Genomic DNA, 121896 nt, shown 5'->3' on the forward strand with positions numbered 1-121896 from the left:
GTCGTGACGGCTCTAGCGCCCGCGTTGCACCCTCAAGTGCTTCCCAAGGGCGTCGAGTATGGACTGGACCTGATTTTGTCGCTGTGTAAAACTGAGGAGCAGCGTCAAACGCTATTGGCGCTTGTGCGCAGCCAGAAGCCAAATGACGCTAAGCTTCGCACGACGCAGGAGAGCGAAGGGGGCACCGACGACGAGGAAGAGGAAGAAGATTACATGGAGCCACAGGTTATTGGCACGTTCGACGTGGAGAACCGAGTGTTTGCCGTGCAGAAGGTGCAATGGATGCATGAGCGCGAAGCTGTGGTGCACGAGTTCGCTCGATTTATCGAGTTGCAGCTGGAGAACCCAATCGCAGCCAAGCAGGTAGTACAACACTTCTTAGAGGTGAACGGTCACAAGAGTGAGGACAGCATTCTGGCCCAGCAATGCTTCAGTGCTGCCTTCGCACTGCAGACGCTGCTCCGGTAAGTTGCTGCATCTGTTGCCGATGCGAGTGTCTTTGAGCCCAGTTACTTACGATTTTATGTTGTGGTAGTGCATTTCCAAAACTGCCAATTGCTGTAGACGGCAAGATTATTGAGATTGAGGAGGATACGGACATTGCTGAAGCCTTCGCACCGTTATTTGCCACCAAGTCGAAGAAGAAAGCGAAGAAGACAACAGAGAAACAGGAACCTGCTAAAAAGGGGAAAGTCAAGCAGCAGAAGTCCAAAAAGAGGAAGAGCACTTGAGTGTCTGATAACTTGTATACAACCTCACACGATTCATACGGAAATGCAGTGCTCTATGTTGTTTTTTTATTGCACGATTAGTCGGCGAACTCAGAGACGTTCTGCGCATATCTGCGTTTCTCGTCGCGCATCTTCTTGTGCTTCTTCGCGACCACAGCCTGCTGCTTATCGTCTCTCTCCTTGCGCTTGTGGAGCGTACCCTTCTTGGCGTTTCGTCCAGTATTACGCAACTTTGAAGACGCAGGCGGGTCACGCAGTGCGAAACTCTTGGCAACATGACCTAAGTGAAGACTACGGACGTGGAAAATGTTGCGTGTGTCCGACGAGTGCGTGGCGTAACTACGCACAAACGAGTGGAAAGCTTGACAAGCCAACTCGAACAGCTCCTTGTCTGCCAGCAGCGTCTGCTCGTACAGGAACTGGAGGTCGCTCTGCACTACCTCGTGCAGTAGTTTCTTCCGAGACGTCGTCAGGAATCCCCCGTACTTGCCCACGCGAGAGACGGTCTTCTCCAGACTCAAAGCATTCAGCTTCAAGCCCTGTTTACTCAGATAGTCCAAATACTCCGACTCCGACGGCATCAGGAACAACAGACTGCTTCCTTGATTTCCACTTCGAGCTGTACGACCCACACGATGCACGTAGTCACGTGTCTCCGTTGGTGGGTCGTACTGAACGATCCACTTGACTGTAGGCAAGTTGAGACCACGAGCAGCAACATCCGTACACAGCAACACACCAGAACCTGAAGAGCAGAAGCTCTTGAACGTCGTCACTCGTTCCTGTTGAGGGATGTTGCCATGCAGTCGGAATATCGGGCCTTGGCTCCCAAAAAGTGACGCCACACCGCTGCTTTCAGACTCCTCCGATGCTCCTTTACCTGAAGGCCACGCGCACTTGCGGAACAGAGCGTAGTGGAAGTCCACAGCATCGCAAGTGGACAGGAAGACCACAATCTTGCACTTGCCAGGGCTTCCATCTTTCTTGTGATCACGAGGAGCGTGGCGTAGTTCTTTACGTAAGAAACAAGTCAAGGCACACAGACGTGTCTTGGCTGGGACAAGCATGAAGTGCTGCATCAACTGGTGCGGCGTAAAGAACTTCTCCTGCCTAGCAGATTTCATGTCGGACGCTGGTTCTTCACCACTAGTTAAGGCATCGGCATCGATCAGTACGGGCTTAGACAGACTCATCTTGGCCAGCTGCTGCACTCCGCTGTTAACTGTGGCAGACACCAAGATGTTTTGACGCTTCTGCGACGTCTTCTTGCCGTCTAGAATAGTCAGAATTTGCGTGATCTGCTTCTCGAAGCCCATATCTAGTAGTCGATCTGCTTCATCCAGCACTAAAAATTGCAGACGAGAGTAGTTAAAGGAGAGCGTATTAACGAGATGGTCGGCCAGTCGCCCAGGCGTGGCGACCAGGATGATAATACCCTTGCGAAGTCGTGCCTTCTCCGCCTTCTTCTTCTCACCGCCGATAATGGCTCCCGGAACCAGGAACACAAATGGCTGGATGAGTCTGTTAGCAGTCTCCAAAATCTGTGTACATAGCTCACGTGTCGGGGCCAATATTAGAGCCATGCAACCATCTTGTCGCTGGATACATGGGGATACTGCTTGTAGTTTCTGGACGATAGGCAGCAGATAGGAGAGGGTCTTACCGGACCCTGTTTCACTCTTGACTAGAATATCATTTCCCTTTAGTATTGAGGGAATCGTCTGTACCTGCACGTTGGTCGGCCGCGCAAAGCCAAAGCCACCTCTTTCGGTATCTTTCTTGAGCACATTCACGAGCTTTTCCGACATCTGCATGGACTCGAATGTGTTCGCAGCGAATATTTTCTCACTCGATGATGACGTCAATGGCTTAGACAATACATTGTCGATCTTGACTCGCGACTGAGTGAACTTCTCCACACTGTAACCCTCTTTGTTGGGGTTACGACGCGTACCGAACGTCTTTGGTTTAGCCTCCGCAAGCTTGTCGGTTTCTCCAGATTCACTATCACTTTTCGCGATTTCTTCTCGTTCCTGTGACTTCGCTGTCTCTTCATCCGATTGATCGTCGTCTTCCTCCGATTCCTCCTCGTGGAGCGTTGACACAATTTCTACATTCTCGTCAGCTACAGCAATAGCCGCTTCAATCTTCGGTGCTTCAACCTTCGGCGCCTCGTTCTTTGGCTGTGGCCTCTGTGTCACGGGTTTGTGCTGACTGGGACCATTGCCGACTGAGCGCTGTCGCTGCTCGTGGCCATGGCCGCCAACCGGCTTTTGGGGCACTTTTCCCGTCTTGCTTGCCTTAGACTTAGCACGTTTGGCCTGTTGCTTTGCACGGAAAGTGTTCTTCTTCTTAGCAGGCTTACGAGAACCGCTAGACGCCGAGATGTTAAGCGAGAAGCCATCCATAGTGGTCGAAGGTGTGCCAACAACTGCAGCTTTTAGCTGGTCACGAGCAGTTTAGCTTCAAATCGCATTTGATAGGTTGAAAAAGATCTCTGAATTTAAACCAATCGCGAAAAAGTATCTCTTCTGTGGCGGGAGGGGAATCTTTTTATCACCAAGCAAAACGCCGAGGCAACTAAGAGAGCAATCATGTCCAAGTCGATGGGACTGAACGTGGCTGGCGGCCTGTCGTCGATGCTAAAGGACGGCCACAAGCACTTTGAAGGTGTGGATGAGGCTGTGGCCAAGAACATTGATGCTGTGAAGCAGCTGGCGGCCATCACACGCTCGTCGCTGGGTCCTAATGGCATGAACAAGCTCGTGATCAACCACTTGGAGCGCATTTTCGTCACGAGCGACACAGCTACAATCGTTAAGGAGTTGGAAGTCATCCACCCGGCCGCACGTATGGTCGTTATGGCTGCTAAGATGCAGGAGAATGACTACGGTGATGGCACGTGTCTCGTTGTGGCTCTGGCGGGTGAGTTGCTTATGGAAGCTGCCAGTCTGCTACGTATGGGTCTGCACGCCAGCGAGATCGTCACAGGATACCAAAAAGCGCACGACAAGTGCCAGGAGATTCTTCAGAAACTACAGAGCGTGCAGATTAAGGACCCACGCGACCAGGTGGAGCTGCAGAAGGCCATTAAGACGTCTCTGGCTTCCAAGCAGTACGGATATGAGGATCTGCTCGCTAAGCTCGTGGCCGAGGCCTGTCTGAATGTTATGCCTGCAGCCCCCAAGAAGCCGTCGATCAACGTGGACAACATCCGCGTGGCGAAGATCATGGGCGGCAACCTACACGACTCGACAGTGATCCGTGGTATGGTCATCCAGCGTAACACGGAGGGAAATGTCAAGAAGGCACTTAAGGCGAAGGTCGCAGTGTTCGGTTGTGGACTTGAGATCTCTTCTACGGAAGCCAAGAGCACGGTACTTATTAAGGACGCAGACGAGCTCATGAACTACAACAAGGGCGAGGAAAAACACTTGGAGGAGGCTGTTCGTGCTATCAGCGAGTCTGGCGCGACAGTTGTCGTCTCGGGTGGTAGCATCAGTGAGATGGCGCTCCACTTCTTGGAAAAGTACAACCTTATGGCTATCAAGATCCAGTCCAAGTGGGAACTGCGTCGTCTGTGTCGTGCAGTGAACGCTAACGCTCTGGTCCGTCTGGGAGCCCCCACACCGGATGAGATGGGCTTCTGTGACAGTGTGACGGTCAAGGAGATCGGAGGCAGGAAGGTGACGGTCTTCCAGCAAGACGAGGAGGACGCCAAGATCTCGACGATCGTGCTGCGTGCCAGCACTGACAACGTGCTGAACGACATTGAACGTGCTATTGACGACGGTGTGAACTGCGTAAAGTCAGTGTGTCGGGACGGCCGGTTCGTGTCAGGCGCAGGCTCCACGGAGATCGAATTGTCGCGTCAGATCAAGAGCTTCGGTGAGGCTACGCCTGGACTAGACCAGTACGCCATTAAGAAGTTCGGAGAAGCTATTGAGGTTGTACCTCGGATTCTGGCCGAGAACTCGGGACAGATGGCCACTGAGGTTATCTCTAGCCTGTATGCTGCTCACGCGGGTGGCAACGTTAGCGCTGGCGTGGATGTGGACGTAAGTCGAGTGTATTGCCATTTTTTTGTTAGAGTTTTGATGAACTGACAATGTTGTTGACGTGTCTGTTGCTGTAGAACGAACACGAGTCCCACGTTATTCCGGATGCTTTGGACAAGGGGATTTGGGACCACCTTCAGACCAAGATGTCTGCTATCCGTCTCGGTGCGGATGCTGCCATCACGGTGCTCCGTGTGGACCAGATCATCATGGCCAAGGCAGCTGGAGGACCTAAGCCGCGAGGCATGTAAGGAAGAGCGCTACAATATCTCCTGCAACTGCAGCTGGATTGGTCGGTCTTCGTGTCTTCGCTCAGGTTGGTTATTCAATATCGAAATAAAGCCTTCATCTCTCACACCTGTACGTTCGATTACTGAAAGAAACTAATCCTTCAAGCACTTCCCCCCTCTTCGTCGTGCTCACTGAATCTCGTCCCACAAACTAACACGCATACTGTGTGTCTCTCGTCGGTCTCTTTTGTGTCTCCTCCGTTCTCAATAAATTCACTGTACAGTTCGCTTCCTCACGCGAGGAGTCAATAGACCGAGGGAGTACACTGGAATTACAATCGCTGTTGGTGGTGATGTAGCTGTTGTTGGTGCTGTTGCTGCTGTTGGAGACTCTCGAGCTCCACGATCCTCCTCTTCAGAGACTCGTTCTCCTCCATGAGCGTTCGAATAGTCGCCTCGAACTTACGCGTCTTGTCCTTGTTACGCGTAGCCATCTTAATGATGCGTTCTCTGAGTTGCTGCTCCATGGAAGTGCTCTTGCCTCCAGGGTTATGCCACAATCGGATGTGCTTCTTGAGACTCTTGGGGCTGCAAAAAGTCTTGGAACACGTCGGATGGTCGCAGGCGTAAGGACTGCCTTCCGCATGGATTTTTAAGTGGAATTCGAGGTAATCCTTGCCCTTAAAGCTCTTGGTACAGTCCGCATACGTACACTTGTACGGCTTATCCCGTGAATGCGTCTGCAGATGACTGTAAATAACAAATGCATTCACATATATATATTAGCACACTTTAAGTGTACAACCTCTCAAGATCCGTTTAACAGGGGCAAAAACGTACCGTGTCATAGCAGATTTCTCGGCAAAAGACTTATCACATGACGGGTATGTGCATGGGAATGGCTTCTCACCAGTGTGCACACGAATGTGTCTACAATGGAAGTAGTAAACATCAGATCAGGTTTATTCCTACCAAGCACTGCTACGTCAGCGACAATGTACCGGATTAAAGCCCACTTGGAGTCGAAGCTCTTGCCGCAGTCAGGCGTACAGCACACGTGCCGTTTCTGCTGCCATTTCTCCTTTGAAGACACGGAAGACGGCGCGGGCGACGCCGGCGACGCTTGCTCGGGACCTAATTTGACGTCGGCGAGAATGTCTCCAGTGTCCATGCCCATGCTTGTATTTACGGACTGCGGAAGAGGCTGTACGGATGCCATCGCATGCAGATCTACGCCCACAGGTAGGAACGCGTCTGTCGTAGCCAAGTGGTGCTGCGAGTCCATGACTGAATTTACGAATACTGTTATACAGTCTGTATGCCAAGTGAAGTTCGGCGGTCTTAGTGAATCGCCGCGATCACAAAGGCAACTTGAATTTGGGGCGTAACTGGCCAATCATAATGCGTGAAAAGCTTTTGAAGTGCTACTATTGGTCGAGTTTTGAAGTGTAAGCAACTGCGATCTAGGCCCATCTCCGCCACATCACCGGAACATAATTCGTGTACAAACATCAAAGTGTCCCTTCTAAAGTGCCACCCTCAGGGCCGTTCTTAAAATGCGCCCACCATGCCATGGTAGAAATTAAAGCCAGATGATTGGCCAAAAAATTTAGGGGTAGGGTGGAAATGCCACGCATGGCATAAGTCCCGTGCCACCAAAAGTGACTTTGCCACGGTGACATTAAGTAAATTTTTGAATAACGAAGGGAAATCCAGAAGTTTTGCAACAAAATGGAGGGGGATCTAGGCGCAATTCTAACGCTACTGCTAGCGCTCTTGCCGCTCGTTGCTTTAGCTGCTGAATCGTGCCGCCAATGTCGACACCGCGTCCGGCTAGACTGGAAGGCACACGGAAGGCTGAGGGTCAGTTCCAGAAGTGCTATAAGATGTCTTGTGAGTCATTTATGGCGCTTGCTACGAAGTTGGATCCATATCTACGTGCTGACGAAAAAGTCTCGCAACAGGACTGGTGTTGAGCCGATAAGCCCCTTTAACAAGCTGCACATGTGCTTGCGTTGGCTTGGAGGCGGTTCGTACCACGACATTCAGGTAACAAGTGGAGCTAGCGTGTCGGCCTTCTACACCAGCATCCATGAAGTTGTGGATGCAGTAGTCGACCATCCAGATCTACAGCTACAGTTCCCTTCAGCCATAGCTACTCAACGTTACGCTGCAAAGCAATTTGAAAACCTCAGCAGCTCTCGTGTAATGAAAGGATGCGTAGGAGCTATCGACGGCTGGTTGTGCCCCATACTGGTGCCGAAGAAGGACGACGTTCCGAGAGTTCGCTCATTTTTTTCGGGGCATTATCGACGTTATGGTGTTAATGTGCAAGCCTGTTGCGACCATCTAAGTCGGTTTACAGCCGTGACATGCTCTAGTCCCGGTGGAACTGGAGATGCGGTTGCGTTTCTAAAGTGGAGACTATAGCGTCGTTAGTAAGTTTCCAGCTGAATTGTACGTGGTTGCAGATAACGCTTACACCAGCACCAACCAGCTCTTGACCCCGTTTCCTCGACCAAGAATATCAACTACGTTCCATGACAGCTACAGTTTTCACTTGAGCCAGCTGCGAATTAGAATTGAGATGGCCTTTGGTCTACTGGTGAGTAAGTGGAGAGGTTCCAATGCGCCGATGGGAATCGCCTTTAACAGAGTGCCTCGCACAATAATGGCTGCGTGCATCTTACACAATTGGTGTATCAACCGGCGGCTTCAAGAAAAAATATATTCTACCGAGTGGATAATGATAAGGACTTAGAGGAGGCGTTGTGTGACGGGGTCACACAGCACCTTGCGCTAGAGGAAGTTATCTTCCGAGAGTATACAAACTCTCAGTGAACGGCAGTTCACAGGTCCCCTCTTTATTTAAAGAGAGCGAAGTGACCTAAATAAGGTAGATTGTAAACTGAGTATATTTATAGGTAGGTTAAGTTTTGGGTTTAATACAAACTTAAGTTACCTATAGAAATGCAATGTCGTTTGACCAATGGTTGGCTTTGAACGACCTTGGTACCTTGTACCAAATATCCCGGAGTATGACGTGTCATACATCTGAAGTGTGAAGTGTCACACTTCATGTAACCAGGGTACACTTAGGGCTACGTACCCCGTTACACGTTAGATGCAACACTGGAATCGAACGATGCATCAAGCGATGTACTGTTGCTTCGCAAGATACTTTAAGGTATCGTCAACTGTACGACTCCTCTGACTTACTTGTCGACACGGACACCTATAATTTTTCGGAGTGGATTAGAGGTGCTGTCGTCGATCTTCTTGAACGCGATACCATTTTGCGCCCGCAGTTAAATCAGGCCAGACGACGCAAAGAAACACAGGAGCAGTGAATCCAACTTGCATGGATTAAATATCAAATGGGTACTGCTGTTACCTTGTTGTTTCGTCCTCGTGATAACCACAAGTTGGTCATTTCCCGCAAGATAGAGAAAAAGCTGATGTTTACCCACACCAGACTTCACAACTAATCCAGCTCCGCCAGGCGGGATTCGTACTGCTGTAGTCGTTTAAAGTAGAGCCCAAGGCTGTTCGTCAATGCCACGTCGGTTTCTTCATTGGATACAGACGCACGTAAACTATTCTTCACTTGGGGTTTAGCTTGGTGAAGTTTAGCAATCCGGCCAAGTAGCACGTCTTCCTCATCAGTGTTTGGTGTGACGGCTTTAGTCGACGCTGCTGTTGAGCTCTGATTTCCGATAAGTACCTCAGCGATGCGATCAAAGGTCGTAAGAATGTTGTCCTGCCACTTAGTTGACTTGCGTGAAGAGCGATTGCCCTTTGACGAGCGCTTTAAGTTCATCGAGTCGACTTCATCTTCCTCGTGCATGCCCCCTTTCACATACGACTCCAACTCTGGCTTCTACTTAATGGAAACCTTGACATACGCAGCATCCAAACTTCCATCGCAGAACTCGTAAAAGTCGTTGGAATTTTGGCCGGATACATCGAACTTCGAGAAGGCTTTGATGTATTTGGTGTTCACTTTCTTCCACATGTCATAAAGTCGTGGAGCATCATGCTGGACGATGACAGAAGGGTCGAGCCCGATGTAGCGAGGGTCATTGAAGGTGAAGAGGCCATTGTAATCCGTTGTGTTGGTTTGAAACGCCTTGGCTACCTCCTCCCAAAAGCACGTGTTCTGGTTTACCTCACCCGTGTCTATTTGGTCTCTCGTTGCCGCGTCGTCGGATGAAGCAAGACGCGTAGCAAAACGGTCCGAGAAAAGAACATTAAGAAGTCGAATGCAGCAGTGTTTTGTTTTGCGCAAGCTTGGATCCAACAGGTTTTCATCGTCAGCAGTTGCTTGAACTGATCTACGTGTAGCATCGTGCCTCTTCAAATGTTCAACGAGCGCAAGCTTACCGAGCTTCCTGGGCACTCGCAACTTTCTCTCGCTGCACTCCTTCCGCAGTTGAGCCACCGTCCACGACGCATAGTCCTCACATGTCGGCGTCGGGACCGCTCCCGGATTTTTAACAGTCCAGTTGCGTACTTGCATTCCAATACGGTCAGCGGTGACACCTTGGCTTACCGGCTGTGAATCGTTACTACCAGGCTCCGGTACACCACGTTCTTCGGCATTTGGAAGAACAACAGCGCGGTCGCCATCCTCCGTATAATTATGTTGTGGATAGTTAGATCGGGGTTCGCTGACTGCAACATAGCAGGCATTTCCACCGTTAATTTGGGTGCCACAGTCCGTTATATCGATCACGGTGCGCGTACCAGGAGCGCAGTACCCACTGGCACTATCTCCACTAGCAGCACGGTCTCCACTAGCAACAAAGGGTCCACCAGCAGCAAACCCACCTTCAGCAACGCAGTTCCCAGTAGCAACATAGCATTCGTCAGCAACACGGTCTCCGTCGATGCCATTGGCATGGCGGTCAACAACATGGTCTACACCAGTAGCACGAGTGACCGAAAGGCCTACACCAGCGACATGACCAGTAACGGTACCAGCAACATGATCTCCGTCACCAGCAGCACGGTCTACACCAGAAATATGGCCTGCAGCATCAACTACAACACCGCAACAACCTTTACCAGCTTCGCATATGCGTAGTACTGCGCCAGCATCGCGGTCGTTACCTCCCCCACCGCTAAGAGGCCCACAAAAGTCACGACCAACAGAGCGAGCTCCACCTGCAACATCAACCCCACAAAATGCAAGTGGAGTGGACACAACGCCAACAAACTCAGAGGAGGGTTTCCTGAGAGCATCTACAGGTGGCGTACCGCTTGCTAACATTACCTTGACGCGCTTGGGCCGACCAATTTGCGCGCCTGTGGTCCTCTTCGCGCTCTTGCCGTTGCGGGCATCTTCGTTTCCTTTTGGCCAGCAAGATTTGTTTTGTTTTTCTTTATCGTAAAATTTTGTTAAAAGAAAAAAATAATATTGGTGGCAGTTGCGTTCCTAACGAAAGACTGCCACACTGTCATGACGCTGCGACAAGTATGCCATGGCATGGCACTTATGGCAGTGGTTAAGAACGGCCCTCAAATAGAAAAAAGAGCGTTGTTAAAGGTACCGAGCAGCTCGTACTTAAGCGAGAGTTAGGGGCACATGGTCCGAGTGCCTCCAGGCACGTGGGCACCGAGTGATGTCCTACAGGTACCGATTACAATTCAGAGCGGTAATATTCGGTATTTTATTGGCAGTTGATTTCAAAAATTACATCGTTTGTAGACATTAGATCGTGTGGCTCTCGTGGATCCAGCCATGCACGTTGCATGAATGTGACTTGTTGTACTGATGTGTTGCTTGAAGGTACACAAGACTTAATGTTTCACGGGGAGCATTCATTTACTTGTAGGCGGACTGGTGGTGACGGACGTGCATCTGCTGGGTAAGAGGAGGCGCTCATGGCTCGAGCGTCTCTGGGTGGACTGGCAGGTGCATATAGCCGCCCGAGCGGCTGTGGACGTGCACAAACCCGATGTGGCGCTGGTACTCGGCGACCAATTCGATGAGGGGAATCGTTGGACGTCAGATGCGGATTACGGCGAATACGCTGGGCGGTTCTTTCGGGTCTTTTCCAGCTTTTTGCCCTTTAAGACGCTGTACTTGGTGCGACTAGTTTGGAGCTACAAGAGGTTGCAATTGCTGACAGGATTTTTGACAGGTCGGCAACCATGATACCTCGTTCGGACGGGACATGAGGATTGAGGACTTGAAGCGCTACGAAGTCACGTTCGAAGAGGCGAACCGGATTGACGAAATCGGAGGCCACACATTTGTGAGGCTGAATACGATGGCGCTGGATCGGATGTGGCTAATCGAGCAGTCAAGACGGAGGCTAAGAGGTAGCAATTGCAGTTTTTCAAGTGTTCAAGCTGGAGATCTGAGCGAACGATTTTCTTTTCTTCTCCTTCTGCTTGTGCAGCTTCCTGGAGAGCGTCAACTTTGAGGACCTTCGAGCGCGAACGACTGGCAGTGTAGTGTTGCTCACACACCTGCCGCTCTTCCGTGTTGACGACCTCCAGTGTGGAGAAGAACGGCTGCGCGAAGCGAGCCACGTCACCTATGAGCACCCGGGTTTCAAGTACGAAACGCACCACCACGTTCTCTCTCGCGAGCTGTCGACGGAGTTGCTGGCCAAAGTGCGGCCGGATCTGGTCTTTTCAGGCCACACACACGCCTGGTGCGCGTATAAGCTTCCTTGAAGGCAAGGAAACATTCTGCATTTACCGGTAATCGAGCAAGTTGTGAGCTGATCGCTTTTCGTCCATGTCCAACGCTGCAATCACCTGCAAGTCCATCCAGTGGATGACCTAGAACTCATGTATGATCAGCTAACCATCGCACATGGGATCATCACCTGTCGTTAGATTAGAAAACTCTCAGTGACAGCAATGCACCTCACCGAAAACTAGGTCAGGAGCGAGACAGTGAAGCATTAATGTGCATGAATTCATTTGGCAAGACTAAATGTAGCTACGTCAGACATTTCAGCATGTAACGGAGCCTTAAAAATCGTATGAATGCTAAGGTTGGTTTGGTTGGCAGTGGAATTCCTCTGAGGTAGCACTCGAAAAACATAAGGACAGCTACACCGCAACTTGATCCATCTGGCTGTCGTGAACGTGTTTCTCGCTTGATTGTCAGAAGGGTACATAGTTCTCCAAAAATACTCTTCAGTTGGGCTTCACAGGTGTCGTAGTACTTTGCCTTCGACGCTTGAAGCGGGTCAAAGAGCGTGATTCTCCGGGTCTCTCTCCGAAAATCGATCACAGCACCGCACCAGTGGTTGTTGTCGATATGCAACGGTATCAGCACTATCTTGTTTGTTTTCGCGAACGGGTTGCCGGCTTTGACAGTCGTAAGCTGCTGCTCTCGGAGCTGGAAACGCAGGAAGAGAGGGTTGACGACGCCAACATCAGGATGCTCACGGTGTAGCAGCGCTATCCCGTGCCCCATACAATTGTCGTCAAGCCATGAACTCCCACAAAATGTCAGTAGGGCTCGATACGGTACACTGCCAAACGATGTCACGCGTCCGTAAGCTGCTTGATTGCATTTTCACGCTCTTTTGGTTCGGTAGCAACTCCATCAGACAGTTCATCTGGAATTGTGATGCGCTTAACGCTGGTGTTTACGGCCCAATTCATAGCATCCTCTGTCTGCGCTAGAAGCTTCATGCACGTGTGCCACCGATCCATTGCCTTGATGTCTTTAAGCATAAAGATTCCAAAACGTGACACACGCACGCCGACGCTGTCGTCTTCACAGTCATCCTTCCTGAACCCCCTGATTGCCATTTGAGCCTTTTCCACAAATTCGCGAGAGAAGGCAAACCGAATATCAGTAGTGCACTTGTCTTCCGTGTAGATACCAGCGATCGCCTTTTTTGACTTTGGAACTTCCCGGATTGTGAGCGTGGGTAGTATCCGTTTCGCAGCTTCGTAGGTGTAGTCGTTGTCTAGAAACTTCGCGATGTTCCGTACACTCGGAACCGGCACCAATGTCCCCTGCACGAGTCGTGACGCAGCTTCCTTACCGCGGGCGACACGCTGTCGCTTCTCGGCTTTTCCTTGATTCTTTCTCACCTTTGGGCGCCCTCTGCTTTTGGCGCTTTTCGATACGATGAAGGATCCAGATGAGTCAGACGAACTACTGGGATGATCCCGCTTGACTGAACTCGGTTTCTCATTGTGCGGATCTCCATGAATGACACCCACCCGATCTCCACTTGTATTTCCTGTAACTGAAGGTACAGTAGAAGTAGCCAATACATCTTGCTTAGTGACTGGAGATACAATACCAGCACCCGATACTTGCTCAGTGACTGGAGGTACAGTAGAAGTATCCAACATTTCAGGCTCGGTGACTGGAGGTACTGCAGAGGTACCCAACACTTTCTGCTCTGTAACTGGATGTGTTTGGGTTCCTTAGGTATCGCTGCACGCTGCGTCGGAGCTTGCTCGTCATCACTGTGGTCACATTTTAAAGCCGTCAGAGAGTAGGAGACCCTTGTGGTATCATCGCATGCAGAATCATTGTTATCGAACGAAAAAGGCAGTGAAGCCACCTGAGACAGCGGTTCAACGCGATCGTCTACGCGTCCGACAAACGGAGCTACTCCATCCTTGATCACCTCCTCGAATTTCTCCAATGCTACCATCATCTCTCCAAAAACGTGAGTTCCATTTCTGCTCATGATATCGGCAATACTCATTCCGCGTTGGAGCGCATGCTTGTATTTTGTGGTTCCGTTCAGCACCTGATGATTCCTTGCTGCCATTGCAGAATCGCAGATTTGAAAAGATTTGCACGCAACGTTAGTGTCTGGGATATCTTCTTCAGCGGCTGGTTGATTTAGTTTGCACACCAACTGCCACCGAGACGCGATATTGCGAATAGGAATAGCAGTCTTGTCGTTCATTAGACGCCAATACATGACGTGGCGGCATGGTAAAAGCATTGTTCGCATAAACACACACGAGCACTGATATCGCTAAAGGCACCTCAATAAACACATAAAATTAGATAGGGATTACAGATAAAGTTCCACTGGTTCACGTACCGAAGTATCCACGTGATATACACTTGTACGGTTGTCTCCAGTAAGAAGAAACAAACTTGGTTGCAGTTCCTTTATCTCGTAATGGGTCTTTCTATCCTTGGACATCCAGTACTGCTGCTCAATTAGCCGGTACGCATAGGGACTTACATCACGGGCAAGAATTTTCAATTCTTCATCTGCACCTTTGTAGCGCATCTGACCAACATCAGTTATCTTCTTGGCGTACTCCATCTCGGCAACGGCTTGTAAGAACATCAAGGTATCGACGCATTCATCCAACGCCATGTCTGCCCTTAAAATATCCTTGATATGACCCCACGATGATTCCAGTCTGTGGTAAAACGGCCCAAGTTCAGTACTAATCTAGAAGCAGCATTCCGAAAGCCATTGTACCTGTTGTTTGTGTGATTCCCCAGATGGGGTACATCAGAACGCGCATATAGCACCCATCGTTCCTTCATAGAGTCCCAATTTCGCATGAAATATTCCAAGAAAGGGTGCTTAGGCTCTGGAATAGTGTCGCTGTCTCGAAGCTGAACTCTATCGAGCAGGAAGTACATGTACTTCAGATATTTGATGTACTCCTCTGGAGAAGCAGCAAGTCTCATCATGTCGACAGCATCCTCCACTTGGTCTTTGTCAAAGCTCGAGGGTCCTCCATACTCACGCTTCACCATTTCAGCACGAATATACTTCTTCAGATGGAAATGGCAGAGAATAATTTTCACACCCGGAAATTCGTCCTCCAGCAATCCAAGCTCGCCCATATCCTTGTCGATGACTATTACCTTGACCTTCTCCCACGAAGAGTTGTGAAATTTAAAGGATTGAATTGCATTCCACGCTCTCATTCTCCATACGACTGTGATGAACATACTGGCCCTAATAATGCAGAACGTTAAACAAATAAGTTAGTTACACATAAAGTAACTCCAGTACCTCAAAGAGTAACTCCAGTACTCAAGCAAGACACTTGTGTAACCGGAGGTACTTCGAAGCTGCATCGTGTACAAGAGTCACTGAGCGAGTAGCGAAAGGTACCTATACTCACATGGCCATATACATCGTTCACCATGAAAGAGAACAACTTGTAGCGTGACTCATTCGTATTGTGCGTAGCATCGACTAGCATAACTTCAGGGAAAGCTTTAAACCAGCGCCGCATCTGCCTTGTTTAAAGTGTGATTGTCTGTGTGATCTTTGCATCGTCAATGAACACGGACGCACGATTTCCTCGACTCTCACACACACCTCGCAAAACGGTTTCCAACCGCTCCTCAACGGTAGCACCCCCCTTTCGCTTCTCTTTCATCTTCGCCACCATGTTGTGGACATCCCGTAGCATGACGTTTTTGCCTACACCGATCATCAGAGAAATATAAGAAAACATGTGAAAGCAGTAGCAGAGCTTGTCGGCGCACCTGTCTTCTTTCGAAGGTACTGCATGATCAACTTCGGTTTCGACCCGGCAGCCTGGAGTTCGTCGACGAAGGCAAGAAGAGCAGGGTTATCCACGCGTCGATTTGAGGCATGATTCTCGTAAATCGCCTTCGACACCTTGTGGTTATGCTCAACGCTACAGGCAGTGATCCGCACCATAAATTTTTGAACGTCTTCGGCCCCATTCCATGAAACGGCGGCTTTAATGTTTGCCTTGCATCCCGTACTCTTTTCGAAGTAACTCTTCCGGATTCCTTTCCCTCGACTCTTCCGGTTCCAGCCATGAGTGCACACTAACTTAATCCAGAAGTTGCCAAAATCCTCCGGAATTAAGCGCTCAGCTCCGTCGTCAACGTCACCATCGTCACCTCCTTGTTGCCCAAGTAGAACCTCACCAGCGCGACTCGCCGCTCGCTCCTTAATCTCGCGGTTACGCTTCGCTACCGACGTTGATGTGCGTTGGCGGAAGATCTGGTTTGTTTGTGCTTGATACTGCGCAATGTACGCATTGAAATCATCCCAATTGTCGTGCCATTCGACATCGACCGGGGGTGGCGTCCAAGTGGACGACGGAACATGCAACTCGGGTTCACTATCACTCATAACTGCATGGAGAACATAAACAAAAGAACAAGCTAGTCGGTAATCCATATACATGCCTTCTGGGCTGCACTGACCTCCGGGGTGCACTGACTTGCGCTGGAAGAGGGCGATTTTCGAATGATAGGCTGAGAAATGCCAGGATGGGCGAAAGGGGGGAGAGGGGGTGTCATTTTTTATAAATATGGGATCCTAAAATTTGGAGTCAGCGGTATTTTACCTGGATAAATTACGTGCGCATACAGTTTGGTTTCGTTTAGATACGATTTTGCTCGGTACCTCTAACCAGTCTCTAGAAAAAATCTAATCGCCCACATGCCCAACAAATCGTGAAAACCTGTCTTACACAATAAACCTTTGGTGGTAGCCGCTTCAGCGACAATCACTCTCACTCTCATCTTGGCGAGGACCCGCACTGAAGGCAAGGCGTCGACACTACTCCGATCCCCGATCCGGCGTAGCCATGCACGTACATCGCCATACAACGTGGCCAATCGCTTATCTCAAGAAGGATCTCCTCTTCGATATCTGGATGGACTCTCTGCAAGCGAAGAAGGGCGCCCTCCAGCAAATCAAATCGCCCTCTGGGCAACCCTACATGCCTCAACGCTCGCTGCTGCGGCTTCAACTAGAGCCTGGGCGACTCTACCTGCTTAATCGTCGGCTACTGGAGATCCAAGTGGATCCTTGGAGACCGCACATGCTTCAGCGCTTGCTTCTGCTGGTACCAGGGTGACACCGCGTCTGGTAATTGTGGCGGAGAACTGTACCACTGTACCTGCCTCCGGGCTTGCTACGGCTGCTTCTCGTTGAGCTTCGGAGAGCCCATCAGCTCCAGAACACACTCATGCAGCTTCTACTGGTACCTGCGCGACACTACTGTTGGTCAAGTTGGAGTCGTGTGATTCTACTTTCTCATGAACGCGCTCCTATGGCTACAATCGGGCTCTTGAAGACAGAATCAAGTACACCAGTTCAACAGCAAATGAACCGCCTGGTGATCTCTTCCAACTAGTTGATCGGCCCATTATAAAGGCATCGATTAATAAGCGGGATGTATGCGGCGAGGTACAACGTGATGCAGTGTTCAGTGGAGGTTCCTTTGACAGCATAATGGAGGCTATTTGGGATAAGTTTTTCTCTAGCATAAGGAAGCAAGCGGTCAAGACCGACGGTATCTGGAGCGCAGAGGATCCTCTTTTCTCAAAATTGCTGCGGTTCAAGGTGAAAAAAAAAACGTGTGGTTGACTCGGCAAAGTCAGCGCGCACTCGCTTCAATGTGGAGCATGCGTAATATTGGTCGTATTGTAACCAATGCTCATTTAAGTTTGCAATTTGAGCCACTCACAGTGTCGTGTCGATTTGTTGTGGATTGTTGCCTCTCTCCGACTCGCTCCGCATCGGCATTTTTGGACGGAATTGACAATACAATTGTAGAAACACACGTCCATCGCTGGGATAACACACACCGGGATGGGCGACGTGGTTGCCATAGCCGCGGCGCCAAGTAAGGTGAGCGGGTGCGAGGCGGGCCCAGCGCTGAGCTTACCAGCGAGCCGAGCACTATACTCTCCAGTACATTCTATCTCCATATTCCGAGCGCAGCGAGCCGCGGGGGCTCCGAAGGGGCGCTCAGCCAAGCGAAGCGCGGCTGGTCACTGTGACCTCTAATCGTCGATTATGTTTTATTGTGACACTCAGGGCCATTCTTATCAGCTGGGATTCCTGGGATTTCGGAACCCTCGCTTTTCATTGGTGTACGAACATCTACAAAAGTTGGGCGAATTGTGCATAAACAGAAAATCTGGGGTACCGTTCTCCGATCCCATAAAAAAAAAGTTGGGGATCGGAGAACGGATCCCCGAGCTGGGATCTCGAGATCACAGGCTTGGCATCCAATCGTTTGTGCTGTGAGTTTGGGCCAAGTAGGGTCAAAGTCTGTTATTTTTAAAATGGACCTCGACAACCTTTTGCCCCTGTACGCTGGTTGTGAAGGGGGGTCACAGAGGGACCTCGCCCCTGCACAGCTGAATAATGAAACCGCAAGTGTGCCAGTCGACGACACCGCGCTTGTAGCAATCACAGCCCATGCAGACACCGAAGCAGACAATGAGGTCACTGACCTGGCGCAAGAACCACCCCTTTCACGTCAAGACGGTCTAACAGAGCCATATACAGCATATAAAGCGCTTGAGCTGCGTAAGGAAGTGTATCGCAGAGGACTTCGTCCCACCAAAAAGGGCCCACAGGCCAACTGCACCAAGGCTGGTTACATGAAGCTACTCAGGAATTTCGACAGGACCTATCAGCTCTACGATCAAATTGCAGTCGGCAGTGGCGGCCAAAAACGAAAGGCGAGCCCCGACCAAACAATCAAAACGAAGCACTGTATGTTCAGGCTCCTGAACGTCATTTTTTCGGACGATTTTGCAACTCGCCTGACCGAAAGTAATGGACCTGTGACCCACATGGATCTTGATCGGGGAGCTGTGAACGAAAGATCACAGTTTTGGACTGATATTGCCGATAGTTTCGCACAAGAACGCTTGGAATATGGGTGGGTGGTCGCAAACCATCCGAAGTTCAGCGGCATCGATCCTTCGATTACAACCGCCCACAGCAGCAGCAAGCTTCGAGTTATGTGGGGAGAGATTACATCGGAGTACCAGCGTTGCCGTATTAACTTCACGCAATCCGGAACTCACGATCCGGATTTTTTCAACTTTTGTTATGGCCGAATTGACATTTTGTATCTTCATTTTTGGTTGCAGAAGAGACCAAATCTACTGGCAACTGTAGCTGGTCGACTGCCCAAGACTGCCCAGGTCGACTCACTGAAGCCAAGGATCGACCCGGCTACGCCTGAGCGGCGACCACCCACCTTAGCGAATGGATCCGCTACAAAAAGGAGAGATGAGGAGTTGGCTCTCTTGCGCGAGATGGTCGGACTAGTTAGAGGTGGAAACAATGGGGCCGACCACGCAGGAAAGGTTGATCGAGATGGTCTGCTTCGCCAGCTCAAGACAACTATTGAGACGATGGGGCTACTTCAGGTACAGCTGCGGGGTACAGACGACGCAGATCAAATCGATGACCTTCAAGTAGACCTTGAATTTTTTGCCGATATAAAAAACAAAATCAAAGAGAAGCTCCGTTGCTAAACTTACAAGGTCGAGTCTTCTTTCTTCGTTTAGCTGGTATTTTCATCAATATCAAATAGCGACTTGGTATCTAAGCGGGTGGGCTCTCCTCCCGTTGCCTGCGCTGTAAATTGTAGGTTGGACGAACGGCGTTGCTACCAGCAATCCTCTGCACCACGATGTCACGAAGGAGACTGTTCGCACCCACACGAACGATAGAGTCACTTGAAAGATATGCTGCAGCAGTGTCCTGGAAGTAAATAGGCTCAACCTCGCTCGCACGGACATGGTCATTCTTGTTGCGTCGCAATCGCTCCGTGATGCAATAGTTATGAAGCTTCTGTGCTGTCAATATGCGTTGAGTAGTGTACTGTAGACTTCCTTCCATGGGGCTGCGAAAGATCCTCCACTTTGTAATTAATAGCCCGAACGCCATCTCAATTCTAATCCTGAGCTGACTGAGGAAGAAGTTGAACGTGTCTTCGGCAGAGGGAATATCCTTTCCCGGGAAGGGCGTCAGCAGGTGCTCCGACAGCATGTAAGCGTTATCACCTAATAGATATATTCCAAGTGGGAGATTCTCCACGCGCTTGTATAAAGCGCTCTCTTCGTAGCTTATTAGATCACTCACACTGCCTGGACATACGGCTGACACGTACGTAAACCGCGACTCGTAGTCGCAAACGCATTGAACGTTAATCCCAAACGCTTGGTAGTGACCGCTAAAGTATTTTCGTTGCCCAGTCCCCTGTGTATCTGTCTCCGTTGGCGCCCGTATGCGACAGAGCCAACCGTCAATGCACCCTACACATCCTGTCATCTCTCCACAACTACTCAGCAGGCCAAACCCTTCGGTCATTGCTTTGATATCTTTTTCAGTGTCCGGAAATAATATAGCCAAACTGGGATGGTCGCAGTTTAATACAGCATCAACTCCTTTCTGCACGAGCCGATAGTAGCTTGCTATTGAGACTCCGCCAATGCGACGCACGTCATGGTACGACCCACCCGCTAAACTGCGGATCATCATCTGGACTATATTCTCTCGCAATACAGTACTGCGGTAGTCCATGACCAGGCAAGGAGCGAGAATCTGAACTAACTGCTCGAAAGAGCGCGAGGACATGCGATAACACGCATCAAACGCACCCTCGCGTAGAAGGCGCTCGCTCTCAGCGTCCCAGTCCAGCCTTTCCCGAGTTAGCTTGGGCTCTCTTCCCTTTCTTAGCTGCACGAACAGGTATAGCGCCACCAGCGCTGCGCTCTTCCGTGCGGGTGTGAGTGGTAGACGCATCACTCACTCCCAGTAGCAGGGGGCTTTCCACAACTCGTCTAAGTACATTGAACAACGGCGCAATTCAGATATTAGCACACGCTACGATCATGTTATTGAGCACAATACCCACCGCAAGGTGTGCGTGACGTGGGCGTCCGCCGTAGACTGTGTGCGGCGAAAATCACCGTGCCCGTTGCGCTGCCTTCTTGTCGCGGAGACGATCGCTTCTGCTGTGTGTTAATGTGCCACACACTGTACACCAAATACCCAGCGATCGACTCTTATCAGCTCCCCGGCACACCTTCCCCTAGTCGCCGACGCTGGGATCGGTACCCAGCTGATAAGAATGGGCCTCAGAAGGTCAAATTTATACAGAAGTCAAGCTAAATGATCTGCTGGGTGCCGACGCAGTAAATGCATGTGTTTAGCATGTTCTTTTCTGCTTAGGAAGGCGTGGTTGCATCACGATCAGTAATTTGGTCGGGGGTGTCACTCAAACGCGCGCGAAGATTTAACACCGGTTCGTATATTTCCGATTACAGCCAGTGCCCTGCCTTTAATTCTCAAGTGAAGAACCCTACAACCAGCAAGAAAAAGCACCAGCACTATGCCCAGTCAACGCGTCCCCAAGAGTATTGCGGAGAAGAAAGAGGTCCTTGATTGGATCGACCGCTACGCCGACGGCGTTCCCTCACGAGCGTTCAATCATTTTGCTGTTAAAAGGGGAAGGAAGATCTCCGCGGCCCAGATCCACTACTGGTACAAGATTCGTGAAGTCATCAGGCAAGCCTCGAGCGACCAATAACGGCTGAGGGGTGCTGGTGCTCGTCCTAGACTTGGTGAAATCGAGGACATGCTCTTCGACGAAATTGTTTATGCGCTCCGAGCATCACAAGGTGTCGAGGCAGTGGATCCAGGCGGCTGCTGTCCACCACGCCCGAACCGTGCTGAATCATGACTCTTTTGCTGCATCTGAGCGGTGGCTGAGCGCTTTTATGCATCGATACAGACTCTCCTTACGTCGCACGACCAATCTTACCACTTTAACCGATGTGGAACTTGTTCGACGTGCAGTCCGCTTCATGGCTTACCTCACCCACCTCAAGCCACGGTTTAATTTGTCACGAACTGTACTCATGGATGAAATCGCTGTATATTGCGAGGATCCTCGACGCGAAACGGTGGATTTTGTAGGCTCGCGTCATGTTGTGCTTCGCTCGACGGGGTTTGTGTCGATGAGGATCACTGCAGTGCTGGCCGTGACTGCGGACGGAGCAAAATTGCCCCCGATTGTTAATTGGAAAAATGGTACTACCGGTACTACTGGTACAGTACTAGTAGCTCGACAATAGACAAAATCGACGGAGTGTATGTCGTAACACAAACGAGGGCATGGGTTGACAGCACGCTGCTCCAACGATGACTGATCTTGTCTTTCCGGTGCTGATGGATCATTTCCCGGGCAAATCTCTCGTTTGGGACTATGAGCGCTCATATTTCGAAGGCGATCAAGGCGAGATGTCCAGCCAAAAAGATTGACATGGTTGTTGTGCCTGGTGGCTGCACGTCATATCTGCAAGCTGGGGAAATAGGCATTTACAAGTCTTTTAAAGACCGCATGACACCTCTTGTTATTAATAGCGAATGGAAAACTTCCGACCGTGTAGAGTAGACGCGTGGTGGCAACCCACGCCCACCTTCCGTGAGTGAAGTAGCTGGCTGGGTAAGCAGGCGTGGCAGTGCGTACCAGACGATGTGATCTCCAGCTCTATTGGTGGTGCGGGCTTTATCAATGATTGCGAGAAATGGCACATAGCGAAACATGATGTCTATGGTGATTCGTTTTGTGCAGAGTGGATACTGCAGAATATGGTAGAGCCTAACCAAGAGGAAGGCGTTCAGCGAGTTAGTTTGTGAATTATAATACCCTCATAATATAGTACCCTCCGATTAGAATGACTACGAAATGTGGTATACTAATACTATAATACCGGTATATTATTCGAGACATCAATTACACCCATGTTTGTGATAAATACATCTGCTCCTTTTCGGACGGACACTATTGGAGGTCGAGATGGAGAAGCTACAGGAGCTGAGCCTCGTGTCCAAGGTGTGCCAGGCACTAGAGAACCACCTTGGTATGAGTGACAAGACGCTGGCCGAGTTTGTGATAGACTTAGTGCGCAGCAGCTCGAGCTGCACCGCCTTCCTAGCATCCATCAAGAAAGACGAGCTGCCGTTGCCCCCCGCCCTAGCTGAGAATCTCTACCGCATCGTGCAGACAATGGCTCCACGCAAGATGAAGCAGGTGGGGGGTTCGGCTGCGGATGCCAAGAGAAAGAGCAAGAGGCACCAAATTCGAGACGACGAGCAGCTCACAGCTGCGGATATCGCAGGAGCGTCCGTCAAGGACGACAAGGACGACAAGAAACCGACGTCTACCGAGCGTGATGATAGGAAGAGTGATGATCGCTCTCGAACTAGAGACCGATCACGAGACCGCGATCGCTACGGACGTGACAGAAGCCGCGGACGCGATGAAGATCGCGGCAGGAGAGGCAGAAGGTCAAGATCTCGGTCTCGGTCGGAAGGCAGACGACGCGATCGACGTGACAGGGACAGAGACCGCAGTCGCGGTCGCAGGAGAGATGATCCACCTAGAGAACTGGAGCTATACGGCATCTATGACGGTCGTGTCGCGAAAGTAATGGACTTTGGTGTCTTTGTAGAGCTGGAGGGGTTCTCAAGAGAGAAGAAGGAAGGTCTTGTCCACGTCTCCAACTTGTCTGCCAATCGTGTAAGTAACGTCAAGGAGTTTGCAAAGCGCGGCGACCGTGTCAAGGTGAAGCTCATCTCGATCTCAGGAGCCAAGCTGTCGATGTCAATGCGCGATGTGGATCAAAGAACTGGAAAGGATCTGATGCCGCAGCGCTCTAGTGATGGTGCCGAGCGTGCACGTCAAGAGAACAGGTCTTCCGACTCACGTTCGTGGATTAACCCATCTGCACCGGGTATGCAGAGCTCGCAGCAACTGGATGAAGATGACAGCAAGCCACAGCGTGCTGCAAAGCGCATGTCGTCACCTGAACGATGGGAAGTCCAGCAGCTTATTAACTCCGGAGTGCTGTCAGTTGAGGACTATCCGACGTTTGACGAGGAGCACGGTATGCTCAACACGGAAGCCACGGAAGAAGACTTTGAAGTGGAATTAAATGAGGACGAACCTGTTTTCCTGCGTGGTCAGACGCAGATGAGTCGAGAGATATCCCCCGTGAAGATCGTCAAGAATCCGGACGGCTCCATGCAGCGTGCCGCCATGACGCAGTCGAACTTAGCGAAGGAACGTCGTGAATTACGCCAGACACAAGCGAATCAGTTGATTGATTCCATCCCGAAGGATCTTAATCGACCGTGGGAAGATCCCATGCCTGACGCTGGAGAGCGACACTTTGCTCAGGAACTGCGTGGCATCAACATGGGATCGACATTCGAGCTGCCAGAGTGGAAACAAAAGTCCGTGGGGAAGAACTTGTCCTATGGTATTGTGTCGAACAAGACCATTCTGGAGCAACGTGAGAGTCTTCCGGTATTCAAACTGAAGCGTCAACTGATGAAGGCTATCGCGGATAATCAAGTCCTGGTGGTTATTGGTGAAACTGGATCGGGGAAAACCACGCAGATGACGCAGTATATGGCTGAAATGGGCTTGACTTCTACCGGTATTATCGGCTGTACTCAGCCGCGTCGTGTTGCTGCTTCATCCGTGGCAAAGCGTGTGGCCGAAGAGTTTGGCTGTGAGCTTGGACAAGAAGTTGGTTACTCGATGCGATTCGAAGACGTCACCAGTCCCGAGACAGTGATCAAGTACATGACTGAAGGTATGCTGCTGCGAGAATACCTGGCTGACTCGACTCTGTCAAAGTACAGTGCTCTGATGCTCGATGAAGCCCACGAGCGGACAATCAACACGGACGTTCTGTTTGGACTGCTGAAGGATCTTGTACGTACACGGAAAGACCTCAAGATTATCGTGACGTCCGCAACTCTGGATGCTGAAAAGTTCTCTCGATACTTTTTCGACTGCCCGATTTTTACAATCCCAGGTCGTACGTTCCCTGTAGAGATTCTGTACACGAAGGAACCGGAGTTGGACTATCTGGACGCGTGTCTGCTGTGTGTGATGCAGATCCATTTATCCGAGCCCGAAGGAGATATTCTGTTATTCTTGACGGGCCAAGAAGAGATCGATACAGCGTGTGAAGTTCTGTATCAACGTATCAAGGCGTTGCAAGAGCGTGCACTAGCTCCGGAACTCATCATTCTGCCAGTATACGGTGCGCTGCCTTCGGAAATGCAGTCGCGCATTTTTGAACCAGCACCCAAGGGCTCTCGGAAGTGTGTGGTGGCTACCAATATCGCAGAAGCTTCACTGACAATTGACGGCATCTACTACGTCGTGGACCCTGGTTTCTGCAAACAGAATGCCTTCAACTCGAAGATCGGGATGGATTCTCTTGTGGTTGTGCCGTGCTCACAAGCCTCAGCTCGTCAACGTGCCGGACGCGCTGGTCGTACAGGCCCCGGAAAGTGCTATCGATTGTATACCGAGAATGCGTATAAGAACGAGATGTTACCGACCACCGTGCCAGAGATCCAGCGTGCGAATCTCGGGTCGGTTGTGCTTCAACTGAAAGCCATGGGGATCAACGATCTTATGGGTTTCGACTTTATGGACCCGCCGCCTCAAGATGCTCTTGTCATGGCACTGGAGAACTTGTACGCATTAGGCGCGTTGGACGATGAAGGTCTGTTAACAAGGTTGGGCAAGAAGATGGCCGAGTTCCCAGTCGAACCGAAGAACGCGAAGGTGTTACTGACTTCCGTGGTACTTGGCTGTGCCGAGGAAGTGCTGACTATCGTGGCGATGTTGTCTGTGGAGTCGGTCTTCTTCCGACCAAAGGAGAAACAGGCTCAGGCTGACCAGAAGAAGGCGAAGTTCCACCAACCTGAAGGCGATCACTTAACTTTACTGGGAGTGTATGAGGCTTGGGCGAACTCCAAGTTCTCCAACCCATGGTGCTATGATAACTTCATCCAAGCACGCGCTATCCGGCGTGCTCAAGACGTCCGCAAACAGCTGCTGTCCATTCTTGATCGATACAAAATGGATGTGGTTTCCTGCGGCAAAAACTACAACAAGGTTCGACGTGCTATTGTGGCCGGGTACTTCGCCAACACGGCGAAGAAAGACCCGCAAGAGGGATACCGCACTATGGTTGAAGGCCAACCTGTGTACATTCATCCATCGAGTGCATTGTTCAACAAGAGTCCAGAGTGGGTGCTTTACCATGAGCTGGTCCTCACCACGAAGGAATATATGCGCAACATCATGACGATTGAGCCCAAGTGGCTTGTGGAATTAGCCCCTGCGTTCTTCAAGAAGGGCGACCCTACCAAGCTATCCAAGCGCAAACGTAACGAGAAGATCGAGCCGCTCTTTGACCGCTTCAATCCACCCGATTCCTGGCGTCTTAGCAAACGTCGGGGATAAAATCCAACAGCAAAAAAATCCCATGTCGATCATGGACAAAAGAGACAAAAAGCTTTACCGACCTCTGTTCCTCCATTGTCTCTCTCCTTCTTGGCCTCTGCCTTACTGGTCCTTGGACTTTTTCTCACGCGTACGCTTCTGCCACACGATGAAGTCCATGAAGAAGCCGAAGCCCACTTGGATAGGAATGAGCAGTGGCAGCAACGCCGTCTCGAGCATCGTGTTAGAGCGAGGCGCAACACCATTAGCCAAGACGCGGAGGATGAAGATCATGGGGTCGTTGGTGATGCTGAACTCGCCGTCGCTCACTCCGTTGATCAGAGACTGCGCCACCTTGTCCGGGTGTAGAGGCTCACTCACACCTTCGATGGTCTTGGTCTCAGGAGGCTTAGTACGGTTCTCCTCCACGAAGCCGGGTGAGTCAATGTTGCCCGGGTAGAAGATACTCACGCGAATACCGAAGAGCTTGAGCTCGTTGCGCAGCGACTCGGCCAGGCCACGTAGAGCGTACTTGGGGGCAGCGTACTGCGCGTAGCCAATCCACGAGATGAGACCGAGACCAGAGCTCACCAACACAATGTGGCCACCTTCTCCACCTTCCTCCGAGCGCTGCACCATGGCCGGCAATGCCGCCTTGATGGTGTGCAGCGTGCCGAAGTAGTTGACGTCCATGATCTTCTTGTACAGACTCACGTCCTGCTCCAAGAAGTAACCGGGGGCAGCGAAACCCGCCGAACACACCACGTGGTCCGTGGCGCGTCCGTGGAACTTGTTGGCAGCATCCACAGCCTTCTGAACACTGGCAAAGTCCGCCACGTCGCACGACTGGATGAAGACTCCTGCGTCCGCGTTCTTACGGACGCCCTCGATCTCCGTCTTGGACTCCTCCAGCTTGTCCAGTCCACGCGCAATGATAGAAACCTTGGCTCCTTTCTGTGCGTACTTCTTGGCTAGCGCAAGACCCAGACCGGAGCTGCCGCCAGTGATGAACACGTGCTTGCCGTCCACTTTAAACCCTGGAGCGCGGAGCTTCGTCACTACGAACGACTGTATACGAGGTTAGCTTTCGCACAGTACGAAAGCAAAGAGACCGGAGGACAGTATCTTACCACGATGGAGACGCCCACGACGACGCCGGCGACCAACACGCCCACCCACCAAAGATCTGCGGCCATCCTGAGCTCCTGGTCGGCAATTGAGTTGTGCCGGTTCAGTTGAAAAAAAAACTGGTTTGGGTTTTTTAAAGTTTGATAGCAATTTTGTAAGGCAGATCTGGAGATGCTTTCTAGATTGGTTTGCGGATTGCGGATGCATAGCCAAATATCATATGATATTTTTGATAGTAGTAGTACTATTGTCGATATTTTATATTAATTGTAACTCATTTTTGCAAAAGCTAGCATAATATTTTAATATTAGCTCGGAAACCTGAAAAATATTAGATACTACATGATATTTTATAATATTGTCCCACTTAAGTACGTTTCTTGCCACCTTACCCTGTGGACCGAGCGGAGCCAAATAACTTTTTCGATCAGGTTCTAGAAAAGCAGTAGGCTTTAAGACTGACGAGTATTTGCTCTAGTATTTCACTGTGACACAGACAAAGGCGATCGAGATGGAAAACTGCAAACGCTTGCAGCTGTTTAACGTTGATAGAGCGAAATCAAGACATTTTTTCTTGTTCTCTACCGATATCCTCGTCCACATCGTGCGTCTAATAAACCTGCTGCCTGTGGCGCTAGATTAATGCGCTCAGCAGTGCCAACACACGACGCCAACCTTGCCGTCACTCTCACAATTGTCCCTCCCTCACGGTTGATTAGTAATACTTCAGCTAGTCGAGCGTTAGCGACATCTGATTAGTGAATTTAGCCCGATTACGCAATCTTTGAAAAAATAATATTGTATTAGCTAATATTAAGTTGATATTTAATAATATCGTATTGTCTCAGAAGAAAATATTAGGTGATATATTTTAAATTAACTGGTCTACAAATGATATTTTCACAATATTAACTTCACCGATTTTGGAGTTACCATTAACCCCTGGCCAAGCATTCTTGTCTCACAAGTTTACGAGACTCAACAATAACAAAATAACTCGGGATGGAATTGATCGGAACTTCTGCGCATTACCACCCAAGAACGCTGCATCAGCGGCATTGCCATTGTCTGGTGTCAATAGGAAGTGCTTGCCAACCTCTTTCAAAACAACCATACAACAGTGCGTGTACCTGTAAGTGCCCACGCAAAGCAATTTTCGCTGAGTCTCCTATGAAATACACGTACTTCGCATTCAAGCACCCTGTGTTGTACGGTACAATTTCATGTTATTGCGTACGAAGCATTGAACTCACCACCCCCAACAAATCTTGCTTCCTTAGTTGACGTTTGTTCTGCAGGTGGCGTACATGTAAATAAGCTTTTACCGTACTGTACCATGTTTACGCAGTTTTACAGCTAGCTGCTACACCAGTAGCCCAGCTCCATTTTTGCAGGGTGTTTAAGCGGAATTTGCGAAACACCCTGCATTGTAGCTGGGCTATTAAGCTGCTATTGTAGATTGGGCAGTCATCAATAGTGGTTGTCAGAGTTGGATACAAGCGGCGACTGCTGAAGGCGTTGAACGCTTTCAGCAGAGGAGAAGACATAGGTGACAAAGCTTAATGCCGCTTTCTCTGCGCTGGATTCAGAGGACAAACTGATGGAGGAGGCCATCGCCACCGTCGGAGCGTTTATAATGGAGATGAGATCGGTGGGGATGTCTGCGAGAGATGTGGCGTTGGCGGACACGATAGCGCGTCGCTTGACAGCCGCACAGAGGGGCTTTGAAAGCGGTGGAGAAAGCTGTGGCTGAGGCTCAGACGTCTATGGGTGACGTGGGGAGAAACTCAGCCCAGCTGTGTGCGCTGGTGGGGAGGATGTTGCCGCAACTGTTTGCTGGACAATGGCTCCCGTGAGATTGGTGAGAATCTCACTGAGATGCACCGAAAAGCAAGCTTGAGTTGCAGAGGGCATCCAAGACATGCGGGCGGCACTAACACAAATGGAGGTGCTTTCTGTGGAGGCTCGATCCATGACGTTCGGTCACTAAAAAATTACGGCAGTAATGTCATTGCTAAGAAATCCTTGTAATTGAGACCACTATAGACTTTTTCAATGTTGGGTTCTCCGCAGTTGCAATGACATACATGGCTGCATATGCTGCTTCCGAAAAATAGCAAAATAAATTTGTAGCTGATGCTCACGTTATGTTATGGCTACTTTAGCATAAGCTTACGTTTTATCACAAACCAAGAGCTGACAACTCGCGCTGCGCTGTCAAGGATGTAGCAAACTTAATCTTTACGTACCCATCTAGCCAGGAAGTCCTAACCATTGCACTATACTAGTTACTAGTAATAATACTGTACCCAAACGCCGCGACCCTTGTCAAAAGATACCGTCCTGCCTTTTGATAAACATCAAGCCAACAGCATGAAGTACGAGGTGTCGCCCCTGAAGCGAAGTGAGCAGGGATTTCTGCAGCAAACAGCACGCCAGCGCATCACCACTTACGACGGCAATACATGGACATACTACGATTCGGGCAGGCTGAGTGATGCGAACGCTGGAAGGCCTCCGTTGATCTGCCTTCCTGGAACAAGTGGAGTCGCGCTGTGCTTTCATTTGCAGTTGCAAGAGCTGGGGTCAAAAGGGTTTCGCGTCCTAGCAGTAAGTTCGACTACGAGATACTTCGTACTTACTCATCCATCTCAAATACTTTCTTCCAATTAGCAGATCCAACACCCCATTGTTTGGACGCACGAGGAGTGGATTCACAGCTTCGACAGGTTTCTCAATGCCATGAATTTGTCTGAGGTGATAACGCGTTGGAAAGCGTGTTATTTAAACAGATAAACTAACAAAGTTGGCCGTAAATCATAGATCCACGTATATGCTGTGTCACTTGGCGCGTATTTGATTCAGGTTTGCTAGCAGAGATAACATTTGTGACTCTAGCGTATCATCGATGTCTTTCTATTTGCAGCGTTATATGGCTCTCTATCCGCAACGCGTCGCGTCCTTAGCTATGACGCAGGGATTTTGTGATACCCGCGAGTACGGAGCCAACGCCCCGTGCATCAAAATGTAAGTGTTGACAACTACTTTGAAAGGTGTTTGATTTACGTCACAGCAGTCGTGTGAATTGCTAAACTGCAGGCTCCCTTACATGCCAGACTTCTTTGTGAGAAAGTAAGTAGAATTCGTTCTTTACGGTATTTAAAATGCATAAGGACAAGAAACGGTTTGTGTCAACTATTCAGGTACATACTTGAGCACTTTCCAAAACTGAATCCCCACATGGACGCACAGAATCAAGCAATCGAATACATGATGGATCAGGTGGGCTACCATGGTATTAATACATAGTATACATGTAGTCTCAACTTGTGTTGTACAAGTACACTGCAACAGGAGGATTTATCATATCCTTTGAACTGACATGATGCGTCTTACAAATGCAGTTTGGAACTCTTTCCCAACAAGAAATTGCTTCACGTTTGACACTCAATTGTCTCTCGTGGGATCCTGAGAGCTGGAAAATCGTCCTGTCAGACGAGAAAATTACGCTAATTGACGTAAGTACCCGCGCACGGTTTGTTTTGCCATATCTAACCGTTTTTTTTACTGCAGAGCTACGAAGACACCAGTCTTCCAGCAAAACTCAAGGACCAAATCGGATTCCGCTACCCACGCGCCAAACAGGTACTCCATTCTGTCCTGGCTTCTTTAAACTGTCATTGATATCTAACTTCAACGTCGCCCACAACCGACAATTTTTTTAATAGGCATTGATAAGGAATGGAGGTGATTTCCCGTTCCTCTCGCACCATGAAGAAGTCACCATGTACCTCCAAGTTCATCTGCGTGCAAACGGTGTTTTCATTGCTTGAAGGATATTCCAGAGAATACAATTTGTCACCTAAAACAAAGATTTATTTTTACATTTACTACCAATGAAAACGCGTTTATAATCAATCCGTTAAATACCATCGAAAATGGTGTGGTCGAGCTTTGTAGCCTTGCACGAGGAAGTGGCGGAATGGAGCGACGATGCGCTAGAGCATAAGAGCGACATCCTCGTGGAGGGTCAATTGATGCATCAACGGCGTATCAGTCGGAAATGTTCGTTCTTCGATTTGGCGGCTGTGGCCACCGAATCGGATGGCGAAAGAGAGCGCATTGAGGTGATCCTCAAAATCATCGATGGGGAGTTGTCAGCGGAAGAAATCGATACTATCCGATACAACGTCAAAGTTGGAGATATTGTCCATATTCGAGGGTTCGTGGAGCGTCTTGGAGATGGCGCCTCCATTTTGGTACATGCACGCGACATTACAGTGGTCCGAGCGTGGAAGGATGAAAATCCTGGCGTGCCGTTCCTCCCTTTGCCTACGGTTGCCACGACGACTAAACGACACTCAATGGGTCAGGAACGACAAGATTATAGCGCTAAGAACGATGTTAAGGAGCAAACCACTGCTACAGCATCAGAGGAGCGAGCGCATTGCAAGTTTTGGATTAACTCGAAGACTTGTCAGCATGGCGACAACTGCGAGTTTTTCCACGTCGATGATGCCGAGCGGAAGACAGAGCGTGCCGGGTGGCTGAAAGATCGATTGCATCTCAAACGCGTCCGAGCTCACATCGAGGAAGATCCTCTGGAACCGCACGGGAAAATTGGAAAGCAGCAACGCGCGCAGGTGTTTGTCGAGTGGCTGGTTGAGACATTTGGAGCGGAATTTCTTGCATCGGGCAAAGGAGTTGTGGACGTTGCAGGGGGTAGAGGGAATGTATCCTTCGAGCTCTGGAACAAGAGGCGACTTCCTTGCACACTCATCGAACCGGTAGGCTTTGTTTTGGTGTTTTTCTCAATAATTAAAAATCTAGTTTAACTCAGATGTATGAGAACAGCGTCCGATGAAGCTTTCAAAGCAACAGCACAAATATCTGAAGAAACAGAAGAAGGAGCGCAGGCAATCGAGTGAAACCGAGGCCTCATTTTCCGAGGCGCTAGTGCCGCAAGTTACGGCACTCTTCAACATGGATTCCTTCCTGGAGACCACGGAGAACGTTCAACTGGTCGAGCAGTCATCTCTTCTTCTTGGCATGCACCCTGACGAAGCCACGGACTCGATTTTCGACGTTGCTATCAAGTTCAACAAACCTTTCGCAGTGGTGCCTTGCTGTGTGTTTGGGCAAAAGTTTCCTCACCGCCGACGCGCGGATGGCAGCAAGGTCGTGTCGTATGAAAACTTGGTCGAGTACCTTGCTGCCAAACACCCAGAAATCGAGAAGGCATTTCTACCGTTCGACGGCAAAAACTTGGTACTTTTCCGACGACCACGTTTGGTCGAATAGTAGAACAATACACGAACGACGGTGGAAATTACTGATCACTTCCTCATTTATTATAGTTCGATGGGGAAAATGTGTATTCTCTGCGGGAACACGATAGCTCCACTTAGTCGCGTCGTGCTGGCATCGCCACCATTTAGCAGCGTCAAATCGACAGGGAACTCCAGCTCTACATTGCTAAAAAACGCAGCACTCCATTGCTTTACACACTCTCGGCCACGGAATTGAGCAACTTCGCCATCTACACCCAAGCAAATGTATGCAAACTCGGACTGCTTCGCTTTGGTTGGAGGCGTGTTTACCTTCAGTGGCAATAGTTTTGCAACGGAGAATGGTACCCGGGCCCACGTTTCAGCTCCGAACCGGAAGTCTGGCATATCGCTCGGTACGGTGTCTCGATAGCTCACAAGACGGTAGATTACCCTGTCACACAGCAAGAAATCCACTGTTAAGCTATTGTTGCATTCACCTCAGCATGAAAATAATAAGCAATGCTCACCCTTCCTCTCCGGCTGCAAGCACGACGTCTTCATCTTCAGCTGGAATGCTCGCTAACGTTGAAATCGGGGTACGTGTCGGAACCACTCCAAAGTCCTTGCCGCGGTGAGTCAGCAATAAATGTTTCTGTCCGGTAGCCACTAAAACATAACTCGACAGTGTTTTCTCGACGTCCAGCAGCTTGGCGTTCGCGATCGCTTGCACTGTTGGCATGACGACGGAAGGGTAGAAGCACTCTGCCCCAACATCATTTCTGGTAGCAATAGTAGGCAGTCGTCTCTGTATTCCAACAACACGGCAAGTATTAAGACCATATCTCACCAACACTTAACATTAAGCTCCAACCTTCCAAAGAATCTCATAATGTGTGACGCCGTAGAGATTGCCATGCACGTCGCCAACGATAAACTCTCCGTCCTGATGGAAGCAAATGTGTTGCACTGCACTCTCCAACTGGAATCGTCGTAGCTCCTGTTCATAGTAAACAGAATTTATCAGCACGATGTTACCTTATCCTGAGATATCTAAAACCGTTCCTGCCTCACCAGCTTTTCGCGCAGTATCACGAGCTCTCCTCCTGCGCTGCCGACCACTAGCAGCGTGCTGTTGCGCTGTTCTTCTGCTTCGTTACCGCATACACTCTGCAATGACAAGTGCGACAACACATTCACGCCGCGTCAGTTTCCCGCTCCTGACGTCAATGAGCGCGAACGTCCGACGAACGCAGCCCAACACTGTCGACACTGTTGAAGCCACCTCACCGTCACTGCCTGTGTGGATACGCGTAAGTCCCAGAGCACGCGCGTCAGGCTGACGGCCGGCGGCACCTCGGCGCCACCGCTGCGATCTGATTCACCCGACGCGTTCGCGGCGAACGCGAGCACACTTCCGTCGGCTGTCCCCACATAAACTCGGCTAGTGCGGCAGCCGAGCGCGCACGTCAGATCACTGCCCGCGTATGGCCTAAGGAATCTGGCTGTGCCGGTGTTGTCCATTTGCGATGGCGAAGATGTGCAGGGTCCCCAGGAAGCCTGCACTTCCGCCGAGCAAGATTGAAGATCACTCCAGGGATCACCATTTTTTTCCACAAAAGAGATCTCCTAAGCTACACTCTGTTAATGACTGCCTTTTAAGCAGCGCTCTTAGGATATCTTGCACCGTGGTGACAAGTAAATCAGGCGAAAGTGTCTTTGAGAGGGACATGAATATCTAATGATGGTTGGTGGCGAGTTGCTCTGTATAGTTAAGTGGGTTAAATAATACTATGTTCCTATCCTGACTGGGTGTGCGGCGCTCTTGCTCTACGGCGTGGGCCCCTGGGTGACGCTGCCATTGTCGCCGCCTGGACCTCTAGACCAGAAGCGCAACGAGAACTTCTTCTTGTTCTTCATAGCGTCGTTTGAGCTCATGGAAAACCCGCGCATCTTGCCATTGGGGCGATGATGTGTGTTCCAAGACTCTGCGCGTGGCGAAGCTGCCCAGCTGTCGGCCCCCGTGGGGGTCGTGGGCGTGATCGCCACGTTGCTGCAGTCCCAAGACGCAGTAGCACGCACCTCTGGCATCTGCTGCGGTTCTTCAGTACCGAACGCAGCGCGGATCTGGGGAAAGCGCACTAGGAAGCTGGCCACGTAGGGCTGGAAAGCATAAATGAAAGCGTTGCTGTCGTTAAACGCGGGGTCGCTGTCACCGACTGGCGTGCCCGTGAGCGTGTGCTGGAGAATCTTGGCGATCTGCACGCCCATGGGTAGCGACTGTGCTGTATGTTCAGGGAAGTCGAACATCTCGGGCTTGATGAGCGCCGGACAGAGTATTCGCAGGAAGAGAAGACTACCCACGACGATACGCGCGTCATGTTTACAGCCGGGAAAGGCCTTGCGGAATTCGGCGAGCATATAGTGGCAGCCGGCGCGTAGCACCAGCGGCGCGAAGTGGATGGCCTTGGCCAGTCGCTGGATGACGCTCTTAGCATACGCACACACCTGTTTCGTCGAGGGTGGGCCGCGGGCCTCATACACTTTGGACTTCTCGCCGAAAACGTCGCGCAGCACATAGCGAAAGTAGGCCCGGCCCTGCGTCCGGCCGAGCTTTTTCATAAGCGACGTGAGCTCCGACGTCGAGCGCAGAAAGAGTTCCTCCCGCCCGCAAATGTCCTTAATCTCGGTCTGTACAGCGCGCTCCAATTCGTGTAAGCGCGGCAGCTCACCGTGCGAGCGCCTCCTCTGTAAGCCCCACTTTCCCATCGTCCAATCGTATCGCGCTGCTGCTGTAAAATCCGGCGCTGCGGGCCTTGGCGATTTGGTTGTAGCTGAGGCTATTATAGTGCTCAATGCCAACAGGGGCTGACTGGCTGGCGGCCCCCCTGATTTAGTTTGATGTCGCTGCGACTTATTCGCCCCGGTTCACGTGCTTTGGGGCGCACGGCGAGTTCTACAATGAGCACTGTCGCATCGGTTGTGCTCTTCCGCTAGCCCAGCTGGAAAAATCTGCGCTGGCTGCAAGTCGGTGTGGCCCACAGCAATGCCTAGCGCAGTCGCCGAACTCGTCTAGCAGACGAGACGTTTCCAGTCGTCAGAAAGGACGAAACCGCGGCTTAAGCCAATCAAAGCTCGACTTTAAGCGGTCACTGTACCGGTATGTTAGTACATTTCTTTTGTTTCATGTTGAAGCAAACGGCAACTTGCATGATGCAGCCATTCTGGACGTGGCTGCAGGTTGCCCGTAAGGCAGATTGTGTTTGTGCACGTCGCAGCCTAGCGTATGTTTGCTGGCGGATTCCGTGAAGGTGCTGTACGTGGGTTATTTTGAGTGGCAGCTGACGTCGTGGCTGCCTCGGGGCCCATAGTCTGGTAGGTCTCCTTCACGCCGCGTGAATCACACGTTGACCGCGCTCTAGCACTGCTGTCATCAGCAAGGCTTTGGGATCTGTCAGCTTTGTATCATTAATGATATTAAGGAGGCTCAACGTGACTGCACAGCTCACTATTCCAGTCAAAACGGCTGCCCGCCAGCCATTCTGGGATGAGGCCTTGCCGAGCCAGCAATGAATACACCGCGACTCGAGGCTTGAGCCATTCGCGGCGTCCGTATGGAGCGCCAAATGCCATGTTACTGCTCTTTCGCCGGACGCGAGGGCTGCCACACTTCCATCTGTGCCCCGCTTGTGGTCTTGAGTGCAGACCCTAAAAATTGGCTCGTGCATCTGGTGAAAGGGAAAGCTGGTTAGCAGCTTGGTTGCCAAGCTGGTGGACGCGTCACCATTGTAATTGATCTTGTAGTAGTCTTGAATGTCGGTGATTATTGGTCACCAAGCGTAAGCAACGTTGGTCTAGTTACGAAAGAGTTATAATGCGGGCACGAGGATTTAGGGCGCTTAAGTTTCTACAGATAATGAAACAAGCGGGTCGACGCTTGTCTCCGAGGGTAGCTAAAATATTCAGTAAGCTTAGCAACGATGGTCGGTGGTTTTGTAATGAATGATGCTCTTGATGGATTTCAGCGAGCATAAGCTGGAAAAGCTGGTGACATTCACCGGGGGGGGGGGGGGCTGCCACCGGTACTATGCCGGAAATCAGCAGAGAAGAAAGAAATGGTATAACATAACGTTAAAATCCACAAACCAACCCGTGAAGCGCTACAGCTGAAACAAATACATGTAATCCTAGAGCATGGATGAAAGTACGAACATACCGGTACGCTGTTTTTTCCTCTTTTTGTGATTTGTTTTCCAGATGAACAAAACCTTGTGTCCGAAGCTCACTGCAGACTGCAACACAGCAATTCAAATTATTGTGCGTTCTATTCGAAATTTCCGCGCGCGTGTGAGAGACACCCCGCCACACGCCCGACAAATCGTGTAAACCTGGATTACAGAATAAACCTTTGGTTGCACCAGCAATCACTCTCACTCGAGGACCCGCACTGAAGCATGGCGTACTACGATCCCCGCTCCGTCGTGGCCATGCACGCACGTAGCCGTACATTGTGGCCAGCCACTCACCACGAGACGGAGCCTCTCTCTGTCATCTGGATCGCTCACCAAGCGAAGAAGGGCGTCCTCCAACACGTCAAGCGGGCACACGGACAGCTCTACCTGCCTCAACACTCGCTCCTGCTGAGTTCAGGACCGATGTGTGTCCCTCCGAGTTTGTCGCTGCTGCTTCTCGTGGAGCTGTGGAGAATACATCGACTTCAGAGCGCACTGATACAGCTTCTACTGGTTTCTGCGCGACACTTCCTGCTCCAGAGATTGCTTCTGTCGGTCATGTTGAAGCCAGTGCGACTCTATCCGCTCCTAAACGCGATGCTGCGGCTGCAGTCAGACCCATGGAGGCAGGAGAAACTGTATCAGTTCATGAAGCGGCTAATGAAGCTCCTGGTGATCTTTTCCAACTACTTCTTCGGCCCATGATAAAGACATCAATTAACCAGCGGGATACGTCCGGCGAGGTACAACATGATGAAGTGTTTACTGGACGTTCTTTTGACAGCATTATGGAGGCAGTTTGGGAAAAGTTTTCTTCTAACATAAAGAAGCAAGCCGTCAAGACCGATGGTATCTGGAGCGTGGAGGATCCTCAATTCTCGGAGTGGGCAAAGTTGCTGCAGTTCAAGGTAAAAAAACGCATTGTCGACTCTACAAGGTCAGCACAAGCATGGAACCAATGGCTCGCTGCAAATAAAGGAACTACTGTGACTCTCATGGTCTACGAATACGGTATGGCTATTGGAACTGCTAAGGACCGAGATGACTTTATGAAGGCGTGCGTCCTACCAGAGGAGACGGATCGTGCAGGTGCAACAGCAGAAGGCTCCCTGCGAGAAGTGGTTGAGGCGCTTCGACAGAAGTGGGGAAATATTTTTCAGGCATCGTCGGTTGTCTGGTGTATGTGGGCGAACCACGTGACACGAAATCTAAATCGCTCGACTTGGAATGCTAGTATTGCCAACCCACCTGTAGCGGGGTTACATGGTGTGGAACACACAGGGGTACGAAGTACCCGGAGAGTTAACAAACTCTCAGTACATAAGTTGGAGAGCTAACAAGGTCTCTCAGTACGTTGGCCGAAAGCCACACGTTATGCATTTGATTAGGTTTAACTATGCTATATAGTTAAACAGATACATTTACCCCTAGGCGGCTTGGCCGCAATAATAGTAAATAAAACACTTCTGGTTTTGAAGCATAAAAGTTAAGGTATTAACTTTGAGCCCTGGTCTTGGGCTGTAAGTTCCTTTGGATAAGGAACTTAGTATTAGTGACTCTTTGAGTCGAACGTCTTCCTCTGACGCTAAAGCTACGGCAGCCCCGCTGCACCACCGCCAAGCTACATTACAAACTTTCTCGATCCGGCGGAGTCACGCTTTGAGGAGCATTTAAATGGAGTAGCGCAATCTTCCAGTGTGGCGCTAGACTGTTTGAGAGCCTCTATCGGCGACTGTCAGCAGCTCCGTCGCTACCTTGAATCTGCTGGACGTTACCTTGACGATCAAGAACAGCGATTGGTAGCACGTGAAGCTATCTTTGAAGGCATTATTTGCAATCTCGTGCCTCCGTCTCCAAGCACGATCATCGACCCGATGCCCCTGATTGAGAACATCGAAGACGCAGAGCACGCCGAGTAAGAATTACCATACTCAAGCAAGTTTTCTAATATCTCTCAAGTGTGAGAGCTAAAACGTATCGCACTTTGACTAGATAAAGTTTACGATTCCTCGTCAAGCGCAGTAAACTCCAAGTTATTATTTCTGGTCGTCATTGTGTTGAGTTCTGGCTGCGTTCGCTTATCAATCGAAAGAGGCCCAACAGGATCAAAGTAGCCTTGAATATCCCATCCACAGTGCTGAAATACCTTGCTGAGATTGTATCGTCGGAACTGGCGAAATGTCTGGACAACAAAAGGCATAAGATCACGCCCACTAGATTCGAGGTAGTGTCGCTGAATGAGCGCTTCACGTAGCCAAACAGAAACTCTATCGGATTGAAAAAAGGGCAATAAGCCGGAAGGAAAATGGGCACAACACCAACACTGCGAAAGTAGTGCACAACCTCTAGGTGCCTGTGAATAGTAGCGCCATCCAAGATCCAGACTGAATTTCGACCAGGGTATTGACGAACCGGTCCACTTGGGCAATGTACGAAATCTTGACAGCAATTTGTAAGCTCCACTCGGTCAAATGTGCCCTCCGTGCTGAAGTAGTCTAGGACCCCATTAACGCCAATAAACGCCAGGATTGAAGCCCGTGGCTTTCGCTCAAAGTCACCCCGAATAGCAACCTTCTTCCCACGAATAGCGTAACCTCGCTTGCGTATCATGCCTCTGTTATCGAAACTGACCTCGACAATGTTTTAATGGCTCCAGTCTACGTGGCTTAGTTCCTCCACGAAGCGAAACACGTCACGTTCCTTGATGTGCATCGCGCGTCGCTCCAACGCCTTCCAGGTGAGGCCATACGCGTGTATTATTCTCCAGACTGACGTTTTTGAGATGTCAACAGAATGAGTCCTCTTGAAAGCATCTTGGGCTTCGTCGAGATACGCAAGAGGATGCTCCTGGTAGTACTTAAACAGCCATTGACGCTGCTGTTGTGTGTATTGTCTCCTGGTGACTGTGTTCACTCGCTGAAATACCGCCGTAGTTTCGTACACCTTAATCCAGTTACGGATTGTGCGCTCCGACTTGTTGAAGATGTGCGCAAGATGCTTTTTGGAATAATCAAGCTTGTAGTAAGCATAGAGGCAATGATACACAGTGTTAGCGTGGGCGTGCTGCCGTGTAGCAGCTTCCTCCATGGTCTTCGCACACTAAGCTGTGGACGCAGCACTTCAACATGCAGCCAGCGCCTTATTGGATATATTTAGGCCAATAATCAGCGTTGTTTTCTTATTTTGGATCAATCATAGCTTCTTGTTGCCTTATCGCCCGATTGCCGCCTTTCCCCAACACGCACACCTTCGGCAAATTTGAACGGAATTGACAATAAACACACGTGAACATGTATAGTGCAAGTACCTACTTTTCTAACAGCGTATTTAAAAATAAGCCTTTGCAGGTACTCATGTAACTGAAGATATTTGGTAAAGAGAAAAAAAACAGCTTCTATTAATCATTTGAACCACTCATCTTTACACTAAAATGCTCATTAACATGTAAATAAATAAAGTTTCATTTTGTACTTTGTAAAATATTACGAAATGAAAATTTATTATTTATTATGTTGTTGAGGGGAGCAACTGCGTTGCAGCCCGAACTCTCAGATCCGCTTCAGTATGCATTCGATGCAAAAATTTTACGTGACGAACTGTAGAACGTTGAACCCAAGACAGCTGAATGAGCTGCTTGCCGGCGAGTGCATTTGCCTAAAGTTGGATTACATCGTCAGATAGGAAAGCTCCTATTAATTCATGTAGAGTGAGCGGACGAATGTTAGAATAGCGTAACGAGGTACCTAACGCCAGGTGCATCCCTGATTACATGAAGTATGACACATCACACTTCGGGATACCTGGTACCCGGTACCAGGGTCGTCAGAGGCCAACCATTGGTTCAGACATTGATTTACTACTTGCCGAGCGCCGCCGCTTTGCGGCGGGGAGCATGGATATCGTTTCTTGTGCTTTGTCATCCCTCCACTACTCGTATGCTAAGCTGGAAAGTGATCCTGAGAGAGCCCTTTGGACCCGAAAGGTTTTTAAAAGTGTCGATTTGGGTCACCTCGCAGCCAGTAGATTTTTTTAATTCATTTTGTCCAATGCTATATCTGGAAAAACGTGACAGGCACGAAAATTGAAGCGTGACGGACAGACATGTTGCTGAAAAAGTTGTTTGAGACTATCCATTCGCCGCCGCTACGCGGCGGAGTGGCATGGTTTGTTGGAGATGAGGCTGCCGCATATTTAAGTGCTTCTTGGCGTCGCGTCCTTTGTGAGCGTCTTTCACCCTAGTACGCCAAGGCTTCGTTTACTTAATCACTAACCATTCAGAAGTCGCATGTGGCTCCGTACAATATCGTGGTTTGGTACGCTTCCGCTACCCCGGACTACAAGATGGCTGTTGTGCTCTTCAGTGGCCCGTGCTCTTCGGTTTCTTCGTGGCTTCGTGGCTCCCTGCACAGCCATGGTCCACGCTGCTTAGTGGTTATGCACCCTCTATTTTGCGTTCATGCTCTTCCGTACACCACCCTGCTATCAATTTCGTGCTCACAAGGGCTTACGTGGGTTTCACAGATCTCGTGGTCAGTAATCACCCATAGACCATGGCGACCAATCGACCGTACCCTGACCGATGGGTGCTCTTCCGTTGTTATGCTGATCCGTCTCCCGTGTATCGTGCTCTACTGGTGTAGCTCCATCGACCGCGTTATCGCGCTATCATGCAATCATGCAATCGCAGTGTGGCTATGCTCTTCTATATTATCGTGCTCGCGTAATGAATCTGCGTTTCCCGTATATTATCGTGCTCTACAATAACATCCCACGGTGTGCAATCGTGGGTACCCCAAGTGCCCCCCCCCTTTAAATTTTGTGGCTGGTGCGCCGTCCGTTCATTTGTGTACTAATGTACTTTCGTCCTCCGTGGCTCGGTACACCGGTATCGTGCTCCGTGGTCGGTGATTATCCGTCTATAGCTGCCGCTGCTGCTTCTGCTCTCATGGTTTAGTGGCTAGGCCACCGTCCATGCTGTCATCTTCTCCGTGGTTCGTGGCTGATCTGTCGTCTGTTCTATCGTGTTCTACCGTAGTATCGCGCTCCGTGGCTCGCGGATCTTCCGTTTTACCCTGGTATCGTATTCCAATGCTCGGTGATCTCCCGGCTAAGGTCTCCCGTAGCTTCATGTTTGGTCCGTCAAACGTGCTCCGAGATCTACCGTGGTTAAAAATTATTTTTCCAGCTCTCTCACAGCTACATGTACTGTACTACCGTGGCTTCGAACGTGCGTGCTCTTTCGTGGTCCGTGCTTTTCAGAATCTGGGGTATCATTATTTCAGTCCTCATCCGCTTCCTTCATTTCATGTCCTTCCGTGTTTCTTACGGCTGTATGTTTTCTTCCGTGGTTCATGCTTCGCTTAACATTTCATGACCTGTATAGGCTCACTCCCCTTTCATCGTCCGCGGCCTTCCGGGCTTCATGTAGTCCGGCTCGTTGTTCCTCCGCGTTTCGTGTTCTTGCTTAATCACGTGCCTCCGCGCTAATTCAATCGCAAACCCTATTTCCAGTTGGTTTGATGTACACTACGTATCATGTTGGAAAGTGCGCAAACTATCTTAGATTCGCACAGCGAATTCAAACCAATTATTACCGCTAAAGGAAGACGTTTGTTTTTTCGCGACGGCGGAGTAGTCTGTGTGGTGTGGAACGTTGGGAAACCACTTATTTAATCGCATTTTAAACGTTTTCTAACTTGTGATTAATATCAGTTATAAACTTGTTTTTTATCTTACGCTGATACTAATAATATTTTTATTACTACTACAAAAGGCTGCAAGGTAAAATATGAGAGAAATTTGGAATAGTACTATGCAGAGCAAAAGTAAAATTATTGGTAGCTACGAAACTTAAGACATCTTTTAAAAATACGTACTAAAATGACTATTTAAGCCGGTTTATGCGTCACCAGGGCCTACCATTTTCAGTATCAGCTTCTAATACCATATAGTACGTTTGTGCACTTCGGCGCCGCGTACTAATACCAACTAACCCGCACACATGCAGCGCCCTGTGCGCGGAGTGGTCGAAAAGGGGGCAAAAATGAAATTCGAACGGTAAATTTAGGTACGGTATGTAGACCGCATAGCACAAAATTATGATTTTAGTCGATTATATCAATCTTCGCTGCTCTCGACAGCGTTTTAACCAATCAACACCGCCTTCGCTCAGCTCGGTAGCCAGTAAAACGCGCGTATTAGCGTTACATTAATGAGCCCTAGCTGCGGACGGAAGGACGCAGACTGGACTCTACTAGCGGGGTAATAGGTGACTTATAGTTTGTAAATTTAACTCAAGCTTACCCTCCATATAAATGCACTTAGCTTGTAACTTACCTTAAATTGGTCACTTCGCCCCCTTAGGCAAAAAGGGGACCTGTGAACTGCCGTTCACTGAGCGTTTGTATTCTCTCGGAAGCCGACTTCCTCTAGCGCAAGGTGCTGTGTCACCCCGTCACACTTAGAAGCACTTGTAGTCAGCCCACGCCAACGTGGGTAGACCACCTGAGCCTCTGTAAAGTTCGTCGCAATGGATAGGAACGACTTCTCCCATCTAAACGGATCACAGCTCGAGTTGAATCCCGAAGATCCCCGCCATGCCCTGCAGAGCCTTGTGGCGTCAACAACGGCCGAAGCTCGAGCGCGTTAATGCGTTTGGAGAATACGAGCGAGGGCTCATCGCACATGTGCAGGAAACCTGCAGGCTCCGGCGGTGGAAGCAAGTCCACCACACCCGAAGCCAACACGGCTGAAGGTGAAGCCGGGTGAAGGGAAGGAATGTGGGGTCCTTCGCGTCTGGGCTCAAAAGATAGAGCCCGCGATGGACGCGGTTCTGATCTCGACTGAAACAAACTTCGCGTTGTTTTTGCGCTATCCAACTTTAGCGGTCGTGCTTAGAGTTGGTCGTACACGAGGGAGGTTCTGGGGCGTCGAAGAACTTGGCACGCCGTCCGACGGCGGCTCGTAATAGCAACAAGTTGTCCTATGATTTGAAAAAAAACAAAGGCAATGGGACAGTGTCAGTGTGACTGGTCAACGGAAAGGTCGTCACTATCTTCAACATCAAAAATGATCTGGCTGTCAAGTTCGAAGACTGTAACATCCCAGCTCAGTTTACTGTTCTCAACATGGATCCCTACGATTTGATCCTGGGCATGTCCTGGCTCGAGCCCTGGATCGACGGATAAGGCAAGGCAATCGGAGACCGACAGAGCATTGGTGAGTCATGCTCCTATCTCTACCAGAACCCGGGGCCCCCTCAAGGTCTGCCTGGGTACCGAATCACCCGTCATATGCTAGGAAGTTGTCGACGCATATGGCGACCTCAAGGAAGCTTCGATAGTGGCGGTGCTAGAAGGCGCTGGTCAGGTGGGTAGCTTAGGTCCACAAGCAGGTAACATAGCTCCGCAGACAGCTGTAGCTGTCACAAACGCTGGTAATAGCGTGTTCAAGGTGGATAGCAGAGTTCCACACACGGTCACCCAGGCCTTAACTGTAGAGGAAGGCGCGGGGTGCGCTTCCTGTGTGGGTAGCATAGTTCCACACGAGGCCTCGAGTGCCTTGGATGTCGGCATCACGACATCCCCAGACGTGGGTGGCGACGTTCCACGTCACGATCGCTGTCGACGATAACGCCGCCGCCGCAAGTCGGATCTGAACCTCGTTCAGATCGACGTCGCTTCAAGCGACTCAGCGCTCAGGACCCGGGCTTCTTCGACGCGGCCGGTGGAAGAGTGCTATCACGTCTTCGATGGTGAGACCGGTTTACTTGTCAAGGCATCTGGTCTCATCTTGGAGCCGTTACCAGAGGTTGCAGAGATACTGGACCTCAAGGAAATGACGGTCGAGTCTTTCCTGGCCAGCATCAAGGCTGGGGCGATTGTTCATAAGACCAGAGGTCACTCGAAAAAAATTGAACACCTCCTCAGACCTGGACGAGGACGTCTTATAGGATTTGAGCAAGCAACCTCAACGCGCTTGGGCTCTGAGATCCTATAAGAGCCCCAAGGATCCGGTGTATCCTTTAATGACGGAGTATGCAGACGTGGTGAACAACCACCCACCGACCCAACTCCCACCAGACCGAGATGTACGGCATGCGATTGATCTCGAGCCCGTCTTAAAGTACTGTGTCATGAGACAGAGGCCTCTCCCACGTGAGCAGTGCGATGTCATAGATGCCTTCATCGCTGCGAAAGCGAAGGCAGGCATGGTGTGGGAGTCAAAGTCCCTGCACTCGACGCCGACTTTCTTCGTTCGGGAGCCGAACGAGAAGTGCGTATGACTCACGATTATAACAAGCTGAACAACGCGACGGTGCCGGCCCAGGCACCAATCCCACGAAAGGATGTGTTGTTGAGCAACATGACCGGAAGCGTACTGTACAGTGCGCTGGATTTGGTAAACATATACTACCTGATCCTGATGCGCGAGAGGATATCCCGCTCACCGCGGTGAGCAATTCAAGCGGCATGCTTAGGGAGTGGCTCGGCAAGCCGCATGGCTTGTTTAACGCCCCGGCGACCTTCAATCGTCTGATGACGCAACTGTTCAGGTCATTGCGCGCCTTCGAACAAACGTACTTCGACGACATATTCGTCCATAGCCGTGCCGAGGGAGGCAAGACGGTCATGGAGGTGCATTTAAGACACCTCCGTCGAGTGTTGGACGTAATAAGAACAAGCTCTACGCCAACATCGACAAGTGCGTCTTCGCGTCACCTAAGATCAAGGCTCTCGGTTGCTTCGTCAGCAACGCTGACGTTCGAGCTGACCCAGACAAGGCCAAGGCCATTGCAGCATGGCCGACGCTCCTATCTCACAGGGATCTTCGATTGTGGTTGGGCTTGACCAACTACCTTCACAAATACAGCGCAGGCTACGCGGGCCTCGCTAAGCCCTTGTCGGGCCTCATTCAGAAGGACGCCGACTGGTGCTGGGAGCAAGAGCACCAGGATGCATTTGGCAGCATCAAGACCAGAATCCAAGAGGCTCATGTCCTGGCGCTGCCGGACGAGACGAAGCCGTTCAGCGTCGTCTGCGATGCCTCCGACTACGCAATCGGTTGTGTATTGCTGCAGGCCGATGCAGCTGGACACGAACGAGTCATCTCATTCCGGTCCAGGCAGCATAAAGCCACCGAGCGGAAGTACCCTGTCCACGGCAAGGAGCTCCTGGCAATAAAGTATACCCTTTGGAATTTCGGGTTCGTCTTCTGGGCTCGCGGTCCTTTCATCTACACAGGTCATGCATCATTGGGGACGGCGCCAAATTCGCCTCACCTCTTCCAACGGATAACGAGGTGACTGTCCTTTATCACTGAATACAGCTTCCACGTTGAGTACAAACCGGGCAAGCTCAACGTGCTTGCGGACGCCTTCTCTCGGCGTCCAGACTACGAGTTGGCCTCACACGGGTGACAGCGGATCTCTATGATCGGATACGCGTGGCGTATCGAGACGATGAGGCTGTCGCGCCTACCGTCGAGTTCCTAGCAGCAGGTAGGAACGCGAAGTCCGACCGGCTTTCGTCACGACAGCGTTTCTCGCTTCAGCGATATGAGTTGAAGGATTGCCTCCTCTATTACCAGGTGGAGCCTAGTGATCTTTACGACCAGTGACAAGGCGCTGAAGCTCGACATCCTCGCGGAGGCGCACGACGCACCTTCCAGCGGTCACTTGGGTCGCGAGAAGATCTTCTTGTCGGTCTCGCAGGTCTTCCGGTGGACCCACGTGTACAAGTGGGTCGCACGATAGGTGAAGACATGTGAACCATGTCAGCGGGTCAAACCCGCAGGGCACGCTTCGGCTCCACTACAGAGCCTGCCCGTACCGACCGTGTGTTGGAAGTCGATGAGTCCTGACTTCATCTAGAATTTCCCGCCGACGGACACAGCAACATCGGGGTTTTGGTGTTCGTGTGTCCGCTGAGCAAGATAATACATATTGCTCCGGTGCCCGTTACCGTCACACGCAAGCCGACCGCGAGCTTGTTCGTCGATGGTGTGCTCCGCTATCACAGACTCCCGGAGACGATTGTCTCGGACCGAGACCCGCGGCTAACAGCTGCGTTCTGAAAAACGTTGTTCCCTTTACTCGAACGTAGTCTGCCGATGTTCACTGCGGACCATTTGCAGGCGGACGGCCAGATCGAGTGCGTCAATCGAGTGCTCGAGGACACTGCGTAGTGTGTGCGCAGGAGTCCCACATACGTGGTCGACTTAGGCTCCTGTTGCTGCGTTTGCGCTCAACAACGCGGTGCACAAGTCCACGGGATTCACGCCTCTCGCTTTTGTCACCCCCTGGTGCCTCTCACACTTCGAGAAAACGCTGCATCCGCTATGCTAAGTGGGGAAGAGGCTCGGAAAGCTTTTACAACCCAGGTATCAGATGTGAGACCGGTTTTGCTGCGGAAGTGGAGTCATTTGTGGACACCAAGCTGAGTGGTATCAGCAAGGTCCACGATGCAATGGCAGCGGCCCACGCCAGACATAAGGAGTACTCTGACAAACATGGACGAGGAAACTGAATTATGTATAAGATGGGTGAATACGTGTTATTTGACACAAGACACCTACCACTAGACACTATCAGCTCTGTCGGCACCAACCAGCTGAAGCATTTCATCATTGGACCGTTCGCGGTCCTGGTCAGACATGGTGCGTCGTACACCATCGACCTGCCTAAGTCAATGAAGACGCACCCGACGTTCTACGTTGGACGCCTTAAAGGGTACCATGACCCGCAGGGGGTTGCTGACTCGCAGACCCACCTTGGCTCAACTCCTTGAAACGAGGTCCGACCCCAGACACTGACGAGGGCGCCGGAGCAGGCATTTAAGTCTCGGGCTGAACAGCAAGGCTGCGGTCCAGACAGTACTCCGGAGGGGTCCCGTACGAACGGACCCCAGATCCATCCGTCATTTACGGTGAAGGCGGCTCCGGACGTTGCAGCAGAACATCGAATACGTGGAAGGCCTCGTCAAGATCGGACGAAGAGGCCCCGTTGATGCAGGCTCAACACCTCCCGCTCCAGCTGACTGGTACAGGCGGCCCTCAAGATGAGCGAGCGCGCTTTATTTCTCGGCTTGGGCGGCAGCATCACCGCCAATCCCAAGGCAAAGTGCAATCTCAAGCACGAAAACACATTGACGGAGGCGGTCAACCTCAGGGTCCTGCGTCAGACCCGCAGGCGGAGCACTCGAACAAGAGTAGCGTTCTGGAGGCGCCTGGTATTCGTACTCGTTCGAGGGCACCTCCGCCCCTGCTTGACCGGAACGGAGAAGCTCACTACCACGATGAGTGAAGTCGCCAGGAGCGGCGGCTTCGCGAAAAATCCAGTTCTTCGTGAAGGGCAGGGGCTGTGCCCACATCGAGAGTGAGTGGGAGCCGATTGAACGACTGCTGATAGACTGCCCGAAGGCTTTCGCGATCTGGGAACAGAAGCGGTGGCACCGGGGCTTCTTCCCGAACGGGGTAAGCACGCTGACGACACTTCGTACTCGCGCTCGTCGTAAGCACTAGAAACCGCGCGCTTCAGAATGTCCCTTGGCAGCATGCGCTTGCTGACCAAGTGGGCGAGCCGGACACGACGATCACGCTGGTCCAGGATGCGGGACAGCAGCTGATCTTCTTGGAGTTCCCGAAACGTCGAGGGTGATTACTTGAGATACTCAACCCAGGCCCAGAACATGTCCTCACACGAGTTCCAATTGGGACCGTTCTTGGGAAGATCCCACGGGTAACCCTGAAGAGGGTAGAGACTACCCCGGTTCTCAGGCTTCTTATGACAGGTCGTAAAGTCCTTAAGAGGGATCCGGTGCGGCGCGAGAAGCACGCACCGGGACGCCTCAACGTTGTTGATCAACAACAGCTTCTTCTGGATCGGGCACGTTCGTAAACGCTCTTAGAAGTGTAGCCACAGATAAGCCCACGAGAATCGACGAGAGTCTTCAAAACGAGGTCAGCCCCAGCGCTCTCCTCGGGAGGTCAGAAATCGCTTGAGTTGATGGCAGATCCCTGGCTGCCTGGTGTCGCCACCGGACTCCCACGCATGTGCTGGGCAGCTTGTACGTTCTCGTGCTGCTGGTTGAGATCGTTCTTGATCTCCCGGGGCTCATAGATCCCCCCTCTTTTTCATCGCCCTCTTAATCCGAGGAACCAAAGAGGTTCCGATAGGAGTAACCAGTCTCCTTCTTCTCGCGGATGGAGACTCCGAAGCCGTGTGCTGCTTAGAGGGCTTGGCGTCTTCGGCTGTGGCCTTGACAGCTTTAGCACGCGTAAGATCTTCGGCGAGCAAGCGTTTTTAAGAGGTTTCTCCTCCTCGTCTTTGCCACCTTTGAGTGAGTCCTTTGCCTTGATGGTAGGACTCTCAGAGCGCACAGGCGTCTTGGGACTGTGATCACCGTAATCACTAGTGAGCGAGTGCACGCTGTCGTTGGCACTGAAGTGTGCCCTCACACGGATCCCACAGGAGCATAGTGAGTGCTCCCGGACTTGGCCTCGCTCTCACTACCCGAATCGAACTCACGTTCAACGAGCCGCGGGTTAAGTCGGTTGTCCCAAGGGACCGAAGGTGGCGCAGCTGCGGAGATTGCTTGCGCGCTTGCCCGCAGCCGCGTCACCGGATGAGCTTGTCACGTCCGAGTCAACCTTAGTAGCCTTCTGAAGTGCAGAGCCTTTGCTGCGAGATTTAGTGCTCTTGGTTTGCGCCTTTTCGGCAGCGGCCTTGGAGTGTACTTTCGCACCGCTCTTCGCAGTGCCACGAGACATGCTGAAGGTCAAAGTGGAGACCGAGAAGGAGAGCGCCTTAGTGCTGCTCGAGGCTCTAACTGTGAAGTGAACCCCCGCCACGTTCTCGCAGCCAAGCCGATATATTTCGACTTTAATAATGAGCGTTTGTGACGCACACCTCCTCATTCTGATTGGGCGGTAAGCCGAGCCTAAGTGGGGGAAGATGTAACGGGGTGCGTAACCCCCAGTGTACCCCTGGTTACATGAATTGTGACGCGTCACACTTCGGTATACCTGATACATGACACCAGAGTCGTCAGAGACCAACCATTGGCTGATGACATTGCTTTACTAAAGGTGACTTATAGTTTGTTTATTTAACTCAAGCTTTACCTACATACAGATACATTTAGTTTACAACTTACCTTAAACTGGTCACTTCGCTCCCTTCAACAAAAGGGACCTGTGAACTACCGTTCACTAAAAGGTTGTATACTCTCGAAAGCCCACTTACTCAAGCGCAAGGTGCTGTGTGACCCTGTCTGTAACGGGGTACGTAGCACTAAGTGTACCCTGGTTACATGAAGTGTGACACTTCACACTTCAGGAGTATGACATGTCATACTCCGGGATATTTGGTACAAGGTACCAAGGTCATTCAAAACCAACCATTGGTTAAATGACATTGCATTTCTATAGGTAACTGATAGTTTGTATTAACCACAAACTTAACCTACCTATAAATATACTCAGTTTACAATCTACCTTATTTAGGTCACTTCGCTCTCTTTAATTAAAGAGGGGACCTGTGAACTGCCGTTCACTGAGAGTTTGTATACTCTCGGAAGATAACTTCCTCTAGCGCAAGGTGCTGTGTGACCCCGTCACACTTGGTAGCACTTGTAGTCAATCCACGCCATCGCGGGTAGACTACCTGAACCTCCGAAGTTCGTTGCCATGGATAGGAACGACTTCTCCCATATGAACGACTCTCAGTTCGAGTCGGTTCGGAAGATGGCAGGCATCTTCGGGATGGAGGCCCTGCAGAGCCTGGTGGTATCAACACCGGCTGAGCAGCTCGAGCGCGTCAATGCATTCGACGCGTACGAGCAGGGCCTCATCGCGCATGTGCGGGAGAACCTGCAGGCTCCGGCGGCGGAAGCAAATCCGCCTCACCCGAAGCCAATACGGCTGAAGGTAAAGCCGTATGAAGGGAAGGAAGGCGAGAACCTTCACTTCTGGGTCCGAGAAGTAGAGCTCGCGATGGACGCGGCTCTGATCTCGACCGAGCAACTGCGTGTTGCTTTTGCACTCTCCAACCTTAGCGGTCGTGCTAAGAGTTGGGTGTACACTCGGGAAGCGACATCCCCTGGATGTTTCACATCCTGGGCTCAGCTGTGCGAACAGCTCCGAGCCGCGTTCCTCCCGGCGAACTACGAGTACCGCCAGCGTTCGCGCTTCCTCGCGTGTAAACAAGGAAGACGCGAACTGCACGAGTATGTGCAAGAGATACGGGAGCTCACGGCGTCCCTAGTGGGAAACCCACTCAATGAACACATCAAGATGACTGTGTTCATGGACGGCCTTCGAGTGGGCCCCGCACGCACTCAGCTGTTCCGGGTGCAGGCAAGCACCCTTGAAGAGGCGATTCAAGTGGCTCTTCAAGAAGAATACAGCCATCGCCAGGCGCGTACGCCGGCCTCAGCGTGGCCTGGGAGTTCCTTGTCGGCTCCCGGTCGAACAAGCCCCAACGGACCAGTTCCCATGGAACTCGGGTCCGCCGAACAGCGTGACATCCGCTGCTTCGGCTGTGGGAAGATGGGCCACTTCAAGCGCGACTGTCCCGCGGAAAGACTCCGCAGACGGTCCTTCCCCAAGCCCGTCCTCAAGGGTCGCTGGCAGAAGCCAGGATCCCGGGGACAGGGGAACGCAGGGAACCAGTAGGGGCGGGGCGCCCTACTGGGGAAGAACTAAGTCTTCGTGATGGGTGCGCGGGTGGCGCGTACCACGGGGACTTAGCCCCTGAGAGTCTTCGCACTCTCGAATCGGCGAAGAGCAGCGGCGGGTTGCTCGTAGTACACGGATGTGTACGGGGGTACGATCACCCCTTTAGAATCTTGATTGACTCTGGGGCGTCGAAGAATTTCGCACGCCGCCAGACGGTTGCTCGTAACAGCAACAAGTTGTCCGAAGCTTTGCGAGAAAGCAAGGGCAACGAGACGGTGTCAGTGCGACTGGCCGACGGGAAGGTCGTCACTGTCCCCAACGTCCAAGTGGATCTGGCTGTCAAGTTTGAAGACTTTGACAGCCTCGAACAGTTCACTGTTCTCGATATGGATCCATATGATATGATCCTGGGCATGCCCTGGCTTGAGAAGCACGAGCCCTGGATCGACTGGCGAGGCAAGGCAATCGGTGCCAGCCGCCCTGCGCAGTCCGACAGAGCATTGGTGAGTCATGTTCCCACCTCTGTCAGGACCCGGGGCGCCCGCGAGGGCTGCCAGGGTACCAAAGCATCCGGCAGATGCTTGGGAGTCGTCGACGTATATGACGACTCCGAGGATGTTTTGATGGTGGCCGCGCCCAGAAGAGGCGCCGGCCAAGTGGGTAACTTAGGTCCACAGGCGGGTAACTTAGTTCCGCAGACAGCTGCAGCTGTCATGAACACTGAGAACAGCGTGTTCAGAGTGGGTAACAGAGTTCCACTCACGGTCGCCCAGACCATAACTGAAGAGGAAGACGTCGGATACGCTTCCTGTGTGGGTAACACAGTGCCACACGCGGTCGCCCAGACCATAACTGAAGAGGAAGACGTCGGATACGCTTCCTGTGTGAGTAACACAGTGCCACACGCGGTCGCCCAGACCTTAACTGAAGAGGAAGGCGTTGAACACGCTTCCTGTGTGGGTACAACAGTACCACACGAGGCCACGAGTGCCTCGGATGTCGTAGCGACGACATCCCTAGACGTGGGCAGCAAAGCTCCCCGTCACAGAAGCCGTCGGCAAAGACGCCGCCGCCGCCTCAAGTCGGATCCGAACTTCGTTCCGATCGACGTCGCTTCAAGCGACTCGGAGTCCAGGGCCCGGGCTCCTCCGACAAGGCCGGTGGAAGAGTGCTATCACATCTTCGATAGCGAGACGGGTTTACCCGTCAAGGCATCTGGTGTCCACTTGGAACAGTTGCCAGAGGTTGCAGAGATACTGAACCTCGAGGAAATGACGGCTGAGTCTTTCCTGGCCAACCTCAAGGCTGGAGAGATCGCTGAGATGGTACTCATAAGACCTGAGACCACTCAGGAGGAGCTGAACTCCTCCTCTGTCTTGGACGAGAACGTCCTGGAAGACATGAACAAGCAGCGTCAGGCGCGCTTGGGTTCTGAGATTCTCAAGAACCCCAAGGATCCGGTGTATCCTTTGGTGACGGAGTATGCGGACCTGGTGAATAAACACCCACCGACCCAGCTCCCACCGGATCGAGGCGTACGGCACGAGATTGATCTCGTGCCCGGCACAAAGTATTGTGTCACGAGGCAATGGCCTCTCCCGCGCGAACAGTGCGAGGTCATTGATGCCTTCTTCGCCGCGAAAGCGAAGGCAGGCATGGTGCGGGAGTCGAAATCCCCGCACTCGACGCCGACTTTCTGCGTTCGTAAGCCGAACGGAAAGTGGCGTCTGGTTCACGCTTATAACAAGCTGAACAACGCAACGGTGCCGGCCCAAACACCGATCCCACGAAAGGATGTGTTGTTGAACAACATGGCCGAAAGCGTACTGTACAGTGCGCTGGATTTGGTAGACGGATACTACCAAATCCTGATGCGAGAGAGTGACATCCCGCTCACCGCGGTAAGCACTCCAAGCGGCATGCTTTGGGAGTGGCTCGTCATGCCGCAGGGCTTGTCTAACGCCCCGGCGACGTTCAATCGCCTGGTGACGCAATTGTTCCGCCCTTTGCGTACCTTCGTACAGACGTACTTCGACGACATTTTCGTCCATAGCCGTGCCGAGGGAGGCAAGACGGCCATGGAGGTGCATCTAGGACACCTCCGTCGAGTGTTGGACGTGATGCGAGCGAACAAGCTCTACGCCAACATCGACAAGTGCGTTTTCGCGTCACCAGAGATCAAAGTTCTCGGTTGCTTCGTAAGCAACGTGGGCGTTCGGGCTGACCCAGACAAGGTCAAGGCCATAGCAGCATGGCCGACGCCCCGATCCCAGAAGGATCTTCGAAAGTGGTTGGGTTTGGCCAACTACCTTCACAAGTACAGCGCTGGGTACGCGGGCTTCGCTAAGCCTTTGTCGAGCCTCCTTCAGAAGGACGTCGACTGGCGCTGGGAGCAAGAGCACCAGGATGCTTTTGACAGCATCAAGGCCAGTCTCCAAGAGGCCCCTGTCCTGGCTCTGCCGGACGAGACGAAGCCGTTTAGCGTCGTCTGCGATGCCTCCGATTACGCCATCGGGTGTGCATTGCTGCAGGACGACACGGCTGGACAGGAACGAGTCATCTCATTCCAGTCCAGGCAGCTCAAAGCCGCCGAGCGGAACTACCCTGTCCATGACAAGGAGCTCCTGGCAATGAAATATGCCCTTGTGAAGTTCCGTGTTCACCTTCTGGGCTCTACGCCCTTTGTGATCTACACAGACCACGCGTCCTTGAGGACGGCGACTAACTCGCCTCACCTCTCCCAACGGATGGCGAGGTGGCTGTCCTTCTTCGCGGAATATAACTTCCGCGTCGAGTACAAGCCGGGCAAGCTCAACGTGCTTGCGGACGCCCTCTCTAGGCGTCCTGACTATGAGTTGGCCCACATCACGCGGGTGACAACGGATCTATATGATCGGATACGCATGGCGTATCGGGACGATGAGGCTGTCGCGCCTATCGTCAAGTTCCTTAAGGCCGGAACGAGCGCGAAGTCCGACTGGCTCTCGTCGCGACAGCGCTCACGGCTCCACCGATATGAGTTGAAGGAGGGCCTCCTCTATTATCGGGTAGAGCCCACTGATCCTCCACGGGTGGTTGTACCCAACGACGAGGATCTGAAGTTCGACATCCTCGCGGAGGCGCATGACGCGCCCTCCAGCGGCCACTTGGGCCGCGAGAAGACCTTTCTGTCGGTCTCTCAGTCCTTCTGGTGGACCCACATGTACAAGTGGGTCGCCCGGTACGTCAAGACATGTGAAACATGTCAGCGGGTTAAACCCGCAGGGCACTCTTCGGCTCCACTACAGAGCCTGCCCGTACCGGCTGATTGTTGGAAGTCGATGAGTCTTGACTTCATCTTTGGGCTTCCCGCCGACGGACACGGCAACACCGGAATTTTGGTGTTCGTGTGTCGGCTGAGCAAGATGGTACATCTTGCTCCAGTTCCCGTCACTGTGACGGGCGAACAAACCGCAAGGTTGTTCGTCGATGGCGTGTTCCGCTATCACGGTCTCCCGGAGACGATTGTCTCGGACCGAGACCCGCGGTTCACTGCTGCGTTTTGGAAAACGCTGTTCCCTTTACTGGGAACTCGTCTGCAGATGTCCACTGCGGATCATCCGCAGACAGACGGCCAAACAGAGCGCGTCAATCGAGTGCTCGAGGACACTCTGCGCAGTGTGTGCGCGGCAGCGCCACGTACGTGGTCGACGCAGCTTCCAGTTGTTGAGTTTGCGCTCAACAACGCGGTGCACGCGTCCACGGGGTTCACGCCGTTCTACTTGAACGGCTTCCGCCACCCCAGAGTGCCTCTCACTCTTCGAGGAAACACTGACTCCTCTATTCTAAGTGGGGGAGAGGCTCGGAAAGCCCTTTCCTCCCAGGTCTCGGATGTGAGGCCAGTTTCGCTGCGGAAACAGGTGGAATCCTTTATGGATACCAAGCTGAACATTGTCAGCAGGGTCCGCGATGCCATGGCAGCGGCCCAAGATAAACAAAAGGAGTACTCGGACAAACAAGGAAGAGGAAACTTAAGTATATTTGAGATTGGTGACTTAGTGTTACTAGACACGAGGAACCTACCTCTAGACACTGTTAGCTCTGTCGGCAGCAACAAGCTGAAGCACCGCTTCATCGGACCTTTTGCAGTCCTGGCCAGACATGGTGCGTCGTACACCATCGACCTTCCAAAGTCAATGACGACGCACCCGACGTTCTATGTCGGACGTCTTAAGCGGTACTTTGACCCGCAGGGGGTTGCTGACTCGCAGACCCCCCTTGACCCAGCTCCTCGAAGCGAGGGCCGGTCACAGTCGTCGACGAGGGCGTCGGAGCAGGCACCCAAGCCTCGGTCGGGACGGCAAGGCTGCGGTCAAGACCGTACGCCGGAGGGGCTCCATACGAACGGACCCCGGCGCCATACGCCGAGTACGCTGAGTACGCCGGGTACGCACCATACGCGTACGTCTGGGAGTGTGCCGCAGGCGGCTCCGGACGTGGCAACAAAGCCTCGATCCGTCGGATCATGCGAAAGGCCTCGTCCAGATCGGACGAAGAGGCCCGGCGGTCCACCCGCAGGTGCAGGCTCGCGACCTCTCGCTCCACCAGGTCCAGGCGACCCGCAAGACGAGCGAGCTCGCCCTGATTCCCGGCCTGGGCGGCAGCATTACCGCCAGTCCCAAGGCCAAGTGCAATCTCAAGCACGAGGAGACGTTGACGGAGGCGGTCAACCTCAGGGTCCCGTGTCGGACCCGCAGTCGAAGCACTCGAACGAGAGTGGCTCTCGGGAGGCGCCGAGTACTCGTACTCGTACGAGGGCACCTCCGCCCCTGCTTGACCGGAATGGAGAAGTCCACTTCCACGTGGAGCGGATCCTCCAGGAGCAACGGTGTCGCGGGAAGCGACAGCTCCTCGTGAAGTGGAGGGGTTATGCCCACTCCGAGAACTCGTGGGAGCCGATTGAACGGCTCCTGATTGACTGCCCGAAGGCTGTCGCAATCTGGGAACAGAAGCGGCGGCAGCTTCATAAGTAGTCCGGGGCTTCTTGCCCGAACGGGGTACGGATGATGAATACATACCGTACCCGCGCTCATCGTGAGCGCTAGAAGCCGCGCGCTTCAGGATGTCCCTTGGCAGCATACGCTTGCTGATCAAGTGGGCAAACCTCACACGAAGATCACGCTGGTCCAGGATGTGGGACAGCTGCTGATCTTCATGGAGTTCCCATAACTCCGTGGGCGAGTACTTGAGAGTCTCCACCCACGCCCAGAACATGTCCTCACAAGAACTCCATGTGGGACAGTTCTCGGGCATAACCCAGGGGTATCCCCAAACAGGATAGAGACCACCCCGGGTCTCGGGCTTCTTACGACAAGTCGTGAAGTCCTTAAGGGGAATGCGGTGTGGCGCGAGAAGCACACACCGAGCAGCCTCCACGTTGTCGACGAACAACTGTTCTTTCTGAACAAGGGCTCGTTCATAGATGCCCCTAGAAGTGTGGCCGCCCACAAGGCCACGAGGAGCGACGAGAAGCTCTAAGAAGAGGTCAGCCCCAGAGCTCTCCTCGGGAGGCCAATACCCTCTTGAGTTGATGGCAGCTCCCTGGCTGACGGGTGCCGCCACCGAACCCCCACGCACACGCTGGGCAGCTTGGAAATCCTCCTGCTGCTGGTCGAGGTCATTCGAGACCTCCCGGGGCTCAACAATGGCACCCTCCTCTTCCTCTTCTTCCTCCTTCTCCTCCTCTTCATCCGAGGAGCCGAAGAGACTCTGATAGGAGCGTCGAGTCTCCTTCTCCTCGCGGAGTGGAGACTTAGAGGCGGTACGCTTCTTTGAGGGCTTGGCGCCTTCGGCTTTAGAGGCCTTAGCGCGCGCAAGACCCTCGGCAAGCGAGAGACGTTTGCGAGGACTCCCTTCCTCATCGCCACCGGCTTTGGGAGTGCCCTTAGCCTTAACGGCCGGACTCTCAGAGCGCACAGAGGTCCTGGGACTGTGATCACCGTGATCACTAGCGGACGACTGCACGCTGTCTTCTTTGTGCTCACTGGGCACTGGGCTGTGCCCTCCCACAGAGCCCGCAGGAGCATCATGAGTGCTCTCGGACTCGGCATCGTCCTCACTGCCCGAGTTGAACTCACGTTCTACGAACCGAGGGTTCGGACGATTGTCTGAAGACGAGGGCGACGGACTGCGGCGCCTGCTTGCGCGCTTGTCCGCAGCCGCGTCACCCGAGGATCCGATAGCCTCGGAGGCCACCTGAGTAGCCTCCTTAAGTGCAGAGCCTTTGCCGTGAGGCTTAGTGCTCTTGGCCTGCGCCTTACCGGCTGCAGCCTTGGAGCGTGTCTTAGCACCGCTCTTAGCAGTGCCACGAGGCATGTTAACGGTCGAAGTGGAGACCTTGACGAAGAGCGCACAGGTTGCTGCTCGAGGCTCTAACTGTAAAGTGAGCCTCCGCCGCGCTCGCGCGGCCGAGTCGATGGTTTTCGACTTTGAGAATGAGAGTTTGTGACGAACATCTCTTCATTCTGATTGGTCGGTAAACCGAACCTAAGTGGGGGAGGATGTAACGGGGTACGTAGCACTAAGTGTACCCTGGTTACATGAAGTGTGACACTTCACACTTCAGGAGTATGACATGTCATACTCCGGGATATTTGGTACAAGGTACCAAGGTCATTCAAAACCAACCATTGGTTAAATGACATTGCATTTCTATAGGTAACTGATAGTTTGTATTAACCACAAACTTAACCTACCTATAAATATACTCAGTTTACAATCTACCTTATTTAGGTCACTTCGCTCTCTTTAATTAAAGAGGGGACCTGTGAGCTGCCGTTCACTGAGAGTTTGTATACTCTCGGAAGATAACTTCCTCTAGCGCAAGGTGCTGTGTGACCCCGTCACACTGTCACATGTATGTTCATGTTGCATTTGGGTGTGCAGTTCGTTCAGTGTATTCTCCAGCCTGGGCATGCCTATGTTTTTCCTGAGGCATGTGGCAATCCACTGCTGGAAAGCGAAGTGTTTAAGGCTAGGGTTGGCTAGGTGGTGCCGAGGGAGATCGGCTTTCTCGTAGATAGTAAAGTGTTTGCGCGACTGCTGGGAATTTCTTAAGTGGGCCACGTGGCATTTATTATCCTATAATACGCCAATTTCTTTTGTCTCTCTTATACTATCACAGTCTTTAAGCAGATGTGGCTTGATTTTATTGTGGGATAATTTGGGAGTGGATCAGACCGCTTTGATATTTGTTTTCCTCTTATACTGTACTCGGTGCCGTATTGCCGGAGCTGTCTGTATCGCCCCTTCATGCACAAATTTTATGGACACAAAAACCAAAAGCACACAGTCGTGGCTTGTTTGGGAGATGAGGCTATGAGCAAACTCCGGCAAGTCATACGAGGCATACCGATTGTGATCGTGCGATTAAGAACAACACAGGCTCTGCGAAACGTGGGTTTAGGGGGGGGTATACCACTCGAGGATGGATTTGGCAAGGAGATGCGACAGATCGACAGGTGCAAAGATCAGTACGGGCAGCCTACGTACGCTCGGTTCAACAAAATGTTTCCGTCAATACACAAGGCCTTAGCAAATAGAAAATTCTTCTTCAAAACCCTACGCATTGCTTGTCACGTTCCTGATGATCCTAGCATTGTTCCCCTAGCATTGATCAAAGAATTCGAGCTGATAAAGTGTGATGCAGCGAAGAAGGACAAAGCGTTAGAGGGGGGGGTGTCGATGAGTGTTATAAAGACACTCTTAGCCTTGCTACGATCGCGCCGCGCACCGCTGGCTTACAATGGCTTTGCAAATATCCAGCTGGATCACTTCATACAAGCTTCGAAGAGCTTTGAGACCTGAAGCTGGCTCCAGGTGTTTACGTGGTAGGTGCTTCGTGGGCGCGGCACATAAAGCACTGCTTCGTTTTTTGCGCCTACGCTGACACGCGCCCTCACCGGGTGTTCGATATGTGGTAGGAAGGTGGAGAAGACCACGAGTTTTACGACGAGCCACAGGAGAACTTGCTGTGGATTCGGCGCTGTCATTTGATCTTTCGCTTCAAATCAGTAGTCAGGGTTGCGCGCTAAAGAACAACGCTAAAAATAAACAGCTAATATTTGAAGTAGCTTTCGGAAATAGAGACATTGTATCTATTTTGTATGACTTTCAGTATGTTAGGCATTACATATCACGGTACGATATTTCTAACTACGATACGACTTGTAAAGTACCGTAGTTTGAATCATTGTACTGTACGCTGTCGATCTGTACAGCTACAGACCAAATCGCACTCTAAGCCATGACACCCATTCATTTACTGTAAGAAAACTGCACTCAATATTTCCACTTGAAGCTCTGCGCTTACCGTGGACAGTAGTCTCGAAGTATTTTGTTAGAAACAGGGAGAAGCTAAAGTCAAGACGTATGTCTGGTCTCGGCAGGATTTATCTGGAGAAGAGCGCAACACTCAGAATGAGCTGATTTTATGTAGCCCTAGAGAAAAGCTAATGTGATCACCAGTTTGTTTATGCAGACATGCGGAGTGAGGTCCTCGCGGGAGCACTGTAGGGAGCTGCGTGGGCGTCGGGCGATACTGTCGGCGCCGAGCCGGTCCTTCCCCGTGGCCGCGTTCATGTGGTGCGCCATCGCCCATGCTTCCTGTTGCGTCCCCGGCGTCACCTCTTAATCACACTTTGTTTTATAAAATGGGACGCCAAATGTCTTCCCCGCGTAAGTTATATTCTTCGTAAATTACCGATTCTGGAAAAATCCAAATTATAATCCTGTACAAGCCTGAACAAATTTTATCGTTGTATTCCTGGACTGCAGTAGATAACAAAACCAAGTGGTGGATATTTCACTAAATTACTGCTCTGGTTTGCAATAGATCGAGTCTATTATGATTAGCTTGTCTTTTTGAGCATTAGGTATTGAACTATCAGCTCATCGATGGCGAGCTCTAATGGATAGGTATTGTTCAGTCATCAGTATATTTGCGATTAAACCGTGTCACCAATTAGCTCGCTACGCTTACTGTCTGACGAAGTCTTCTCAAAATCCTACTGTGAGTTCGCTGACGAGAGCGACGGCGAGAACGACAGCCTCGTTCGGATGTTTAGGTCAGCAGCCAAGCGTGCGTCACGGCGACGACGATAGCGTCGCTGGATGGCTGCACGTCTTGAGCGCTCTCGCTCCGCCATCGAGGCGTATCGTTTCATCACGGACCTGTAGAATCGGCCATTGTCACGGAGTGGGTTGATGTCAGTGTGGTAGCTTGTTAATGCAAAGCACGTTCGAGCAAACGAGTCGAACGACGACTCGCTCCACTTGAGCGTGCTGTGCATGATTCTCCGCAGGAGGCACACGCGCCCAAAAAAGTTTCTCCACTAGCACTCTATCCGACGAGGCCCGAGCATTGCGAGCGAGCTCATCCGACGTCAGCTCGCCGTTGCGTAATTTTTTCTTAAGGGTGGACCACACGCAGCATTGTAGCACCGCCTTCTTGGCGACATCGCTGTGGACTAAGGCGCTGTCCGCGGCGAGACGCCGCAGAAGCTCTGCAGCAGGAATGGGGGTGGCACTTCGAACCATTTGCAGTAGGTTTTCGAATGAGATTTCGTAAAGTTGTCCAACGCTTCCGTCAGAGCGCTGTCTACCAACCATTAGATTGGTTGGTGACCATTTGATCTAGCAAAGTAGCTGCTGACAATTTACTGTGTTTCAGCTAGTAATACTGAATCTAAAACGGTTTGGAAGGTGCTCCATTCAGGGCAGACGTAATTGGTCATTGCGTGAATAGTACGTTATTATGCTTTGCAGATGGAATGTCCGCCCGTTTTATTGCCTAGATCGAGCATGATCGGAGCATACAACCACGCGTAAAAATGAGATGGGAAGAGGGAGGCATCGATTTGTTGTATGTGTGATCAAATTACCATTTCGAAACGGCAAAAAGGGTCGATTTACAGGATGTCGATGTGGATTTGGTGGTTGAGCGATCCCGAGCGGACAATTTGGCTGCCGTAGCTTGATTTATCAGCCAGTGAAGCTAGATCGATTTGTACTACAGTACTGCACCCCGTTATCGCGCCCTTGGACCTTTGATAAACTTCCGGATGTGATTATTGTTTGTAAGCTATAAATCTGGTGTATTTGCAAATCATTTATGGTCCACCCCCGCGAAAACAGGGTGCAGTACTGTAGTTATAGACCTCAATTTAATAAAACGATTTCAGTTTATTATAAATCGAGCATCAGGCATTGAAATGCACAATAAATACACAGTTATATTTTTGAACTTTCCCGAATTGTTTTATTTGCCACAGTAACTCATCAATTGGTAGGTAACTGGTTTTGGGGTCTAGTGAATAAATTTTGTCGCCCTGAAGTGTACTTGAGCTACAAGGTTTTGAAGAAGTACCGTAGTTTATAAAATTAGACAAATGCAGCGCATAAAAAATGGGTTTCAATACAAGCCCATTTTACACAGGGTAAATATTTAAAGCAATCATTTCCCATTGGCTAAAATGTTTTGTGAATTGTGTGCTGCTATCATTTCTCAAAATGCGACTCTGGACTGCGTTGCTGGGCATCTTTGCTGGCGGGCTGAGCGTCGAGGCAGCCAGTCACGCAACCTTCGCGGTGTGGCCTCAGTATATCGATACAGTCGTGTCGCTCTCAGTAAACGCAGGTAAAAATATGCCTGTTGTATTGTACAACAAGGCGATCGGAGCAATAGCAGCAGTGACATTTTCTATGTGAATCCTTCAGATGGCGCGTCCGCCATCCAGACCTCGCATGGAGGAACTCTCAAAACCTTCAATATGAAAACTGATACCAAGGCTAAGGTGTGACAATTTGTTGTTTTTTTTCACTAAAAAATTATTAATATTAGTATGCGTGCGTGTTAGATACATCTTGACCCCCTGGTTGAAGCATTTGAGGTATGAACTTGAGTTGAAGGAAGCTATTGTATGCAGTAGACAAACAGTTGGTGCCGTAGATCACGTGGAGTATCGCTACAGATACACAGAGCTCGACGTTTGATCACTTTCTGGCGACCTCGTCACGATTCGATGGAATAAATGCTGTCGGTATCCACTTGCGAGCCAAACTTCGAGAAGAAGCCAGCTGGGGTGCAATCAATGAGACACACCACGAACGGATTGAGAATAACGTCCGTGGACTCTTGCAGAACGTCGTACCGTCATTTGAAATTCTCCCATATTTGTCGAAAGGTACACATTGTGGCGGCTTTGGTTGTGGTGTGCCTTAACATCGTGTATCTATTTCTTTTTGCAGGTTTCTTGGCCAAGTCTTTTTGCAAATTCCACACATGGAAGACAAGCAACCCGCTTGATGCTGAATCGCCAAGTCTCTGCTTCTCTTCGTCCTTTCCTATCTCGTCCCAGAGTGATGGTACATCATTTTACAATGTGATTATACGTGGGAGTAGTGAAGGTTTCGCTAGCTTTGGCAAGTCGGTGACCGAGCGCGCTCTGTTTGGAGCTCAGCTACCCTTCCGAAAGAGCCAGGATGAGGCTAGACTAGCAGTGGTGACGTTCCGTCGCAGCTTAAACTCTGCGACTATCGAGGCAGAGTATATGGTAGCGTGGATTGCTACACCGTCGAGCTCCGAAGAAACATTTAAAGCTGCTCTTGCAGTCGACCAGAGTGGAAGTGACGTGCTAGTAGTGACATCCATTGGAAGTGACTTGGATGTTGACGAGCTCGAGCTCGCTTGGCTCCAGCGAGATGGAAAACGCGTTGCACCGTCATCTCCACGATCTGTTCTAGAAGTACGATCTCCAAAGACAAACGTGGCAGCCTCACTACAAGCAGCTATCGCGGGAGAAGGGTTTCATCGCCGATACGTACTGGATGTAAAGGTCCTTGACTCGAAAATCTGCAGTGGAAATGCTGACAACAAATCGATCCTTGCGCGTGTGCCCATCTCAAACACTGCGTATATCGACTTGGACGAGATTCGGGTGAGCCTCAAGAAAGGGAGGCAATTTAGAATGACGCTAATACTAATACTTTCACTATGTTCCTTCTGTGTAGAGAATGGAGCGCTTCAGTGAGCTGAAACTGCTGTCCTTCACGAAGCACATTGAAATCGAGCGACCGTCTCCTGTTTCTTCACAGCATGTCGTTGGTCTCGAGTTTACAATGTTCGTGTCTTTTATTTTTAGTGTCGTGACATTAACTCATATCATTTGTTGACGCATTCAAAGGCCATCCACCAACCAAATGCACATTGAATTCCCGATTCACTTTCGATACCAAGCCCCGTCACAAAGCGAATTATACCGCCAAGCACTTGTGATCGCTCCGGATATTTTCTTATATTGCGGAGATGGAGATCGTTCACCTAAGAGAAAACTGGAGCCGACAGATGACGAAGATATACAAAATCACTTTCAGGTAAGCAAGAGTTTATCTCGTAGAATTGCTGTAAAGTTCTAACTTATCTTTTTATTTTGGCAACAGACATGGGGCTTATTTGATCACAGTGACAGCCTCTGGCTTCGTCTAGCAGCAAAATCTCCTCTTCCAGTATTAGATGTACTCACACCAGTCGGCTACCTTCCTTCAGCTTGGCTTGTGAGTTCCACGACAATGCTTTTCGCAATTCTGGGTGCAGCAACACTCGTGTGGATGTCTGTTGGGGTGACGAAAAGAACGCAACGTGCTAGCTGGGAAGTGAAAAGTGATTAAGCTGCTGTAAGTTCGGAAGATACGACACAGTTGTCTGCTACGATGAACACGTATCAAACAAAGCTGTCCCTTTCGAGAAGAATCATTTTGTACTATACGTTGTTCTTCAATACATAAGCTTCCAGATCAATCACAACTCTTTAACTATTGCAGTTTTCCTCAGTCAGCAGTCGTAGCGTAAGTGTAGCATGATCCAGCACCGTGATAGTGTAGTGGTTCATACGTCGAGTCTGCAAGTCTCTTGTTATGGGCGTTGGAGGAAAAGACCCTGGGGTGACAGCGCCCATGAAGTCGTTCATATCCCGATCGTCGTCATCGCAGCCACTGAGCGTGACGGTGGCACGGAAGAGATTAGCTGGGACGTTCGAGTGCATCATCTCTGTCATGCGTCGAAACATCTCGGACGGGATATTCGAGTCCTGTTCCATGTACTCCACGGCCCAGCCAGGCTCAAAGTCATCCTCTGTCCTGTCAGTGTCACTCATAGAATTGCAGTCTGTGTCGTGGTATTGATGTCGTGCACTGTGTGGTTGTCTGTGGCTTGGATCCTCGAGATCAACTGGAGACGTACATGGCGTCTGTGTTCGTCCCTTGTCCGATGGCTCAGCCGCGAAGAAGCGTAAGAGATGCTGATAGAACCGCTTAACCACATGCTGTTCCTGTTCGTGCGCGTCACAGTCAACTGTCGAGGCAGAGGAAGTATCGTTTTCAGTGTGGTGATGCCTGTGTCGGTGACGAAGAAACTGTTGCCTTCTGCACGAGACCTCGTCGAGCTCTTTGGCTACGAGTGATCGCCAGAATTCCGTGAACTGTGCGTCTGAGAGGGAAATGACCGAGTCGGCCACTCTGTTTAGCGAGTTAACTGCTGCAACGGGGAGCTGCGTCTGGAGCTGCATGTACCATTGCAGGATGGACGAGGCGCAGTACTTTGCGCAGCTCCTATCCAGCTGATAGAGCACAAAAGCCAGTGTGCGCAGCAGCGACTTCTCGACGGCAACGACCACTGACATGGCGCCGGAAACGCTACCATTGCTCGCCGAGGATGGCGAGACCCCCCCAGCGCGTCGGCAAACTTCTGTGGCGCCCGTCATGGACTTTGGGCTTGCACGCGCTTTGATTAGTGTCGGCCTGGAGATGGTGTCAGCGGCTGGAAGTGGGAGGCGCGTTCCGGTCTTTCAGTCGAGTTGATATCTTCGTCTTCCCATTAAAGCACGGAATCCGGGGTAGAGTCTATGCCATCCCTCTGAAACGGTCGAGCAGTTGGTGACGACAACAACTGGTGTTGAGTATGGCGGGACTGCGTTTTCTTCCATTTTTGGCGCTTCCCAAGCAGCATTTTGGACTGATCGAACGTAAGATTACTTGCCAAATGTTCCATTCATGGCGGCGCCTCAGTGGGCTAACTACTTAGACTATGAGCATTGAGCGCCATCTCCTCACGGTTCGCTCAGGACATGCTGACATGTGAAACCGTTAATTTAAAACCAACTACATGTACATTGGCCACCTCCAGCGAAATCAACCGTCGGGCAGACGCCATTTCAAATAATTTAAATTGCCCTTGTGCAGTACACTGTGCACAGTGCACGTACTACTAGTAGTAAGTTAGCGCCAACTCTGTGCGGCAAAAGTGACTCGTAGCGTTGGACGGTTGTCGTACCCACTGAACAATTTCCATTCGTCTCCTCCTTTCCCTACATTCGTTTTGCCTTCTCTCCAGAGACTCTGGAACCAATTGACTATAGCTGACGCACACGTTGCTGCTAGCAACTTGCTCCTATATGAAACAGTTGGCGGTGACCCGGGTCACACCAATGACCCGGTACTCAACTATTGTGTCATAAAACATATGCATTATTTAAGTTTCTGTAATCAGGCAATGCCGACTATCCTTTCCTTGCTGCAGCTCTGGATGCACTGCAGCTTCGATCCAACGTCCGAGTTAAGCTAAATGATGTCGTTCTTAAAATATGTGGTGTCGCCTTCAATATCTGAGGTTGCCGATACTGATTGTTGTTATTGGCGTCGAATGCGTGGTCATTAGTCTTCACTGTGCTGCTAGAAGTGCCCGAATTCGAATCATCGATATGCAGGCTGCTTGGTATTTGTGGACGGGGTGTCAGAAAGCGCAGGATAAATGTGAATTTTGTTGTATGAGCTTGTTGCTTCCGAGGTCATCCAATTGGTCGCTTTGCTTGCACTCCTACAGCTACTTCTCTCTTCGTACTTCTTGCACCTTTGTAAGCGTCACTACACCGTTGCCCGTCCAAACTGAGAATAATCTCAAACAAAGTGGACAACATGTTTTTATTAATTGCACTTTTCTTCTTTCGTGATTAAAAGCACCAATGAATCCGAGATTGTTCTCATTCAAAAAGAGACGATCTACTGTACTGACCTAGATACCGTAGACCATGTCGTTCATCTTCTCCACCGCATTCACCGCATCTCAACAGTGCAACTCCATATTCGCCACCAACGTGGGGGTGATGCACTTGATACTCGCTTCAGCCGCCTTCTCCAAGAAGCGCATGGTACGCTCCTTAATTGTCAAAAGATTGCCGTCATCATCCGCCATGTTGCTTCGATCACAAATCTCCTCGCGATACAAAGCAAGATACGCCTTGATCCGTGCTTTTAGGACGGAGAAACAGCCCTCGATGGGGTTGCACATCGGAGAGTAGGGGCCGAGGCGTAGTAGCTTCAGGTCGGCGTGCTCTTCCACCCGCTCTTCTGTTTGGCGATGTGCAGGAGCATTATCCAGGACGATAACAACCTTCTTACCGGCAAAGTTGCTTTGAAAGACAGGAGACGCCTTTACTGTACGGTAGACCTCGTCGATAAAGGCAGTATTTTGGGCAATACGAATACTCCCCCTCTCCAGCCGATGGAGTACAACACCCATAGCTGAGTTGACCGCGCACTGGACTTGCAAGTTGGCCCCTTTTGACGGTGGCATCACCAGTATAGCTCGTTCTCCTTTACGCGCGCGTCCCCGACCACGCTTACAATACACATTGTAGTTAGTCTCATCTAAGTAGATAATACAGTCACCGTCTTTTTGATGGTCCTTCAGAGCTGTCCCGAACTTGGAGCGTTTGGTCTTGTTGATGTCATTGTTGCACGTCATGGGCTCGATGCGTGTCTGTTTTACCGTGTACAACATGCCCAGCAAGTGGCGGCTGATCGTTGAGGTGGAGACTTTAATGCCTGTGTCCATAAAGAGCATCGTACGCATAGCTTCTAACGTAAATGTGCAATTATCGTTGAAGTACTCTTCGAGCTTGTTCCTGGCCTCTTCTGCGATCTTGACGACGCTACCCCGAGCACCGCCGCGTGGCAGATCCTCCACGCGTCCTGAGGCGACAATGCGGTAGGCCACTGCTCGCGAAATGCCGTTGTACTCGGCCACCTGAAGCCAGTCAGCGCGTCCTGCATCATGTGCAGAAAGAACGCGAAGCTTCTCGGCCGGTGTGTGCTTTCGGAGGAGGGGTTGGGAGGGCATCTGCGCTCAAACAGGTGAATTGAGAAGTGAGCTACTTCAGCCTCGTGCGCGGGCTTTCGCGCGCATTTTGGCGCCAAGACGTCTTCACCACCCATACTACGGCTGCCGCCTTTCCTTGTCTTGTTTTGGATGAAATTATTCTCGCTTTGTTTGCTGATTATTTTTGTTTAACTTGATATTCATATTTCACTAAACAAATTGTCCGCTTTGCTTGAAACTAATCTCAGTTTGGACGGGCAAAGGTGTAGTAATGACTCGTCCTTATTCTCGCTGAATGCTGATTCATCCGGATTGTAAGTTAAATACTCGGCAGGAATCGAGAAATATTTTAACGACAACGATTTGCGCTTTACTGCTCAGCTTTCCCAGTGCCAAGTAGCACGCTCAAATGCAGTAAGTCGATTCCGAGGCTTTTGTTTCTTCCGTGGTGCAGTCTGACTCGAGCCACCTGTGCCGTTAGCTCGTCGTTCTGTGGTAGGAGGGTCGCTCATTTGAGCCAACAGTGAAAGGATCGCAGTCCAAACGAGAAATGGTACTTAATTACCTGGTGCTAAAATTAAATATATATTTCAGATTTTGCTCAAATAATAGTTGGTGACCCGGGTCACCGCCAATTGGTTCAGATTTACATTTACTGTGGATGGGCTACATTTGGGAGTGTTTGTTTCAAGCGTACCGTACAATTCGCATTTGTGCGGTGGCTATTCCGCATTAATCCATCCACCATTATGATGCAGAGTGCCGCCATCCGCTCGCTGTTCCGCAGCGCCACGCAATGCTGTCGATCACCGATGATGGCGCTGCATCTGACACGCCCGTCATCGTCGTTCTCGCCGCTGGCCGCGACCTACCGTGTCCGCTTTGGCTCGCAAAGCGTGTTTGCTAAGAGTCTACAGGTCCAGACGTTTGCCTCCATCCCTGGCCGCGACAACGATGACCAGAATCTTCTGCACAATAATAATACCAAGAGTAAGAAGGAGCAGATCCAGGAGCTGATGGAGGAGAATGCGGCGCTCAAGGAGGAGCTGGAGAAGCTCAAGGCCGAGAATGCAAAGAAACCCAACAAGTTCATGGGCACGTTGCAGCAATACGGCCTTCCCTTCCTCGCCTGGTGGACGTCGCTCTACTTGGCCTCCGGTGTGTCGATCTACGTGGCACTGGACACGGGCCTCGTATCAGGTGCCAGCATCATCGACTTTATCATGCAGATCGGCCTGGACAAGTTTATCGACCCGGCCCGTCTCGACCCTACCTACGGCAACATCGCTATCGCGGTGATTGTCAACGAGTTCCTCGAGATCGTCCGCTTCCCCATTACTCTGGCCACACTGCCCTACGCCAAGCGCGTTTTCTCGCGCAAGAAAGAGGAGGCCAAGTAAGACAGTTCATCCATAACAGGAGTGCAACTTTTAGGGCGAATAGAAGAGTGTGTGTTAAGGTCATGCCCCTAAAGAGGTAGATGGTGCTGCAGGGATCTGGGTTATGCCAACTTCCACTGGAAAATGGACCTGTCGTTTCCTCCTACTGAGATCAGATACTTGTCGTCGAAGCTGAAGCGCACATTAGCGACGTGGGAAGAGTGACCTCTACACACAATGAATTTCGACTGTAAATACCATCGCAAAACACATTGTGAGCTGTGTGAAATGACAAATACAAGTCGTAACTAGACAACAACAAGCGTACCCCTTTTGGAATGCAGGGATAGCGGAAGAACTTGACATTGCCAGAGTCATCTCCGGACGCGAGGATTGTACGCGACGCAGACGCACAGACTGCATTGATATCCGTTCCGTCGGCACATTCCGGCCAAATTCCTTGCACCGGCCAACCCAAAGTGCACGTCCACGTTGCCCATTTCACATCCCGCACGGATGATGCCCGACTAATTTGACTACTCGACGCTGTATCGCAGAACAAGTACTCGTATGCGCCACAGTTGGACTGAATGTAGCTGCTGTCTTGTGAAAAATCAAAGTGAGTGATGTAGCTGTTGTGCTTGCTGAATGGCTTCCGCTTCTTGAAGTCGGACGCCACAGAACCCACAGAGTAGAGATGGATCGAGTTGTCATGCGAACCGAGTGCTAGCAGGTCTCCATTTGGAGAAAACTTGACGTCACTGATCCACTCCTTCGCTGGTTTGTCTTCAAACACGAATGTCTCCATGTCCAGATCACTTGCTCGCAATACAGCGAAGCCTCCTTCTCTCGACTGCTGCCCCTGTTTAGATGCCGGCTTTCTCCTCTGTCGAACACCATTGTCACCGCCAAAGCCAACCGCTAGCAGTTCGGAATCAGGTGAGTACGCACACGCACGAGCTTTAGCTGGGAGTAAGTGCGCTTGGATCAACCTCTTGGCTTCCATATCCCACACACGCAAAGTTCGGTCGTCACCAACTGTGACGAACTCGCGCTGAGAAGGATGCACAGCTAGACCCCACAGCTCCATCGTGAAGTGACCGGAAAATAATGGCTGGCCGCCGTTCAGCGCACCTCCACTTACCACGTCTATCTCGATAATGTCACTGGAGCACGTACCAACAAGCAGTTTCCTACCAGTTGCGCTTAAAAACACACTATTGATGACTTTGCCAAAGCTGCCAACGTGCATTGCGCCCAGATCGAAACATTTGAGCGACTGGTACGCAGAGTTCCACATGACAACTCGCCCATCTTTTCCGCCTGACAAAAGTACAGCGGATGTTCCAGTCGAGTTGTCACTCTGAAGTGTACTTGCTACGACTCGAACTTCTCCTTCATGTGCCTTTACCGTTCGTGAGAGACCATTGCCTCTCCATACATACAACTCACCGCCTGCTGTGCCTGTAACAAAGTCCCCTCCGAAGTTACAACCGGTTGGAAATGTTTGTAAAGTGCCCTTCTTGCCAACAATTCCTTTCTTCGAAACGATCGTTTTCCCTTGGACAGACCAAAACAGCACGTGCTTCACGCCGCCAGTGACGATCGTATCGCCGTTTACTCCAAAAGAAGCAAAGCGATTCACTGCTTTATCGCCTTTACCAGTAGCCAGAAGTTTTGTCAAAGTCCAGGATCCATTGCTAGCATCGCTCCAAACCGCCAACGAGTGATCGTCGTCGTCTCCCACACTAACCAGCCTCGTTGAGTCACTACTAAAGGCAAGTGACATGATTCCGCGCGAATGAAACTCCTTCATTTCACAGCGTAACTCGCCAGTATGCGCGTCCCAGACTCGCAACGCTGGCTTCTTCCCGCGCTCTCCTGTTGCGATAAGGTTACGTTTGGTATCACAGAGTGCGAAGCTGATAATGTCGTCGTTGTGCCCGATGTGGTGTCTTTGAAGGTGGTTCGTTGAGTCATAGATGATCCCCACAGCAGCTGTGTGATACACGATCTCGTCGTGTGTGTTATACACCAAATTTTGTTTTGACAGCTCCGATTGATACCCGTACACCCATTCCAATTCCACTTTCAAGTCTGGCTCACGCGAGTTTGGCGTAGCAGCGTTCGTGGGGGCAACGATGGCTCCTATCCAAGGCTTCACAGCCATAAACTCATCACCAGCAGAGTCGTCAAAAGATTCTTCCTCCGATTCCAAGGACGAGTCTGTAGCGTCTTCTGATTCCATTGAGCTCAATAGTTTATCAGGTCTAGAATCTGCTGAAATCTGCTCGCCGTCGCTCAAGACTCGCCACTCCATGACCGATCGATCATTTCCGCCAATACTAACGACGTAGCTATCGTCATGAGACCACCGAACGTTGGTCACATGAGACGAATGTCCACGATGATCAACTGAGCTCGCATTCTTCGCCACACAAGGATAGCGATACAGCTTGACGATACCAAAATCATCCGACGTGACCAAAAGGTTTTCCCGAGAATTGCGCGAAACAGCATTGACATCCGTGCCATCGGAACACGGCGGCCAAATGCCTTGCACTGGCCATCCAAGCACACATGTCCAGGAATGCCATGGGGTATTTTTCGTGCTGCTTGCAGACGTGATATGTTTACCCGTATGGGCATTACTAAAGAGAAGCTCGTAGGCACCACAGTTACTCTGTAGCACTTGACCATCCACTGAGAAGTCCAAGTGCGTAATATAGCTCTGGTGCTTATCAAAAACTGCTGCTTTCACGACTTTAGTCGCATTGCGGTCGAGACGATACAGATAAATTTTGTGGTCATGCGATCCGACCGCAAGAACGGAGCCAGTCGGCGAGAACTTCATCTCACTAATAGCTTGCTTGGACGGCCGATCTTCGAACACTTTCTTTGTTAAGTCAGTATAACACAGCAGGACGATGCCGCCAATTTTCGCTTGAGCTGCTTTCGATAATCCATTTATCGCGTTACGTCCGCCAAAGCCAATCGCCACGATGTCAGCTGGATCTGTCAGTGCACAAGCACGTGCTACACATTCCAGTCTCTGAATTCTCAATTGAGTTTTCTTGACCAAGCACCACACTCGGATAGTCTGATCATCACCAACAGTGCAGTATTCCGGCTTCACTGGGTGACAAGCAAGACCCCAGACCTCAACTCGGCAATGTCCACGAGTGATCGTTGATAGCGTTGGCTGAGCGCGACCAGCATCGAATTCGACGAGATCGCTTCCTCCGGTACCAACTAAGAAGAGTCTGGGCGAGACTCTACTGGAGCAAACACTTCGAATCTCCGAGTTTAAGAGCTTGGATCCTTGAAGTGTGCACTCCTTCATATCAAAAGATGCTACTTTGTTGAACTGCGCGTCCCAAACAGCGATTTTGGAGTCCTTTCCACCACTAATCAGCTCTCTCTTCGTTGCATAAAGAGCTAGTACCGCACTTTCATGGGCTTGAACAGTCTTTGTGACCTCCACAGAGCTTTGAAACACTACGAGATGGCCGGTCGAGCCACCTGCGACAACCATTTGTCCAAAAGAGACGACACAGTCAAACGCGGACGGAACTTTGCCACTTTGATACGCCTTCGTGCCGAAAATTGCTTTCTTTGAAGTGAGATTCTTCCCTTGCTCTGTCCAAAAGCGAATATGCTTGTCACCACACGTTACCCATTCCTTAGTAGCAGCGTGGTAGCACATACCACGCACGTTGTTACGTTCTCCACGAGATTGCGACGACAACACCCCACTCTGCCAATTGTAAATCGCGATGGAATGGTCATCGTCGCCGCCCACACTCCCAAGTTTACTGCCATCGCTTGAATAACAGATAGCATTCACAAACCGCTGATGGAATCCTTCAAGACACGGCGCTACAGCTACTCCACTTGCAGAATCCCAGACGTAAATCTTGGGTTTCTTACCCATTTGTGAAGTAGCGAACGTAGTGCCGTTCGGATGAGCACATAAGGCAGCGACATCGTCGTCGTGACTTCTGAAAAATGATTGACGTTGAGCCGCTTTGTCGAACACGATACCGAGGGCGGCAGTATGGTACACCACCTTGCCATTGGAGTCGTATCTGGCATTATTTGAGGCTGTTTGAGCTTGATACCCGTGCACTCGCTCCAGTTCCAGCCTGGTATTCGGAGACGTGCTGTCTACTTTCATTGATGCAGCTTTCGTAGGAGCCACAACGGCTCCGAGCCATGGACGCACTGCCATAAATTCATCGCCAATGTCATCGTTCGTAGCGGCCACCTCCAAAGGATCATCGGCTCTTCTTTCAAGGTCGTCGATGTCGTCATAGTCGCTCTCAGTCTCACTCGGACGACGCAAGAAGATATCCTTTTGAACGGGTTGCTTGTCATGCTCCCAGACGAAGACACACCTGTCGTTTCCACCGACTGAGACGATGTAGCGATCACCAGAAGACCATCTCACGCCGGTGACATGAGAAGCGTGACCACGCAGTTCGAGGGACGAAGATTTCTCCAAGGCACAAGGATACTGGAATACCTTGACTTTTCCAAAATCATCTCCTGTTGCCAAGAGCTTCCCATTATTAGAGCGATCGACAGCGTTCACGTCAGTACCATCACTCTCCGCTTCCCAGATGCCTTGCACCGACCACCCCAACGTGCTAGTCATTGTGTGCCATATCTCATCTCGAAACGTTGTGGCATTAGTGACGTGTTTTCCAGTTTTCACTTCAGTAAACAACAGCTCGTATCCACCTGAAGTGCTCTGCAAGTAGTTCCCATCCAGTGAGAAGTCCATGTGTGTGATATAGCTCGAATGCTTGTTGAAAACATGTGTCCGAGAGAAGCCCTTAAGCACGTTGTACAAGTAGATCTTGGAGTCGTGACTTGCTACGGACAGCGTTCGATTGTCGGGCGAAAATTTGACATCGCTCACCCATCGTTTCGCATCAAAACAAGGTTCTTTCGCGCAGGATAAATCAGTGGCACTGTACACCACGAAGCCCCCGTTAGGTTGTTGTTTCTTCGCATTGGCAGCAGGATTTCCCGTTTTGCCAGAGCCTTCGGTACCAAGACCAACTGCGATTAATTTGCCATCTCCAGAGTAAGCACAAGCTCGTCCCGGGATCGGTAACTCTAGGAATCCCAGCTCGAACTTCTCTGCCAAGTCCCAAACGCGCAGTGTCTGGTCGTCTCCAACCGTACAACATTGCTGCTTTGTCGGATGAGTATCCACTCCCCAAAGTTCTCCTTGAAAATGCCCTTTGGTGAGTGGCTCCGAGTGGATGTTTTGTCCGGTCTTAGCGTCAAGTTCATAAATCTCGGACGCCAAAGTGCCGACAAGAATGGCCCGTCTATCAGGAGAATAGCAGCAGCTTCGTATTCCCTTGCGTTGGGGTAGCACAGCAGATTCAAGTGAGTTCTGGATCTGGGCTGGAGAGCCTACTTGCTTCAGTTTATCATCCCACTGAATTATCTGACCATCTCGTCCACCGGAAAGCAGCAGTCCTGAAGCGTAATACAACGCAGTAATCGCTCCTTCGTGCGCTTTCACGACGTTTGTCAGTTGTCTGCCCGCAAACAAGTACAAGCAGCCATCACTCGTACCAACCACCACAGCTCGGTCTGTTGTTTCGAGGTATTGAGCCACAGGAAAAGGCTGAAGAGACCCTTTCTTTCCTAGTAAACCTTTTTTCGACACAAGCTCCTTCCCTTGAAGAGACCAAAACTCGACGTACTTTTGGCCACACGTGACAAACTCGCTAGACACGCGAGGGTTCGTCGTGATGTGAAACGGAGCCGCTTTGTTGCCTTTCACTGCTATCTTCAGAGCTGCGGACTTCCAATTGTTGCTCGACTCGTAAACTGCAATGCTGTGGTCGTCATCTCCACCTATAGACACCAACATTTCAGGACTCAGGAAAGCTAGTTGTAAGATGCCACGCTTGTGGAATCCTTGTACGATGCACTGATCATCCATCGTTTCCAGATTCCAGACTATAATCTTTGGCTGTTTACCAATTTCGCCGCTTGCAGCTAATGGAAGACGTGGGTGGAGACACAAGCTCAGAATGTCGTCTGTGTGGGAAAGATGATGCCGCTGGGTCATGGTCTTCGTGTTTAGAACCACACAAGCTGCTGCGGCTGGGTAGACGATCTCTTCGAAGCGTCCAGCTTTAGCGTTGGCTGTCGTTGCTGCGAAGCGCACGTTGTTCTTGCAGTCTTGAGCACTATATCCGAATATCCAGTCCAGCTTGACTGAGACCAACGGAGCTCCTTTAGAGAGCGGTGGGATTTTGGTTGGGGGCACAATTGCTCCAATCCACGGCTTCACGGCTAAAAACATGTCTCCAACATCGTCTTGTATAGTGTCCATCGGTATGTCTACGACTGCTGAAAATTCTATTGGCTCAGAGTGTTTTTCAAGTTTAGCCAGTAACCCAGGCGACATTCCTTCCTCCTCATGATCAACAATACGCTTCTCTGGACTAGAGTCTGCCACATCAAACAAGTCAAGCAGCTCTTTTGCTCGTTTGTTTTTCATGCAGAATTCACGAAACTGTTCACAGGTAATGGTAGTCGACTCCTCGAACCCTTTCTCCTTGGACGATGAAGCCCCACAGTTAGCAATTTCTCGAAAAATCGACTCTGCGAGCATAATGATCTCCTCCTCATCTACCGCTGTGTCTGAAGTTGTCGCGTTGCTGTTCGAAGTTGGTTGGATAATTTTCGCCAGTCCAGATATAGTGGACTTCAGTGATATTGTGAACTCGTCTAAGTCCAATGCTCCGTCCTCTGACATATCCCACGAATCGAACAGCAAGTCGATCTTCTCGTCCAGCGGAATGGCGGCGATGAATGCAATAGCCGAGAGGAACTCGAGCGCGTCAATCGCTGCCATACTGTCGCTTGGGCTCTGGTACTGCTGACTCTGTAGTCCTCGAGCCCCCGGTTGCCCTTGCTGCCACCTTCTCTGCATCAATGAGTCTGTGAACAAATCAAATGCACCGTCGGCATACTCTGTAATGCGTGCATTTGAGCCGTGCAGACTGGAAACGCCCGATACGACAGCACGGCAGCAGATGACGCGCAACTGAGTTTTGGACAGCGCGAAGCTCGTCGCTGAGTCGTAGAACGCGCGCCAAAATGCCTCAATTTCACGAAGACGTAAGTTGTCGAAGGGGAGAATGGCATCCGCCAGCGCCACAGCCTGATGGTCCTTCACAGCTGTGAGCAGCAGCGCGTTGCCCATGTCCGATTCACTCGATGATCGCAACCTTTCGCGGCTTCAACTTTTAAATTTCCACCAATGATAACGAGGTATGGAAAGGACTGGTAATGCACTGTTTTGACCAATCATATCGCTCAAGAAGGCCACGGGAGAACCCATAGCCACTCAAATAGCGACAGTATCGAGCGAATATGGCCGACATCCAGAACTTCCAGACCTTCGGTGCGTTATTGTGGCGAGTATAGGATGACGCGCTGAACGCGCTTTTGTCAGGATGATGCGTAGCGATGTGCTGATGCTGTTCCTCCTGTTTTTCGGGCTGCAGATGCCTTTGCTGACGCCAAGGACGACTCGAGCATCGGCGGCGGCAAGGTTCACGTGCGTGTGCAGCAGCGCAATGGCCGCAAGTGTCTGACGACGGTGCAGGGCTTGGCTGACGACCTGGACGTGAAGCGTATCCTCAAGGCCTTCAAGAAGAACTTCAGCTGCAACGGTGCCATCGTCAAGGACGACGAGCTTGGTGAAATTATTCAGCTTTCGGGTGACCAGCGAACCAACATCCGTGAGTTCCTGCTGGACCAGGAAATTTGCATGGATAGCCAGGTGGTGTTGCACGGTTTCTAAGCCGGTTGTAGTACCCCAGGTGCTGGATCTCTTAGCTGCCGCTGCCTGCAGCGTCTTGACGTTGTGATACGAAACAGTTAGATGAGAGGGGGGGAGACCAGGTGGTAGACCCCGCTTCCTACCTCTCAGCGGTTGTTGAAGGAATATATTTGATGCTACATTTGTTGAAAGGGTCCTGCGTGTAGTGCCATTGAACACTCGGAGCTGTAAGTTCTTGCACGACAGTTGCAATCCTCGATCTGGTAGCAGGGCTGCACCATCGATACTCTTCCAACCTATTAGCATCGACATCTACGTGCGGTCGCTGATCTTGAATTCCGGAAAGTCGAGGTCCGGCTGCCAGATTCCCTGAGCGGTTGGGCGCTTGGTGAAGACTGGCTTCTTGATGTGCGTCATTTTACGGCCGCTTGAGTTGCGAAGGCGCTCCAGCTGCACAATCACACCAGCAACAAAATTGCGACAAAGTCGTCAGCATTACTATCACTAGGCAGCAGCAATGCAGCGCTACGATCGTTCCTTGTGTAGAGTGCATGGGTGGCATTTTCATAAGCTGCAGTCACACTTTTAAATCCGTACCTGCTTCATGATGAAGGGAATGTCCTGGTTCTTAATATCCGACACCTTGCGCTCATTTGTCACTATAATAACGCGTCAAAAAAATGTTTAAATTTTCAATTGTAACCTCAATAGTGCCTGTTGTACGCACCGTAGTCTCCAATGAGGATGGGGTGACGAGCACCTTTGAGCTCCGTCTCGAACTGCACTTGCGGATTTTCCTCGACAAACTTAACGAAACGCTCATCACCTAGAAGCTGTCGAACGTAGCGACTGCTGCCGCCGTGCTGGCAGTAACGGATCGTCACCTGCTTGAGCTGCCACACACCCTTGGTTGCCATCTTGTCGTGTGGGGTCAAGAGTGAATCGTTTGGCTTAAAACGTTTTATGTGCGCCACACCGTCTTTAACTCCGCTGAAGTGCGTGCTACTTCAACGTACTTAAACGAGAGCCCGCATTCAAAGTGCAACATTTTGTCGATCAATGGCGACACGCTCGAGTGCTGAGGAGGCCGAGAAGAGCGACGTGGACAGCTTACTGCGGCTTGTACGTGCTCATCAGCGCCAGCATGATGACCGTGCCTATGAATCAAGCGCTCCTGCCGCCATCCGACGCTGCAAGACCATGCTGACCAAGCTGCGCAAGATATTACCAAAGCTCATGCGGCCCGTGGCGACGCTGTCGACGGATAAAGCCGTGCCCGTGCTGCAAGATTTGTGTCAACTACTGAATCTTCTGCTGGGAGGTGGCGCATGTCCGCACTCAATGACGCTGTTTATGGAAAGCAACGCGAATGTGGCTCGTGGAGAGGCGTCAGGCTTCCCGTCCTACCCGACTATGGCCACGATGTTATTCTATATGGTGTCGTTCTACACCAACGACAAGCTACGGGAGGCACAGCGAGACGTTCGCGACGTAACGCTGCAAATGGTGCTGTTCCTGCAGAGAAACGATGTGTATGGGTTTATTCACTTCTTCCGTGACACAGTGCAATTGCTAGAGGACTGTTTTTTACTGGAGGAGTCGTTAAAGAACCGAGACTCGACGGACACGTTGCCTGGTGGAGCGAGCGTTGCCTGCTACTTGGATACGGCGATTCACGTGTACCAAGATGCAGATGGACCGCTCGGCGCAAAGAGCAATGTTACGCTGTGTGGATGCATGCCGATTACAGATGTGAACCAGCTTTACGAACGCAGAGAGCAGTTAAAGAAGATGCTGCCGTCTATTCACGTCAGTTCGTATGGTATGGTTGTGGCGCTTCGGCAATCGGTGATAGTGCTAGCGGATCGGATCGTTCGAGAGCATAACGCGATGCTGGAAGGCGACCAGTGTTTCGACAGACTATGCCAACTGGTAGAATTGTTTATCAGTAAAAATGAAGAACTTGCGAAAAACACCGGCGGGGAGAGCATGAACGGTGCTGTATCGAGCCAAGACGCGGACGAAGTCACACGAAGCACACTTCGATTATTGCTCACCATCTTGCAAGTCAGCGTATCCACTGAAAGACGGTTTGTCCGCTTGAGTTTGATGTACTTGAAGGACAGCTTTCTTCGTGGAGCGAATGCGCGGACATGGAAGGCCTGTGCTGCCATCCTTGAGCTAATTAGTACGTCTTATCCTCGTCTCTCCAAGTTTGCCAGCGATGCGTTATGGCCATGTTTCGAGTCGTGGGTATACGGGAATATGGATCAGGTTCGTGGGGCTGGTCGTGAGAGAAAACACATCGTGGAATCGATTTGGATGGCTGTCCTTTCGATTTTGGATGTGTACACTCGCCAGTCGAAAACTGCGTCTGCCGCTTCATTATTTATTGACATGTTGGAGCTTGTCGATCTAAAAGTATTGAATCCAGCAATGACATCAAGTGTCATAGATAAAATCCACTACGTGCTCTCGGCGAAGGAAATGCTGACGAAAGTGGTTCGATTCATATCGAAGGAATTAGCCGGAAATGGGCCAAGCGCGATGAATCTAAGTCAAAGCGCCAGCGCGTCAAGGAAGCGGAAGCGAAATAATTTGTTATTGGATACACGAGATTCATCTGCCGGATTGCGTCGAGATAACACCACCGAGTTGCACGAAAAGTTAGGTCGATGGCTACTTGATCTTATTTCTTTTGATAGTGGCAGTGATCGAAAGAGCATACTGGGTATCTCCACTGGTTTGCGGGTGATTCTGCCTCTTCGTCGCTACATCGCAGCTTTTGCACGACTAGAGAGTTTTGCCATTTTCCGAGCTCTTCTCCAGCGTGTCGATTTGATTGTGAACACTTACGCGCCGTCACTCACATCCCTTACTAGCGAATACTTGGATTTATGGATCATCTTGCTGCGGTATTTTGACGATCACGAAATCGAAAAGTATCGTGGTCTGCTTACCAAAGTTGTGGAGAGTGTGGAGACTCAAAAGATTTTTGAACGTAGTTTAGAACGGGACAACGCGTTCGTTGAGCCAGACTGTTGGGAATACTTGGATTTTCTACAGTTATACCAACGTCACCCTAAGTGCCACGACATGTCCCTGTCGGAGAGGCTCGATGAAGTGTCGTACGAATATGTTCGGAGCGCAGATACTGTACTCGAGGTTCTTTTCCGAAAGTCAGTGGCCCTCCGTGGTCCATTCTTGGTATACTTTGTGTGGTCACGTCCTGCGACGCTCAATATCGTCGCCGAGGATTCGTGGCGGAATGCTCTACCATGGAGGATTGTTTACCGAGCGATATTGCAAGAAACGTCGCTTGATGTGACAGTGTGTTCCTACCTTGCTATGGCTCCACTTCTCGCTTTCTTTGTGGTGGCTGGATCTCTAACCTCCCCAAAGAAGATGGCTACTTGCATCATGGAAGCCTTTAATAGCAAAATTCAGCGCACGGGATCAGATGCAATTTCGTCGGCGATAACTCAAGCGTGCGGGGCGGTACTCTGCGCAACGGCATACGGTCAAGCATCCGCTGAGGGGGTGCATTATTTCAATGACAGAAGAGCAAGTGCCGTTTGTTGTCACTCCAAAAGCTGCCAATGTCGAAAGATCGCTGATGGTTGTCAAGCGATGCCGATCCCATTATCGTTGTTCGAGCCAACGATTTGTGGTGAGATTGGCAGTGCTACTGAAATCATGCAGGTCGTCAAAGTCAATGCATTGTCGAGCGTTTTTGAGCATTGTGAGGTTGATTATGGTAACGATTACACTGCCAAGCGATTCGTGGAGTACCTTCTCACGTGCTTCGAGCATCGCTCCAAGCTGGTCCGTCAAGCTGTACTAGAATCGATTGCCCACCAACCTCGACTTCTAGATGCAATGATCGACCCAGCGAGAGATGGACTTACTGGACTAATAGAGCGATTGGAGGGTTACATGACGGCGGCTGAAGAAAGTAACGATGATAACGAGATCGCAGAGATGATGTTGGCAGCGGGCTCTATTGGCTGTGAATGTGACCCGCACCAACGTGATCGTGGGGATAATTGCACGTGGATTCTTTTACGACTGGTATCTCTATGGAATCGGTTCATGTTTTCGAAACGTTCGCGATGCGCAGTGATGGCTTACTCCCAGATTTGCCGTATCACAATGCACCACGGCTTGTCGTGGAGACGGTTGTGTGTAGATTTTCCTGAACTGCTCTACTTTCCCCTTATCGATGGACTATTGGAAACTCGAAGTCTTACGCTGTTTCTCCGTACTTTTATGGGCGGGAAAGTTGATATTAAATTTTTCTTGAAAGCGAGTGCGCCGTACGTTCTTCCGAAGTACGTTGTTCATCAAAATGAGCATATGCTGCATGCGTTTGTGGCCGAGTTTAACGGGACAGAAGAAGATATTGTAATGGCTGGCGATGGCGCGGATGAAGCACTGCAGATGAATGTCACTAATCTCCTCTTGAACCATCTCGACTACGTGTTGAGAGATTTGCTTATCCATCAAGTGCAAGCAGTCTCGAATGAAAACCGGTTGGCGGAATGGGAGTTTTTACTCAAGTTCTTGCCAGAGAACTCGACAGTCCGTGATGTGATTGTACACTCCTCGCTGCGACTAATGAACTTACTCGCGTGGGAGCTTGGTGGGCCTCAATCTCGTATGGCCAAACGTGCTATGCGAGAGGTTGCAAATTGCTTGAATGAGGATGCAGGGGAAGCAGAAACCATCGAACAGGTAGCGAGTCTTCAGCCTGGAGAAGGATGCATGCCCCGACAGTTTTTTCTGGCGCTCATGACGGATCTAGGCAATCGAATCAGCGGCAAAAACTCGTCAGCTATGAAAATTCGTGCGATCAAAAGCATTGAGTGCTTGCTTGATCTTTACGGTGGCTCCTCTGCCGACACGCAAAACAGTGGGGTCGTGGATCCATTTGTTCCAAAAGTGATGGCAACTCTAAAAGTTGGTCTGACGGAGCATGGGTTGCAAGAGCATGCCATTCAAGCGTGGGGAAATTTTCTACAGATGCTGTCGACGAAGGCTTTGGAAGCGAACCTGAGCTCTATAGTTGTCAGCTTGCTCTCATGCCTCGGCCACGAGTCCTCGGCAATTTTAATTGAAGATGCATCGATTACTGGTAGTCAATGTTGGAATGTCGAGTCGTTGGAGAATTTTAGGCAGGATGGAACTGGGCGAGTCGGCTCGCTAGGTAGCCGGGATGAAGCTCAGATGAAATGTATGACAGCGGCGGTGGGTATTTTACGCTATCTGTTTATTGACAAAGGAGCTGAACTGAAGCCTTCTTTCCCGAAGATCCCGTTGTTGCCGTCTATTCCAGAACTTGATGAGATTTACGCTGTTCTCTACGAAGAAGATGGAGATCCAAGATGCCGGCCTTTACGAGAATATTTGATGAACCTATCGGCGTATGTCAATCATCTTGACGTAGCGGTTCGTGAAATGGCACTAACGCAGCTGCTGCGTTGTTTGGTTGTACGGGGTGCGGAGTTAGAGACGCTTATGCAGAATGAAGGAGATATCTTCATCGACCAAGCGCTTGCTAGCGTAGTCCAGTCAATTCTGCAACTTTCTCGCTCGGAATGCCACGAGCCTATCAAGCTGCTATGCGCTCGATGTTTGGGTGCTCTGGGTGCAATTGATGGCGCCCGTGTGCCTTTACACATGTTCTACACATCTGGCCCCCAAGGAGGTGCTGCAGTCGCGAAGGAGAAACAGTATCAAAAGATCGAGTACTCAACGAAGGATCTAGCTATTGTACTGATCGAGAAATGGCTGGTTAAAGAATTGCGTGCAGCACCCGAGAACACGGACTCGCTAGCATTTGCTATCCAGGAATTGCTGAAGTTTCTGGCAGAGTTGACAGCTGATCCGCAGCATAGCGGCCAAAGTCTGTCAACGAATAATTTTGGGTCATCGTACAAGTCAAGACAAGATTCCAGCACCCCCATGCCTGACTGGATGAAAAGACGATTTGATCGAAAAGATGTTCTCCAGTTCGTAGAACCTTATTGGTCAACAAACTACGCCGTGTTGGGCGGTAGATCTTCGCATCGCAATGGTAGCAGTGGCTCTGATCATCGATCATCGGCAAGCACTGATCAGAATCTGAATCCGGTGCGTGATGATATTTCGTTTTATGAAATGTACGGGACGTCATATGAAGACTGGATTCTAAATTGGTGTCGACGATTAATTAGCCTTTCTCAGCCACCTGAGCGGAAGATCTTCTTGGCATGCAGAACGGCGCTTCCAACGTGTCCTCAGATATCTCGATTTGTACTTCCTTATCTGATTCAAAATGTACTTCGGTCGGGGAGACCTGAAGTTGGTAAAGAGCTTAAGAAAGAGGTCATGGCTGTTTTAGATGATCAGGACTGCGGTGTTTTGGTGGATGATGTTCTAATGGCTCCTCCTGAATCCGAGCACACGAATGACTCAGTAACTAGTACTGGTGGTGCATCTGACAGAGGTGTTGGTGAATTTTTTCGACGTCATGATCAATGCTCCCAAACCATTTTCTCGACTTTTGATGAGCTGAACGAGTGGATTTGGACTAGCGAGAAGAAACGGCTCGCTCTAAGCGCCAGTGCTGCCAGTCGCCAAACGTCTGCGTCTGGGCGCAGCGATGTGGCCTCAGACATCGACGATGACCGCGAAAAGGAATTTCTGGAAGAGTTTGTAAAAGGCATCCCCAGCCGGTCATTGTCGAATGCTGCGTACCAAATTAAAGCGTATGCCCGAGCAGTTCAGTACTTTGAAGTTCATCTACGACAGGAAGAGTTTAACGAGACGGAGCCACGAAGCACTGGTGTCGAGGTGGCTGGCCCGATCCGTCTTTCACTGGTCTCGAAGAATGCCACTTATCTCCAACAGCTCTACAAAAGTGTGGACGAACCGGACTCGTTAGTAGGTTTAGCCTCATTGCGTCGCTTGCACGATGCACATCGGCACAACGATGTCGGAACCGACATGAATGACGAGGCTCAGGAAGAGGGGCTGACTCTCACTGACTTGATGCATGAGATCGTCGACCACGAACAGCTTGCTCAATGGGAAGACGCACTGGCTTGCTATGAACAAGCAATTCAAGAAATCCAGTCCGCATTGTCATTTAAATCGCTACCTCCGACCAGGCCGCTTTATAGTCAACTCGCAATGATGCAACCACCTGCCCAAATTCTGGATGCGGAAAACGCACACAAAGATCCAGATATGATAAAGCCCGAGCTATATGGAGGAATGATTGGTTGCTTGATCCAACTCGGGCGTCTTGAAAGTGCCTTGCAGCATATCAACGGCATCGTGACGCAAGAACCTCAATTCATGGCGACAATGTATCCGTATGCTCTCGAGTGCTCGTGGCGCTTGTCGCGTTGGGAGTTGCTGACCGATCTGCTGAGTACTGAAAAGCAAAACCCGCTACTTCATTTATCAGGAAGCTCAGTTCATGACACTGCGAGTACTCGACTGAAGGGCTTTGACGTTTCGCAGTTGATGCTGGTTCGTGTACTGCATAGCTTACATGGTGGTCAACAAGAAGAATTTCAGCGTCACTTGAAGGCCGCGCGATTAGAAGTGATGGGACCGCTGGCTGCGGCGTCGGCTGAGTCTTACCAGCGCGCGTATCCTCTGCTACATGATCTCCACTTTCTACACGAGGCAGAGCAAGGGTTTATTTTCTTGCAGAATGCGAAGGAGAGCGACGACCTCAGTCGACGCAGTTTACTCTGGAAAAAGCAGACTCCTTGGAATATACGGTATGATGCGATGGCAACGCAGCTCAAATACCGTGACCCGATACTCGCGCTACGTCGAGTAATCTTGCACGAGGCAGGGCTTCGAAATGAAGTATCGGAGAACTGGTTGGTGTACGCCAAGCTAACCAGAAAAGAAGGGTTCATTCGTACTGCTACCAGTGCAGTGATGCATGCCCAAGCAATGAACAATCAGTATGTTTCGATCGAGAAGGCCAAACTGCTGGTGAGTCAAGACCGAATGTACGAGGCGTTGCAAGTTCTCGAACCAGTTGACATCGATGCGTCTACGTTGGATTATGACGTTGAGGACCCGCACTTGTGCGCCAAGAACCTGCTCTTAGCGACCAACTGGATGCAGAAATCAGGTCAACGTCAAGGGAAGAAGGTGATCGAGCGATATCAAGCTGTTATTCGCTTTGATCCAAAGTGGGAGAAAGGCTATTTCTTCCTGGCGAAGTACTACGAGTATCTGCTGAATATGAGCCACCCCGACGCGCTTAACGGATCCATGAGTAGTGATGAAGCGGCTGATCTGCTGCTTGATTCGGTGTTTCACGGCTACTTGATCAGCTTGATGAAGAATTACGTTCAAGCGCTCGCACACGGGACAAAGTTCGTGTTTCAGTCTCTTCCACGATTATTGACGCTGTGGTTCGACTTGAGCGAAGTACTGTACGGAAGCAGCAGTGGGCGGTCGAGCAACAAAGCGAACAAGGCAACGAGGCAGATCGAGATCGGGCTGAGTCAGTCCACCAACGAGCACAAGGTTCTCACTGGCATTACTCAAGTTGTGGATGAAGCCATTGAATCTTTGCCGGCGTATGAGTGGCTAGTGTGCTTTCCACAAGTAACATCGCGCATTTGTCACCCCAATCCAGATGTAGTCGACAGTGTCAAGAGGATCATGGTTCAAGTGCTCCTGGCTTATCCAACGCAGGCTATGTGGTCGCTGCTAGGACTCTCGCGTTCGTTGAACTCACAGCGGAAGAATCGTGCGCGTGAGATCATCTCAAGTGCACAAAAGCAATTTCTGCACCAAGGCTTAAGAGAGATTGCCGATAGCTTCTCTGAGGGCATGAAAATGGCAGAGGAACTCATCAGTCTTGCAGCCCACGACCCTGGCAACAGTAAACGTAAGATCCACATCAGACTGAGCCGAATCCGGACCAGAATTCTCGTTCCAATCCAGGCGGCGCTGACCACGATCCTGCCGACATCTGGACTAGCCCCTCGCGATGAGCATCACGTTGCTTTCTCATCGAACGCACAGGTCTACATCAAAGCTTTCAGTGACAAGGCAGATGTTATGATGACCAAGGAGAAACCCAAGCGCATTGAAGTTCTGGGCACCGATGGGCAGCTGTACCCGTTCTTATGCAAGCGAGAAAAGAACGGTGATCTCCGCAAGGACGCGCGTATGATGGAGTTTAACTCGATGATCAACAGGCTCCTTCAGAAAGATCGAGAAGGTCGCAAACGTAAATTGCGGCTGCGTACATACGCCGTCGTGTGCTTGAATGAAGAGAGCGGACTCATGGAGTGGGTGCGACACACGAGGGCGATGCGGCAGCTCATCGGCCAGATCCACAAGACTGAGCGCGGGTATATCCAGCCTGTTCGACTTACGCATGAGATCAAAGAGCAGTACCTCCATATGCAGAAGAAATACGCGAATAACCCTGCTGCGATGGCGCGGTTCTACTGCCGAGAAGTGCTGTCGATGCCGGTATTCACGCCGAGGTTTCACCAGTGGTTTTACAACAATTTCGCCGATCCGACTGCATGGTTCGAGGCTCGACTCATGTTCTCGCGGTCAGCAGCTGTGTGGTCTATGGTGGGGCACATCGTTGGACTTGGAGATCGTCACGGGGAGAATATTCTGATCGACTGCACCAACGGCGAGTGCGTGCACGTGGATTTTGACTGTTTATTCGACAAAGGTCTGAAGCTGACAAAGCCAGAGATTGTGCCATTTCGGTTGACTCCCAACATCATTGACGCCTTCGGGATCACAGGGTACGAAGGTGTCTTCCGTCGCGTGAGTGAGGTGACGATGCGGTTGCTGCGAGAGAACAAGGCGACGCTGCGCAGTGTGCTGGAATCTTTTATTCATGATCCACTCGTGGAGTGGGGTCGTCGTGGTAAAACTACACAGAGCGACGCTGTCTCCAGCAAAACTGCGGCTGAACTCTCCAGTGAGCGTAGTAAACAGGAGACACGTCTTGTCCTCAGGGCCATTGACGATCGGTTGCGAGGCATCTACAACCTCGGCGATGCCATCCGCCCGCTTGTGTCGTCATCACACCGCAACATCCTACCGGAGAACGAAACGCTGCCATTATCAGTGCAAGGCCAAGTCGACAAGCTCATCGACGAGGCCACATCGAACGAAAACCTCGCCCAAATGTACATCGGGTGGATGCCGTTCCTCTAAAGCCACTTCAACTTGGTGCAGTAAAAACGTTAAAAACAAGTCATTCGGTTTTAATCACAGGTTTGACTCGTTAAAAACAAAATGACATTTTACCCGTAAAAATTGAATTGAGCAACGATGGAGGTGATCGCAGTCGGTACCGCCGCCATCGACGTGGTTCACGAAGTGGCCGCGTACCCTGCAGGTTCGCTTAATCATTTAAAGTAAAATGGCAAGAGCTTTTTGAGCTCACTTTATCGTGTACAGAGGACACCAAGGCGCGATCATTGGCAGCGTACAAGTGCAGAGGCGGAAATGCCGCCAGTGCCCTGGTACGCGTACCTAGCATAATCGACGAAAAAACTCATGTCGACATGCACAGGTCGTTTGCTCACAACTGGGTGGTCGTTGTCGGTGGCTGAGTACGTCGACTGACCCAGAAAAGGATAATGACGCTGCGTTCATCCATGCAGACCTCGCTGCATTCAACGTGGACTGCTCGTTGGCTGTCATTGAGAAGGAAGGCAGCATGCCCGTGTCGGTAAGCTCCAATGGGTGGAAACATGTTAATACGCTATACGCTTACGTGGTTCATTTGAGTGTCTGGCAGTATATTGTTGCAAGTCGAGAAACAGGCTCGAGGACGATTGTGCATCCCGGACGATTGCGGAATTGAGTTGTGACGCATTCGCAGCACAAGTTGGACGATACTTGAAGCAGGTTCGACAAGATGTGATTGCGCCCGTGTGGTTTCACTTCGAAGGACGAAACATGGAGACCGTGAGAAACATGATGCTCCACATTCGAGAACATGTGCCCCAAGCGAAGATTTCGGTCGAGATTGAGTTCCCAAGATATCCCTGGAGTCTTGCGAAGACGTAGGATCGGCATGTATTATTGCATAAGCTAGTTCTTGCTTAAGCTGATCGCTTTTATTTGTGATGCGTGCGTAGACTGGCGTCATTTGCAGATTATGTGTTCATGTCCAAGGATTATCTTCGCGACAACATCCAAATTTCCACTGCTGGAGAATTTTTCGAAGGGATTCAGGAAAAACAATGGGGCGAGGACTGGAGTCGATGGGTGAGAGCGTTTATCTGCCCTTGGGGAGCGGACGGCGTGTACTATCTCGATATGACCGACTCAGCGACGCATCATATCCCCACTACTCAACTTGATCACGTGGTGGAATCCAACGGAGCGGGGGATTCTTTTATCGGAGCTACTCTTGCTGCCTTGTCTCGTGACAATGTTCCGCTTCACCTCGCTTTGACAATAGCGTGCGATGTAGCGACTGTAAAATGCTCACAGCACGAGTTCAAGCTCCCCGCCGACAAACTTTTGAGATGGAAGCAGGATCTACAATTCTCAAAAGGTTCCGACAACTTAAGTGGTGCCTAAATAGCTGTGTAATGCTAGACAAGGTTGGAAGAAGTTAACTGTTGTGTGTTGAATTTTGTCCATGAAGCTGAGGCTGGAACAAGCTACATAGTGCAAGACTGCAATGAGCAAATTAGTGCTGGCTCAGCTTCGACGTCGACATCACATGTCGTGAGCTCTGAAGTGGGGTTGGAACTGCAACGAGTAGAGCACCTTACTCGACCAGATACAGACGTATTCGCTGTGCCCCTTTTGCCAACGATTGTGGAAGACAACGATGGAGATATCATTGTGCCTCGACGTCAAGTAAGCAAGCGTCGAAGGTCTAGTAGGACGATGCCAGCTTCAGATAAAACCTCAGCTGGATCATGGGAACATGCTAATCGAGGCACGGACACAACCTTCATTTTGGAAGCGCGTAGTCGTACAACATGGGACACTGCAGGCACACAGCTATGGCGAGCGGCATTTCTACTGGCCGATTTCATGTACAGTGCATCGGTACGTCGATCAACGTTGCTGCTTCATCTTCATCAGTCTCACAAGTCTACTGTCTATCTCTACATGCAGGGAATGTTTGCTGGCCAAAATGTTCTCGAACTTGGATGTGGAATCGGTACGGCCTTGCCTCCTTCGACATTTCGAGTTGCAATGCAGAGATTTTGATTTGTGTGGCTTGATGCAATAGGCTTCGCATCGATTGTGGCTTCCCGACTGAGTCGCTGTGTATACGCGACTGACTCGGACAAGGACGCTCTAGTCTTAACCCAGAGGAATGTCGAGCGCAATCTTCATGTATGAAACATTATGCGAATCAAATCCAATGATAATGGCTAAAACTTTTACTACTGTGGCATGCAGAGAGACATCCGACCTCGCTTGTTGAACTGGGACGATAGCAGGTTGATATCAATCGCTGAAAAACCCTCTACGACTGGGTTCGACTGGCTTTCCACCGACCGAGCCGAGTTGGGAGACTTAGCGATCATCATCGCCAGGTAGGCCACGAGTCCATGCGTACCTGGACTTTTTGCTCACTTTTCTTCTGTGTATGAATGGACCGTGATAGCGACGTCTTCTATGATGATATCACTACTCTCCACTTCTTGCGTGCTCTACGCCGCCTGATGCTGCAGTGTAATCGAGCAAAAGCTTTCGTAGCGACAGAGCGGCGATCCGTTTTTTCCGCTACTGCTATGCGAGTTGTCTCGCTAGGTTATGATACCTTTCAACAGCATCTTTGCTTGCATGATGCAAGCACTTGCCACACCCACGTCACCGAAAACCAAGTACAGTGTCGAATATGCACCACCGGAAACGATAAGGACGACATGCTACGGTTCGTCGTTCACAATATCCAAACGAGTGACATCCCCCAGCGCTTCAAGTATGACAGGATATCTAGTCTTATGCTCTGGAGAATCGACGCCGTGGTGCAACAGTAAAGTGAAGGAAGACGTTCATTGAATGACCATCTACACTGGAGGAGCATTCGTACTTCTCCCTGAGAAGGTTCTCACTAACGTGCTACGAAAGCCACCAGCTAGACCTGAAACACCCCACGATCTCGCGGAATTCCCGCTTCCTGACTCGAGTCCAGTTGGCGTTGTCGAAGCTGCATTTAACCACGAACTTAGCGTTGTTTCCAGTCGCTTGAAACCATCCAGGCTCATGAGATTCAAACGTTTGATTGGACGCAAAGTCGTATCCATGTTGGGCTCGATATTGTTGCACAAAGATCTCAAGCGCGTGTTGTACTCGATTTCAAGCTTAAACGTCCACGTGCGCAGATGCATGACGCCAGCTTCAAATGGAGATGCTTGCAGCTCGTTGCGTTTCTCATTACTCTGAGCGAAGTTCCTACGATGATTATAAGATACTGGACATTAAAGGAAACGCAGAACCTAAGAACGTACTCAACAGTTACAGTGATACACTGCTCAAGAAGTCGAGGAAACAAGTCAGTATAAGATGCCGAAGGTTCTGCCAGAACACGTTGTCCTAGAGGCTCGAGCAAGTGCTGCACAAGGCGTTCGATAAATTCTCTCTACAAACCAACACAGCAATGTTACGACGATGCACACTACGAGGAATTTGGTTTAGATAACTTACTGCTGAGATTCGAGATTTCCCTGCATCTTTACTAGCGGTGGGTGAGCACATGTGTCTGGCAATCTGAACAAACAACTGCAGTGATAAAACACAAGAGTAGATCGATGATTCCAACACCGAACTTACCATCTCTACGACCTCAACAAGACACTCCGTGAGTTTAGCGAGATAAATCTTACACTCAGCATCGACGTTTGCTAACTCCACGGAAATGCGATGAATCTGAGGGATCGAGACTGGTTGGTCGCTAGTTACTCGCGGGGTGTACACTCCACCGGATTCCATTGGGTCTCGAGGTGTCGATGCCACAGAAGAGCAAGCAGAAGACGCTGCTGACGATGCTTGCGATGACGGTTGATGTGCTGTAGACTGGTGCGTGGTTATTTTAGGGCAGCCGTCATGATCGGCACCTTCGTTAGTGTCGATGAGGCGTAAAATGTGCGCTGTCTGCAGTGTAAATTGTGTAAGGATATTGTGTTGAGCTAGCACCGCCCACAGCACCGTATCATCTTCGGCTCTGTAAACTGTTCCTTCGGGGGTTATACTTTGATGCCGAAGAGAGAGAAAGTTGCTACCCCACAACGATCGAGTCGCCTGCGTCCACTTCAAATACTTTCGAAGTGTCGGCAAAAGCATCGACAAGAGCATCACAAATGGACACGAGCTGTTTTGCCGAGAGCGCGGGTCTAGAGCCTGGGCTAAGTCATCAAGAGCTCGAAGTATTTGCCTTCCAGTATGGGATACGATTTCTTCTGTGTAACCTTCGCCGCCCACGTGACTTAGATGCTGGTGCAGTTCTCCATACAATTGGGCACTCGAGCGGAAGAATGAGAGATCAACAGTGTGGCCCGCTAAACCTTGACGAGAAGCTCCAGCAGGATGATCTGATTGTTGAGTAGACTGGAAAACGTCTTCGGGCTTCTTTCCAGATTTCTTCTTCCCTCGCTTCGCCATGATCACAACGCTTACTTACCAAAGTAAGGCACTGCTACGACTGCTTACAATAATAGCTTCCTCGACACTTGACTTCTGTAACGTGCCATCAATGCTGGTTTGGTATCCCCAGCCACTTCCTCCATATTTCAAAGGGCGGACTAGCCGTTGTCGATAGTATCCAAGCGGTTCAGCGTGTGATCGGAAAACGCACTGCGAGAGGAACGCTCGTCAGATACGACCGTCGAAAAGTTACGTCCGATGCAACATCGTAATACGAGGATCGTATTAACGCTTTACCACAACGCCAACGTCCCTTCAGGCTTTCCAAGTCGCCACCTTGCACACAATTTCTTGCGGGGCACCTGGCCAACAATCGGCAACACGCAACAATACGTTGCTCCGTGCCGCATGGACCGTGCGTTTCACGAGCCTCGATATGCCTGCCGCCACCCACCCGTTCCTCCAAGCATGCAACTTTACGCCCTCCACCAGCGTAACATTTTTATCTGATTTCCAAACTGTGGTTTTCGATGTAACGATGTGGGACCTTAATCGAAAGCCGCATTCAGTTTCAAGTGACTCACTTGATCCGGTCTTGGTGATCCTAACACTGTGCACTTCAAAGGATTTCCGGCAGACCCACACGTCTAGCATTTCATCCGCAGTTGCTTTTCCATCCCGCAACTTTTATTGTCACCTGCCCATTGGATGAAAAAAACGGCCACTTGAAATTTTGCAATCCAACGTCAGTGCAATTCAGCAACTTCGGGCACAAGTGAATTTGCCAGTAATAGTGTCGTTTGGGGCAAGTGTGTATCCAGGTAGATAGGTTCATCTCATTTCGTTCCCCCCTCTCACCACTGATAGCGCAGTCACTGCTCAAGACACACCCGGAGGACAAGAAGCTTGCTGCTGAATGAGCGACTCCTCGTCCCTGGGCGGTGCGCTGATCGCCGCGGGTGCGTGCGTGCTGCTGCTGTTCTGTGTGATCGTGATGTGCGCCAGCTACTGCCACGGCCTGGACGACAACGTGGCTATCGACTCGGTGGATCTGCGCAGCTTACAGCTCCGTGAGGACCTGGTGGACACGGTACTAGACGCAGGGCGCAGCGAGTGGCAGTGTCTGGTCTGTGCTCATATGAACCATCCGAATCATGAACTGTGTCTGCTGTGTGGCACGTCGGCTGAGTTCTCCACAATGGAGGAGACAGTGGAAGACCCGAATACAAACATTAAGACACGTCGCGTGGCTCGTACTACCTTCCTAGGCACCGACAATAACACATTACTGAGTTCTACACTGCTCGAGAACTTAATCACGAGCTCAGACTCGAATCCAGTGATGATGGGAGAGACAGAGAGCACGAAACCTTCAGCCACGCTACAGAAAGCCAAGACATTGCCCATGTTACGCAGTGGATCCTCGTTCGGAGACACAGCGCAGGAAGTAGAGGCCACTACGAGCATGAGACAGCGAGCTTTGCGCTACAGAAGACTGAACGAGATGCAACTGAACCAGAAACAAAGAGGCGCAAGCAGAAGAAGACTGTGGCAACGTGTGCCACTCCCCAATGGAGGCTTCGTATGGGTCAGAACGATGGAACCCGCCGATGCTGGCTCGGTATTCGCACGAGCTGATTCGTTCGTGCATAAACTACGGACCAACTCGTTTCTATCGAAAAACCCACAGGCCAAGAATTTGCGTGGAGATTTAGCAGAGCAATTGCATCGGAAAAACGCAGCGTCGATGGGATTTTTCACAGAACTCAACGCGTCCGGTACAGCTGTGGCATGGAGGAAAACGGACTCAGTTGCGTTGGATGTGGACCCGAAAGGTGGAGACGGAGAACCTTTGGTGGACTTTGAAGGCGTGCTGGCCATGACGTGGAGAGAGAAGAAACGCTGGTTTCTCAAACAGATCACTAGCCTCGCAGTGCCGTATACTGAGTCCATGTTTAAAATCGACGTGCGTCGTAGTGCCATTTTGGACGATTCATTGCCACAATTGGCAGGAGAGGACGTCGACAAGTCGAGGATGCAGGAACACTTGAACATTGGCTTTATTGGCGAGCCAGCGTTGGATGCTGGCGGTGTTTTGCGTGAGTGGTTCGGACTTGTGTGCAAGGAGCTTTTCAGTGGCCAACGTGGTCTGTTTGTGACGACACATGCAGAGGATTCGAGCTATTGGATCAATTCCGAGTCAGTTAAGTGCGTGCCGGAAGGACAGGACCATCTGCAGTATTATACGTTCGCTGGGAGGCTTCTAGGGAAGGCTATTCTGGATGGTTTGGTGCTGGAAGTCAGCATGTCGTTGCCTTTATTGAAGCATTTGTTGGGCGTCCCGATTACTTTTTCGGACTTGGAATTTCTGGACGAAGAGCTTTATAAACACTTGTGCTGGGTACGAGATAATGACCATGTGGATGCTTTGTGTGTGACGTTTAGTATTCAAACCCCGTCGGGTGAAATGGTGGAGCTCAAGCCTGGGGGAGAGGACATCGATGTGACAGACGAGAACAAGATGGAGTATTTATCTCTCGTGTTGCGATACCGTATGCTGGACAGTGTGGCTGATCAACTCACTGCGCTACTTAAGGGACTGTACGAGGTCATTCCGAAGTCTCTCCTTACTATCTTCGACTATCAGGAACTGGACTTTTATCTCAGTGGCTTGCCAACAATCAACGTGGCCGATTGGATGAACAACTCTCGCGTTCGACACTGTGCCCTCGACGACGATTCAAAAGGAATCGAGCAAGAACTTGAGGTGTTGCAGTGGTTCTGGGACGTCGTGAGTTGTTTCACTGATGATCAGCGAGCTCGACTACTGCAGTTTGCAACAGGCTGTTCACGTGTACCTGTGGAGGGGTTCAGGGCGCTCACTAGTGCTAGTGGTATTGTGCATCCATTTACGCTGCAGATGGTGCCTACTGGAACGCCTCCGCTGGGCATGTGTCCGCGTGCACACACTTGTTTTAATCGCATCGATTTGCCTGTATATGAGACCAAGGAGGATCTCAACTCGTATCTATCACTGGTGCGCCGTCTTCTTTAAGTGGTTTGGTGTGTAGTTTGCTGACCTTTGTGTTGTGTTGTTATCTGTTAGGTGATTCAAATGGAGATCACTGGCTTTGGCTTTGAGTAGTGTACTGTACATGTAGCTGCATCAAGATGCTACAGCGATGACAAACAACTAACATTAGGTGGTGAAATATGTAAATGAAATAATTTTGGTTTAGAGCGCGTTGCCGAAGTGCGGCAGCACTCACCAGCTTGGGCAGCAACACTTTTTATACATGTACGTGTACTACCGTAGTATACGGGTCGACGATGGAGTTCTTCTGTTGACGCTCATTAAACATTCATTCCTGTTTGATAAACAGACGCTGCGTCATTAGCCGACGTCACTGATTGGACAAACACCTCTTTCCACCAATCACCACGCGTTATTTCAAAACCTATGTAATTAAATAGGATTAAATATCACAGTAAACGGGATTTGATTGGCCCGAGACACGTGCCCCCTCCCGAAATCTGTGTGGCTTACACGATTCCGCTCAGCCGTCGAGTGGTGGGTCACTCATTTCGCAACGGAATCCAACACCCCTCGAAGCAAAACTATGATCGCTCGTACTGCTCTTAAGCGCTCTATGGGCGTGTTCTCCCGCCCGGCGGCTAATGTGACCGCTCCTGCGTTCACACGGGCGCGTATGTACCACGATAACGTGATTGATCACTACGAAAACCCGCGCAACGTTGGCGCGATGGACAAGAGCGCCAAAGATGTCGGCACGGGTCTTGTGGGCGCCCCTGCGTGTGGCGATGTGATGAAGCTGCAGATCCAAGTGGATGAGAACGGTACGATTGTGGACTCTAAGTTTAAGACGTTTGGCTGCGGCTCGGCGATCGCGTCCTCGTCGGTGGCCACCGAGTGGCTCAAGGGAAAGAGCGTTGAGGAGTGTCTCCAGATCAAGAACACAGACATCGCGTCGCACCTGAAGTTGCCACCTGTCAAGCTGCACTGCAGCATGTTGGCAGAGGACGCCATCAAGGCTGCCATCTCGGACTACAAGCGCAAGCAGAGCGCTTCCGGATAAGATGACACAGTATAGCAACAGTCTTGTCGTCGCCGTGCTCCACCCAAATGGTCGTTGAGGCTCAAGATTTCAAGGATGGTCAGTAGTCGGCGCTCGGTGTGGGCGTAGCTTGGCTAACACCGGAGAAGGCAGGTCAAAGAAAAGCAGACAGTATTGAAGGAGAGCGAAGAAGCTGTGAAATAATCAGTTGCTAATTTATTGATCTACACTTCATGTAGTTTCTTTGTGTGCTTTTGGTCTATGCTGTTGGTCTTGTTCGAAACTTGTCGCCCTCCGGATTAGCTTCCAGTGACTAGGCATGTTTCAATCTCAGTGCACGAAAATTTGCATACACTAGTGACACTAGTCAGTTTAGATCAGTCGTGTATTCATTTATCCAACTTGCTCCATATAGCTAAAATGTCTCGAATGGTGGCAGATTACCAAGGATGTAGCTCACAAAGTGAGTCTCATCTCAACCGCCACTTTGCTGTGACAAGCTCCGTTTCTGTTGCTAAATTTCCAGGAATTAGACCAAGAACCCGACGTTTTATCTTAATTCCTCGCTGGCCACCTACTAATACGCAAAACCCGGAGCATACAGCTCGAGCGTAATCCCGTTTTTCCTTTGGCGAAGTCGAGACAACCAGACGCTTGCACTTACTCAGCTTGACCAGTTCCAGATTTCGATTGGGCATTGGAAGACTTCGACCTCGACATTTGGAGGTAAAGCTCGCTCCAACGTTAACAGGCTACGAAAGGCGAATCCCTACCCGTATTCTTAGGTCCGTGCATCCAAACCACCACACCTGCGCAGCCAAGAAACGCCCCGAAGTCCCGCAGACTCGTCGCGACAAGCCTAGAGGACCCACGACACATACACAACTCGCTATGGCTACTACCGAGTCGCTGCGCACCGGCATGCGCTCCGTGTACCTGCCGCAACATATTGTCGTGCTCGTGCACGGTAACAACGGCTCGGCCGCCGACTTCGACGCCATGGAGGCCGCTTTGCTCACCAAGTATGGCAACCGGCAGCTACTCATCATTAAATCGAAAGCCAACGAGGAAGACACGTCGCTAGGTGTGGAAATTGGCGGCACGAGACTCGCCAAGGAGGTCGTGGAGGCAGTTTTCGAGTACGACCTGAGTCCTGCCGTAAACAGCTACAAGTTGTCGGTCATTGGACATTCATTAGGCGGACTGTATGCGAGATACGCGATCGTCCAGATCATGGACGCGCTGAGCTGTCTACACGTGGAATACGTCGACTTCGTCACCATTTGCACGCCCCATTTAGGCTCCAGGAGGGCTAGAGGACCGTCCACCATGAAGGTTGGTGTCTTGTTGATGCATTGGTGCGATGAAGAGATCGACTCACCGCCGTTGATGTTGCTGTAGAATATCCTTCGACTTGGAGTTCATAAGGTATTAGCGTCGTCGATATACGGACAGACAGGCATTGATCTGCTGCTTGATGGTGAGTGGTCGTATCGCTCGATAGTTTGTAGTGTCGAATCCACACTGACCTGTACACTGGCAACGAATTATCATAGCGCAAGAGCAGCAACAAGGAGGGGTGACAGGTGCAGAGACCGTGGCGTCACCTCGTCCCCTGCTTGAAGTTATGAGCGACCCCAGCACCGAGTTCGTCCGTTCGCTTAGACGTTTCTGCAATGGAACATTGGTAGCAATGACCGACGGCGACGTGGTTGTACCCTATCCGTCGGCTTCCATGCGCAGTCATAGTCCATACGCTAGCACCTTTTTGACCGAACGCTATATGGATTGGCGATGGCATATCCGCCACTCTGGCTTCGCTGGAGTGGATGCTTGCGGGCGCACTCACTCTGCATACGCAGCATTCTTGGAACGTCTCAACTCGAAAATCGATACGTCAATTGAGATCGAGGAGCAAGAACTGGGACTTGATGCAACATGTGCCCCACGACACCCTAGTATTGAAGGCTTTGCCTGCGACAACAAGCAAGAGGTCGAGTTCCCGCACCAAATGTTGTGTCATTTGCAACAAGTGTTGCCATGGAGACGTATTGACGTGACAGTGGAGCCCTGTGGAATGAAAGGCAAGATGCGTCTACATGACTGGCCAATTAACAAGATGCAGCCTCCAGACTGTCGTGCGGACGAATTCATTGATCTCCTGAGCGATATGATCGGAGCAGACCACCAGATGCGTCCCTTGACGACGCCAGACACAATTGGGATGGTGCATGAAAGCCCTGCACTTGCATTGGCACATCGACTCAAGAATGCTGCCAAGAGAACGGACAAAACGAGTAGCGAAGAAAGCAGTGGAGACAGTGATGCTGATGCACATCACTCTGGGATGACGTCGCCCACATCAGGCTCGTCAGCTGCATCCAGCGACACGAACAACGAGCTGTACCCAGTTCGTGTATAGCAATGTTAAAAGAAATGGCGAAATGTACTCGTACCACAAAACAACAACGAACATTGCTTTCGATTAAAAAGTTGTAGCACATGAAACATCAGGGAAACTTGTCTCAAGCTGCGTTGGCACCGACATTTCATATTTCACTGTGGATTTTTTTCTGCCACTTTGTTTGTTCTTCTAGTGACATTGCAAAACCTTGCTTCAAGCATTTGGCACTTGCCACTTCACACGCCGTCTTCAATACATCCTCCAGAGGTAGATTTCCGCTCGAGAATTCCGCGAGAGCCGCTCCGATAAAAGAATCGCCTGCCCCGATCGTCTCAATCACTCTGTGAAGATGAGAAGCGGGTAGATGATGCGTCACCGACCTTGGCACATCCAGAAAATAGACACCTTCAGCTCCCCATGTGCAAATAAAGGCTTTCGCATGGAATGCCAACTTGCTACCCCACTGCTTCGCCACTACAGCGTCGAAAAACTGTTCTACGCTTTGAAAGGCAAGCTTCTCACGAATAAATCCTTGGAAATAAGAGTGTAATCCGCCAGGGAAATGAGCCTGAAAGAGTTTTCCGGTTAGCGTTAGAAATAACTTGATACTAACAACAAATTTCCTCAGCGACAAACTTACTTCATTGCAGAAACCCAGTCATTGCGAATTGCCTCTATCTCAACGGAAATTTTTGCAGTAGGCATCTCCTTACGCACGTAAAGCATCATCTTTTCTGTTGCGCCCAAATTTCTGCCTTCAAAGTGAAACCACGTCGCATGGTTTTCATTATCTTGAAGTTCTCCACGGTACAGTGTTAATTGCTTCACAAACGCTTCATAGCTCAGCTCGACAAGGTCTCGGGAGTGTATGATGGTGCGAGATCCCGTCGCGCGACTTGAAAGGATGAGCTAACAGACACAGCGTCAATGAGTATTTCCTTGCTTGCTTGCTACAGGACGGTGCTCTAACGCACCAAAAACAGCATATTCCCTTGAGTTTCAATGCTCGCAAGCGAACAATCCACGCCGTAAGCAGCGAGATCGTTGTGGACAAATGCTGCATCGCTGTCCTTCTCGGGGTCCGTCGACACGCCCAGCCAACGGCAACGACTTCCTAGCTGCGAGCACACAACCAGCGCGTTCGCGACATTCCCTCCTCTGCACTTACGACTCTCCAACGAGCGGATCTGAACAAAACCAGAAGCATGAACCAACAACGATTAAGACAGGTGTTGGCTTATTGACCGACCTTCAAGTCTTCTGTTCTCCATGCAACACCATCGAACGTTAGAACCGCATTAGTAAATGGAAGTATCACAGTATGAGCAGTGTGATTCACACTGCTACAAGGAGAGATACCTTCAGGGTACGCCGCCACCTCGTGGATCACGTCGATGATCGCGATCCCCACACCAATTACGTCCATGGCCTTCTATCTGCAAGAGTCGTTCAGAACTTCAACATGTTCGCTTAAGTGCGACCGATGGGATTTACACACGTACATTGCCGTTGAGTGCATTTCTATTTGTGTCCGGACTAAGATGGCGTCAAGGCCAGACCTGACTCACCGCGATTGGAGAAATCTTCGCATTCTCGTCGGTCTTACGTGCAGCAGATGCCTTACAACTTGCAAGAGACCTCGCTCCCTGCACCCCAATTCCATGGTAGCGAGCAACATGTTCGTGAACATTCGATGAGCCATACACGATGTCAATACTAGCATCGTGTTGACGTTTGCTTCGACACCTTCTCGAAGCTAAGAATAGAATATTCGATCAGAAAATCCAGTGTTGGGTCCAATCAAAGACCGTCTCTGACATCTTTTCCACCAATAATCGTCCTGAGAATGTGCTGCAAAAAATTGCCCTTTTTCGCATACCGTGATCATCAAAACACTGTTCTCAGCGTGCCGTTTACCAGTCTACAATTTTCTGCAACAAAAGCAGGCGAAACAAGTGCACAAACAAGAAAGGCAACGACAATTATGAGCACAAGCAACGGCAACGCACCAAGCGGACCGACGGCCACACATGGCCAGCCGCAGGGTAACTTTGTCTTCTTCATCCCACCACCGCCCACGGTTTGGGTGCAGTTCAACGACGGCATGCAGATGGCCTTCACGCCGTCCCCGGCGCAATTCCTGCAATCAATGATGCATGGCACTCCGCTGTTCGGTTCGATGCCTGGAAACGGTGTCAATGGCAATGGTAGCGACGGCTTTTTCAATGCGCTTAACGAGCTGTTCCAACGCGCACAAGCGCAGCAGCATGGACCGCCACCGACTAGCAAGCCCTTCCTGGACAAGCTGCCAGTGAAGGTATGGACTAAGGACATGCAGCAGACCGAGAAGCACACGGAATGCGTCATCTGTCTGAGCGACTACGAGAAGGACGAGAAGGTCCTTTCACTCCCTTGCGGCCACACTTTTCACAAGGACTGCGGTATGACGTGGCTTGTGGAGCACAACGTTTGCCCCACCTGCAGACACGAGCTGCCTACACAGGTAAAAAACACCTCGACAGCTCAGGCCTCAACGCAGACAACACCAACGGCCTCGACTGCTGCTGTACCAGCTACCACGGAGCCGGAACGCGAACCTACCTCACAGGAGACTACCACAAACGTCACTGGTGTGCGTCGTCAGCGACCCACGGAGTCGTACCACCCGCGTGATGTTCGCCAACGTGTGGACGAGATGCCATCGTCGTTGGATGAGGAAGTTGAGTTGGATCACATGCTTGAGAAGGAGGCCGACCGCTTTGTCAAGGAGGAAATAGAGAAGCGCCAGATCGCAGCAAGCGACGAAAATGGTGAGATTGAAGACCGCGACGTGGATGAATTTCTCAACGAGTCAAGCAACTAAAGTGACCGAATTCATTACACAGTTGTAAAGTAGGTGGCGTCAGAGCCGAGTAAAATAGAAGACCGATACAATTCTTTTTAGATTTTTTAAAACAAAAAGTCACTCTACAGTACTGTAGTAGTAGTCGCTACGCTTGTTGCACTTCTGTTAATTAAGGAGCATTTAAAGAACTTTAAACTACTACTATTACTACTATTACTACTACTAGTTTAGCAGCTTCAACTACTGCAACTACTACAAGTTTAAATATCACTTGTATACTCCGAAACTTCTGTGACAGAAGTACTACTACTAGAAGTAGAAGAAAGAGGTTTTACCCTCTCAAAATATTTTAAGTAATAGAGCTACACTGCACGCTGCAGAGCAGTAGAAATTCCTTTTTTGCATTTGTTTCCTTTTTTTTTGCTTTTCTAAAAACAATAAGGCAAAGGTGCTCTGCTCTTTAATCAAAATCGAAAACAGAGCCTTTAATCGTCGACTCAGATCCGCTGATTCTTCACAAATTTTAAAAGAGTCATTTAATAAGAATCAGCCTGATCTGATTAAGCATGCTAAAAGGCTTTCGATTGAACAGCCCTGACAATCGAAAAGCAATCTGCTCTCCAACACAGATGAACAGCAGCCCCACACTTGGAGAGATCTTCAAATCTCAAGCCTGCCACCGCCAATCCACCTCCCGACACAGCGAAGCTTTAGCCACATTCGAGCAGAGATGAGCTACCGCGGTATGAACCCCAACGCCGAGATCGTGAGCAAGTCACAGGCGCTCATGGTCAATGTAAGCGCGTCCAAGGGTCTCCAGGGCGTGCTCAAGTCCAACCTCGGTGCGTTCTCACGCCTCCAGCCCAACCAACACATTGCCCACAAAGATCTAATAGTTACTGTACTTGCATCTTGAAACAGGCCCGCGCGGTACACTCAAGATGCTGGTCGGTGGCGCTGGCCAGATCAAACTCACCAAGGACGGCAACGTTCTTCTGCATGAGATGCAGATCCAGCACCCGACGGCCGCGTTGATCGCTCGTGCGGCTACAGCGCAGGACGACGTGACGGGCGACGGCACCACGTCCACCGTGCTGTTCATCGGCGAGCTGCTCAAGCAGGCCGAGCGCTTCCTGGCTGACGGATTGCACCCGCGTATCCTGTCGGAGGGCTTCGAACTCGCTAAGGACGAGGCTCTGCGTGTGCTGGACGGCATCAAGGTCACACCCGAGGACATCCTTAAGGACCGTGAGCTGCTCTGCAGCGTCGCCCGCACCTCACTGCGCACCAAGCTGGACCAGAAACTCGCTGACCAACTCACAGAGATCATCACGGACGCCGTGTTGACCATCGCCGTGCCTGAACGCCCCATCGACCTCCACATGATCGAGATCATGCACGTACGTGGCTTTACTACTCTTGTATTTTATAGTAACAGTTGCTGATGCCTGTGTGTTTTTTTATTAAAATCATACAGATGATGCACCAGAGCAGCAGTGACACTCGTCTCGTCAAGGGTCTGGTACTGGACCATGGCTCTCGTCACCCGGACATGCCTACGTCGCTTGAGAACTGCTACATCATGACGTGCAACGTGTCGCTGGAGTACGAGAAGAGCGAAGTGAACTCTGGTTTCTTCTACAACAGTGCCGACCAGCGCGAGAAGATGGTGGAAGCGGAGCGCAAGTTCACGGACGACAAGGTGCGTCAGATTATCGAACTTAAGCGTGAGGTGTGCACGGAGGAGAACAAGAAGAGCTTCGTCATCATCAACCAGAAGGGCATCGACCCTCTGTCGCTGGACATGTTGGCCAAGGAAGGCATCCTGGCTCTACGTCGTGCTAAGCGTCGTAACATGGAGCGGATAACGCTTGCTTGCGGCGGAATGCCTATCAACTCGACCGACGACATGGACGAGTCTATGCTGGGATACGCTGGCAAGGTGTACGAGCAGACGCTTGGAGAAGAGCGCTACACGTTCGTGGAGGACGTACAGCACCCCAAGTCGTGTACGATCCTCATTAAGGGCCCGAACGAGCACACCATTGCGCAGATCAAGGACGCTATCCGTGACGGTGTGCGTGCTGTTAACAACGCTGTTGAGGACAAGGGCGTCGTCCCCGGTGCTGCTGCGTTTGAGCTGACTGCGCACGAGGCGCTAAACAAGTTCAAGGGCACAGTGAAGGGCCGTGCTAAGCTCGGCGTGCAAGCGTTCTCCGACGCTCTGTTGGTGATCCCTAAGGTGCTGGCGGAGAACTCTGGTCTTGACGTGCAGGACACGTTGATTGCAGTGCAGGAGGAGCACCAGAACTCCGGTATGCCCGTGGGTATCGACCTCTTCTCGGGCGAACCTATGCTGCCCGAGCAGGAGGGAATCTGGGACAACTACCGAGTGAAGCGTCAGTTTATTCACCTCGCGACGACACTGGCGTCGCAACTGCTGCTTGTTGACGAGGTTATGCGTGCTGGCAAGCAGATGGGCGGTGGCGGTATGCCCGAGCAGTAAATAGGTGGATACGTTGGTGGTTTATTCCCCCCCACTAGTTCATCCACTCACCACGCGCTGAGGCATAATAAACTGAGAAACACCCACATGATCTTTAGCTGCTTGTTGCTTTATTTTCGCCTGATATTTTTCAACGCACAAACAATAGATAAAATACCAGGATGTCGGTGATTGACAGCGCTACGATGACCATGTATAGACAGATTTTCTTGCGATACGAGCGGTCGGCGATGATCTGCAGTAGATGACGCACTTGACCTGTCATGCTCGAAGTCTCGGAGACCATATCCTTCGTGTCGTGTAGCTGCGAGCGCTGCAACTCGAGGTCGACAAGCACATTCTTGGCTAGCTCTTCAGACTCGGCAACGGTGCGACGTGTACGCTCAATGTTGTCCGATGTGCGCATTAGCGATCGTACGCTCTGTATTCGTCAATACACATAGTAGATTCCTCAGTCAGCATTGGCGTTTAGAAGATCAACAGGCTATTGACGCACGGGGTCTCCTGCGAAGAATGTACTGTAGTTGTTGAGGCTGTTGGGATCCGGTCCTCCGCCTGTAACACCGCTACTGCTCTCGCCTGCAAAGATACCGCCAGCGTTCGCTCCATTGCTGTCGGACATGGCCACGCGAGGCCCAAGCAAGGCGGTCCGTTCCTCCTTGTTCGAGCTCGTGGTTGCTGAGTTTTTATCGAATTGAAATTGTTGCGGAAGAGACATAGGAAGATACCGAAGCTACTGTCACCGGACATTCAGGAAATTATAAATTACGCACAAAGTTGTTTCGTGTGTAAGACATCATTTTCATTTTGCAGGCGGCCGCATGAGCTTCGGCAAGACTAACTATCGCGCTGGCGGCACGCGCGGTGGCGCCGACCGTACGTCGACAATGAACCTCTTATTATAACATCTGGGTGAAAATGGAGTGGTCTAAATGCTTGTCAATTCTTTTCGTGTTTGGTGCGCTAGAGTTCAAATGGGAGGATGTCAAGAACGATAAGTATCGAGAAAATTACTTGGGCCACTCGGTGCAAGCGCCTGTGGGACGGTGGCAGAAGGGCAAGGATCTCACATGGTATGCGAAAGCAAACAAGTCGCAGCGTGCAGAGGCTTTGCAGTCAGAGCTGGAGCTGGCCAAGCAGCGAGACGAAGATCTCATGAACGAAGCTTTGTACGTCGCAGTAGCAGATTGCCTATATCTTTTTTTCGACGGAAGCTTACGAGGTGCTTGTTAACGTATTGAATGAACAGGGGTATTGCACCAAAGAAACGTCGCGAACCTGTCGAAGCTTTGAGCTCGTTTGAGATGAAGGAGCTGCTGAAACGAGGAGAAGCGGAGAGGGATGGCTTGGACGTGGAGCGTGTTGAAGGGCTCGGAGCAGCGCCAGTGGAGGCTGAGGGCTTCGAAACGGGACCTAAACGTACACTAGCTGAGAGATATAGAGACCAACTCGCCAGCGGCAAAGCCGATACGACGTATGCGCTCCCAGGAACAATCAACACGCAGATGACGGAGAGTGAGGCGAAGGCAGCACGAAAAGAAGCGCGCAAAGCAGACAAAGCAGCGAAGAAGTTGAAAAAGAAGGAGCGCAAGAAAGAGAAGAAAGCAAAGCGCCGTCATTCGGACGAGGAAGACGACGACAACCGACGTCGTTCCCACTATAAAGATGAAGAACGTCAGGCACGATCACGCTCCCCTTCGCTACCGAGAAGAGGTCGAGATGCCACTGAGCGTTCGCATCGATACCGATCTCGTTCACGCTCCCCAGCTGATCGTCATCGGTACGAGAGCTCGAGCAGACGCTCTTACACCTCGAAAGACGCTCGTCGCCCTCCCCGTCGTCGCCATCGCTCATCTTCTCTATCCCCTAGAAAACGCTCCCGCTCAAGGTCGCGCTCTCGCTCTCGCCGTCATTAACGAACGTTAGTATGATAAGATATTTGCAGGGTTATTTCTTCTTGTGTTTCTATTGATATGGGGGTATGACAAAAGACTTCACTCACAGCTCTCTCTTCGTCTCTTACTCAGATTTTGACGTCGTGTGCGCTTTTTTCTGCCGTCCACAGCGTTCCGAGCTGCCGTCCTTGAGCTCGTACGCAGGCAGGTAATACCCCTCCTTGCCGTCCTCTCCTGTCCTCCAGAGCTCTGGGTTCTGCACCGTATCGAATATGTTTCCTAGCGACGTGTACCCGTGATCGTACAGGGAGCAATACTCCAACTGACAGTCGCGTAGGAAGCTCCACACATCATCATACGTCCACTTTAAGATGGGGTTGACACGCAAGAAAGGAGGCCAGCCAGGACTGCTAGGCGAGAAGTGCTCCATGTCTTCTGTGTACGGGTCTCCTCCACGCACACCCATGTAGATGCCCTTGACCTGGAGCTTGTCCAAGATGTCCTTGACGCCTTCCACGAACGAGCACTTGTAGACGTGACAACTGAGCGCGAACTTCGTGTTACACTCCTCTGTGAACTCCCGGACCTCCGGGAACTGGTCGTACGAGTCGAAATACATGACTGGAACACGCTGCAATTGCGTCTTAACACGAGCTTCGAGCTCCTCTTCTTGTAGCAAGTCAGCAGAGACGAAGCTGTTTCGCGGCGAGGTAACAGTCGTCTTGGGGCCGTTCTCAGCTTCCTGCTCGGCCTTTAAGTGCGCTAGTTGCGCCTCCTCCAGCACACGCTTGGCTACTACAATACGGAGCAGGTGCAACACCACGGTCGAGTCTTTTCCGCCGTTAAAGCTGAAGCAAACGCCCTCTAGACCGAAGATGTCAATGGCGCTGCGCATCACGTCCAGAGCTTTCTGCAGCCGCTTCTGCATGGCTGCATCGGCTCCGGCGAAGAAGAGATCGAAGCGCAGTAGGATAGACCTCATACTGCTGTCGTTGGTCATGATTTGCGGTCTGGGGACGTGTTGAAAAGGTTGGTTAACGATGATGTGGAGATGAACTTGGTCAGCGCTTTACGTTATGTTACACGGTGACGAATAGCTCAAAATAAGCGCCAGAAGATTGCCAATAAGATGGAGACAGTTGCCGCGGTGGAAGTGAGCTCTAGAAGTGAAGCTGCAATCTGCAAATGGAGCTACTCGAGTCCGTCGATGCCGCCGGTGGAAGTTGGTGAGTGACGACTATGTCGGCGTAAACGCTGACGTGGTGTAGGCTCAGATCTGAGCCAATAGAAAAGGTTAAATATTATTTTGGCGAATTGGAAATTGAGATTGCGCTAGCCAATGGAAAGAGACGGTGAACAGACGAAATTCGAGAAAAACTGACAATGTGAAGAAGGTTGTGCTCGTCATGGTTAATTCCGACGTGGCGATGTGGGCTTTTCCCGCGATCGACCATCAATATCAGCTGCTGCCAGCCACGCATGAAGCCTTCACTATGTTCTGAAGCTCTCGAGGTTTCAAACAACCGCGGCAGTTTAAAACCACGCCACTGGCGATTCACATGCGCTTGCTTAGGCAAGGAATGTGGCACTGTAGTGTACCGGTATCTAGCAAGACTTCTTCAAGAGTTTCTCGACCCATTGGTGTCTCGTACGCAGTGCCTTCTTGGACACATCAGCATCGGGTGCATGGGCAGCGAAGTTGCGCCACCCACCTGGCCAGACGTGTAGCTCCGCTTGCACACCACATTCCCATAACTTCCTCGCGAACGCAACAACTTCATCTCGACACACTTCTGCTGACCCCACTTCTAGATACGTAGGCGGGAGACCCGATAGGTCTGCTGCCCGTTCTGGGGCCTCAAAATCCTGCACATCAGTTGTTCCACATCGTGACCCGAGCACGCAGCCCCATGCAAATTGGTTGCTTCTACTGCTCCAATGTCCTCCTTCATCCTCGAATTGACGAGCACTAACGCTGTCACAACGGTCATCCAGCATGGGTGCAACGAGCAGTTGGCCACACACCTTGGGGCCACCACGCTCACGAGCTAAAAGCGTCACTCCAGCACAAATTGCGCCACCTCCAGAGGTTCCAGCAAGCAGAAGTCGAGTTGGGTCAATACAAAACTCATCAAGACTATCACCAATCCACTTGAGTACTGCATACGCGTCCTCGAACGGGATCGGTGCTGGGTGCTCAGGTGCTAGGCGATATTCGGGCGAGATGATGATAGCATTGCACAAATCAAGGTATGGTGCAAGAGCTGTTACGCCAGTGAAGCGGTTGCCCATGATCATGCCGCCTGGATGGTAGAAGAGAATAGCGGGGTGTTGCTTGGTCGAGTCAAAACTGGAAGGGCGAAAAAGTGAAACCTGGATATCTCCATGGGGTCCTGTAGTAACGCGCTCTTCGTGAGTGCTACCTGGCGACAGAGCGAGTGTCAGTTGAGCTGACGCGCCAATCGAGGCCTCTTCACGTGTACTGGGAAGATCATCGATGCCGACGTGGAGTGGCATGCCGTCAGCAAGCGCTTGATCAATCATCGCCTGCAGCTCAGGGTCGTAGGGTGGGCGAGAAGTGCTCATAGATCTTCGCAGCAGCAAGCAGGATAGTGAATGTCTTGCTATAGGAGAAGGGTGAGTTGTTTGGGCACTGCTTGCCAAAGTTCTTGTGGCCCTGCGCGCCTTCTCTATCCAATCAGCCCACTATGAAGTATGATATAATACCCTGAGCTCTGCTGTATGCAACCCGTGGTCATTTGCATCGAGTGATGTGGGTAGCAAGCAGCTCAATAGATACTTCAGTCTCTTCTCGAATTTGATTGTTCTTCACTTGGGTTACAAGAGAATGTTGGGGTATGTTATTTGTCGACCTTTCTCAATGAAGTCTACTCAACACCTCTTAGCTTCCTCATTCTCTGATTTCCTTCCAAGTTGGTAACCAGTGCTAGAAAATCCCCAAACACTTGCAAGCTTCGCCGTCTTTCTCAGCATTGACCACTCAAAACAACCATGCAGTTCGGTGTATTCTTCTTCTTCCTGCTCTCGGCTTTTGGAGCTGTCGCTGAAGACCCCTGCCCCGCGACTGAAGTCGTCAAGTTCGCCGAGCTTTATGCCAACCCGCACTTGAGTCCATGCCAGAAAGTCTCAGCCGGCTTCTCTATTGCCCCACCGAAGGGCTACCCGACAGACCCGCAAGTCAAGGCCATGTGTGCCTCCGACGAATGTCGTGCGCTGATTGAAGATGCTCTTGCATTGAAGCCCGCCGACTGCTACCTGTCTTTCGCCGGCGTCAAGCTGAACGCATACAAGCTGTCCAGCACTTTCGAAGATGCATGCAAGGCTGACGTGGACAAGACTCACGAAGACGACAAGCACCCGGCGTCAACCAACAACTCGACTTCGAAGCCGACCGAGGAGAAGTCGACTCTCAAGCCTGCCGTCGAGAAATACCCCAAGGCGACAGAAGAGGACATGCTCCACACCAACGAGAAAGCGGACGAAGCGAGCAATCTGAAGCCTCCGATGAACGGCACAGCTCTCGAGCTCTTTCCAATGCCCAACACGACCTACAAGGCAACCACGTCGCCTAAGGCGTAAGTGGAACGACAGACCACAAAGCTCAAGAGCGCGACATCCTTCTACTCGAGTATTGCGAAGACGAATAGCTACTTAGCAACACTTCACAGAAGTATAGTTGACCCCGCTCTGACATTGAATACTAACTTTTCCATGTTTAATCGTATGCTTTGGAGGCCTTATACATCATTCGCAACCGCGTCTTGCTGTCTCCGAACGCACGCTATTTCCATAACCTCGAGAGTTTACTCCACCGACATAATGTCGTCAATGGATGTTACTTTCGTCTCATGGACAGCAGTCGTCGAGTAGACCTCCGAGACAACAGCTTTGGCGTTCAACCAGACGCCACCAATCGAACTAGCAGCATTCTGCACCAACTGGTCATGCAGCAGTCCGTTCTCATACCCAGACGCCGGGACCGAATACGTCATCGATGCAGAGGCAAGAGAGGCGCAGGCGATGGCTGCGTCGGCTTCAACGACCGACGCACTTCCAAGCTGCCACTGACGCGGGTTCTTGACGTCAACACATGCGGGCACCAGGTTCGCAGTGTCACACTCCACGCTCTGCCACGTCTTCGACTCACGCATGAGAGCTACACACTGCTTCGGATTGAGCTCTTGTCCCTTAGACACAGCCCAAATAGTAGCCTCCATGCGCTTGGGAGTGATGTTGTCGGGTGATGGCAAGTTCACGCCACATTGTGCCACGCCTGGCAGCGATTCTTCGTTCAGCAAGTTCTTGTTGATGCCCAATTGACCGTCTGCATTGAGGAAACCGTACTCGATTTCGCTGGTTTCTGGACGGAAAATGGTGAAGTTCTCGTCCGAAATCCCGATATTTGTTTTGGATTCGTTGAAGCGGCATGCTGGGAATGGAGCAAGTGGCAGTGGTGGCTCTTGCCAGTTGCATACAGTGTCCTTTACGAACAGAAGCTCCTCTCCGTCGCTAAAATAATCGACACCACTCATAAACACCACACGTTTCCCAACGCGAAGCAGCTCTTCAATCGTAGGCCATTTGGTGTCGTACTAATCGAATCACACAACAATCAGTATTTTATTTTTCTATCATCGACAAATAATTGATAACTTACTGCCAGTTCGATCGGTCGTAGAATCTCTTCTTCTGGGAAATAGTCCTTCAAATAGTCCAGTAGTTTACCGACTTTTTTCCACTTCATGAGGTTCGTCTCGTCATCGAAGAACACCATCAAGAACTCGTCCTTATGCTCAGGTGCATGAAGCCACGTTGCCAGCTCCTTCAACGCCTCCTTCAGCGGCCTCTGCTCTTTCGACGGGATACTACTCAAACTGGGCTTACACCCAATAGTCTCAGAGTCCCACTCAATGCCGGTCCCCAATAGTTTTGCAATTTCATTGAAAACTTCGATCATCCCGTCCAATAACTTGGACTTGAAGCCTCCACAATGGGCGATATGGAGATCCCCATCGAACCAATGCACATCCAACTCAATGAATCTCACGCCCATGTGCAATTGATCCGTAAGCGAGAATAACTGGTCGTTCGTGTGCACCTTCATACCTTTCTTAAACCACGAAAAGTAGCGTAGATAGCCTTCAAACACATGGTCCTCCACTCCATATCCGTCGGCCAGATTGATGGCCGAATTGTGCGTTCCAGGCAACGAGGCAGCGCAAAAGTTGCGACGGTATGCGAGTTGGCGTTGCAGTTTTAGAGCATTTTGTAGCCACTGGTCCACCTGGACACTACCGTGCTTGCAGACAATGGCGCACACGCCTTTTTTGTCGCAATGCTGGATCTTGTCGCATATCACGTCAGCGGGGACTAAATCAGGGACAGTATTGAGCACTTGAGTCTTAAATTGTGCGCTGTCCAGAGCGATCTGGTCGGTTGAAAGCGTCAAAAGCGTGTCCGTGGTAGAATCGAGCTGAACGTGTAGTGGATCTTGGAACGGAGCGACGTCTGCTGCAGTGGAGGACGCGAATAAAGCGGCGAGGGAGAAGAGGATGATGGCGGAGTTGCAACTGAGCGTGGTAGCGACGTAGGGCGCGTTACGGTTGCACCGCGCCGACGTGAAGTACGCCATGACGACTGGAATCAGGTTGTGTGAGTTTTTGTCAAAGCTATTTTCTCAAACTTGATGTACAATACATCACTTTATGCATATTTGATGTGATAGCCACTTCAACTTTCTCAAATCACTCCTTCACTTCAACTTGGTGTTGTTAAAGTTTACCTAAATGTGGAATGTTACGTACGTATTCACCTCCTACGCTTCACTATCGCTCCTCCCGAGTCACTTACGGCGTCAGCGTGTGGGCGCGTGGGCGGTTGTTCTCGCTCGTCGGACTTGCCTTATCTCCAACGAGCTTATCTTTCACGTCGTGTACCACCTCCTTCGCGCGCTCCATGAAACTCTGTGGTGGCGACACTGGCGACGGCGATGCTGGCGATGGTGACGACTGTGACTGCGTCAAAGACGTCTCTGTGGTCGTGATCTGGTGGCTTAGCGCGCTGAGGTTGAAGTTATCGTTCAGAGTGGACTTTACCAGCTCCTCAACGGTGTCAGACTTACTGAAAATGCCACCACGGTTTTCGTCGTGGTGATGACGGTCGGACTTACCGACGATGATGACGTCGCTGTCATTGTTGCCATGGTCCTGCTCGTTCTTCTTGAAGAAGTCGGTATTAGCGTCCTTGTGTTTGTCCAACAGACCAGTAGACTTGTCGTCCTTGTCACTTCCAAAAAGTCCGGTGTGCTTGTCGTCTTTGGCCTTGTCACTCTCGCCGAACAGACTGTTGCCCTTCGATTCCTTCTCCTTGCCAAAGATGCCTCCCTGTCTCTCGTGTTGTTCCTTGTCGTTGAGACCGAGTGCGTTGTCGACTGCACCCTTGACACCCTTGGAACGACCGTTCTTCTGGTCGTAGTTGCGTGCTGTCATACTCAGGACTTCCATGGCTTTAGCCGTCGCACCCATGACATTGCGTGCAGAGTGGATCTCGGTCTTAGAAGGCTGTGAGCTCTTGTTGATCTCGTGTGCTACACGCTTCAACTCGTCCGCCGTGTCCTTGGCGGTGCGCATGTCGCTCCGCATGTACGAAGCGGCGGTGTTGATGAAGTGGTTGCCGTGGCGACTGTCATACTCAGATAAGTTTTTCTTGAGCAGCTTGAGACATCTCGAGGCGTCGTCAGCAGTCTGGTTGAGCACCTTCTCGAGCGACGAGAACTCTTGCTCTTGTTCGGCGGTGAAGTGGAGATCGGACTTGCCCATGTTTGAGGTTGCGCGGATGAAGTTGTCGGTTCAATTGATTGTCTTGTTAGTTAGTGATCACTTTTCGAAATGAGTGGGATGTCGGTCCCGACAAGTCAGCGATGTTACAAGCTCTTAGCAACTATGTTGGCTGCCGACGCCTCCCATCGAATGGTATCGTTAGAGATTGAGACACCAGAAAACACCCACCTACATTTTTTCTATCTTTTTTGTGCGTTCACGTAAAAAAACTGCATAATTTGCTTTACTTGTAAGCCCACGTGCTTATTTTCAAGAGAGTGACTATATTAACCGACTGAGTTAACCTTCCCCTACAAATTTTTGACGCGCTCCCATCCGTACGATGTATACAGTGTGTACCATGTATACCATTCGCGTAACGATCGTAAGGCTGCAGGAGGGGGAAATGGATCTCCGCGTCCGAGCCGTCCGCTAACTGGGGCTGTCGCGCGCGAGATCGACGAGAGCGACAGCAGCGATTCTGAGCCCCCAACACCCGCTGCGAGCGGTGCTGGTTCGGGTGATGGAGCGTGCGGCGATTGAAAATTCAAGTGTCGTCGCTGACACAGCGGAGCCAAAGTATTTTGAGGTAAAAAATGTGATATCCTCACAGGCGAGGCCGTGGGACTCGAGCCGCAAATATCGTGAAGCACTGCAATTTGCATCCCAAATTTGTGACACCGTGGCGGGACTCGGCATGACGCAGTATAAAGAAGCGATGCAGTATCTTCAAAGTGTGACTGGGCGGTTCAAGAGAGGCAAATTCGAGGATCCCGGTGTGCCAATTTTACCACCAGCTGAATCTGAGCGTCACGGTTCGACTAGCAGCTCGCGCGATGATGCGCTGTCGCCGCCACTACTTACTGGTCACGATCCGACTGCACGACCGACTCACCACGTGTCGGCAGAACTGCTTACTCGTCGTGCGGATACAGCAAATATGAGTCATATATCCCCAACTGCCTCTGAGTCTGACCATGCCACAAGCTGCAACTCCGTCGAAACAACACAGGTTGCAGATTTATCGGGCCAGTCGGTCTCGATCGGAGGCCAATCGGGCTCAATCGGGGGCATATCAGGTCCAGTCGAGGAAGATTCGGGTCCAGTCGTTAAAGAATTGGATCCAGTCGGGGAAGAATTGGATACAGTCGGGAACGTTGAATTAAGCACACTACCACCAGCAACGGAAGACACGCCATTTGTGATAGCGAGTCCTCCCGGACGACCAAGACAGACAGCCAGATCAAAGAAGGCAGCTCGTAAAAAAACTGTCATTGTAGCTCAAGAAGACTCAGAGCTGTACGCTTCGAATTTAAGCTTGGCGTCCGTGGATGCAGCGCTGTCTTCGGATGCAACATACATATCGTCAGCTGCAGTTGTGAACAAGTTCAAAATGGTGGAGTATGGCTTCAAGTTCAAGACACTTACAGCACGAACAATATCGAGCTTGCCACCCACAATCGCTTTGATACCAGCAGAGTCGATCACGCGGATATTGCGCCCTGAACAAATTGTTATTTGCAGGAAAAAGGTTTCGGCTCTGCAGTCGAAGCACAAAGGCCTAGCAGAAAGTGCCGTGGCGCTGGATATTCCAGGCTTTGGTGCGTACTCAATGAGTACAATTGGGATCATGAATAGGTGGCACAGGGCAATAAAGGTGGTAAAACAGGTCGAGAAGGCTGTGAAGTGGGTCGAAACCATTGACTTCACACTCCCAATGCCTGCTCCGTTTCAAGTGGTGCTACAGACGGATATGCTGTCAAAGATGCAGTCAATTCCGCTTTTGTCTGCAAAGGTACGTCGACGAAATCATACCATCACTACAACACTTTCTAACTAAACGTTGTGTTTGACAAACAGGCAGAAATTCTAGATCTCGTCGAAAAAAAAAACAGCTAAGCGACGATACCATGAATATCGTCATGTCCAAGCTGTTCGGAGAACGAAATGATGTCGTCATTGTGGATCCAGGTGTTATCGGTTCCATTGATAATGAAGATAGTCCTGTCAATACCAGAGCCTTCGCTACAATTTTCGCGGGCAAGACAAACGAGAAAATTCTGATCCCTATATGCTGCAGCAACACGCATTGGTGCTGCGTAATGGTGAACTTAAATCTGAATGATGTGTGCATCTATGACCCAATGAGCTCGAGCTATGTCGTTAGAGTCCGAGCGATCGCAGAAAAGCTGGCAATGCAGCTGCCAAACTACGCACCAAGAAAATACCGAGTACACCACTACATGGGCGATCTAGGGGTACAAGTAGATTCATACAATTGTGGTATGTATGTTCTGCTAGCGTTTGAGGTATTCGCTGGTGCCCAAGGTCTGTGCATGCTGAGTAGGAAAGAGTTACATTATCTGCGCTACAGATACATATATATGTGTCTATAGTTAACTCTTTCAACAAGTTGATTTTGATTCTGTACTTACCAGTCCCACTGAGCTCTACTGAATAAAATTTCTCATGCTCATGACATGATGCCGGTCGTACTTGCACGCTCAAACCACAAAGTCTTCACATCCGGATATACGTATACGGACGCTTGATTGCTCAACTGACTTATTTTGTGTCGGGCATGGTCGGGCATTGATCGGGCACCATTAGCCTGTCTCTTCCACACCAGTAGCAACTGCCTATTTTCAAAGTGGGCTTAAAACGATTTTTCTACTCCATGAGGAATCAGGGCCTATAGTATAGACCATATGGCCATCTAACGGAATCTAGTGTCGCATGAAGCCACTACTTTTGTTGTAAAAATTCGCTGGATGTAATATGGCTACCAAGGTTCTTACCACTTTGCAACGTGATTGCCAGTGCAACAACACAATACAAATCTGAGTGTGTCAGTGCTACGCTCACCATGGGCAAGTCCGACACCAGCATCGCCGCAGAGTTCTTCAAACTCGAGCTGCTGCTGATACATACGGCAGATGATGCAATAAAATGTGTGAAGGCCTTGAAAACCAATCTCGCTGTCTTCGACAGTCGCCATGGACTGCACTTCGTCAACACTTCCAAGTCGTTCATGAGGGGAAACATCCGTACAGCAAAAGATGCGGCTACTGAGCTGCGACTCGTGGCGGACCAGATCGCCAAAAGCAAGTTCCTATCCGACTGGGAAATCGCTGCGGCCCGCAACAAGACGAACGCTACCGCAGACGCCATGAAAGAGCTGAAGAAACAGGCTCGTGTCTACGATGAGATGAATGGGAAGCATAATGGCATCAGCCGCATCATCGACAATGTGCTTGTTAGGAAACGTGAGAAGAAGAAAAGTAACCAAGACGACGGTGTAATAGCAGCTATCGACACAGTGGATGCAGTCGTGAAGCTGACCCTCCGCACCACTTTCAGCGGATTCCATGCCTTAAAGCGTCAAATTTCCGTTGCCGAGAAGTCAGTCTCCCCATCGCTAGCAGAGCGTGCGAAAGACGTGATGGAGGACGTTGTGATAAAGATTAAGGGAACCCCCGCAACTCGAAGCGTTAGCCTCTAATCTCGAGAATCGTACAGTAATAATTAATTTGCAAATTGTATTTTTTCCTTAACGTCATTTGTTGAGTTGCATTAATTCTAAAACAGAAACTCATGTTGAAGGTGCGCTGAAATTGCGACGAGAAGTTGGTCCGCACCTTAAGAACAAGCTATTGATACATTAAATATTCGAATTTCTTGCCGATGTCCTTGCGACAAGCTATTGTTCCGCCACCGTGTTTTCTCAAGGCATTTATACATGTACCGGTATGTCGGCAGCCACCAAATCAATTTTTATTATCAATGCCCATCTAGTGAAATGAAGCCATCACCGCGACTAACAACGATCTACCTCTTATTCATTTTGAAAAGTGATCTCCAACGCACAAGTCTACCAACTACATCAAACGCGCAAGCAAAACTCAAGCATGGGCAAGTCCGACCGCAACGTTACCGCAGAACAAGAGTTCGCCGCTCTCGAAAAGCTGCTCATCCAAACTTCCGACGACGCCACCAGATGCCTCAAGCTTCTCAAGAAGAATCTGTCCGACTACGACAGTCGCCATGGCAACCACTTCATCAACGCCTCCACATCGTACATGCGGAGTGACATGCGCACCGCCAAGGACACGGCCGCCGACCTCAAGCATGTTGCGCACCGAATCAGTAAGAGCCCGCAACCGTCCGAGACGGAGATCCACTCGGCTCGTAACATGATGGGCGCGACAGCCAAAGCCATGGATATCCTAAACACAACTGCACGCAATTACGACCAAGAGAAGGGTCGGTCCAAGGGTGTCAAGGGTGCGGTCGACAACATGATCGGCCATAACGACAAGGAGTATCACGAGAGAGAGGGAGGCGTCTTTGATAAGAACAAGGAGAAAGAATCCAAGGGCACCGGTCTTTTTGGCAAGAACGATGAGCGCAAGCATGAAAAGCACACCGGTTTGTTTGGCAAAGATAAGGATGACAACAAGCACACTGGTCTGCTCGGCAAGGGCGACAAACATAAGGACGAGAAGCACACCGATCTCCTCGGCAAGGGTGACAAGGAGAAAAAGCACGGCCATGGTCTGCTCGGAGGTAGGACCGATCACCACCACGACGAACACCGTGGCGGTATTTTCAGCGGTTCTGACACGGTTGAGGCGCTGGTCAAGTCGACTCTGCGTGAAAACTTCAACGTCAGTGCTCTGAGCCACCAGATCACGATCTCAGAGAAGTCGCTATCGTCGTCGCCGAGCTTCGTGGAGCGTGCGAAGGAGGCCGTCCACGAGGTGAAGGAGAAGATCAAGGGCGATAAGTCGAGCCCGACGAGTGAGAGTCACCACGCTCACAAGCATGTGTGAACCCATGAGCTCGAGAAACGCAGGTCCAGCCCGGTGGACTTTGTTTTAGTGAAGCTGTATATTTTGAATTGTAACTCTTTAATGCTTCTGATGAATGCATCATCGAACTAATTCGCGCGTATCAATTACCATACAAATTTGAGATCTCTCTATCTCCAATGCTATTAATAGTTTGCTCTTCGTTGGACTAAATTGATAGTAATCGTCGTACTGTTTCAATTGCATTTTTAGAGGTTCCAAAAAGACATTCTAAAAAACAAATGTCATTTTTGGTTATAAATATTAATTGGACGAGCTTATAATAGCGTCCACGTTTCCCAGAACAAAACTATTCTCAGAAATCTGATGGTCATGTGATGGTACCAGGTTTAATTCAGGTTTCGGAATTAAAGAGAAGACTCAGGTGCAAGTAATTTATGCGAACTGCATAAATTACTTGCACATGTATTTTCCAGGTAGAAACCTGGGATTCTTATGTGCGAAATATGAGTAAAAGTGGAAATGAGGGCTGGTGAGTTGTGTCGGAGCGACTCTCAGCCAACCAAACGGCATAGGTGATAGCTTTCCAAAGAGTTAGACATCCTCAACGCATTCATGTTTTCTCCAGGTTGAACCAGGTATTGACCATGTATTGAACTTAGTTAGCAATCCTGCGTATCCGCTGACTACCTAGAAGTTCTTCATCTTCGAAATCGCATGCAGCATCGCCCAGCGAAGCTTCAGCAGTCCAGTAGTTGACACGTCACCTGTTGCGTCGCTTCTTACACAAGCCCAGAGCAGACAGCAAACGAACACGCCGCAGTTATCACCGTCGGTCTGCATGAGCTCTGTCAGTGAGGTAGTAGTGAGCTCCTCCTCTCCCGTAGCCGTCTCAATGATCTCGCTCGCCATTGCTTTTAAAACCTTCCAATTCTTTTTGCCACCCATGCTGTCGTATGTCTTGACTTGTTTAGCAGCTATATCAACCACTAAGCATCCCCAGTGAGCACCCCCAAAGTTTACGGGTAACAACACGTACGGATGCAAGGCGACGCCCTCAGCAATGTGCTCAAGCGGTTTTGCAGGAAGCGAGCCCATTTTGCTTGAGCTCTGAGGAAGCGTGATCGCTACGTTATTCTTGTAGCGTCTCAAATACACAGCAAGAGCTCTCATTGCGTTGTCATTTAACCAACGCCCTTAAAAACAGAAAAAATCTGAATAAGCCAAATCAAACCCGAATCCATGCAGATGAGTATAAGGCCAAGCCTCTAAAAGTTGGAGGGGCACGATCTTTGCTGGAACAGGGTCTTCTATAGCAGTTCTGACTTCACTATCAATGCACGTGCAGCATTGAATAGCGTCCCGGCAGGTGGCCTGCATGTTCCAGATCCATTTCATTGCTTCCAGTTGAGGTCTTGTGAGCTCTTCACAGGTTTTAATAGTAGCCACATAGCAGACTCGATCATCTTCTCTCTCCCCACCGCTTTCAAGCTCAATTCGCTCTTCTTTAGCCAACCCCCCATTTAGTTGCCCCAATGCGTCCTCAATAATAGACTATGCCAGGCCAACCCGAACTCTATCGGGAACGAAACCATCATCCTCACGCCATTCTACCACCTTTCCATTGCCCTTTCTCTTGACTTGGAAGGTAGCTAAGAATGAACCCATTTCACGTACGCCGGGCTTAACGGTTTGCAGCGTTGAGACGACGTCACAGACATCACTATCCCTCAGAAGAGCGCGGAGCTTCATCCCGCCGTTGTACTCTTTGAGCACAACCTTCGCCTTTTGCTTCTGTTCGGCACGGTTCAGCTTTGGCCTACCGACACGTTTAACACCTCCTGACAGCTTAATCTTACGCTCATGATCTTTAGTGCCATTTCCATTACCACACACAGCTTCAGATTCTACTGGGGCTGTGGTTTTAGAAGCCGGTTTATTCGCTGTGGAGTTTGTATGTTGTGTAGATTTCGTATTGGAGTGAGTACCTTGGGTTGCTTGCGCCTCGGCATGGGAATTACCGGTGGTTTCGTCGGGAGTCTCCACGTTTCCTCCAGATCCATCGCCACTGTGGTCACCATCGCTATCGGCACCGTCGCCATCCGGCGTATTCACCACCGGTCCTTGACGCAAATTGTATCACCACTGTTCCAGCTGAGCCATCGCTGTGTTGAAATCACTGTCCGGAAATTGGACAAGCTCACCACTAATTCGTCCAAGCGCCTGCTGGGTACGTCGATACTTATCCGCTTCAGTGAGATTTGAAGCGTTTGTGGATACGCTGGCCTTGTATATCTTAGCCATGAAAGGCTTTCTTACCTCGACCAGGCTCCCTGGTACAAGCCTGCTCTGTCCAAACCACCTACACGAATTCCAACAACACATCATGACAAACATTAGTCAAAACCTGGTCAAAACCTGATCAAAACCTAGAAATACCTGGATGCAATGCTGGAGAATGGGATGATCAGCGGATTACCAATCGCATTCCTGTATACCATAGCATGACGACATGGAAGCTTCATCGTCTGGGAGGACTCGCAATCGCACGTCAAGTCATCCTTCATGAGAAGGTACTCGTGGTCTTCGTACTGGACATTGATTGTGGAGCCGTTGTCCTTGAATGAGTAGTTGTCTGCTACGGCTGGGTCTGTCGCGACGTTGTTTTGTGTTTTATTTGCTGGGGTACGCAGCGCGTTGTCATCGATAGCACCACGTTGATCTGCTCTGGATAAGAGGCCTCTGGCAAAGTACCAGGTATCTCGACCTTCGACTTGTACTCTTCTTCCTTGCGGTGCTCGATGTTCAGAAGACCCTTGAGGCTGGCTCGCATCGTAAATTGACCTTTTAACTGCCGCTTGAGTTTGCCAAAAAAAAAGTCAAACACGGTTGTTTGTGTGATTTCCAAGTGAGGCAAGTCCACACGATACGCCACTACCCACATTTCACAGTAATCATTCCAATTCTTGTCAAAGCATTCTCAAAGCTCTGTGCGGCCGTCTCTGCACGCTAGATGTTTGAAATCATCACGATGCGATGCGTACGCTTCTATAGTTCGAGAGTAGGTCATGTTCGTGATTGTGTGCTTCATTTGTGCCAGAACATCTGCATCGTACTTTCCAAACTTCGTAGACTTCCTTATAATACCGTGAAGCCACTTGATCACGTGATTTGTACAACACACGAGCCTCCGGGAGCTTCCTGCGAATAACATCAACGTCGCGCATGTACTTATCCACGATAACAATTCGTACAAATCACCAGTGTTCATTAGCTCGCTTAAAGTGATCGAAGCACTTCCCCATGTGCCAGTCACTGTTCGTTTCAATCAGTGAGTATCGCACGGGCTGGCCGTTACCAAACTGGTCCATTGCTACCATCGTCCAAAACTGGTAGTTGTACCTGCCAGCATGGAAAAATACCTGCTCAATACCTGTTCAAACGTGGGATAAACCTGCACTACGTAACATTACATATAACTCACTGGTTGGTCTTGTGTGTGCAATCCATTTGAACCACCTTCATAAGGTGTCCAACATGGCGCGCATGTGGCCGCTTGTCAGCGAAATAACACCAGTATCTCCGCGAGCACTTTCACGTACTGTGGATACTTTTGCCCAGGACGATCTGTTGAAGTCCACAATCATTTCAGCAACTGCATCATCATCAGACAGCTCATCACCTACGAGGCAAAGATGAGCGCATCAGTGTAAAACTTTAACATCACACCATTTTATACAGTATTAATTTGATTCCGCAGCCGGAGCAGCAGGTTATGAACGTCGTTCATTGTGACTTGATGGCTGGAGCTGTCCCGTATATAGTTGTAGACACTCGCAGTGCCGGCTTTGGCTTCAACCGAGAGCTCAATCCCTGGCATCAAGGGTGAATCAACAGGAACCTGGCGGATACCTGGATAAGACCTGTAAACTCCTTCGGAGATCCGTGGTTGTGCCTGTACACCTTTCGCTTCATCACGATACCCCAGATGCCGTCACGGCGCTTGGTCACTTGTGCTAACATCTGAAATGGGCAGTCGGTCGTGTTTAACTTGTGTGACATCCACTTACCCGTCGAACTGTCACGCTCCGACCATCCGTGGGTGCAGATAAACTTGCGCTGATAGGGCTCCATTTCGATAGGTACGAGCAGTATCTCTGAGTCTGGAAGTGAACTTGACTGTGAAGGTGAGCGTTATGACGAGCGATGTTAATCACCTTCTTCACCACGATTTTCTGACGTGTAGCCTCCATGTATTCCTTTAAGCTCACCTCCAAAGAGACCCAAAAATTGTGCTGAGCCTTAAACGCAGGAACTTCAGTCAATTCCTCATCCTCGATGTCTGAAACGTTCCTTTTCCTCCCTTGACGACGCCGCCGAAGGCTCTTCAGCCAATTGAGTCTGTGCGACGTCTTCCTCTGACACACCCGAGCTTTCCGAGCCATTCATAGTCTCCTCACCGGCTGTTTCCGCGGCTTTCGCGTCGTCGGCCTGCTCATCCGTGGTAACCTCGGCGGACTTTCCCTCTTCTCCATCGTCCTCTAAGTCTGCGGTGAAGGGCTGAGACCTGTGCACAGTTGCTAATGCTTGAGCCCTTTCAGACCGCGTACGCGCATCATGCACGCGAGCGATGTCTGCCCGTCGAGCTTCCTAGGCTAGGCGCTCCTTCTCCGCCATCGCTGCCTTAATATGAGCGGTCTTGTGTGTACGCGCCATCGTCGCTCCGTCCGGGTCGGCGCGGTCACGTGTCGCGATTCTCTCCCCCCTACTGGTGGCGGAGGGGCAAAAGAATAAATAGCGGTAATTTTCAAGCGATATATTCTACCTAGGCAATACCGGTTGATATACCTGTATAATACCTGATGGGGGAAACCTGGACGCGAGGGGTGCTCTTATTAATTCCATGGAGCGTCCAAATTAAAATAATTGTTTGTGAATAGGGTTGCTGCTTCATCGACAACAATACGAAGATTTAAGCATATCCACAACCACGCGTATGTTACATGTATTCCTAAGGCAGTTTATCTACTTGAAGCCATTTTGGCTGTTATTCATTCAGCTCGTAGTTTTGTAATAAGCAAGTGGTCATGTTCGCTAATTTGTCAGCGTGGGACCGTCTAGCTTCCATCTTTTACACCTTGAGCTTTCTGTTTAGT

General features: G+C 50.6%; 32 protein-coding genes across 32 annotated transcripts in view; 19 read left to right on the forward strand and 13 right to left on the reverse strand.

The window, feature by feature from the left end:
- PITG_02477 (uncharacterized protein) overlaps window positions 1-731 on the forward strand; it is a gene marked incomplete at both ends in the record, with an annotated part of 773 nt that extends 42 nt beyond the window's left edge. Inside the window, 3 exons of the mRNA XM_002907356.1 lie at window positions 1-123; window positions 196-464; window positions 536-731. The exon at window positions 1-123 is cut by the window's left edge and continues 42 nt beyond it. Of these exons, the coding sequence (XP_002907402.1) occupies window positions 1-123; window positions 196-464; window positions 536-731 (588 nt within the window). The remainder of the gene's footprint in view (window positions 124-195; window positions 465-535) is intronic.
- A 77-nt stretch (window positions 732-808) lies between these two features.
- PITG_02478 (DEAD/DEAH box RNA helicase, putative) lies at window positions 809-3139 on the reverse strand (the record flags this gene model as incomplete). The annotated part of the gene is made up of 3 exons (XM_002907357.1): window positions 809-2692; window positions 2894-2941; window positions 3014-3139. 3 exons carry the CDS (start codon window positions 3137-3139, stop codon window positions 809-811), a joined length of 2058 nt encoding a protein of 685 aa, XP_002907403.1.
- A 153-nt stretch (window positions 3140-3292) lies between these two features.
- PITG_02479 (T-complex protein 1 subunit theta) lies at window positions 3293-5148 on the forward strand (the record flags this gene model as incomplete). Its single annotated transcript, XM_002907358.1, has 2 exons — window positions 3293-4789; window positions 4867-5148. 2 exons carry the CDS (start codon window positions 3326-3328, stop codon window positions 5038-5040), a joined length of 1638 nt encoding a protein of 545 aa, XP_002907404.1.
- Window positions 5149-5351: 203 nt separating this feature from the next.
- Window positions 5352-6332, reverse strand: PITG_02480 (uncharacterized protein; the record flags this gene model as incomplete). Its single annotated transcript, XM_002907359.1, has 3 exons — window positions 5352-5769; window positions 5860-5949; window positions 6021-6332. The coding sequence occupies 3 exons, from the start codon at window positions 6302-6304 to the stop codon at window positions 5352-5354; spliced, it is 792 nt and encodes a 263-aa protein (XP_002907405.1).
- A 16251-nt stretch (window positions 6333-22583) lies between these two features.
- Window positions 22584-26076, forward strand: PITG_02482 (ATP-dependent RNA helicase DHX8; the record flags this gene model as incomplete). The annotated part of the gene is made up of 1 exon (XM_002907360.1): window positions 22584-26076. One exon carries the CDS (start codon window positions 22600-22602, stop codon window positions 26074-26076), a length of 3477 nt encoding a protein of 1158 aa, XP_002907406.1.
- A 102-nt stretch (window positions 26077-26178) lies between these two features.
- Window positions 26179-27251, reverse strand: PITG_02483 (3-ketodihydrosphingosine reductase, putative; the record flags this gene model as incomplete). The annotated part of the gene is made up of 2 exons (XM_002907361.1): window positions 26179-27123; window positions 27186-27251. 2 exons carry the CDS (start codon window positions 27249-27251, stop codon window positions 26179-26181), a joined length of 1011 nt encoding a protein of 336 aa, XP_002907407.1.
- A 2305-nt stretch (window positions 27252-29556) lies between these two features.
- On the forward strand, window positions 29557-31016 carry PITG_02484 (maspardin-like protein; the record flags this gene model as incomplete). The annotated part of the gene is made up of 9 exons (XM_002907362.1): window positions 29557-29793; window positions 29860-29940; window positions 30007-30048; window positions 30110-30180; window positions 30283-30315; window positions 30387-30465; window positions 30588-30701; window positions 30757-30828; window positions 30912-31016. The coding sequence occupies 9 exons, from the start codon at window positions 29557-29559 to the stop codon at window positions 31014-31016; spliced, it is 834 nt and encodes a 277-aa protein (XP_002907408.1).
- A 105-nt stretch (window positions 31017-31121) lies between these two features.
- Window positions 31122-32484, forward strand: PITG_02485 (uncharacterized protein; the record flags this gene model as incomplete). Its single annotated transcript, XM_002907363.1, has 3 exons — window positions 31122-31520; window positions 31623-31970; window positions 32038-32484. 3 exons carry the CDS (start codon window positions 31122-31124, stop codon window positions 32482-32484), a joined length of 1194 nt encoding a protein of 397 aa, XP_002907409.1.
- Window positions 32485-32976: 492 nt separating this feature from the next.
- On the reverse strand, window positions 32977-34026 carry PITG_02486 (uncharacterized protein; the record flags this gene model as incomplete). Its single annotated transcript, XM_002907364.1, has 4 exons — window positions 32977-33258; window positions 33325-33450; window positions 33525-33620; window positions 33741-34026. The coding sequence occupies 4 exons, from the start codon at window positions 33972-33974 to the stop codon at window positions 32977-32979; spliced, it is 738 nt and encodes a 245-aa protein (XP_002907410.1).
- A 254-nt stretch (window positions 34027-34280) lies between these two features.
- Window positions 34281-35219, reverse strand: PITG_02487 (uncharacterized protein; the record flags this gene model as incomplete). Its single annotated transcript, XM_002907365.1, has 1 exon — window positions 34281-35219. One exon carries the CDS (start codon window positions 35217-35219, stop codon window positions 34281-34283), a length of 939 nt encoding a protein of 312 aa, XP_002907411.1.
- Window positions 35220-36904: 1685 nt separating this feature from the next.
- On the forward strand, window positions 36905-38936 carry PITG_02488 (uncharacterized protein; the record flags this gene model as incomplete). The annotated part of the gene is made up of 4 exons (XM_002907366.1): window positions 36905-37107; window positions 37467-37739; window positions 38283-38597; window positions 38786-38936. The coding sequence occupies 4 exons, from the start codon at window positions 36905-36907 to the stop codon at window positions 38934-38936; spliced, it is 942 nt and encodes a 313-aa protein (XP_002907412.1).
- Window positions 38937-61906: 22970 nt separating this feature from the next.
- On the forward strand, window positions 61907-63881 carry PITG_02489 (uncharacterized protein; the record flags this gene model as incomplete). Its single annotated transcript, XM_002907367.1, has 4 exons — window positions 61907-62033; window positions 62645-63333; window positions 63407-63516; window positions 63836-63881. The coding sequence occupies 4 exons, from the start codon at window positions 61907-61909 to the stop codon at window positions 63879-63881; spliced, it is 972 nt and encodes a 323-aa protein (XP_002907413.1).
- Window positions 63882-64203: 322 nt separating this feature from the next.
- PITG_02490 (uncharacterized protein) lies at window positions 64204-65073 on the reverse strand (the record flags this gene model as incomplete). Its single annotated transcript, XM_002907368.1, has 2 exons — window positions 64204-64722; window positions 64849-65073. The coding sequence occupies 2 exons, from the start codon at window positions 65071-65073 to the stop codon at window positions 64204-64206; spliced, it is 744 nt and encodes a 247-aa protein (XP_002907414.1).
- A 3193-nt stretch (window positions 65074-68266) lies between these two features.
- On the forward strand, window positions 68267-69005 carry PITG_02491 (uncharacterized protein; the record flags this gene model as incomplete). Its single annotated transcript, XM_002907369.1, has 1 exon — window positions 68267-69005. One exon carries the CDS (start codon window positions 68297-68299, stop codon window positions 68945-68947), a length of 651 nt encoding a protein of 216 aa, XP_002907415.1.
- A 43-nt stretch (window positions 69006-69048) lies between these two features.
- On the reverse strand, window positions 69049-76166 carry PITG_02492 (microtubule-associated protein, putative; the record flags this gene model as incomplete). The annotated part of the gene is made up of 5 exons (XM_002907370.1): window positions 69049-69174; window positions 69255-71132; window positions 71235-73215; window positions 73324-75304; window positions 75392-76166. The coding sequence occupies 5 exons, from the start codon at window positions 76164-76166 to the stop codon at window positions 69049-69051; spliced, it is 6741 nt and encodes a 2246-aa protein (XP_002907416.1).
- A 151-nt stretch (window positions 76167-76317) lies between these two features.
- Window positions 76318-77198, forward strand: PITG_02493 (eukaryotic translation initiation factor 1b, putative; the record flags this gene model as incomplete). Its single annotated transcript, XM_002907371.1, has 2 exons — window positions 76318-76367; window positions 76471-77198. 2 exons carry the CDS (start codon window positions 76337-76339, stop codon window positions 76767-76769), a joined length of 330 nt encoding a protein of 109 aa, XP_002907417.1.
- PITG_02494 (uncharacterized protein) lies at window positions 76476-77700 on the reverse strand (the record flags this gene model as incomplete). The annotated part of the gene is made up of 3 exons (XM_002907372.1): window positions 76476-77198; window positions 77346-77407; window positions 77476-77700. 3 exons carry the CDS (start codon window positions 77663-77665, stop codon window positions 77061-77063), a joined length of 390 nt encoding a protein of 129 aa, XP_002907418.1.
- A 107-nt stretch (window positions 77701-77807) lies between these two features.
- Window positions 77808-86957, forward strand: PITG_02495 (phosphatidylinositol kinase (PIK-L4); the record flags this gene model as incomplete). The annotated part of the gene is made up of 1 exon (XM_002907373.1): window positions 77808-86957. The coding sequence occupies one exon, from the start codon at window positions 77808-77810 to the stop codon at window positions 86955-86957; it is 9150 nt and encodes a 3049-aa protein (XP_002907419.1).
- Window positions 86958-87465: 508 nt separating this feature from the next.
- PITG_02496 (uncharacterized protein) lies at window positions 87466-89973 on the forward strand (the record flags this gene model as incomplete). Its single annotated transcript, XM_002907374.1, has 6 exons — window positions 87466-87477; window positions 87561-87814; window positions 87890-88019; window positions 88356-88817; window positions 89178-89314; window positions 89853-89973. 6 exons carry the CDS (start codon window positions 87466-87468, stop codon window positions 89971-89973), a joined length of 1116 nt encoding a protein of 371 aa, XP_002907420.1.
- A 2307-nt stretch (window positions 89974-92280) lies between these two features.
- Window positions 92281-94509, forward strand: PITG_02497 (HECT E3 ubiquitin ligase, putative; the record flags this gene model as incomplete). Its single annotated transcript, XM_002907375.1, has 2 exons — window positions 92281-94401; window positions 94471-94509. The coding sequence occupies 2 exons, from the start codon at window positions 92281-92283 to the stop codon at window positions 94507-94509; spliced, it is 2160 nt and encodes a 719-aa protein (XP_002907421.1).
- Window positions 94510-94959: 450 nt separating this feature from the next.
- Window positions 94960-95678, forward strand: PITG_02498 (iron sulfur cluster assembly protein 1, mitochondrial precursor; the record flags this gene model as incomplete). The annotated part of the gene is made up of 1 exon (XM_002907376.1): window positions 94960-95678. One exon carries the CDS (start codon window positions 94985-94987, stop codon window positions 95459-95461), a length of 477 nt encoding a protein of 158 aa, XP_002907422.1.
- Window positions 95679-96138: 460 nt separating this feature from the next.
- On the forward strand, window positions 96139-97862 carry PITG_02499 (uncharacterized protein; the record flags this gene model as incomplete). Its single annotated transcript, XM_002907377.1, has 3 exons — window positions 96139-96775; window positions 96842-96947; window positions 96997-97862. The coding sequence occupies 3 exons, from the start codon at window positions 96332-96334 to the stop codon at window positions 97860-97862; spliced, it is 1416 nt and encodes a 471-aa protein (XP_002907423.1).
- Window positions 97863-98480: 618 nt separating this feature from the next.
- On the reverse strand, window positions 98481-99270 carry PITG_02500 (uncharacterized protein; the record flags this gene model as incomplete). The annotated part of the gene is made up of 3 exons (XM_002907378.1): window positions 98481-98739; window positions 98826-99031; window positions 99184-99270. The coding sequence occupies 3 exons, from the start codon at window positions 99268-99270 to the stop codon at window positions 98481-98483; spliced, it is 552 nt and encodes a 183-aa protein (XP_002907424.1).
- Window positions 99271-99778: 508 nt separating this feature from the next.
- On the forward strand, window positions 99779-100764 carry PITG_02501 (uncharacterized protein; the record flags this gene model as incomplete). Its single annotated transcript, XM_002907379.1, has 1 exon — window positions 99779-100764. One exon carries the CDS (start codon window positions 99829-99831, stop codon window positions 100705-100707), a length of 879 nt encoding a protein of 292 aa, XP_002907425.1.
- A 536-nt stretch (window positions 100765-101300) lies between these two features.
- On the forward strand, window positions 101301-105065 carry PITG_02502 (T-complex protein 1 subunit zeta; the record flags this gene model as incomplete). The annotated part of the gene is made up of 8 exons (XM_002907380.1): window positions 101301-101531; window positions 101611-102089; window positions 102167-103178; window positions 103720-103842; window positions 104009-104071; window positions 104163-104364; window positions 104445-104975; window positions 105014-105065. The coding sequence occupies 8 exons, from the start codon at window positions 101420-101422 to the stop codon at window positions 105063-105065; spliced, it is 2574 nt and encodes an 857-aa protein (XP_002907426.1).
- Window positions 105066-105214: 149 nt separating this feature from the next.
- On the reverse strand, window positions 105215-106090 carry PITG_02503 (FAD synthetase, putative; the record flags this gene model as incomplete). The annotated part of the gene is made up of 1 exon (XM_002907381.1): window positions 105215-106090. The coding sequence occupies one exon, from the start codon at window positions 106088-106090 to the stop codon at window positions 105215-105217; it is 876 nt and encodes a 291-aa protein (XP_002907427.1).
- Window positions 106091-106695: 605 nt separating this feature from the next.
- On the reverse strand, window positions 106696-107382 carry PITG_02504 (carbohydrate esterase, putative; the record flags this gene model as incomplete). The annotated part of the gene is made up of 2 exons (XM_002907382.1): window positions 106696-106947; window positions 106993-107382. The coding sequence occupies 2 exons, from the start codon at window positions 107380-107382 to the stop codon at window positions 106696-106698; spliced, it is 642 nt and encodes a 213-aa protein (XP_002907428.1).
- Window positions 107383-108024: 642 nt separating this feature from the next.
- PITG_02505 (elicitin-like protein) lies at window positions 108025-108690 on the forward strand (the record flags this gene model as incomplete). Its single annotated transcript, XM_002907383.1, has 1 exon — window positions 108025-108690. One exon carries the CDS (start codon window positions 108103-108105, stop codon window positions 108688-108690), a length of 588 nt encoding a protein of 195 aa, XP_002907429.1.
- Window positions 108691-108914: 224 nt separating this feature from the next.
- On the reverse strand, window positions 108915-110749 carry PITG_02506 (uncharacterized protein; the record flags this gene model as incomplete). Its single annotated transcript, XM_002907384.1, has 2 exons — window positions 108915-109703; window positions 109769-110749. The coding sequence occupies 2 exons, from the start codon at window positions 110213-110215 to the stop codon at window positions 108915-108917; spliced, it is 1236 nt and encodes a 411-aa protein (XP_002907430.1).
- Window positions 110750-110957: 208 nt separating this feature from the next.
- Window positions 110958-111929, reverse strand: PITG_02507 (uncharacterized protein; the record flags this gene model as incomplete). Its single annotated transcript, XM_002907385.1, has 1 exon — window positions 110958-111929. One exon carries the CDS (start codon window positions 111927-111929, stop codon window positions 110958-110960), a length of 972 nt encoding a protein of 323 aa, XP_002907431.1.
- Window positions 111930-114754: 2825 nt separating this feature from the next.
- Window positions 114755-115484, forward strand: PITG_02509 (uncharacterized protein; the record flags this gene model as incomplete). Its single annotated transcript, XM_002907386.1, has 1 exon — window positions 114755-115484. One exon carries the CDS (start codon window positions 114796-114798, stop codon window positions 115429-115431), a length of 636 nt encoding a protein of 211 aa, XP_002907432.1.
- Window positions 115485-115782: 298 nt separating this feature from the next.
- Window positions 115783-116863, forward strand: PITG_02510 (uncharacterized protein; the record flags this gene model as incomplete). The annotated part of the gene is made up of 1 exon (XM_002907387.1): window positions 115783-116863. One exon carries the CDS (start codon window positions 115838-115840, stop codon window positions 116759-116761), a length of 924 nt encoding a protein of 307 aa, XP_002907433.1.
- Window positions 116864-121896: the final 5033 nt, after the last annotated feature.

The sequence above is a fragment of the Phytophthora infestans genome, genomic scaffold, assembly GCF_000142945.1.
Source record: "Phytophthora infestans T30-4 supercont1.3 genomic scaffold, whole genome shotgun sequence".
Lineage (NCBI taxonomy): Eukaryota > Oomycota > Peronosporomycetes > Peronosporales > Peronosporaceae > Phytophthora > Phytophthora infestans.